Genomic DNA, 144179 nt, shown 5'->3' with positions numbered 1-144179 from the left:
AAATTAACCATCTATCGTTTAACTTCGTTTTCATTGACGAAAAATACTGAATTGAAAAAAAAATTGATAACATTTTTAATTTGTCTTTGGTTCTCTCTCTTTGTCTTTCTCTCTTATTTTTCTTCTTTTTCGCAGGTAAAAATGGAGGATCATCATCATCAACTCTTGCGACATGCCCGCATCACTATCAACAAGCCAAATTCATCTATTTTCTGGGAGAAAGATTAAAACTTTAGCAACTAAATGATAATCAAAATTTATGAATGAAACAAATTTTTTATCCATAATCACACAAAAATCCCAATAATAAAAAATAGAAACAACGACGATAATCAAAACAAACACATTAAAGCAACAATAATAAAAAAGAAGAAGGAAAATGAAAACAGTACTGCTAACGAGAAGAAGAACACCACCACAACAAGGACAAGAAGAAGAAGAACATAAATACCAAATCCCAACCTCAGAGACCGTGTTGTGATGGAAACAAAGAGAACCCCTAAGAGATGCACGGAGTTACAACCCTTTCTTGGCGTTGCTCAGAACCTCGCCATCAGCGGCGTCCATAGATACTTCCAATTATCGCGATGGTGATGGAGAATTCTCCGAGTTTTGTCGTCACAGGGTTCGATTTGCCAGTGAAGCCTCTAGAAAATTTCGCAGAAAATTGTTTTACAAAGAGTTTGGATTCAAAAAATGTAGCCAAATCTAAAATTTTTTTGTCTCTTTTGTTTCTTGTCTGTAAAAAATTCATTCTTGTTATTGTTGGTAAAGAACAAAATGATGATAATGAAGTTGTGTGGTGAGAAATTAGAATGATGGCAGAATTGGAATAGGAGAGAGATTGGTGACGGTGGAAGTTGAGGATGAGAGAAAATGGAATTAGAGTTTGTGACTAAGGGGTAAATTAGGAATTTTATCAATTTTTTTACCAACTCAATGTTTTTCGTAAATGATAATGAAGTTAATCGATTAGATGATCACTTTTGTCAAATTTAAAAATTGTTCAAGAACCACATTATCAATAACATCAATTAGGTACATTTTATTAGCGTCTGAACTTTTTAAATGCCAAATTAATATTTATCTCTAAATAAATATACAGATTTAGCTTTCTTTAGAACTCTCTTCAATTCTTGACTTCCTTAAAATTTTATTGTAGAGTTGGGTAATAATAAAAAAACTTAGACACAACTTATAATTCTCCTAATCTCATTTTCAATTAAAGATGTGTTTGATAATCTGACCTTTAAATTTGATCAGTTAGCTTAATTTCTTATAAAAAGAACTTAAAATGATTTGTAATTGGCTATATCATGCTAATATTATATTTATTATAAGAAATACTATTTATTATTTTTGGTCCATCACTTTTAGTCATTATTTAAATTTTTTTAGTCTAATAATTTTAAAATATATTTTTAGCTTATACTTTTAATTAGGACCATCAAAATAAACTAAATTTAACGAGATAGTCCATTTACCCATTTAAATAAACAGATTTTGTCTCTAAAATTAAGTTCATTAAAATTTTGGACTAAACTGACTGAGCCCGATTAACAAAAAATAATAGCAGGTTAAAGGGGCTAAACGGACAGTCCGTTTAAATTTTTTTATATTTTTCATAAAAATAGTATTTTCAGCCAATATTTCACCTTATCCGACTCGAAAACTCAATCTATCAACTAAAAAAAATACTATTTGTTTAAGATTTTTGACATAAAAATAATATTTTTTAAAAAATAAAATAAAAAATAAACAGGTTAGCCAATTTAACTCATCAGACTGGCCATAAACGATTCGGATTGAAAAATTATGACCCATGAATAAAATGTGTTTAACGAATTGGGCTGACCCGTTTGATAGCCCTACTTTTAAACATTGCATGATCTGTAGATCATATTTAGAGCTGGCAACATACACTCTACCCGTGGATATGCAACCCAATTGGATAGGATTGTTTACTTGACCCGACCCAATTCGGGTAGGGTAGGATGCAATGTGAGTTTGTTTGTGGGTAGGGTCGGGTGAGAACCACTAAGTTAATAATTTAAATTACAAATTTAGTACGTTTATTATTTAAAGTAAATTGTCACAAGAATTTGGAGTTAGAAGAAGAGTGACAAGACATTTATCTTTATTTGTGTTATTTTAATTTTATTAAAAATTTGATAATCATGGTATTTATAATTTTATGTTGAATTTTTTAAGATTTTATTATTTTTAAATTTAATTTTAATTTTAATTTTAATTTTCTATTTTATTAATATGTTTAAAATATAAAATAATTGAACTTTATATTTGCTTTAAAAAATTTTAATTTTTCTATAAGTAGAATAGATTTGAGAACTTTAATATTAGAATTGCAATATTTTTAACTTACAAGTAGGATAGAGTTAAATTAAAAAAAAAATTCAATCTATAAATGAAGTTAGAATAAAATTCAAACTCTATTCTACTCATTGTAAACCCTATTCTCACTTGTTATTTTCTAAGTTTATAAAAGAGTGACTATTGTTTAAATACAAGAATACAAAGTATGAAGGTGAAGTTGGTGACAGCAGGGGATTAAGGTCTTGCTTGTTTCAAGTGAAATAATGGAGGAGAAATAAGTGGGAGAGATAAGTTGGAAGGACGTTTGTTCATTTGTCTCTGTTTGGTTGAAAACTATAAAGCACAGACATGGATATGAATGCAGGACACGACATGATATGTGACACGGTGATACGTGAATTTTAAAAAGTTGTTAGACACGGGGACATGCGTATATTAATAATATAATATATTCATTAATATTAAACCAATATATATTTTAAAAAATAACCATATAATATGCATTTCTTCTTAAAATATATAGGTATTCAAAAGAAAAAATTTTAAATTTTTATATTTTAATAGAGTTGGTAAGAGTTGTGTACATCACATATATACAAAAAATAAAATTATTTAAAGTTATACTATTTCTCTATTATATATGGTTGATATTTTTATCATTAGAAAAAGTCATTCTTTCCAACTCTGATTCATCAAGAGAAAGGTGAGCAACTTCAAAAACATTATTTTCTTCATCAATTGGTAAAAAAGCATCTTCAACAATATCCCACATCGTAGTTTCTCCTTTATTGTATTGTTGAGTTTTTCTTAAAAAAAGACGAAGATTAGTGTGGACAAATACTAACTTTTCTACATGTTTAGGCTTCAACTTGTTTATTTTTAGTGAATGGATAAAAGAATAATTGCTCTAATTCTTTTCACAACAATAAGATGAAGATGGTTGCCCTAGTAGTCTAAGAGCAATTGGTTGAAAAAGTTTTGCTTTGCCACCAAAAATTAGCCACCAAAAATTTTGCATTGACTATGCCTCTATCATTCAAGGAGTCATAATCATCAAAAACACCTCTACCATCAGAAAAGCTTGCAAATTCAATGTTTACTTTTCTCCTCTCTTCTTCATCAGAAAAATACCTCTTCAAGCATTTAGCTCTCTCATTAGTGATCTCAATATCTTGATGAGAAGAAGCTCGTATAGGATCTTCTCTCAACCATTGGTGGCTATAATACCTATATAATTAGTGGTTAAGCAGAAATTAGTAATAATTCAATTATCTTCACTTATAAATAAAAGTTATAAACTATAAATGTAAAGAGTTACCTTGAATTCAATGAATATGCTAAACAATGAAGAGGTATGTTACTTTTTGTCCATCTTTGAACTAATATTGAGTTCACTACATTGTAGAAGGACGATGACTCTAGTATAAAAATCACTGAATAAAATCTTGTAAAATTTACATTGAAATTCAAAATTTTCACCACCTTTAATTTTATCTTTTTTGGTTACAAATTTTCATAAAAGTTTATAAATACTTTTTTTCAGAATCGTTTTAAACACTCTATGAACTCATCTCTCACAATCTTACAATAATTTAAAAATTAAAATTATTTTTTCACAATTTAATTTCTTTAGCAAATTACAACAAAAAAAAACATAGAAACAAAACAAAACCAACGAAAATTGTTATATAATACTAGCAAACTACCAAATATAAATTGTTATATAAAATTAATATACTACCAAATTCCAAATATAAACATGCCTCTGATATGACATGAAAGAAAAGTTTAGTGAAATAAATAGTTTCTTAGTATATATGCTAAATAACAAATTAACAAAACTTAATTCCAGAAGCACAAAACAAAATAAAACCAAGAAAATGCACAGAATAAAATAGAAGTCTATAATCAAATAGAAGCACAAAAATGATAATAAATTAGAACCAAAGAGAAGCACAGAGGCTAGAACAAAATAGAAATACAGAACTAGAAATTGATCGATGAAAAAGCAAACATTCTCCCTTACTTAAAATGGAGGACGCAGAAGAGCACGACGAAGGAGCACAGGAGCAGCGACGACGAGCACGGCAGAAGTGGCGATTGGAGAGGCAATGAACACGCCAATGAGAATTGGAGCAACGACGACAAGAACGGAAGAAGTAGTGACTAGAGAAGTGACAAACACAGCAACGAACACGTGAGTAGTGACGACGAGAACGGCGGAAGTGGCGACCAGAGAGGCGACAAATGGCAGCGAGCAGCAACAACACGCACTGCGGAAGTGGCAGCAGTGAAGAGGAGATGCTGAGATTGAGAGTGAGTGGGTGTGGAGAGGGATGATGAACACCCATGATGGTGACGACTGGAGGTGGTGGCGATGACTGGAGGTGGCGACAGACCGGCAGTGAAAAGATGGTGAATGGATATGGAGCAAGAAGGGGTCTGGGATGGAGGTGAAAAGTTAGGGTTTTTACCTTTTACAATGCATCTTTTGTAAAAGTAAACTGAAGTAAAATTTTCAAATCACTATTGGCCGTGTCCGGACAGTTTTTTTAGTTTTTTGGACAGGACATGTTTGAACACAGGAGACACTCATGTCGAACGAGTGTCTTTGTGTGTTGTGTCCGAAGTGTGCTCGACACGCCAACACGGCAACTAAACAAACTGTCCGTGCTTCATAGGTTGGGAAGAAAAATATGGATGAAAAAAGTAGGAAATAAGAAGAAAGTGAGACACCAACACTTTTTTAGGGATTTTTTAAAAATAAATAAAAAAATATTATACTTATCAGAATATACAATTTGTAGCATTTTTTTGAAAATTCATCGCATCTTTTATCTCGTTTACAGTGTAAACGAGATAAGGCACAAAACTATATGACCGTATCACGTTTATACACGGAATGTGTAATGGCCTTATCTCGTTTATAGTGTAAACGAGATACGTGTATTCTTATTTTGTTTACATTGTAAACGAGATAAGAGATGGTGCGACCTATATAGAATTCCTTTACAGCGCCCTTTGGAAAGTAATTTCATCTATTTCTTCAAGTTTTCTCTAACTAATACCCTTTTTTAATCATATTATCGAATTACTCAGCTATTATGGCGCGCGCAGATGCATATGATGCGGACATCAACCGACTGAACGCGACATGACACATCATTGAGACAGCTGATTTTGAGGTTAGTCTTTTTTTTTATGTTTCATGTTAGAGCATGTTTGTGTAGCCATAGTTAGAGTACTTTTATATAACTAGTATAAAATATATGTTAGGTGGATGAATACATTGTTAACAAAGGTTAATCAGTAGAGTTTTATTTTAGGTATTAGAGAAATTAATTTATTTGGTAAATATTCATTTAATTTTGATTTTATTTAATTTAATTTATTAAGTAGATATTTATTTAGTTATTAATTAGTTAAATAAGTGTCTTTATTTAAATTAATATATTAACTCGATGTTTATTAAATAAAAACAAAATCGGTGGTGGTGCAAGAGGTGGGTTATCCTGCACAAAATATGAGTTGCCAGATCTACTACCACCAATATTACCGACCTCCACAGAAAGCTCCATCACTTATTCCGCCATGATTCTTTTATGGATGTCAAATATGAGGTGCACATGCTTGTCGTTATGGAGTTAAAACAGACAAAACCGAAAACTCTATTTTTTATCAGTGCTAGCAACCTTTACCCCACCTTTCCGATCTCTTTTCTCCTGCTACCACCACTACAACAAATAAGGATTTTCGCAACGGTCAAAAACCGTTCTCATAGATCGAAAAAAAGTTCCTAAAACCTTAAGCAATGCTTTGGTAACGATTTTTTACCTGTGATATATGCGGCAGTTACCAATACTCATAGGCAACGTTTTTTTTTTTATTAACAGGAGGGCCAAGGCCCAAAACAAAAGCCAATTACGCTGGCAACACTCTCACGCTCTTCCTTCTACCTCTGTCATCAGCTAGGATAGGCATCAGGAAAAGGGGTAGAGCTGCAAAACAGAGAAGGCCGGTCGAGATTGACTGAGCTTGCTTTGCCAGTGCATCTGCACATAAATTAGCTTTGCGAAATACGTGCTTAAAAGACACATGACTCATTTTGCTGCGGAGATCCTCAATGGCCCTAATAAGAGAAAGCGTATGGTGGTGTCTACTAGATGACCCGTCAATTAGTTTCAACGCAGAGGAAGAATCAGTCTCTATTTGTAATCTGTTGATTCCCAGCTCCACTGCTAGCTTCATCCCGGTGTAGATGGCCCAAATTTCTGCAGTCGTTATGGTGATTCTTCCAATCTTCATCATGAAGCCCGCCACGAGGTTACCATCTCCATTACGAAGGAGGCCGCCGCAAGTTCTAGAACTAGCGGGTTGGATGACTGAGCCGTCAACATTTAGATTTATGCACCAATCCACTGGAGGTTCCCAACTAACTAGGTCAACGGTTTTTTTTATCTAAGACAACGGCAACAAAAAAATCGTTGCCATAGTTACTGGCATAAGCTACGGTTTTGATAACAATTTTTAAAGAACAGTTTAGAACCGTTGCTGGATAGGCAACGGTTTAGAACCATTCTCTTTCATGACGTAACAGTTTAAAACCTTAACTAGATAGGCAACAGTTTTAAACTGTTGTAGTTTTATTATTCACCAACGTTACTCAATATCAGACTCTTCAATTCGAACAAAGAATTTATTCGCCGGGTAGATAACAGAATGGGATTATCACACTCAAATATCACCACAATGTCAATGTTTCTCATATGATAATTTGAATACACACTTACAACCACATATCCATTACTACTAGACATTTTGGCTTATTTTTCGGAAGAAAAATACAAGAGAAGAAGAAGTGAAATATTTGTGGAGAAACCAAAGGATTGTATATCCTTTTATAGCTACTAAAATTTTGTCGTAACGTATTTCATTTACACTGTAAACGTCATATCTCTACACGTATCTCGTTTATTATTTACAGTGTAAATAAAATATATACGTCTCTGTTCCTTATCTCGTTTATAGTGTAAACGAGATAAAAAATACGATAAATTTTTATAAAAATGTTACAAAATATATATTTTGGTAAATAAAATATTTTTAATTTATTTTAAAAAATTCCTTTTTTTAGTGCCACTATTACTCTTCTTGTGCAATCATAACTTGATCTCTTTAATTTTGTTATTTCCTTTTATTATTTGTTGCTTTTTTTTTTTGTAAAATCAAATGTGAGTTATGTGTAATTATATTTTTTTATTTTATAAATTAAAATCTTAGTATAAAGCTTTTTTTAATCACGAATTTAATATTTTACTTCTTATTATTATTATTATTATTATTATTATTATTATTATTATTATTATTATTATTATATATATATATATATATATTGTTTTTTTACATTAAAATTTTCATGATATTATTATTATTATTATTATTATTATTATTATTATTATTATTATTATTATTATTATATCACAGTCATTCTTAATTTGTATTATCAAGAAAAGTTAAATTACTATTCAATATTATATAATAATTTTTATATAGACATAAAAGATGGAATTGATTTTTATTACTAATATCAACTTTTTTTAACACCACTACAAACAAATAAAAGAAATAAAATACTACTCTATTTTCTTCCTTTATAATTTTGTTTCATAAAGACATTTTTAACTTCTACTCTATTTTGTTTCTCTCTTAGGTTGTATGTGATGAGCAAGGTGGTCCTTGCTGGTCATTGGTCAAGCCTTAAGAATCAGGATTGTGTTGATTTGACTATGGTGGTCCCACAACACACCTCCCTTTATGTGGACCCTCAATGGTTTTGCACTTTTGCTTTGCTTTGCATGATCATCATGATTATTTTAATCAATGACCATTATTAATTATTACCATTAACACCAAGTTTGGCACTGAATCCATTGCGACAAAACACACCAACAAATTCATCATCTAAGTTTTATTGCTTTCTTAATTAACATTCGTTCGTAAATTACCCTCCATATATATCACACCATGCATAATGAGCTATTAACCTATTACTATTTTCAAAAGAGAAAGTATTGGGAACAATACTAATTATGTAGCATGTGTATAATGGATAAAAAATATATATAATTAAAAATCAGATTATGAATTAATTATTTAATTTTAAATTTTAAAATTTGAAAGATTAGAATTAGTATTTAAATTTATTTATAATACATACGGTTATTTCTAATCTTAGCGTAACCTCTAATACACGTTCAAAACTCACCATAATCTTCTTCGGTCCTCAACTGGCGTTATTGAATTCCTCGCCGGCCATACCGACGCTGCCGCATCCTCCCACCGACACCGTCCTCACCTTCGCCAGTCAGCTCGACGCTCAGCCTAACGTTGCTGCCACTTTTTCGCACGCCTCTCTTCCGGACCAGCTTCGTTTTCTCTCATTCCTTCAAACATCTTCTCACCGATGATACCACCATACTCTTCTTTTTCGGATCCAAACATGGTTAACTTCTTTCATATTTGAGTCATATACTTTACAACATTGCCGCTTTCGTCATGCCTAGTCCTTCAAAACTATGTTTCACCACAATAGTTATTTCTTCTGGTTATTCATCTTTTTCTTCTATTTTAATGGTCAATTTAGGATGATCATTTTAGTAGGTATACAGATTATTATTTTAATTTTTATATAGATGATTATTTTGATTGGATTGGGTTTAGTTATATATAATTAAAATATATTAGATGTTCAATTCATTAGGTATGCGGATGATTATTTTTATCCATAAGTAGATGGTTATTTTTACTAAGGGTGAGTGGCGTATAGCAAGTTAAGTAGGGACGGTGAAATGGAATGATTATTGATGAAGGTGGGGTGGCCGCCGGTTGAAAAAGAAGAGAGTATTAGAGTAAAATGCTTTAGTAAATTATGATTTCAGATGGTTATTTTTTTAAAAAAATTAAAATTTAAAATTGGAGAATTTAAAAATTAAAATTTGATGTAAAATAATTGAATGAGAATTTTTGAATTTATTATTTATTTCTATTGGGTTAAATAACAATTCATTGTACATATTGTCAAAATTTCTCATTGGACCAGTGGATTCTTTTCAAAATGTATGTTGCCAAAACTCCCGATCATGATGTGAAATGGAAGGATACTCAAACTCAGCCACTAAATAAACCTTCTGTAACAGTTAGAACTTTTTTTCGTTTTGTGTAGAGAGATTTTTTTTTTTTTTTTCATATTGCAATGCAGTTTTGGTACCCTTATTGTGTTGTGCAAGAGAAAAAATCCGTAAGATGTATGTGTATACAGTTAAAGGCTCAAATAGCTAAAGGACTTGTGAAAAATAGTAGCAGGTAGTCCATATAATAATTTGGGCTTAACTCAGTCAGACCCTAAATAAAAGGAAAACAGAAAAAGAGAAACTTGTGAAAAAATATGTACATGGTTAGAAGTTAGAAATTTAGAATTATACGATACATGATATATATTGACTTATTAAGAGAGTAAAATATTTCAATGAGTGATGCTTTACAATTTTTTATGGTATAAAACAAAAAAGAGAAATGTTATATTATTATTTTTGTATACATCTATTTTCTATATCTTATATTTTGGTATTAAAATTGATTGATATGAAGTGAGAAAATTAAAAATAAAAGATTTGTCTCTTATACTATAAAAAAATATTCAAGAGATGTACAGAAAAAGTTATACAAATATTCTGTATTAAAGACAAATCTTTTTATCTTTTTATTTTTATGTTTTATCAATCACTTTCAATATTAAAAATAAAAAATATTTACAAATTATATATATAAAAGTGATACATATAAGTATATAACATTGAAAATATTTTAAGTGCACCGGGGAGTACCGGTGCACCAGTTGTTTTAGCTGTTGATTTCAATTAATATATATTATATATATATTTTTTATAATTCAGATCAATGGTTAAAACAACTGGAGTAACGATACTCTCGATACACTTGAAATATTTCCTATAACATTAATGAAACATTTCATCTTAATGGTTATGGAGTGATTAATTGAAATTATGATATGAGGAAGTATAAATGTCTGAAATCCCCGGTTATCAGTGACTACAAGTACTTGGCAGTATAGTAACATTTTTGTTGTAGGTGGCACATGTACATAACATATATGTATAAATTAGAATGAGAAATTGACGATACAATAATAAATATGTGAATAGAAGATAAAGAAAAAACAAGAGGTATTAAAAATAAAATGTGGATGGAATTAGAGCACATGGAGAATAGAGGAAAGGAAGAGTAGATTAGGGGTGCCTAAAATGAAGGGAAGGATGGTTGAAACTTGAATGGCAGGAATTAATGGAACCAAAACTTACGCTCATCATCGCAATCACTTCACACCCTCTCAATTCAATCCAAGCCCTTCTTCAACTCTTTCTTTATATATATTTAATATTTTTTCAAAAACAACACTTTCCTTCATTTTCCGCTACATCACACTCTCTCTCACACACACAACACCAGAAGCGAACCAAAGCAAGAGAGGGAAAAGAAAAAGTAGAAGAAGAAAATGTCGTGGCAAACTTACGTGGATGAGCACTTGATGTGCGACATTGACGGCTCCGGCCAACATCTCACCGCCGCCGCCATCATCGGCCACGACGGCTCCGTCTGGGCTCAAAGCTCTTCCTTCCCTCAGGTATTTATACCTACCTTCCATATCACTCCGATTTCGATTACGTTTCGATCTCGATCTGAATTCTGAATCTGAATCAAATTATCGTAGATACAATACGAGCTTGCATGCATGCATGCAATTATTGCCTTTATGTGTGCGTTTTTTTTTCCGCTTCGTGTTCGAGCTTCTGCAGATCCGATCGCGTCGATCCAGAATCCTCCGATCCATCGTTGCGATGCGGTTACGTTGCGCGGGATCCATCGATCTTCCGTTACGCCACGTGGCTCATCCATAGAAATCGCTTTTTCATTCAATTCGATCTGGATTTTGATCTTTGATTCATTGTTTTAATTTTCCTAATTCCATTTGCCATTGTGTTCGTGCTTTGTTACATTGCATAGCGATAGTCCCAAGAAAATGCTGAGCTATACTCATTTGTGAAATGATTTGTTGACGCACCATGCCTAAAAAGTGGTGATTCCGTCACACAATGCGGACAACTAAGTTTTCTGTTCGTGCTATTTGTGAAATGTATGTTGATTCGAGGACGATGATGATTCTTGCAACTGATGATTATGATAAAATAATTTTGCTGAAATGTATTTAACATAGATATAGATATGCTAGTGATGCTACTATATTTGGTGTTGTAATAGGTGAGATATGCTTTTCATGTTACTGATATGCTTACAATTTAATACTTGTTTTCAGATTAAGCCTCAGGAGGTTACTGATATCATGAAGGATTTTGATGAGCCCGGTCATCTTGCTCCTACTGGTTTACACATTGCGGGCGTAAAATACATGGTAATTCAGGGAGAGCCTGGAGCTGTCATCCGTGGGAAGAAGGTAATTTTGTTATATCACACTGCAAGCTATGTTATCAACATGCATATGATGATGCTTGTATACTTGTTACATATTTACAGTAGAACTCACTGTTTTTTATCCGCATAATCCAACTTATTTTGTTCTCTAAAGGTAATCCGGTTGGGGAAATTATAAGAATCAGTAAAGCAGTAAAGTTAGCTGCATTCTTAAGAACCATGCTTAAGTGTTTAATGTTTTAAAGCCTGATAATTGCGGGCTGCTCTGTTGAGAGTTTTGCTTTTTTGTGATTTCACGAAATTAAATGACCGTTTGTTTTCTCCTTTCCTCCGAAGCACTAAGTAGAATTTCCAAACTTGTGGTACATTGCTTTTATCTCTGAAATAAGGATGCATTTTCTCCTCAATAATCTGTTTATGGTTTGATTCTAATGTCCTCCTTTAATCAAGATTTTACTTTAAAGTTGAGTTCATTTTACAAGAAGTATTATTTACTTGTGAACGAAAACAAAAGATGTAAAGTACTGTCTTGATGGTTTACAACTCTTTCACACCAGAAAGTACAAAATAAAACATGGTTCTCAATGCAGTTTTAAGTTTTAACAAAAGTAGAGGTATTGTTACTTCTATCAAAAGTACTCATGGCAAATACAAAGTTAAATAAAGACAAACTAACTCAATGTCTGCTTCTATCTTTAGTGTTATCAAAGACAGCCGGTAACCTCTCATCAGTTTTAAGTTGTGAATTTGATGAACCATCTCTTTTCTTTTGAAGAGCGTAAGAATAGTGTTTGAAGAGAAAGAAACAAATTTACTATTGTGCATGTGCATGATCTGTGAACCCTTGCACAGTTATTTATGATGGGGCAGGTTGGAAAAAAATTTTCTTTCCCTCGACAGTGTGTTTGTTTTCAAGGGAAAAGACATTATTCAAATCCAAAGCAACTTTAACACAGTAGCCCCCCCCCCCCCCCCTCTTCCTTTCTCTCCTCCCTCCCTTGTCTTTTGTTATTTATTAGACACTTGCATCCGTGGATGATTCCTGTTTCAGCATCTTTCTCATGTACGTATAGCTTTTCTTTCTTCTTCTCTTTTGAAAATGATAGGAAAAAGACAGAGTTGCAGAAGGACAACAACATAATAGTTATTATTTTAGTAATAACTAGGCATTATTAACTTGGTAATGTTGTATTTATATGAAAAGTGCATCTAGTGGTAAGTGGTTTCAAGATTGTGTGCTACATTCTAGTGCATAATATTTGGAAGTGAGTCAAACCAGCTCATAAACTAGTTTGAATTTGACTCATTCATAGTTCGATAAGCTGAACTCACGAGTTGATGAACCGAATTTGAACTTGAAATTGAACTTATAAATTAAATGAGTCGAATTTGAGTTTACATAAGTTGAGCTCATTAGCTCGTAAATTAACTCGATTAATTATTAATATACATATCCTATATACAATTAATTTATATTTTTAATATTATATATATACATATTACATAGTAATATATAATTATATATATTAATGATCTTAATTATTTAAAATTTTATCTTTATTTTTTATATATAACTTTTATGTAGGACATAAATAAAAAATTTATAATTTATTGATAAATAGATAATATATAAAATTAATTTTTTTAAAATATTTTTTTATGAGTTATAATTTATTAATATAAAATTATAGACTATGTTTCTATTACTTGAGTTTGTTCGTGAACTTTTGGTAATTTGAGTTTGAACTTAAGAAATAAACTCAATTGTTAATGAGTCAAACTCAATTTTCATGAGGCGAACTTGAATTTGGTCTATCTCGACTCATTTCCAGTTCTAATGCTTCCGGAACACTTTGTACTTAATCTACACGAAGTTTCCTTTATTAATTTGCCGTGATTACTGACTTTTTTGGGTAGGGATCTGGAGGCATCACCATAAAGAAAACTGGGCAAGCTCTAGTTTTTGGCGTCTATGAGGAACCAGTTACTCCTGGACAATGCAACATGGTTGTTGAGAGGTTGGGAGATTACCTCCTCGATCAGGGTCTGTAGATGAACCTGGATCTTTGAAGATTTAAACAATTTTTGTTATTATATGCTTTTTATTATATTCAATTTTGGTCTGCACTTCTACATTTCAACCCTAAATTGGGTGTTGTCGCAGACAATAACCATTTGAGGATTAAACAGTTTATTTCTTGTTGGTTGTTTAAATTTCGTTACTCTAGTTTCTTCTTTTTTATCCATATCCTGTACTGTTATGAGCACTACATGAGAGGATTTATTCCAATAATGTATGATAATCATGATTTGCGTCCTAAGCAGCACTTAATTTTGCAACATCCTGAAGTTGGAAAGAGTGAACTTTGAAATCCACATATTAATGCAGTGAGTACATGAAACCTTTTGTCTGAATTACTGAATTGGGATCTTTTGTCTTTTTTTCTCCATTATTTTGAGTTAGAAATGTTGTATGTCGAGCGAAAAAGGTTTTCAACCTGTTACTTTTCCACCGAAGAATTAGAATGCATAAAGCTTTTAGAACCGTGGAATGAAAATCATTATAGAAAAATGCATAATCAACTAAGGTGTTAGACTATAAAACTAAAATTTATAGTAGTGAACACTGAACAAGACAATGTAGTGTTTTGGTCTAATTCGACAATACTTATCTAAATAAACCCTAAACTTGCACTTCCTCAATCCTAGAGGGCAGAGGGTGCACTTTATAACAAGATTGTCTGTTATTTTTATATAGGAGTATCAATTTCCCATTCTATGCAAAAAAAAATGGACATGCTACTCACTATTTTTTAATTATGAATGGTGTTAAAGTTCAATTTACATAACAAGAGAGGCCACTACACGAATTTCCATTGAAACATGACATATAAGTAAAGGGGAAAAAACCCGGATGACCTGATGAAATGATTAAATCTAGTAGTCAACATTTATTAATACTTTTAAAATTATATTATCCATCAAAATAAAATATTAAATTATTTTCAAATTTTATACAATTGATTTATATGATTAAATATTTCAATTTACTTGTTAGATCGATAAAGTTTAAAAAATGTATAAAATAATACAATGTATTCATATTTATAATAAAATTTTAAAGAACATATAATTAAACAAAATTAATATTTATAATTAGCATATGAATAAAATCACAAAACACAAATGGTAACTACTTTTTTTTATGTTTTTGTAAAGTTTTATTATTCAATTTTAAAAAGTGTGATTAATTTACTAAAATAATACACACAAATATGACGATTTATTGTGTTTATAGAATAATTTTGAAAAAAATTCATTAAGAAGTATGCATAATACTATAATTTATTATATATTCTTTTTAACTTTTTTGTAATTGTTAAATAATATTTGTGTAACTTAGTTATTGTCCCAACATTTTTCTTAAAAAATAAAGTAAAAATTCGAAAAAATATTTTATAAGAAAAGAAAATTGAAAAGAAAGGAACTGACAGAAACGACAATTTTGTTTGAAAGGAGTTAAGTCTAAGGAGTAGCGAATATTTAGGGGGAATTGGTAATGAAAATGGCAAAAAGTACGACAAGGGCATTCTAGTAATTCAACGTGAGGACAATACCATTATGTATGGATTTTTTTTATAGCTCCGTGGTTTCAACGCTACAGCATCAACATTTCAGCACAGTTCACAGTACTATTTGAGTTATTATTAGAAGTACTCAAATTTTCTCAGGAAAAAAAAACACATCACTCCCAACTTCCAGAGAAAGAGAAAACAAGAAGATGTCGTGGCAAACCTACGTCGATGACCACCTTCTCTGCGAAATTGAAGGCAACCACCTCTCCTCCGCCGCAATCCTCGGCCAAGACGGCAGTGTTTGGGCTCAGAGCTCTAATTTCCCTCAGGTTATCTTTAATACTTCTCAATTTCTCTCTCCAAAACTCTCCTTCTTCTTTCTTAGTCCTTTGTTTTCCAGATTCATCTCGTTCTTTTTTTTTCCGTTAATTTTCCTCCGATTTATCAGATTTGATTTGCATGTGACATATCCTATGGTTTTGGTGTTAATTTGATACATTCGTGCTTTAACCATAGCTGTTTAGTTTTATCAACTGGAGCTAATTGATTAATTTTTCAGATTCTTAATGTTTTACTTGTTAAGTGCAATTTATGCTGTAAATTAATGCTTGGAGAGAGTCATTAGGAATGACTTGGAGTTTGGACTGTGTGATTATCTGATATGAGATGCATTGCATTCCTTTTTATTAGTATGTAACAACATAAGATCAATCATACACTCGTTATTGTTATATATAAAATCGTGTATTCACATCACTTGTGGAACATGTGGCTGGGGATTTCAAGTGTGTTTGGTTCATAGAACAAGTCAAGTGATCCTTGCAGATCTGAAATAGTTTTAGTTGATCTGTTCTTGATTGGTTTTTTGTGTTGTGCAGTTCAAGCCTGAGGAAATTACTGCTATCATGAACGACTTTGCTGAGCCCGGATCGCTCGCCCCGACCGGGTTGTACCTCGGTGGCACCAAATATATGGTTATCCAAGGTGAACCCGGAGCTGTCATTCGAGGGAAGAAGGTACTGACTGTTTCTAATTATAGCTTGAATTTTGATTACACAAGTTCATCAAAGAAAATACAACAATCTATGATAATGTGAATCTGCTAATCTGATTGAGTAAATTTATGATGTAATCATGGATTCAAATTGTGGTATGTGACTGCATTAGGCCATAGCTCACAATGAATCAGCATCAGCCTAAAACTCATTGCTGCACCATGTCCATACGGTTGTTACCTTGATGCTGGTTTTGGCCATTGGTTGTTAAAATCTCAGCTTGTCCTTGTCATGCAGGGTCCTGGTGGTGTTACCATTAAGAAGACGAATCAGGCGTTGATCATCGGAATCTACGATGAGCCGATGACTCCAGGGCAGTGCAACATGATTGTTGAAAGGCTGGGTGATTATCTCATTGATACGGGTCTTTAAGCCCTCTTTGTTATTTCTTGTTATCTGCTTGCTTATTTCACTGGCTCCTATACAAGGCTTCGCATCGATTTGCCAAGAGAATGCTCGATTGTAGTGTAATAATATTAATTAATGGGTATTCAAAAGTCATGGGATCTGCGTCTAGGGAAGAAGTTATGGTGCTTGAGAAGTGAATGATAACTATAATCTCTGTTGTTGTGCTTTTTAGCGGGTATCTGTATACATTTTACAAGTGGTTTTAATGCTATGGGCATAGATTGTCATAACTTTCTAAAACCTTATATCTCCCGTGCTTTTTCTTCCTCTCAATTTTATCTATGCCCAAGGAATATAATGTTATTATCATCACTGATTCACAGCTCTGTTAGCATCATAGTATATTGCCTTTTACTCTTGGAAGAAATGTTACACCTAATAGTTCTCATCAATTTTGAGATTTCTAAACTGTGTTCTTGGGGTGTCAAATTGTGAGTGGAGAAAATGGAAAGGGATAGAAAATAGGGACACAGAATCTCAATCCATTGGCTATGGAGTTTTGAACTTTTGATTAAAGTCTTATGTCTGCATTGTGTCTCCATTTAAAATTTGACACATGCCTAAATTTCGTCCCCCTTTTCGCCAAGAATTTGGCACTCAGAAACAAATAGGATAGAAACAGATATACGGGAAGAGGCGTAGAACCGTACAGGAAATGGGGATAAAGACCCCAACCAATTGGATATATATAGACCTTGGGATTAAATTTTCTTGATTCTCATTTTTTGTCCTTTATATTTACATTTCTACTTAAATTTGACTTTTAAAAAAATGCCAAATTATACATTTCACTGGTTTTGAAATGTGTCAAATTTTAGGTGGAGCTAGATTGAAAAATGGACGTATATGAAATTTTAAGTGTTTTTTATTTTTAATATTGTTTTTAAAATTGTGAAGAAAAAAAAAAGAGATTTTATTATTTTTATTAATTTTTTTATAAAATTCTGAAAAACAGAAAACACTCAAAACATTAGAAAATAAAAACACTAATTCAACATAACCTTAGAACCCAAAAGAAAGGGTCTTTTATTAGGCAAAGTATTTGATGGAACTTTCAAAAGAGAGTTTCATCTCATGGAGCTGCCTAAATTATTTATAACATGGCCCCAACTCACTATGGTGTATTTGCTTATAAGTAACGAGGTGATTTATATTTGTAAAATAATCCCAAGCTCACAACATCTAAATACATATTCATTAATGATCTGGTTCTGTATTAGTAGCATTAGTAAGTATAATTACTTTTATAAAATATTCAATATTCACTGTCAATATGACATAGCACGGACAAATGTCAAAACTTCCACAAACTATAGAATATTAAGTATTAATTTCCACCAAAAACATAAGTAAATGTTATGAGTTATGCAAAATATATGAACTGTTTTAGCATAAAGAAATTACGAGTGAGAAGTGAGACACTCACTTTTTGAAACAAAAGAAAACAGAGAGTGAAGAGAGTGTTCGGCGTCGAGGGAGAAGAAGAAATGGGAGAAAAAGAAAAATGTTATTTTGATCTGATTAAATCGATAAACTTGTTCTATTTCTTATGAAATTTAGTATGTTATTTTTGGTGTAACGATGAATATTAGGATATAACTTGCTAGTTGTATTGTCCTTTTTTTTTAGATACCCACTTAGTGGACAATTTATGTTGATTCCATCAGTTTTGATGATGTATTTTGTTGATTGTTAAGATGTCCTAGAAAGACTGTTTATGTATCCATTATTTTGATAGTAAAAAATTTTACTGGACTATGTTCCGTAGGTTTTTTGCCCCTCTTTTGGGAGTTTTCCCATATTAAAATTTTGGTGTCTGATTATTTAATTTCTGTCATTATATTTGCTGCTTGGAGTATCTTTGGTATTGCCTATTTAATCGCACAGGTTGTGAAAAAATTATTTTTGGTGCTTCCGCTGTTAGACAGGTTCTTGTTTGAACTTTTGTTGAGTTTTCCTAACAAAGTGGTATCAGAGCTTCGGTTGTTTATTTCTGTGTTGATTAAATGGAGGAAAATACTCATGAGCCAAATATGGTCAAATTAAATTCCCAAAATTATTCAATTTGGAAGACCCTCATGGAAGATATGTTGTATAGTAAGGACTAGTATGATCCTGTGGAGGGGGAAAAATCCAAGGTACTAAATCCGATACTGAATGGAAGAAGCTGAATCGGAAGGCAGTTACTTTAATTAGGCAATGGTTTGATCTTAGTGTGTATTCACATGTTAACACCGAAACGAATGTCGAAAAGATGTGGAATAAATTGAAGGAGTTATATGAGAGGAAGAATGTGCAAAACAAAGCATTCTTGATTAGGAAGCTTGTCAATATGAAGTATATTGAAGCTAAATCAATGCCGGAGCACTCCAGTATTTTTCGGGAGACGGTGAACCAGCTGACAAATAATGAAATCACTTTGAATGATGAGTTGCAAGCCTTGTTGTTATTGAGCTCTTTGCCTGATAGTTGGGAAGTTGTGGTTGTGATACTGACTAACTCAGTTCCACATAGAAAGTTGATGTTAGCAATGGTTAAAGAGAGCACGTTGAATGAAGAAGTCAGAAGAAAAGAGCGAGGTTTGACTAATACCTCCTCCCAGTCAGAAGCACTTGTTTCAGAGTCATGGGAGAGAAGTCAAAGTAGAAAACTCACAGTTCCGACAAGTCAGAGAATCGACGCAAGTCAAGAGGAAAGTACAAGCCAAGAAAGGAGTTCATTTGTCACTGATGAGTTTGGAAAACTCTAAATTAATTTTTGTGATGACTAAACATTATTACACATTTAATTACAATATTATTAATTTGATTTTCATCTAACATATGTTAATTAATAATTTTGTGATGCAGGTTTTATAGTTGGGCCGAAATAAAAAGAAAGATCCCAAGCCCAATAAATTAAAATTCAGCCCTATGTAATTCTTGTTTTGTGATTGTTGGCTGAAAAGGTTTTATCAATTGGGCCAGAATAAATTTTGTTACTATAAGCCCAAAGAAAACTTTCCTATTTGTTCAAAGCTTGATCCAAAATTCATCAGGAAAGCAAATGTTACTAATTGGGCCAGATTAATTTCCAATGTTACAAAGCCCAATATTATTTTGGTGAATGTTTCCAAGCTTGGTCCGAAACCAAGTTTAAAGAAAAGCAAGTGTTACTACTTGCCTCCAACGGACTCCATTTCTCTCTTTGGATGGATTTCAAATTTAATTTAATGCATTGGAAACATAAGAAAGAGAGAGAAGATTGATTTGATGGCTATTATGACCATGCACGCCTCTCAGCAAAGGGGAGTAGGAAACATGAGTGCACTTTTATTCTTTCTCTTTGCTACATTAATTATTTAATCAAAACTATTGAATATCTTCTTCTCTCTCATCTCTTTCTTGCTTCTTCTTCGGTCCTTGTCCAGGAAACAATGGAAGCAATGTTCATCAACCAAGAAAAAGAAGAAGTTGCATGCATCAAGACCATCAAGCTAATGATGGCAAGAAAACATACTAAAATAAAAAATATAGTGGCTGAGATTCTTATCACTTGTAGTAAGATCTTGTGATGAGATCTTAGCTTCTCCATACCAAAAATGGAGAAGGAGATTCGGCCAGTAGGAAAGAAGATCTTGGAGGAGATGGCTTGTCACCACTTTTGAGTTCACTCATCACAGAAGGTAGCTAGGGTGGCTGCGTGAGGAAGGAAGCAAAAGTGGAGCAGAAGAAGTCATCATCATCATGAAGCATCAAGGGCCAGAAATCCATCTTGGAGAGCAAGCCAAGGATGGAGAGTTCGGATTGATGAAGAGTGATGACCAAGGAAGGACTATAGGTAATTGCATGTTGGTTATTGCATGGATTATTTCTTTTCTCTCTCTGGCCGAACCGGTTTTGTTCTTGGAGAAGAAGAAGTTGGCTTGGTTTTTGGCTTCAAAAGTGGAGGCTTCTCTCTTCTATAAAAAGTGAGAACAGCCACTGTTTGGAGCAAGGAGAAAGTTTGAGAGTGCAAGGCACAGAATTCTCAGAGCTACCTGAGCTAACAGTTTTCTCTTCTCCTTCAATGTATTTTGTTTTGTATTTTTCTGTTTAATTTTGTCATGTCTTGAGTCTCATGGAAAAAGGCAAACAGTGAGGTTTGTATGAAAAAGCCATAGAGCGGAAAAAGGCAGAGAGTGCAAAATTAAAAGAAAAAGCCATAGATGTCTTAGAGTTTCTTTGTTCATCTATGTTGTGTTTCATGATTCTGTGGGAATCCCCTTGTAAGTTGGGTTAGCACTTTACAGTTTGTAATCAGATTGATTATAGTGAAATTCCATCATGTTTGTGATGGAGACTGGATGTAGGCTGCACTGCACTTAGCAGCCGAACCAGGATATATCTGGGTGTAATCTTCTACTCTTCTCTCCTACATTTCTGTTTCTACTGCACAGGAGTAAAAACCAAATTTATTTCGTGCCAAGTGACGAGACAAAAAGAAAAGTCTCGTGGCTAGGGACGAGACAAAAGAAAAAGTCTCGTGTAAAGTGATAAGCAAAAACAGAAAAGTCTCCTCTAAGTCCAGCAAGGGTTATTAAGCAAAAAGGGGGCTAAGATTCAACCCCCCTTCTCTTAGCCACTGGAACCATCAATTGGTATCAGAGCTTGGTCTCAAAGAGATCAAGCTTTGCAGCTTGGAGTAAAGATCCTCATGGCAAAAAACAGTGGCTAAAATGTGGTGTCCTACAATTTGATCGAAGGACAATCAAGCAATAGACTTCCTCTTTTCAATGGGAAAAATTATACCTATTGGAAGGAGAGGATGAAGATATTTGTGCAAGCAGTGGATTACAGACTATGAAAAATCATCTTGGAAGGACCTCAATATCCAACTGTTACAAGTGCTGAAGGAGTAGTCTCTCTCAAACCAGAAGCAAGATGGACTGAGGAAGATAGGAAGAAAGTAGAATTAAATGCCAAGGCAGTAAACCTGCTCAACTGTGCTATCAGCTTTGAGGAGTACCGACGGGTATCACGATGCACAACGGCAAAGGAAATCTGGGACAAGCTACAAATCACTCATGAAGGAATCACCATTGTTAAGAAAACTCGGACAGACATGTTGAACAGAGAATATGAAATGTTTGCAATGAAGGAAGGAGAGTCCATTGATGAACTGTTCGAACGGTTCAATGCCATCATTGTTGGCTTAGATGCTCTGGGAATTACACATTCTGAATCTGTGCTAGTGAGAAGAGTGTTGAGATGTCTTACAAAAGAGTGGGAAACAAAAGCTTTAATTATTTCTGAGAGCAGTAGCTTAGATTCCATGACAGTTGATGATTTGAGAGGAAATCTTCTTGCTTTTGAAAACACCTATTTGAAAAAAGATTCAAAAAAGAAAGGAATTGCTTTTTCTTCTATGACTAACCCTCTGGATGAAGAATCCAGTGATAACTCCTCTGAACATGAATTTGTGTTGTTTACAAAAAAATTCAGAAAAATGATAAAGCTTAAAGGCAAAGGCAGCAGCTCAAGGAGAGTGAAGAAAGACCTTAGCAAAGTAACTTGTTACAACTGCAAGGAAATGGGACATTTCAAATCTGATTGTCCCAAGTTAAAGAAGGAGGAGAAGCCGAAAAAAGGAAAAAAGAAAGGACTGATGGCCTCATGGGAAGACTTGGAGAATGACTCCGATGATGATGATGAAGAAACCGAGACCAAGTCACAAACATGTCTCATGGCAGACCACATAGATCAGGTAGTCTTTCATAACCCTAATACTGAAGATCTTCATCTTATGATAGACCACCTTTCTGAAAAAATAAGATGTTTTCTGCTGGAAAATCAAGAACTTGAACAACAAATTACCATTCTTAAGGCCGAAAATAGTTTTCTAAAAGAAAAAGTAAGAGAGGCCGAAACTGCTTGTGATCTTGTTGAAGAAAATAAGCAGTTAAGAGCTCAAGTTAGAAGCTGTGAAAGTAACCATTCTGTTCTTGCATATGTAGATTGTTTTAAGCAAAATGAAAAGTTGCTTAAAGAGGTTAAAAGACTTAAGGAAGACTTAGCCAAGTTCACCCAAAGTTCCGAAAATCTGAATCACATCTTGGCTAGTCAAAAACCTCTTTATGATAAGGCTGGGTTGGGATTCTATAAATCTGAAAAATCACATTTTGAAAATATTGCCTCATCTTCTAATGATACAAGATTTCAAGATCCCACCTACTTTAACAAAACAGCAACTCCAAGGTTTTGTAGACTATGTAATCGGAATGGACACTTTCCCATTCAATGCTTTTTTGGTGAAAGAATGGTCGGTGATAAGGTTTATAAAATTTTTTTTGATTACAATGGCTTAGGACATAGAAGATGGTTTAACGTAAAAGGATCCAAAAAGATTTGGATACCTAAGGTTACTTAAGCTTGTTTTTATAGGTGTGCCTAGCATCCAAAAGGAATGAAAATATGTGGTATATGGATAGCGGATGCTCTAGGCATATGACCGGAAAGACAACCTTCTTCATAAAGCTTGATGAATATGATGGAGGGTTTGTCACTTTCGGTGATGATGCAAAAGGAAAAATTGTGGCTGTTGGGAAAGTGGGTAAAAATTTCTCATCTTGTATAAATGATGTTCTCCTTGTACATGGCTTGAAACATAATTTACTTAGTGTTAGTCAACTTTGTGATTTGGGTTTTGAAGTTATTTTTAAGAAATTTGTTTGTTTAGTTGTGTGTGAGAAAACTGGGAATGTTCTTCTTGAAGCTAAAAGATGCAACAATGTGTATGGATTAACTCTTGAAGATTTAAAGGAACAAAATGTAACATGCTTTACATCTTTTGAATCTGAAAAATGGCTTTGGCATGGAAAATTGGGACATGCTAGCATGTATCAAATTTCTAAGCTAGTCAAAAGAAATTTGGTTAGAGGAATTCCAAACATCAAGTTTGATGAGGATCTTACTTGTGACGCATGTCAATTGGGCAAACAAGTAAAATTCTCTTTTAAATCAAAAGATGGAATCTCAACCAAAAGGCCATTGGAAATGTTACATATTGATCTTTTTGGTCCTACTAGAACTCAAAGTTTAGGAGGTAAACACTATGGTCTTGTGGTGGTAGATGATTACTCTAGATTTGGTTGGGTACTTTTCCTTGCTCATAAGAATGATGCCTTTCATGCTTTTTCCATCCTTTGTAAGAAAATTCAAAATGAAAAAGATTTGAAAATTGCCCATTTGAGAAGTGATCATGGAAGAGAATTTGAAAATCAAGATTTTGAAAAATTCTGTGATGACTTAGGGATTTCTCATAACTTTTCATTCCCTAGAACCCCCCAACAAAATGGGGTGGTTGAAAGAAGGAATAGAAGTCTTCAAGAAATGACTAGGGCCATGTTATGTGAGAATGAAATTCCTAAATTCTTATGGGCCGAAGCTGTGAACACAGCATGTTATATTTTGAATAGAACAATCATTAGAAAATGGTTAAAGAAAACACCTTATGAGCTATGGAAAGGAACCCCTCCAAATCTTAAGTATTTTCATGTTTTTGGATGCAAATGCTTTGTGCTAAACAATAAGGAAAACCTTGGAAAATTTGATCCAAAATCATATGAAGGAATGTTTGTTGGATATTCCACCACAAGCAAGGCCTATAGAGTTTATCTCAAGGAGCATAGGACAATAGAGGAATCCATTCATGTTACTTTTTGTGATTCTAACTTAATTCCCAGTATTGTGAAGGATATTGATTCAGATTGTGAAGAGGCTGGAACAAATAAAGAAAATCCCAAATATGTGCAAAATGAAGAATCTGTCAGCACGGTTTTGTCTCGTCAGATTGGAGGAGAAACTTCCATTTTGTCTCCTGAGCAGGCACGAGCAAGTGAAACAGAAAGACCACCAGAAGTTCATCAAAGCTCTACACCGGTCAGAAAGCCCAGAGAATGGAAGTCTATGAGGGGTTATCCTCATGACTTCATCATTAGTGATCCATCTCATGGTGTAACAACAAGATCCTTCACCAAAAGGCAAACCGAACCTAACAACTTTGCTCTCTTGTCACAAATGGAGCCCAACAATGTCAAACAAGCTCTAGAAGACCCATCATGGGTTAAAGCAATGCAAGAGGAGCTTGCCCAATTTGACAAAAATGAGGTTTGGACACTAGTACCTCATCCGGATGGTAAGAAAGTTACGGGTACTAAGTGGGTATTTAAAAACAAACTTGGTGAGGATGGACAAGTTGTTCGTAACAAGGCTAAATTAGTGGCCCAAGGTTATGATCAAGAAGAGGGTATAGATTTTGATGAGTCTTTTGCTCCGGTAGCTAGAATGGAAGCAATTCGGTTGCTTCTTGCCTATGTCGCCCATAAAGGTTTCAAAATGTTTCAAATGGATGTTAAATGTGCTTTCCTTAATGGCTTTATTGATAGAGAAGTGTATGTGGCACAACCCCCCGGTTTTGAACATAAAGAATTTCCAAATCATGTTTTCAAACTAACTAAGGCTCTTTATGGTCTTAGACAAGCTCCTAGAGCTTGGTATGAAAGGCTTAGTGCCTTCTTGTTGGAAAATCAATTTCAAAGGGGTACCACCGACACTACCTTATTTATTAAAGCATCTAATGATGATATACTCCTTGTTCAAGTTTATGTTGATGATATTGTATTTGGATCGGCCAACATTTCCTTGTGTGAAGAATTTGGAAAACTCATGACTAGTGAGTTTGAAATGAGTTTAATGGGAGAGCTTACTTTCTTTCTTGGCCTCCAAATTAAACAAACTCCTAGTGGTACTTTTATTTACCAAGGAAAGTATGCAAAAGAACTTATCAAAAAGTTTGTCCTAGAAAATTCCAAATCAATGGGTACTCCTATGCATCCTAATACAAAACTTGAAAAAGATGATGATGGTCAAGATGTGGATGATACAAGGTATAGGGGAATGATATGTTCACTCATGTACCTTACCTCCTCTAGACCGGATATTGTCCAAAGTGTGGGTGTATGTTCAAGATTCCAATCTCACCCAAAAGAATCCCACCTTACGGCCGTTAAACGCATCATTAGATACATTAAGGGAACTTGTGATTATGGGCTATGGTATCCTAAATCTGATGATTTTTGTGCAGTAGGGTTTTGTGATGCAGATTATGCGGGAGATAGAATGGATAGAAGAAGCACCTCCGGCATGTGTTGCTTCCTTGGAAGTTCGCTTAACATGTGGTCAAGCAAAAAACAAGCCACGGTGGCTCTATCCACAGCCGAAGCTGAATATATTTCCGCATATGCATGTTGCTCACAATTAATTTAGTTAAAAACACAATTGGAAGATTACAAATTAAAAATCAACAGTATACCTTTATTTTGTGATAATATGAGTGCTATAAACATTTCAAAAAATCCTGTTCTGCACTCAAGAACCAAGCACATTGAAATAAAATATCATTTCATTAGGGAACATGTGCAAAAGGGTACTATTGATATTCAATTTGTAAAATCTGAAGACCAAATTGCTGATATTTTTACAAAACCCCTCTGTGAAGACAGATTCTGTACCCTAAGAAAAAGTTTGGGATTGTTTGATTTAAGTTTCATTGAAAAATTGTGAAAAGCTGATTCTGTTCAATTTTGTCTCGTAGGTTTGGACGAGATAAAAATACAAAGATGATAAAGGAGCTATGGTCAAGGGGGAGGCAACGCAGAATTCAAAATTTTATGGGCCCCACCAAAATTCCTTGACCCCACCTTAACAGTTATGGTAGTTATCTCTCTACAAATAAGAATCTTCTTCTTGTGTCATCAAATCTTCTTGGAAGTGGTTATTGTCAAATCAAAATCCTTCTTTCCATCTAATCCCTTGATTTAAGGCAACAACTTTTTAGTTTTAGATTTCAAAAGTTAAAAGGGAAAACATTTTTGGGTCCATAATGGTCATTAACCGTCCACTAATGGTCATTACTCTCTCCATATTCTCTCTCCAACCCTCATTTAATGCGTCATTCACCTTGCTTCTCTCTTCCACTCAATACGGTTATCTCCCTAACCTTTCATATTTCATTCTTCCATCACCATGAAAAAGAAAACCGCGCCAAAAAAAAGTGAAAGGCTTCTATTCTCTCAAAAACAGTTTACTCCACAATCACACACACACATTCACATCCATTCTACATCATCTTCATCACCCTCACCCCCATCAAAACGCACAGACACAATGAGAAGAAATGTCATTGCCACAAAAACTTCCTCAAGAAAGAAGAAAAGTGTTCCAGTGACAGAAGAAGAGGAGTCTCATACTTCTCCCATTCCTTCCCCTCCACAATCACCACCCAAGAGATCAACTCCCCATGCATCCGGAAAGAGTGCTCAAAAGACTAAGGGTTTTGCTCTTCACGACACCACCGAACCTCCAAACTTGGAATCCCTGGAATTCAGAAACAAGTATGGCAAGACTCACTCCCACTTTGATCCTAGCAGATTCAACTCTTGCACTTCTTTTGAGTTTCACAATAAGGTTATGGAAAAACGTCATCTATGTACAACCTACCTTGTGAATCTTGACACTCTCACTAACAAGGGCATCAACATCTCCTCTCTGTTTGAACTCCTCAACTGGAAGCCCCTTCTTCTCATTCAGAAACCAGTCTATCCTGGCCTAGTTCGAGAGTTCTACGCCAATATGCGACTCATTGACGGCACTCTTCATTCCTATGTTAAAAGGGTTCAAATAGCCCTTGATTCTGAGACCATTGGAGCGGCTCTGGGCTTCAAGGATGAAGGACCACGAGCGTATATGGTAGACAAATGGGATACACAAGTCGGCGTTTCATACAAAGCAGTTCTTCAGCACATTTGCGAGAACCTTTATGGCTTGCATGGAACGATTCCAACCCACAAAGCTCTAGGACCAGTCAACTCTCTGCTTCACCGAATCATCACCCATATTTTGACTCCCCAAAGCGGCTCACACAACCGAGTAACATTTTCTGACTGTCTCATATTATTTGCTTTGGTTACCTCTACTCCTATATCTTTTGGCTATATTATGATTAGGCATATGTGGGATTCTGTTAGAAGCACCAAAAAGGCTAATCTGCCTTATGGTATGTTTTTAACAAGAATTTTTGAATACTTTAAAGTTGATCTATTGAATGAGCCAGTGGAAAACAAAGTATCCTCAATTAGAGGAAGAGGAGCGACTAAGGGAACCAAATGGGGCAAATCTGTGGGATCGGATAGTGACAATGAGACTCGGCCAGAGTCTTCCAAAACAGTCAAATCCATCAAAAAAATTTTGGGTGAATTCTCAAACATGGTAGACATGATGATTCAATCTCACAAAGAGGCTCGCAAACAAGCCTCTGAGAGCGAGAAAGCTTGGAAAAATTGCAAAGAAAGGGTCGGCCTGATGTTAGCAACTCTAAAGGAGGATCTGGGCGATAATAGTGAAGAAGGCGCTGAGGACTCTGCCTTTCATCTATCAGATGATTGATAACTGTTGTTTTATGTTATTTGATGTTGGCATGATTAGGCTCAATCTCTATTTTGTTGTAGCATGACTTGATACTCACTGCTTCTTGGTACTTTGACACACTTGGCAACTTATGAATATTTTGTTATATTGCCACTGATTTCTTGCTGCAGGTACATAATGCCCCTTTGATGACAAAAGGGGGAGAAAATCTTGAAAATTGAAATGTGAAAAACAGGGGATGAAATTTTCTGTTGAAAATTCATGATCACCCTTGTTATATTTGGTGCTTGATGATAGCTTGATGATAATATTGAAACTGCATTGTGTTTGCTGGTTTTGTTTAATAATGATTTGACAATGCATTTGATTTTTTGAAGAATGGTTGAAAATTAACCGTGATGAATGTATATGCATGATTAAAACTCTGTTTCATCTTGGTTAATATGCTTAATGTTTTTTGGCAGTTCCTTTAAACTATGAAAAGCATAAAAACTGCCATGTTTTGATCATATGTGCTTCAAATATTTTTCTTACCATATTAATGCTCTGATATCTTGTTTAGAAAAATATTTGAATAAACTTTATTGTTGATTGGTAAATGTAAAAGTTTGAGCAGTAAATCAGTTTATGATATCAAATGAGTTTTGATTATCAATTAAAACTGCTCATAAATCAAGCATTTAGCATCTCATAATATGCTAAATAACATCATTTTTTTGAAGCTTGATTAAAATGTTACAAGTTAGTACTTCCCTTGGTAAAATAAGCATACATCAAGGGGGAGCTATGTGACATTTAGAAAGGGGGAGAAATTCAAATTCAAAGGGAGTATTCCTTACTCAATCTTTAAATTTCTTTCCATTTCAATTTTAATAATGTTTGTCATCAAGGGGGAGATTGATGAGTTTGGAAAACTCTAAATTAATTTTTGTGATGACTAAACATTATTAAACATTTAATTACAAAATTATTAATTTGATTTTCATCTAACATATGTTAATTAATAATTTTGTGATGCAGGTTTTATAGTTGGGCCGAAATAAAAAGAAAGATCCCAAGCCCAATAAATTAAAATTCAGCCCTATGTAATTCTTGTTTTGTGATTGTTGGCTGAAAAGGTTTTATCAGTTGGGCCAGAATAAATTTTGTTACTATAAGCCCAAAGAAAGCTTTCCTATTTGTTCAAAGCTTGATCCAAAATTCATCAGGAAAGCAAATGTTACTAATTAGGCCAGATTAAATTCCAATGTTACAAAGCCCAATATTATTTTGGTGAATGTTTCCAAGCTTGGTCCGAAACCAAGTTTAAAGATAAGCAAGTGTTACTACTTGCCTCCAACAGACTCCATTTCTCTCTTTGGATGGATTTTAAATTTAATTTAATGCATTGGAAACATAAGAAAGAGAGAGAAGATTGATTTGATGGCTATTATGACCATGCACGCCTCTCAGCAAAGGAGAGTAGGAAACATGAGTGCACTTTTATTCTTTCTCTTTGCTACATTAATTATTTGATCAAAACTATTGAATATCTTCTTCTCTCTCATCTCTTTCTTGCTTCTTCTTCGGTCCTTGTCCAGGAAACAATGGAAGCAATGTTCATCAACTAAGAAAAAGAAGAAGTTGCATGCATCAAGACCATCAAGCTAATGATGGCAAGAAAACATACTAAAATAAAAAATGTAGTGGCTGAGATTCTTATCACTTGTAGTAAGATCTTGTGATGAGATCTTAGCTTCTCCATACCAAAAATGGAGAAGGAGATTCGGCCAGTAGGAAAGAAGATCTTGGAGGAGATGGCTTGTCACCACTTTTGAGTTCACTCATCACAGAAGGTAGCTAGGGTGGCTGCGTGAGGAAGGAAGCAAAAGTGGAGCAGAAGAAGTCATCATCATCATGAAGCATCAAGGGCCAGAAATCCATCTTGGAGAGCAAGCCAAGGATGGAGAGTTCGGATTGATGAAGAGTGATGACCAAGGAAGGACTATAGGTAATTGCATGTTGGTTATTGCATGGATTATTTCTTTTCTCTCTCTGGCCGAACCGGTTTTGTTCTTGGAGAAGAAGAAGTTGGCTTGGTTTTTGGCTTCAAAAGTGGAGGCTTCTCTCTTCTATAAAAAGTGAGAACAACCACTGTTTGGAGCAAGGAGAAAGTTTGAGAGTGCAAGGCACAGAATTCTCAGAGCTACCTGAGCTAACAGTTTTCTCTTCTCCTTTAATGTATTTTGTTTTGTATTTTTCTGTCTAATTTTATCATGTCTTGAGTCTCATGAAAAAAGGCAAACAGTGAGGTTTGTATGAAAAAGCCATAGAGCGGAAAAAGGCAGAGAGTGCAAAATTAAAAGAAAAAGCCATAGATGTCTTAGAGTTCCTTTGTTCATCTATGTTGTGTTTCATGATTCTGTGGGAATTCCCTTGTAAGTTGGGTTAGCACTTTACAGTTTGTAATCAGATTGATTATAGTGAAATTTCATCATGTTTGTAATGGAGACTGGATGTAGGCTGCACTGCACTTAGCAGCCGAACCAGGATATATCTGGGTGTAATCTTCTACTCTTCTCTCCTACATTTCTGTTTCTACTGCACAGGAGCAAAAACCAAAATTATCTCGTGCCAAGTGACGAGACAAAAAGAAAAGTCTCGTGGCTAGGGACGAGACAAAAGAAAAAGTCTCGTGTAAAGTGATGAGCAAAAACAGAAAAGTCTCCTCTAAGTCCAGTAAGGGTTATTAAGCTAAAAGGGGGCTAAGATTCAACTCCCCCTTCTCTTAGCCACTGAAACCATCAGTCACCATTGTGACAAGTCGGAGCATATCAAGAGTTATTGTAGGTTCTTGAAAAGAGAACAATCAAGGGGAAGAAACGAAGACAAAGGTAAAGATAGTGATAAAGAAACTGCTACTATTATTTATGAAGATGTTCTTATCACATATGATGAAAATTATGTGAATCTTGTCTGTGATGATTCCACTTAGATTATGAACTCTGGTGCCTCATGTCATGTCATTCCGAGGCGTGAATTTTTCACTTTCTATACTGCTAAAAATTTTGGCAAGATCAAATTGGGAGATAAAGGAGTGTATGATATCATTGATATGGGTGATATGTGGCTTGAAACCAACATGGGATTCAAGATGCAGTTGAAGAATGTTAGGCATGCGCCAGATATGCGGTTCAATCTTATTTCAGTGAAGACATTGGATCAAGAGGAGTATTGTACTTCCTTTGGTACTGAAAAATGCAAGATTACCAAAGGGGCTCTCATTGTTGCTAGAGAAAAGAATAGTCTCACTATTCTCTATCGGTTGCAAGTAAAGTTGTGCAAAAAAGATGTGAATGTAGCTGATGATTCCTCTTCTGATTTGTGGCATATATGCCTTGGTCACTTGAGCAAGAAAGGGCTAAGCGTCTTAGCCAAGAAGCACTCACATCCTGTGAAAGGTACAACTTTAAATACTTGTACTCATTGTTTTGTTAGAAAGCATGCTAGAGTATTATTTCATAATTCTGGACCTCATAGGAGATCACATGTTCTAGATTTAGTTCACACTGATATTTGCACTATGGATGCTAAGACACTAGGTAGTGCATCATATTTTGTTACTTTTATTGATGATTATTCTCGAAAAGTGTGGGCTTTTGTTTTGAAATCTAAAGACCAGGTGCTTGGTATCTTCAAACACTTTCATGCAAGTGTTGAAAGAGAAACATGAAAGAAATTGAAATATGTTCGAGCAGATAATGGTGGTGAATACAGGGGTCCGTTTGAAGAGTATTGTAAAGGACATGGGATCAAGTTTGAGAAGACGGTTCCTAAGACTTCTCAATATAATGGAGTTGCAGAGAGAATGAATTGCATTATCAATGATAGAGTCAGGTGTATGCTCTCTCATGCAAAGTTGTCTAAATCTTTTTGGGGTGAAGCGATGAGGACTGCAATAGATTTGATCAACCTTTCTCCTTCAGTTCCACTAAATGGTGATGTTCCAGAGAAAGTTTGGAGAGGGAAAGATGTCTCCTATAGTCACTTGCGAGTGTTCGGCTGCAGGGTTTTTGTTCACATTTCAAAAGATGAAAGGTCCAAACTTGATGGAAAGTCAAAGCAGTGTATCTTCATGGGTTATGGTCACGAAGACTTTGGTTACAGATTATGGGATCTGGTGAGCAAGAAAATAATTAAAAGTCGAAATGTGATTTTTTTTGAAGACCAAACTATTGAAGATCTTGAGAAGACAGATAAGCCAATAACTGTTAGACGTTCTGTTAATGATGAACTTGGTCCTTCTACTAGACCTCCTGTTGATGGGGAGGATGTACAAGTTGATAATGATAGTGATGATCTGCATGATGAACCTATACCTCAACTTGAGGTGCCAAATGCAGAAGTTCCACCAGATGTTGAAGTCCCACCTGAACCACTAGTGGAGCCTGAATTGAGAAGATCTACTAGAGAGCGTCATCCTTCTCAGAAATACTCTCCTCATGAGTATGTGATGAACACTGAGACTGGGGAGCCAGAGAGCTACTTAGTGGAGGATTTATGTTAATTCCATCAGTTTTGATGATGTATTTTGTTGATTATTGAGATACCTTAGGGTCAATAGGAATACTGTTTGTATATCCATTATTTTGATAGTGAAAGATTTTACTAGATTAGATCCCGTGAATTTTTTGTCCCTCTTTTAAAAGTTTTACCACGTTAAAATTATGGTGTCTGATTATTTAATTTCTGTCATTATATTTGGTATTGCCTATTTAATCGCACAAGTTCTTGTTTGAATCTTTGTTGAGTTTTTCCAACAGTTTGGAAGCATTTTCTCTTGTGAATAGGGATGTCAATGGGGCAGGGCGGGGGCGGGGAATGCCTCCCTGCTCCCCATCCCCGCCCTCAGATTTACTCCCCATCCCCGCCCCATTCCCCGCGGGGACCCCATTCCCCATCTACATAATAGTTCTAACTAATTATTAATTTTCATATGAATAGAGCTACAAGTATCTATCTTATACAAAAACTGCAAGATTTTATACAAAAAGTCTAAATAACACGATGATGACTTCTTTCGAAATAACGCAATGGGGAGACGCAACGACGAGCCAAAGAAAAAAGCAATGGACGAGGTGGGAGACGTGGCAACAGAGAGGAGAATGGACACGACGGCAGAGTTACGAAAAGGAACGCTGCAAATAGAAATTACGACGCAGTAAGGGTGATAGCACGGTGAGGTGTGACGATGCGGTGAGAAGGGTGACGAGGGGGTGGTTGCAGAGAGGTTGGATGGAGTATGGACAGCCTTAGGGATCTCTGAATTGAAGAGAGGTTATGCAAATAAAGATTAGGAGTTTTGGGTTTCTATATATATGTTTGTGTGAGAAATGACTAAAAAACATATATAAGAAATAAACTATTAAGGATAATTCAAAGAATTCATAAATTTCGGGGAATAGCGGGGACGGGGCGGGGATCCCCGCTCGGGTCTCCGCGCCTGCTTCGGGGGAATTTTGTCCCCCATCCCCATCGCGCGGAAAAAATTCCCCACAATCGGATCCTCATTCGGGGCAGTCCCCGCAGGGATCCCGCGTCTCGGGAATTTTGCCATCCCTACTTGTGAATAATGGAGGATATCGGACGAGCATTCGAAAAGAGATTTGATTCAGAAAGTATTCCATTTGAAGGTTCGGCAAGAATGTACTGCATCACTGTCAGTTTCACCTTGATTTCTCGTGATGCAAATATGGCCGCTGATTTTTTTGTGTCTTAGGCCAGGTCAAACAAATACCTGACCCGGGAGAGTACACAACCCAGATTGACAGCGCTGCGACCCGGCTCATCCTCCTTCAGAGTTCTCATACGCCGCTCCATTGGTGAAGAGAATCTGATCGCAGCTGCAGCTCCGATGCCACCGCTGCCCTATGCTCCGCTAGCCTAGCCTCAAGATACTGCTGAGCTATAGATCGTTTTCTTAATCCAGAATGATGCGCCACGGCTGCTTGGCTGTTTCTGGTGCCGCCTCCACTACTGGTTCATGCTACCACTGTTGCTCGCTGTGAGGGCTATGTTCCTTCTGGGTTGATGAACGCTCGTTCTCTCAGCGTGAGTCTCGTCCACCTCGTGGATTAGAATAGATTCTCCAACAAGACTGTGATTAAGAAGATCTCTCGAGTTCTGTTTGATGTCTTGTTTTTATCTTTTGTTCTTTTCCTTGTTTTGTTTCTTTTTCTTTTTGTAGCTAATCACAAAAAATTGAGGTTGTTTTACAAATATAAAGTCTTGTTAGTCATGAATAAATAAATCATAATAAGTTGGACCACATTATAAATACTATAAGCACATGAATGAGACTTTTTTTGAGAGCTCCATCAAATACTTTGCCTTTTATCATTCTTTACTATCTTGACTTTTATTTTTTAACCTATTTTTTATTATCTCAATACACACACACAGTCAAAGCAAACCCTGCCCAAAAATGTCATGCTGATATAGTCATCATATGGTGTGACAATGTACTATGCCCAAAAATGACTTGAAAAGAAACCTACTAAAACCGGTTTAGTAAAATGGAGGTGAAATTTTCCCATAATTAAACCTGAATACTATGTGCTATTACAAAAATAACATAAATTATAGAAAAAGTCAATTAATTACACCAATGCTTAGGCCAATCATTCGGAATACAAAATTAGGAGTGAGATTGCTCCACCCTACATAGGCCTCTAAATAGCCGAACTCTCTTCACATACACTTATAGAGCAAAGAAATTTTCATTCTTTTAACACATCATAACAACAACAATAATATAGCTTCTAAAATTTACCTTCCCATCATCCCAAAATTCTCTATACGAGGGAGATAAAGGTTAATAGAAGAGAGCTGGAAATCCATGTGAAAATTTGTCTCCCAGAAGAAGATGATGCAGTTGGAGTTGGAGTTGAAGTTGAAGTTGAAGATATTGCTGTTGTATTACTTGTAACAGTTGTGTTGATTCTGAATAAACACAATCCAAATGTCAAGAGTCCTATTGATAATGTTACCTAATCTCAAAGAAAGTCAGTGTAATTTACCCTATAATTTTAGGCCATAAAAGCAAGATGAACAAACAAAAATTTCAAGCATTGAACTTACCCGGTTCTCATGTAGATGCAGTTGTCATAGGCTGCAAAATTGAAAAACAAATTGCAGTTCAGTTACCAAACCAAATAGTAAGTATGAAAGATTTTTTGCAAGAAGAAAAATGATGATGAGCTTGAAGTGAACATACTTGGATCCTTATCAACTATAACACCAGACCCTCCAAAACTACAAGCAACATCTGAAGCCCCATTTTGCTGGTAATAGCTATTAAAAGCATACGATGCGTGCGAGACCAGGTTATCCGGCTCGAAGCACGGCTGGCTTGGCTGGATAGCAGTGCAATCCACATTGCCAGAACCACATGCCCAATCTATGGCATTCTGCAAGTCAGCTTGTGAGGCCTTACTCGAAGCAATGCACCATGTTGTTCCATTACTTGTTCTGGTTCCATTCGCACCACTAGTCGAGTCAACAGCAGCATCTTTTCCGGTGAAATCAAGGCTGTAAACTTTCGTCTCATCCGGATAAAATAGTCCCCAGTTCCTCTCGGATTCCAAACCAGGCTTCCTGTTTTCGTTGAACAATGAGAAAATGTAAACATCTAACTCTTCTCCAGGCTTTGCAGGGGTGCCGGTGTCATTGATTACATGCCTTATCAGATTTGTGTTATAAGTTTGTGCATTATCAGGTGTGGCGGCTTTCTCTTTTGGCGAACCTTTCGAAGGCCAACCTGTTTCAGTGACCATAACCTTAATTGTTCTGAAATTTAAGGCCGTCAGCGCGAAATAAATAGCATCAACCTGAGCATCAAACATGTTTGTATACAGCAAACCAGTGTTTGGATCAATAACTTCGGAGGATGACTCGAACAAAGCATAGTCCAAGGATACTTTGTTCGGGGAATCTCTGTAAGCATAATAAGGATATATATCAATCATAAAAGGTGACTGATTCTCTGCTAAGAATTCTAGCAGTGGCTTGAGGAAATGAGCATGGTTGCTATTAAAAGCCCCGGCCGAAGGTGGGAATGACCGAGACAGAACGCCGAGGGAATGAGTGCTGGAGACCTTTATCTTCTTATGAAGTCCTGCTTTCTTGAGTGCAGTGAGGACATTATTCATTGCAGGCACTACTAGTGCAGAAACATTGTTGGAACTTTCTGTGACTTCTGCGCCGACGGTTATGTATGTGATCTTTGCAGCCGGATAGTAAGGAAGGATGCTATTCTTCAGCCAAGTGTCTGCATTGGTTTGGAACTGGGAGAATGGCAGCAAGTCCGAATTCGGAACCCCAATCATGAGTTCAACCCCAGTGTTTGCAAAAGCCTTAAGAACCTGTATGTTGGAATCATAGATTCTAAGATACTTGATTTGGTGAAGTTGAACCAGCTTTGCTACCTTGTCAGGTGTTGGAAGATCATCAGCATTTCTTCCATAGCAGATCCCAACAAAACTCCCAGAGCAACAATCTGAGAGAATTTTCAAAGGGAGAAACAAGAAAAGTGAGAATTTCAAGTGAATTGTATTTTGGTAATCACTCTTTCTCCTGCATCGAGCCGACTCATTCCCCTCCACTCGAAAGGTGTGGAATGAGACCTAAATAATTTTTGTTCCACATTCAATCCTATGGTGGAGGGAAGTGAGTCAGCTCGATGTAGAGAATGAATACATGTAACACAACTAGGAAATATTTCTAAATTTGGAAGTATCTCTATCATCCTCAAGTCCAAGGCTTCCTAGAGAAGTTCACCAAGCAACACAAAAATATATTTGGATTCTCTAAAGTTTGAATTTCACTTTAGACAGTAAAGTGTGATCTCTCACCATTTATTTTATAAGTGGGACCAAGAATAAATATGAGAGAAAAACTATTCAAGGAAAAAAGATCACATTTTATCCTCTAAAGTACAAATTTAAAATTTAGAGAATCCAAATTCTTTATAATTAATACCTAAACTTTTGATTGAAGGAATGTCAACACCAAACAAATTTAAAACATAGGTAAAGGCTCAATGAGCGGAGCTTGCTCAAGTTCAAGCTCGACTCATTTAATACATCATCTCAAATTTAGTCTCAAGCTCTGCTCACAAACTCATGAACTCAGCTAATCGAGTTGTTAATAAGTCAAGTTGGCTCACCGGCTTAACCTTCTATATCAAGTCAACAATGTACACTGCAATACTACACTTTATGTAAAAGAAAAATATAAAAAAAAGGGAGGTATTTAGTTGTTAATGTCTAAAGGTAAAACATTCCGGTATAACCTTCTTTTTCTTTTCTTTTTTTTTCCCATAGATAATCCATCAAATGCATGCAGAAACATAGTTGCAGACTTGTAATGCCAAGAAAAAATGCCATCTTAAAAAAAAAAAGATTAAACTTCCAAAGAAAAATGGCTACTAAAAATGTGCACTTAAATAGTGAAAAAAAAAAGGGAAAAAAACAAAAGAGGTGGAGAGTGCAAACTTGAAAGCACATTGTCTCATGAAGCAAAATGAAAAACTTGAGCAAACAAAAGAAGTGATCTGATACAAACAGCATAAAAGGAATAAATCACATTGAACAGAAGGCAACTAAAAACAAAAGAAGGTACATAGCTTAAAACAGTAGCTACAATGCAACTAAAAGAAAGAAAAGGAAAATAGCACAAACCCAGAAGCAGAAGGAATAGTGAAGCAGCAAAGATGAAGCTAGAGGCCCTTTTCATTGCTCTATTATCAGAAGTTAGAACTTAGAATTGAGAAGAGAGAATGAACTATTGAAGCCACTTTGGTGTTGGTGTTGGTGTTTGTATTCTTTTTATGGCTTGTAATATTATTATATTAATAATAATAATAATAATAATATGCAAAATTACAGAAAGTAACGGTCCCTGTCTCATTGTCTCTGTCTCCCTTGAGACTGAGTTAAACAAAACTAAAGGAATTAACAAAGGAATTGATGAGGGTATTGTTGTGTAATTTTTGAATAATTATAGTAATGCAATGGATGTTTACTTTTTTCTAAAATATTGTTAAATTATAAAATTCATTTTTTATTTTGTGACAAGACCAGGACATGTGTCAATATTTATTATTTTTCAAGTTTTATTCTCTTTTTTCTTTAGTTACAAAGTCTATATTTCCATTTGTATTTAGTATGTTTATTTGTTACACTCAAAATATTTTAAAATGTTCAATAAAAATAATAAAAACTTACATGCAGTTATTTTTATGTAAAATTACTAGTTAAAAATAATTAAATAATTTGATATATTTAATTAAATTATTATTTAATATTTTAATTATTAATTTTATATAAAAATAACTGTATATAAATATTTATCAAAAAAATTTATTAACAATATTTAAAATATATTTATTAATACTAAGTAAAAGACTGAAAAAAATTGACAAAAAAAATTTGTAGAATTAAGATACATTTAACTAACAAAACCTTGATGAAATATATTTACAAGCATTTTTATATTTCCTTAGAAAAATCATCATTTTTTTTAAAAATTAGTACAATTAAATTTTCGTTCCTCTGTGAAGTTTTTGGATCTATCCCAGTCTATTATGACAACCTTTTTTTTTTTATCCATAAAAGTTTAGTAATCTTGATTCTTGGTCATATTATAATCAAGACATTACCAAAAAAGATATGTCTTACATATGTGGAATACAAGTACCTACAATTTATTTAGACAATGAAAATTAAATTTATATCTTTATAAGAAAAAAAAAAGTGATAATTTTTCATTATTTTTACCTATAGTCTTTAACTCTTTTTTGTTGAGTTCGTTCTAAATGTCCAAATAAAATAAAGGCAAGTTGCCCTTAATTATTGCATGGTTGATTTGCTGTTTTTTTTTTTTTTTTTTTCATATTCAAGTCTCATATTCACTATTTCATCTTAGAGCCTATATATATAGAATGTCAGAGTTAAAAGCATTGGACCTCAAATTTATTTATCAACTTTAGTTTATACATTTCTGTCGATTCCGGGATATTTGTTAGCATGTTTGTTCTGTCTCCCACTTGTTATATGTTACGAATACATTAAAATCAGTTATTAAAGTTAGCTATCAGTATAAAATATATATTAAAATATAAATATATATTAAAAATAAATTAAATCATACATATATTTATATATAAATATATTAATAACTGATTTTAATGATTAATTTTAATGTATAAATAATATTTCTGATATTAGTTAATATTTATTTTGAGATACAAAAATTGAGAGGAAAATTTAATGTTATATTTGATTGTTTGTTATCTAAAAATTAATATTAAAATTTTAATCTGTTTCTAAAATTTTAATATTTTAATATTCTTAAAAAATAAAAATATAGAAAATTAAATTTTTAAAAATTAAAATTAAAATTTTAATAATATTTTATATTTAAAATATTTTTATTTTAATTAATTAATTTTATTTTTATTTTTTATGTAAATTAAATTAAAATTTTGTTTTTATTTTAGTTTTTATTTTTTACTTTACATTAAATATAATATTAAAATTTATTTTAATCTCTATTTTTCTTTTTTATTCTCTCTTTTAAACGCTACTTTAAAATTCAAAAATATATTATATTTCTTGTATAATAAGAAAATTAATAAACTTAATTGTATATTATCGTATCAAAAGTAGAGTAACTAAATCAAATATTCAATAATATGTTTATTAAAAATATAAAAGAAAATTCACTCATCTTTGTGAATAATAACGTATAGGTATCGGTATTTTTATATTAACCGTGACTAAATTTTAATTTTAAACTATTGTGTTAACAAAAATGAAACTACTTATTAAAATTTTTAAAGTAAAATACATAAAATATAAGTAAAATATATTATATATATTTTTTATAATTAAAATTAACGATATAAAATCATTAAAATACTGATATATCGGTACACTTATATATATATATATATATATATATATATATATATATATATATATATATATATATATTGGACAAAGTAGGGATATCAATGAGGCAGAATGGAGCGGGAGATGCCTCTCTACTCTTCATCTTCATTCTCAAATTTGCTCCCCATTTTCGTTTTCCGCCGTGAGGAATATTGCTCCTCATTCCTATTCTTTACAGGGTTTCATTTTTCGCGAGGACCCCATTTTCCATCTATCTGATAGTTCTAACTAATTATTAATTTTCATATGAATAAAACTGCAAGTATCTATCCTATACAAAAACAGCAATATTTTATACAAAAAGTCTAAACGACAAGATAGTGACTTCTTTTAAAATGACGCAGTGAGAGGACGCAACAACGAGCCAGAGGACAGAACAGTGGACGAGGTAGAAGACGCAGCAACAGAAAGAAAAATGGACACGACGACACAGAGTTACGGAAAGGGACGCCGCAAATAAAGAGCACGACGCGACAAATGTGATGGCACCGTGAGGTGTGACGATGCGGTGAGAAGAGAGAGTGGCGACAGAGTAGTTGCAGAGAGGTTGGATGGAGTATGGATAGCGTTAGAAATCTCTGAATTGAAGAAGGGTTATGCAAATGAGGATTAAGAGTTTTAGGTTTCTATATATATATATATATATATATATATATATATATATATATATATATATGTATGAAATGACTAAAGAACATATATGAGAAATAAACTATAAATTTATGAATTTCAGGGATTAGCGGAAACGGGACGGGAATTCCCGCTCGGGTCCCCGCGCCTGTTTCGGGAGAATTTTGTCCCCCATTCTCATTTCCATTTCTGCGAGAAAAATTTTCCACAGTCAAATCTTCATTTAAGACGGTCCTCACGAAAATTCCCGCTTTCGGAGAGTTTTGCCATCCCTAAAATAAGGTATCATATTCAGCATAAAGCTATGATGTTTTAACTTTTTAACGGTGCATCAATAGATTGAATCTTATAATACTTTTTAACTTTTGAATTGAATCTCCTCTAAATAGATTGGTGAGAGCAGCAATTGCAATTTTGATTAGCAGAAATAATGATAATAAATAGATTTCACCCAAAACTAGCAATCATATGATATAAATATAAATAAATATAAATGTGCTGCAAGACCTCTCAATGAATTATTGAATTTGGTGAGAGATAAAATATTATGCAATATTTTTCTACAAAAATTCTTGTTGAGTGCTTTGCCAATATTCATTATTTTTTTTTATGATATACCCTTTCCAATAAATTGTAATAATTACATAAAAAAAACTTATCAGCTTAAAAAAAATTGACTCTCTTTTAAGAAAAGAATTTACTCATAATTGTAAGCTAATAATTTTACTTTTTAAATTGGGTTTGAAAATTAAGTATTTTTAAGATAACGTATAACTCATTTTTATCCTCTATATTAACTCATGAACATTGATACAGTCAACAAAAGTTATCATTTTAAATCAACACTTGATTAACAAATATACCTTTATATGTAATGTCTAAAAAATATGAAATTAAATAAATTTTAAATTTTAATAGTATAAATATATGATGTTAATCCAAAAAAGCTTAACTAATATTAATAAAAAAAAGAAAAGTATAGGTAACCAACAATATTTTTAAATAATGTGAATACAGTGCGCTCCTAACATTTCTCTTAGCTAACTAAAACGCAATTCATATTTTATAATGGAGTTTGAAACTGCACGTCCAATACTGGGTTTCCAATTATTTTCTTTTTATTGGACATGTCCAATTAATTATTTAGTTTACGCCTGAATCAAATTTAGCCCATTAAAATTAGAAAATAACAAGATGGCCCATCTACTTTAGTTTATTCTAGTTGGTGGTGTTTGGTCAAAACGGACCATAGAGATGACCAAAAATTGTAAATGTGGTTGGAGGCCTGGATCAAGTGGTGGCACCTCATGGTTGGGCCGTATCAAAAAAGTTGGAAAATCATGCAAAACCCAAAAAAAAAGTGGGACATCATGTGATTTCCAATCAGCCACATATCGATTTGAATCTGGCTTTAGCTATGAGTGGATAAAGAACCCGGCCCATGTAGTGTTGTACTAAGACAAAAATTAAAGTCACTTTATAATTCTTTAAAAATATTATTCATATATTAAAATTAACTATTAATATATTTATGTATAAATATATGTGTAATTTAATTTATTTTTAAAATGTATTTATATTTTAATATATATTTTATATTAATAACTAATTATAATGATTAATTTTAATGTATATGTAGCATTGATAATTCTCTAACCATAAAATATTAAAGTAAAAAACCACAAGACCTTTTAATCGAGCTCATTTTGATTTAGATATACTTTTATTTTTAGATATCTTTTTTGATAGTTTAACATAAATAGTTTGAGTTAAGAAATTTAAATAATTTCAATATTTGACAATTCTTTATGCTGACATATAAATTTTTAAGTAGAATTAAACATTTATAAGTTCTTAATCAGTTATATATTTTATTTTTTCAATGATTAAGAATCTATTTGTCTTCTATTGAACAGAGGAAAGGAAAAAATGAAATCTGTTATTCAATTTTTCAATTAAAGGTTTATATACATGTATTATAATAATGAAGTTGATCGAGTTTATGACTAATTGAACATTTATTCTAACTAATTGGTACAGCTAATTTAATTTTTAACTAACTTATTAACTTATGCTATTAATTAATACATCTAATATCTTCCCTCAAGTTGGAGCATACATGTTGTATGTTCTTAACTTGACCATGAAAAATTGAAATTGAGGTGCAGGGAGTGCATTGGTGAGTATATCCGCAAGTTGATGCTTGTTTAGAACGTGCATCAGCTTGATAATCCCAGAAGTGACTTTTTTTTTTAATAAAGTGGTAGTCGATTTCAATATGTTTTGACCTTTCATGCAAAGTTGGATTAGTAGACATCTGAATACCCGATATATTGTCGCAAAAAGTCATGGCTGAGTGGATCTCAAAGTGCATGAATTTTAGCAAAGCAATGAGCGAAAGGACCTCACAAGCAACATTTGCCAATGCCCAATATTTAGTCTTGGTCGAGCTTCTAGAAATCACATATTGTTTCTTACTCTTCCACGATATCAGAGAATCACCCAAAAAGGTGCAATATCCAGTGGTGGATCGCCTTGTATCTAAATAGCCACTCCAGTCCGCATAAGTGTATATAGTGAGATTGAATTTGGACTTAGATGAGAAAAGGAGTCCTTGTTCCAATATAGCTTTCAAGTAAAGAAGGACATGATGAGCGGTATTGAAATGGGGTTGGCACAGATCAAACATAAACTGGGCTAATTTCACTACTGCGAAGGTAATATCTGGTCTGAAAATAGTCAAATACATGAGGCGGTCAATCAGTCTTCTATAGTGGGATGGATCAGCTACAGGATCGTCTTCACCAGCTCAAAGTTTCAGATTTACATCCATAGGCGTGGTGGCAAGCTTACATCCTAAGTAATCTGTCTCTTCCAATAACGACATCACAAACTTTCTCTGAGTAAGCGTGATGCCAGCTTTAGAGCGTTCAAGTTCTAAACCGAAAAAAAGCTTGAGGTCACCCAAAATTTTGAGCTTGAAAATTGATTGGAGTTTTAGCTTAATATTGTCAACCATCTCTTGTTTGGGAGCAACAATGATGATATCATCTACATAAACAATGAAAAAAAATAGTTGCATCACCTTCTCCCAAAGCAAATAGAGAATAATCCTGTTTGCATTGTGTGAACCCGTGGCTGAGAAAGTGTTGCAAAACTTGGTAAACTATTGCCGTGAAGCTTACCTTAGACCATACAAGGACCTTGTGAGCTTGCAAATTAATCTCCGTTTTCGTTGAAGATGACCCAAGGGTAACTCCATGTAAACTTCATCATCTAATTCGCCGTTGAGAAACGTATTGTTGATATCTAATTGGAGAAAACTCCAATTCATGATAGCAGCAATAGTGAGGAGAGTCCTTACTGTGGTGATTTTTGCGACTGGGCTAAAGGTATCCCTAAAGTCGATCCTGGTTTGTTGAGTGTAGCCTTTGGCGACGAGGCGTGCTTTATAGCGCTCCAGTGTATCATCAGCCTTTAATTTGACTTCATACACCTACCGACACCCGATTGCACGCTTGGCTTTGGGTAAATCGACCAAGACCCAAGTATTATTGGCTTCGAGGGCATCTAGTTCTTCTTGCATGGCTTGCCGCCACTTTTTGAACTTGACAGCTTAGTGATAGAACTAAAGTTCAGGAATGATGTCCAACTGAGTAATGAAATTGTGATATTTGGAGCTAAACCTGTGAGTACTAAGATGGTTAGTGAGAGGATATGGTGTTGAGGTATGATACACATAGTCATTTAGATATGGTGGTGGATGAGTGTGTCGGGTAGATCGTCGTAATAGTGGTGGCTGAAGCTGAGTGCTGGGGACGATGGAAGAAAGGTTTGGAGAATATAGGGTGCGGGTGTGAAATTGGTGTGAGGTGAAGGTGGTAAATATGATGGAGTAGGATCTAAAATAAATTTAGGTAGTGCAAAGTCATGAACCATATCTGTGTTGGATTGAAGATGAGGGGATTGACTAAAGGGCATGATAGTTTCATGAAATACAATGTCTTTGGATTTGCTATTAATACCATATTGAACGGAGGAAAGGAAAAAATAGAATCTATTATTGAACTTTTCAATTGAAGGTTTATATACATGCATTATAATGAAGTTGATCAAACCTATGACTAATTAAACCTTTATTCTAAATAACTAGTATAGCTAATTTAATTTCTAACTAACTTGTTAATTTATGCTACCAATGAGTACATCTAATATCTTCATACAAAGCACAAGTCAAAATGAAGGTCTATATTTTACAAATTAGAACTTTCATTCTCCTTGGTTAAATTTATTTTTATCTTTTAACGATGATAAGTTGTATTTATAGGTTTAATAGTTAAATTAGTTCTTAAAAAATGGTTCGTTCTTTATATTTATTGAAAAATTTTATTAATCAAATTAATTCTTCAAATATTATAAATTAATTATTTTTGTCTTTCAATCGCTCACTTAACAATTTTTGTAAACGATTAATGATATAAAATATTTAACTCATCATATCATACATGATACCTAATATATCTAATTAGATGTTGAACAAATATATTTATGAAAATTTATCAATTTATTATCTTTAGGTTATATTAGGAATATAGTTTATTTAATTGAAAAAATAAACTAAATTAATAGATTTTCATAAAGATATTTATTTAGCGTCTAATTGGACATACTAAATATCATATATGTTATCCGTTAATATTTTATATCATCAATCGTTAACGAAAATTATTAATTGAGTGACAAAATAATAAAAGTAATTAATTTATGGGCTGGGCTACACATACAAGCTTACAAGCTTACAAGTTGGCCCAGCCCAAACACAAGTCACGCGCTCAACACTACAACCGTTACGTATGGGAAACTCTTCCACTTCTTCCACTTCTTCCACTTCTCAAAACGCTTCGAAAACAAGGAAACCCTTCCATTTTCGAGCGAAAATCAAAGTTCAAAATATACAAATCGTTGTTCGAAACCTCCATCAAAACACCATCAAACTCTCCGTGAAGAATCTGAAGAGAAAACAAAGCAACAATACTCAACGTAAGTTCATTAAGATTCCTGTATATTTTACTTTTCTTCTACGTCGTTCTTCTAGGGTTTACTATTATTCTTGCTTCTTTGTTACACTGTTCTAAGTTCTACGTCGTTCTACATTCTTGTTCTAAGTTCTCCTGCTATTGTTGTTGATTTTTGGGGGTTTATTCCGTAGATTGGGGGGTGTATACTGCTTGAACTTGTAATGTGGCTTGATATTGAAGCATGTTTGACTGATATCTGACTGATATATATGGATGTATCTGAATAATATCTATGGGTGTATCTCACTGTTATCAATAGGTGTATCTGATTCTTACATATGGGTGTATCTTACTGTTATCAATGGGTGTATCTGACTCATATATGCGTGTATCTTACTGATATCTCAATTAATTTGATATTGAAGCATGTTTGAGTGATACCTGACTGATATATATGGATTTATCTGAATCATATCTATGGGTATATCTCACTGTTATCAATGAGTGTATCTGAATCATATCTATGGGTGTATCTTACTGTTATTAATGGGTGTATCTGACTCATATATATGGGTGTATCTTACTGATGTCTTTGGGTGTATTTTTCGTTTCAGAAAAAATGGCAGCAAGAAACCAAACAAAAGACCTTAAGTGTGCCACACATCTCCTGAGTGATAAGTTCAGAAACATGACTGAGGAGAAGAAGGCAATTGTGAGGGATCTCGGATTCGGTGGGTTGATGCACATCCCACCACTAAGGGTGGATCACCAACTCTTAAGGGAACTGGCAAACAACTTCAAACTTGGGGAGAACAGACTGAAGACAGGATATGGTTCTTTCCAAATAACACCAAAAACAATAGGTGATGCGCTTGGCATCAATGCAACAGGTAACTAGCTCAAAATTATAGGTGTATATTAAGTTGATGCTTGGGTGTATTTAAGGTTGATGCTTGAGTGTATTTGAACCGACTTTGATACTTTGTTGTTTTCCTTTTTGTAGGAAATCTGTTTCCTGAGAAAGTTGAGTATAAGAAACTCTCTGATGATGACAAAATAATTTTTAAAAGATTCCAGGGTAAGACCCTCAAAAGTCTTACCGATGAAATGATGGAAGTCGGCGTTGGCAACGAAGAGGAACGCCTGATGTTCAAGAGGATATTCATCCTCTACATACAGATGGCGTTCCTTTTGCCAACGACGATAAACAAAATATCACCCGTGCACCTGGCCCCAATTTTTAAGATGGACGGCATATCGGAGAGAAACTGGGGGGGGGGGCATGTTTTGACCTTCATGATCAAGGGCATCACAGACTACCAGGAGAAGAAGAAGAAGGCAATTGATGGCTGCCTCTTTGCCCTGATGATAATATACTTTCATCTTTCAGAAAACAAAGGCAAGAAGAGGGCTGAAAGACCACCAAAGCCTTGGATTGCCAACTGGACTAAGGAGCAGTTGGTGGAAAGAATGACTGCAGAAAGAGAGGAAATTTTGGTAAGTAAACATAATATGTTGCTTGTATTTTATTTACCTGAATGCTGCTAGCTAAAATATCTAATGTTTCAGGGGATTGTGAAGATGGCGGAGACAAGAGCAAGAGAAAAAATAAAAAATAAAAAATAAAAAAAAGAAAAAAAAACAAGAAATAAAAAAAAACAAAAAAAAGGAAGGCGAGTCCAACATCGTCTTCGGAGACAGAAACAGCTACTGACAGTGACACTTCTACCTCTGAGTCTGAGACTCAAGAAGACTCAGAGGATTCAGGAAGAAAACACCCCAGCAAAAAGGGGAAAAAGTAAGTACCATACTTGGGTGTAATTTCTTTTTCGAGTTGGGTGTATTTTGTTGATCACGTTGGGGTGTGTGTAGTTTATTAAGCTGGGTGTGTTCGTTTGCAGCGTTGGGTGTATATTGTATATTCAGTTGGGTGTATCTTGTGAATTCATTTGGGTGTATTTTTAGTATGTTCTAAATAATGATTGTTTGCCTTCCAGAATGGACTCTAGAAAAAGAAAACAGAGGCAAGAGGAGTCAGATTCTGATTCAGAATCTGAATCTGAACCAAGTGATGAGTAATGTCCTGAAATTATTACTCCTTTCTTTTGGCTTCATTATAAAGATTTTGTGTATTAACTGAAGTATCTATTATTAACTTATAGGAGCGAAGAATCATCACCTGCAGAGAAGGAGAAGAAAAAGAAAAAAACAAAAACAACACAAAAAAAGTAAGCACTTCTTTGCATAATATTCTGTGATAAAATTAATTTTTTATTTCTGATTGGTACTCTTTTTTTTCCACCCAGAACACAACCATAAAAGAAAAAAGTTGTTGTGGAGGATTCACCTCTTAAAGAAGATCAATACTTTGACGGGTACAGTACCTCGTAAGCTATATTACCGTCTATCATCGTAATTATTTTTGTTAACATCTTCTTTTATGAATGTAGTGAGACATATGAAATATCAAGTGACAAACTAGATGAATGGCTAAGGGAAAATGTTGATAAATCTGCTGCAGAGGGGTATGTCTTGCTGGGCTGTGTCTTTCAGATTTTGGTGTGTTTTGTTTGCTAATAATTGTTTCTTGTTTCGCAGGGAGAACCGAGCTGACCTGCGATCGACAGAAGGTCGCTATGTGTCGTCTGAAACGTAAGAAGCTTTATTATTTAATAAAATCTTGTTATCATGATTTGGGTGTATTTTGTGGAACCATTTGGGTGTATTTTGTGGATCAAGTTGGGTGTATGTTGTTTAATAAGTTGGGATATTAAGTTTGTTGTGTTGGGTGTATATTGTCCATTCGGTTGGTTGTATCTTGTGCATTCATTTGGGTGTATTTTATACCTGTATCTTATTTTGTCTGAATAACATGAGATCTGTTTTAGAATACTGGCTGTGAACTTGGGAAGTGATGGTCCTTCCTCTCAAGGGCGCACAGAACAGAGTAGTGTAAACCAGCCGTCACAGAGCATGTAATTTCTCTTTCAACTAACCGTTACTTTTGTTCTTCTATTACCCTTCTATTTCTAATTCTGTATATATTTTTTTTAGAAAAAAAAGCCCTTTATTATTTTATTCAAGAAAAAAAAGGCAGGAAAAAAAAGTAAAAACTGCAAGTATGTAAGTTCTCAAAAAAACAAAGCCTGTCTTCTTTTTGAATTGTTCAGGTGTATTTCTTGAATTTCTTTGGGTGTATTTTAGGTTGAGTCCGGCTGATTCGAATATGATGGTTGTGAGGGAACAGACACCGTCGGATGCGCTTGCAGTGTGAGTTTTCCAAGAATATTTCAACCTTATAAGCTTATTATTTTCAAAGGCGTTGTTAACCTTTCATTTTTCTTCTTGTTTAGAGTCCCGATTCAGGTTTTTGTGCCGGCATCCCAAACAACCACTGAGACAGATTTTGAACCAACCCCTATGCTACAGATTGAAGGGACTACAGAAACGTAAGAAATAGTATTGCGTGTATATTTGTTTAGAGTTTGGGTGTATATTTGCTAACAGTTTGGGTGTATATTGTTCCTGATTAGTTTTTTTTACGCCGTGATTAATTTTTTGTAACTGTGCAGCACTCCTGAAACCCCCAAACAACTTTAAGAGACCACACCCACGCTTCCCCCAACTCCAACTAAAATGTAAGTTCATCAGACTAAAATCAATCTTTGCTTATCATCCGTATATTCTTATTCTTATTCTTATTCTTATACATGATGACGCAGTCATCCAGACGCAGAAGACGCTGCTGCCCTGTTGATGATGGCACGGACAGCATCCTATGTTCCTAAAACAGATCCAGGGGTGCCATCATTCAGCCTTGGATTGACTGATTCAAGCCAGGAGGGGGTGTCAACGCAGGAGACAGAAAGGGCAAAATCTCCAGAATCTGCAAATTTGATAGAACAATTGGACGATTTGGTCCAAAAAATAGCAAGCAGTGCGGCGAAGGGAAAAAACAAAAGTCCACAAATTCAGAGGGAGACTGGGGGAGAAAGTTCTGCAAAGTTTCAAACTCCTGGGGGATTATATCAGATTACGGATGATATGAAACAAAAGTGCTACATCTGGGGGACGAGACTGAAGGAAGATGCAGATGGCAATACTAACGAGTATGAGGAAATGTGCACTCTGATTGGCCAAGGAGAATACATTTTGATGAGAATGCACCTTGTATCCCTCCAGGCAAAAAGTGATATAGAATCTCAGGTAATATTAGAATAACATTAATGTTTTTACACCAAAGTCAATTGCAATGCTTATTAATGTAAAATTGATTTCGGCATATATTTCTAGATTGTATCTGCCATCTGCCTCATCCTCAACCAGAAAAATGAAAAGAGGTTTCAAGAACAAATATACTGTCTCCCCCCCGATATTGTGGTAAGTGTTACTTCTACGAACTTTGGGTATATTTTCGGTATTGATTTGGGTGTATTTTTTACGTTCAATTGGGTGTAAGTTTAGTATTTCATTTCTTGTTTCGCAATTATTGCAGAGCATGGCACTTTCAGATCACCCAAAGGGGGAATTCATATCATCGAAAACGAAAAAGGAATTCAGGGTGGAAGCCTACCCGAGTTTCATTCCCTTCATAGATAGAAAAAAATTAACTTCGCATCCATATGTAAGTTTTCGTTTGCTAAATTTGTTAGTACGCTTATTTACTTATATGCCAAATAAAATAACGCACTGTTGAAATATGGGAATCCTTCAGATTTTTGCTCCTGTTTGCCACTTGGGGCATTGGTGGTTATGGCTGATAAATACAACAAAGTGGAAATGTCATATACTTGACCCGCTACACAAAAAAGCTCCAAGCGATGAGAGAAAGCAGGTTAATAAATTCACTGTAAGTTGCCTCTGTCTTCTTTACTTTAATATTTAGGTCTATTTCGTTAGTTGTGTTGGGTGTATATTGTCCATTCAGTTGGGTGTATCTTGTGCATTTATTCGGGTGTATTACTGATTTGTTTTGCTATTTAAGGGATATGTATTTTCAAGATTGATAACATATGCCGGCGGGGAACCTCTGCAGAAAGGGGAGAACGAGAAGAAAATTAAATCATCATATGTTAAAATATCAGGCCAAAAAACAAGGTATAAATTTGTGAGTCTGAACATTAAACTTTCGTAAATGAGATTTGTAATTTATTTTCTTCGTTTTCATCTATGACTGCGCTATCTACGTTATGAAATGGATGGAGTTAATTGAGCCGGAAAACATCAAAAAGGGGAAGTATGAATGGGATAATTGGCCACAGGTAACTGTCTTTAGAACTATATAACTCTGTATTACTTTACTGAATTAATATTGCTGTTTAAACAGAATATACTTTTTAATTGTAGGAGGAGGTGGACCACTATAGAGTGGAGTATGCTTCCCGGATACTATTCAGTGAGATGAATAAAGAAAGAAATCGGGCAATTAGGGAGAGTAGTGCTATAAGGCTGTCGAAGCCATCCTCTGTATTATTGAGTCCGTTTTGTCAGATAAATTCTGCTGATATAGAAACTGCGTAATCCAACTGCTGGGTAGTTTGTAAATTGAACAAATGCTGTAAATATTTGCCATTTATCAACAACTTCTATTCCATGTATATTTTTTTGCATAGCTAAACTATCTGTGCTGTTAAACTGTCTGTGCTGTATTCAAAACCTGTATTACAGGTGGTAAAATATAAAGGAAAAAATCAAGGCATATTTAAACGCAAATTATAAACTGTTACACCCAACGCAGGTCTAATAATACACCCAAGATTGCATAAAATATACACCCAAACTGTCTGTGCTGTATTCAAAATGTATGAATTACATGTACTAAAATATGAAGAAAAACATCAAATCAAATATACACCCAAAACCTGCGAATTTTTAGAGCTTTTGTTCTATATGAATCTATATATGTGTCTATATGTAAATTGTCAATGAACAAAAATACACCCAAAAGAACAGTGCTTTTACACCCATATTCTATAAAACTATACACCCAAAGAGTTATCCCTTGCTGCTGGTACCCTGAACTGATAGTTCATAACGTGTCCTTGATATTGGCTGGAATTTGAATGCGCCGCTGATGCAGTATCAAACAGTTTTATCTGAATATAACACTCACACATTAGCTAACCTATTAACGAGAAAAATAAACTCAATCCCACAAATTTAAAGAACATTACTTTTACCTCGCTTAAAACTTTCGTCTTCTTCTTCTTTGTGGCATTTGCGATCTGTTTCTCCAGCTTTGAACCTAGCCTGTTTTTTAGACGTCCTCTTGTTCGAATCCTTGGCGGGCTTTGAAGCTCGTTAACGGATTCCAAGTTGGTGTCTTCGTGGGATAAAGAAGATGTCCCCTTCCTTTTGGCTTTTAATGCTTCCATCTCGGCCATGACGTTATCGTACGCACGGTGCAGAATTGCAGTCAGCTCCTCCGATTCGGAGGCAAATTCGCAAATATTTTGCGAACGAAAAACCAATTGGTCGAACCTCTTGCTTCTTGGCTCCATTAGTGGCTCGTCGTGGCTGCTCTTGATGTGTGTGTGTCGCCTCTTTACCTTCTTGCTCCATCGTTCCAGTATGTATCTAGGTGACACTTGGCTTACTTGTTCGAAGCTTAACACGCTTAGTGCGTGACGGCACAGTATCCCTCTCGACTCGAATAATAAGCATTGGCATTTTACCTCGGCTGCAACTGAGTCGTAAGTAACCACGAACTTGTTGAATATTGAGCTGGAAACTTGTTCTTTGACTTCGTATACTGAATAGCATAGAGCGGAATTCTTTAATCTGGTGATGCAATTCACCTTTCCTCTGAATTGCGCTTGGACTTCCCTAAACTTTGCGTGAGTATACGCCTCTTGAAACTGAGCTTCAATGGAGGATTTGGTTGCACACGGTATGACCGTATGAAAATCTGCAGCATCTGATTCTCTCTCTGCTTGCTCCCTACTTCCGAGGCAATTATCGTATTGTTTGACGAACTGAATAAGCGAGTTGTTTCGGGTGATATACTTGTTAAAAAATGAATGCATGCTCTTGCTCCTTTGTGTGCTTCTCATCCCTGCCCAGAAGTGGTGATCCAGATAGATAGGAACCCATATGTGACGGTCTTCGTACAGATCTGCATAATACACCCAAATACAGACTGTAAATACACCCGAGAGAACATGCAATATACACCTCTGTTGCATATTTTAAAAAGACATTACCTGAAAGCCACTTGTTGTCCGTAAGACCAAAATTCAGCAGAAAATCATTCCAATTCCTATCGAATGAGTCTTTGCTATGAGAGTTCCAAACAACTTGGCTCATTTCTTGTTCGATATCGGCATGTCCCTTGTACCCGTTTAATTTGTTTGGAATCTTCTTCATGATGTGCCAAATACACCAACGGTGAATTGTTGTTGGCATACAGGCCTCTAAAGCCCTTTTCATTGATGCGCACTGATCGGTGAGAAACCCTTTCGGAGCATTTCCTCCCATGCAACGAAGCCAGCATTGAAATAACCATTTGAATGATTCAATTTCTTCGTTCTTCATCAAAGAGCATCCGAGAAGTGTTGACTGACCGTGGTGATTCACCCCGACAAAAGAACCACAGACCAAATTATACCTGAAACAAATTACCATGGTCCAGAATGCAACATCATTAGTTACACCTTAACAAATGCTTCACATACACCCAATGAAACAGCCAATATACACCTCTGATGCGGATTTGTAAAAATAAATTAATTTAGCATCATAAACAGGGGCAGTTTGTTACCTGTTTGTATTGTAGGTGGTGTCGAATGAAATGACGTCTCCGAAATACTCAAAGGCGGCTCTGCTTCTTGCATCGGCCCAAAAAGCCAGCTTAATCGATTGATCCTCTTCGAGTTGGAGCTCAAAAAAGAAATTCTGATTCTTCTCTTTCATTCTTAACAAATATTTTCCGAATTCCTTTGCATCTTCTTGTTCGGAAACATTCCGCACTTCCCTCGTAATGTAATTCTTCACGTCCTTTTCGATAAAATTTAACTCGCGATGACCCCCGGCAGCCGCAACAAATGATTGGTATGTTTTGCTTGGTCTGATACCGGCCTCCTCGTTATTCTCTATTGTACGACGAATGGACATGCTTAGTTCCCTGTGCTGTTTGAGTATCTCTGCTTTGCTTGGACAGCAGGGGTGTGAATGATCGAGCACAACCTTTGAAATAATCCAAGCACCGACATCCTTCAATGTGTGTATATAAATTCTTGCAGGACAGTTTAAACCGGCTGTAGGATTGGTCTTCTCGGTCGGAGATATTTTAGATTTCCATTTTCTCTCTCTACTACATGTAATCAGTTGATTCTTAATCTCGTTTCCCTTCCTATTTGTGCACCGAACTCTTGTAGAGAAACCTGCAGCCTTGGCGTAGTTCCTGTAAAATTTTCCAGCATCTTCAAGGGTGGTAAAGGTCATTCCAACCTTCGGAACAAGCTCGTCATCAACAACCGAGAGAGGCTGCACAATACACCGTGTCAGAAACTGTGAATACACCCGTAGATATGATTCAAATACACCCAATCATGCCTAATATGATACAGCCGAACCGCAACAACTCAACTACACAATGACCTTTAAAGCCATAAACTGTAAATACACAGGCTGCAGAATACACCATGTCAAAAACTAAAAACACACCCAATCATGTCTCATATAATACACCTGAACAACAACAACTCAATTAAAATAACAAAACCAGTAGTGTAGATACACCCACACTTCTAGCAAAAATACACTCAAAAAAAGACCTGATCTACACCCGAGCGTCTGCTATAAATTCCAGGTAATTAATCACAACTAATACATTGAATCGACAGATTCATGTTAACGTGTTAGTTTCACATTCAATGTTCAGCAATTTTTCAACTACACAATGCTATACAAATTACTGAAAGAAAATTCATTATGTAAATCAAACCTCAGGAACTTCGTTAGATTCAAATTCATAATCCACTTCGCCTGGATTCAGCTGAGAATCTGAGGTGGAATGATCCATTATCTTCAAAACGAGTTCAAACTTTGATTTCAGAAAACAACAAATCAAAATAGAAAACGAAGCTCGAGTTGCAGAGAAAGGAAAAAGTAACGTAAACGAAGAACATACCAGTGAGAATGGGAGAGGAAAAGAACGATGGAGAAGAACGAGGGAAGACGCGCGAGAAGAAGAACAACCAAATCTCAAAATAACGAAAACGAAGAAGGAAACAAATATTTTAAATTTGGTAGTTAGATATACGCGGGATCTTGTATAGCGCGTGTAATCAACGTATGTGGAGCAGCGCGTATTTTCGTTTTATTGTTTAATGAGCTTGTAAAACATACAAGCCCTAATGGCTTGTATGCAGAGTTTTTCCGTTAATTTATAATCTTTAAAAGACTAATTTAATTAATAAAAATTTTCAAAAATAAATTTAGAGAATAACTCATCTTTCAAAAATTAAGTTGACTATTAATACCGTATTTATGTTATGGATGTGTCTGGTAAAAAGAAAAAATAACTAAAATAATTTGAACCAAATCCTACTTAAAATTTTCGATTAAGTCCAACAGATCAATTTCAAGGTTTCTACACAAATCCGACTAATCTAACCGTCGATTTTTTTATTATCTGTTTGAAAGTCTTAAAAATTAAGTTTGACCAAAGCATAAATTTTGTAAGAATACTCATATAAAATTATCTAAATTAACCATTAATATAAATAAAACAAAATAATTATGAAGTACTTATATTAGAGTAACTTAGATATATTTGATAAAATCTTGCATAACTTTCAAGTCTTTTTTAAATCATCTCTAATAATTCTCCCTCTTCCTTAATAATAATATAATTAGAAACAACCAAGATCTTTTATATTCTTTTTTTTTTCTAATAATTATATCTTGCTGCTGAAAATAATATCACATTTAACTAAACTTTACAATTATTTATCTCATCTCTTAAGATCTATTCAAATTAAATCAAATCAAATCAAATCAACCTTATTTTAAAAATAAAAATGAAATGAATGGTATCATCATGAATAATAATAATAATTATTATTATTATTATATTATTATTATTATTATTATTATTATTATTATTATTATTATTTCTGATTTATAAAACAAAAAATTTAAATTTATTTTTATTTTTTAATTTTTTTAGTAATTAAATATTATACTTTTTAGTTTTTATCAGATTACAATTTAATATATAAAATGAAAAATGTTTTAATAATAATAATAATAATAATAATAATTAATTATTATTATTATTATTATTATTATTATTATTATTATTATTATTATTATTATGTCCGACGTGGTTGTGCTCTTTGGGTGGAGAATGATGGGTTGAAAGGGGACCATTGAATCATATATGGATTCAAATAGAGTTATAATCTAAACATTGGTGGCAGCAGATAAGATTTTCAATAACTTCCTCTAAGGAGTTAACATTACAAATATGATTGAAACACAAATCTATGATATGATATGATTCGATACGATACATGCATGTGGCATGTGGCATGTGGCAAATGGGCATATCCATTATGAGTCATGAGCTGTACACAAGTCAAACCTTCTTATCCTCATCTTTCTTCTCGTGCCTTTATCCACCTCATCCTTAATCCTTATAACACATAAACAAATTATTTTGCAACAAATTATATAAATAGCATAATAGTCTAAAAAAATTAAAAAATTATCCAAATTTATTATTTTTAGTTATTAATTAGTTATTAATATTTAAAAAAGTAAAATATTAAATTAGTCTCTTATTTTTAGATGTAATTTTATTTTAATTCTCAAAATTTAAAGTATAATATTTGAATCTAAAAAAATTTTATTTAGAATAATTTACCTATTTAAAATAAATGAAAAAAAATTTATTCAATTACAACAATTAAAAATTAGTTACTTGCATATTCTGATTCATTTTTATATAATCTGTGATAACTTTTTACGTTTTATAACTAACACATAAACCGTGGTAAACTCTAACGGTTTATGAAAAAAACATCATAAACATAAATTGTGGTAACCTTCCACGAATTATGAAGTGAACATTGGGAGGCATAAACCGTCAGTTTGGGCATAAACTGTGTTAGCCTACCACGATTTTATAAGATCAGTTTGAAAGGTTACCATGGTTTATTGGAGCTTACCACGGTTTATGTGTTAGTTGTAAAACGTAGAAGGTTATCACGGATTATGTAAAAATGAATCAGGACATGCAAGTAACTAATTATCAATCGTTGTAATTGGGTAAGCTTTTCCTCCATTTATTTTAAATAGGTAAATTGCCATTTTATTTAGTTTCAATGTAGTCTCACCTTGAAGTCAAAGTTAAATAATTAATAGAATATTCTATATGACAATAGTACAAGAAACAAAGTGGATAATTTAGAGAACAAATACAAATTCTAGAGGTACAAAATTAATAGTAGATACATCAATACATTTATCATTCTTTGGAGCTTGTACTTGTTCTCCAGATTATCGACTTTATTCTTGTACTCCTGTAATGTAAAATATTCCATTAATTATTTAACTTTGACCTTACAGTGAAACTACATTAAAGTTAAATGAAATTTTTTTAAATTCAAATAAGATATTTTAAACTTTAAAAACTAAAATATAATTATGCCTAAATATAACGGACTAATTTAATACTTTATCTTATTTAAAAATATAAAATAAAATATATTATTAAATTATTAAATTAAAAAATGAGATTAAAAGAATTGAATTAATAACTAAAAATAAAAAAATTTTGATATTTTTTAACATTTCTCATAATATAATATTAACGTGATATGTTATTATTTAACTGGCGACAAATACTAATTTACTCTTTTAGTCTCTAGAATATTCAAAAGATTATAAGTGATTGAGTCAACTACTTTTTTATTATTTATATGATAATGTACAATTAGATTATCGTATAATATACAAATAATATATAAAAAGAATAATGTATTATTTTATTTAAAGCATTAAAAAATATATATTTATTTTTTAATATTAAAAATAATAATATTCACATAAAAATTAATTATTATATATTTATATATATATTATTTAATTTATTTTTAATTTATATTTTATATAAATAATTATTTGAGTTTTTTATTTAAATAAAATATTTGGGCTTCTATATTACCTGATTCTCCTAAATAATTTTCTTGAATGTGAATCCCCTAAACCATATAATATATAAATCGTCCTAGGGTCGTGTGTTTTAATGAATATATAAATCATTGTACCCTAGGACGATTTATGCATGAATTGCATAGGTGAATAAGGCATAAATCGTCCCAGCCCACTGTGTGTTACGAATAACACGTAAATCATCCTAGCCTAGGATAATTTATACATTTTAACCTAAAACACTCTACCCTGGTACGATTTACGTGCTTCTTCCTAACCCTCTACCCCCTAACATGATTTACGTGCAAATCCCAAACTCACAAGCTCCTAGGATGATTTATGTGAAAACTTTTATGTATAATTCGAATTCTAACTCATTTAGAGTAAAAAGACATGTGTTTCTTTAATATATGACAACCATTTTTTGATGCAATCACACCATATTTACTACTATATCAAATTTGAGTTCAATTAAGAAGTTAATTTTTCAAGTTACAATTTTTTTAATTTATTTTTATTTTAAAATTTAAATTTTAAATTTTAAATTTAAAAAATATAAAAATAAAAAATTAATTTACAATAAAAAATAAACTAATATTAATTAAAGTTAATTTTCATATATTTATTCATCAAATTTATATTATGTTGACTTATTTATTTGTTCTAGAATATTCTACTACACAAATATTTATGTAAATCACATTATGGGCTTGATTATATATATACTATAAGAAAATGAAATATTTGTAACAAATATTTTGTAACAAAAATTTTGTAACAAATTTAAAATTGTTACAAAAAATTAATTTTTGTAACAAAAATTAGTGATTGTTACATAATAATAATAATATTTTGTAACAACAATACAATTTGTTACAAAACGTTTTGATATTTTGTAATAATTTGATTTTTTTGTTACAAATTATTTTGGCTTTTGTAACGAATCGGTGTGTTGTTGTAAAATTTTATAATATTTTGTAACAAAAAATGAAGTTGTTGCAAATATTCAAAATATTTTGTAACAAAATATTCATTTGTTTTAAAAATTCCAATTATTTTGTAATAAAAATTAATTTGTCACAAAATTTAATATTGTTTGTAACAAGTTATTTGTTTGTCACAAAATATAAGAATTTTTATAACTAAAAAAATTATTTTAAAATGTTAAAATATTTAAAATAATTTTATTTTGTTTCCAAAATTTAAGTTTTTAAAATATTATTTGTATTAATTAATTATTTTTTATGAAAAATCAAAGATTAAATGATTAATTTTTAAAAATGGTATATATTATTTTATATTTTTTATAAAATTAATATATAATTTTTATTAATAATCAAGTGTTAAATGTTGATTAAAAATTAATTTTTAAATTAAAAAAATTATTGTTAAATACAAATAAAAATCGTCCTAGGGCTTGTGGATTTGAGATTTGCACGTAAATCGTGTTAGGGGTAGAGGGTTAGGAAGAAGCACGTAAATCGTGCCAGGGTAGAGTGTTTTAGGTTAAAATGCATAAATCATCCTAGACTAGGACGATTTACGTGTTATTCGTAACACACAGTGGGCTGGGACGATTTATGCCTTATTCACCTATGCAATTCATGCATAAATCGTTCCAGGGTTCAATGATTTATGTATTCATTAAAACACACAACCCTAGGACGATTTATATATTATATGGTTTAGGGAATTTACGTTCAAAAAAATCATTTAGGGGAATCAGGTAATATAGGAGCCCAAATATTTTATTTAAATAAAAAATCTTAATTATTTTAGTTTTTTTTTTTTGTATATACCTGCCATGATTATAAATAAAAAAAAATGATAATGTAGTTATAAAAAGTACTATATCCTTTATGTTGGGAATAATTAACGATTCGATGCACTACTAATTCATAATGATTTTCTAGTCGGATTACAAAGTAAATTAGGGAAAGAGTATGAGTGCAAAGGTCCCTAGGTCAAGCTTGGAGGAGGAAAAAATACAAATCAAATTTTTTAGGGTTAAGTATTTTTTTGTTTTTACAGTTTTAGGTTAAAATTAAAATTGTCTTTGACCTTTTTTTGTTATTAATATCATCTCCAACGTTACAAAATATTATAAAATCGTCATTTTTCTAATTTTTGGACAAAAATACCCTTCGTCCATCATTTACCCTCATTTCTTTTTTTTCTTTCAACAACACAAACAGAGAGGAGGGAGAGCAAGAAAAAAACGGAGGGAGAGGTGGAGAACGAAGAGAAAAAAGAAGAGAAGAGGAAGAAGAAGGTGCCGCCAGTGAGAAAGGGCGTCGTTGCTGACGTCTCCTTCGGTGCCGATTCAATCCCGTTCTCTCGTTCGGCACCGACTCCTTCTCCGTCGCGCTCTTTCTCTCGTAGCGCCGACCTGCTTTCTTCCTCTCTCGCAGCGCCGCGCCTCTGTTCTGCCTGCTGCAGTGTTGCGCCTTCGTTCTGCCTCCTTGTCGCATCGCGCTTTCTTCCAGATCTATTCTGCTTTCTGTTCTGCTTCCTGTTCTGCTTCTCTGTTTTTCTATTCTGCTTCGTGGAACTCATCTCTTTCCAGATCTATTCATGTAGTTAGCTCTTTCCCTCTTTCGTGACTAAATTTGTGTCATTAATTATTTGAAAATTTTTTGGTTTAGTTTTTAATTTTGGCATGAAGTTTTTAGTTGTTACATGTGGTTCTATTGTTGCTGAATTTGTGTTGCTACTTCATTTACTAATTTACAATCCTATAATTTCTGTTGTTGATTTTAGATTTGAAATCATAGTTGATGATTATTGAATTATTGTTTGATCTAAAATTTTTATTAATTCATTTTGTGGTTGTTGCTGTTGGTGCGTCTGTATTGAAAGTTAATGAGTTTTTTAAGTATAAAAAAAGGGGAGAAGGTTCAGTTGGGAAGGAAATAGTTGGAGATAGTAGGTGGGGTAGTAGTGGTTTAGGGTGATGAATTGGTAATAGAGAAACAAAGTATGTTGATGATGGTGGTAATTGTGATGGTGATAAAGAAAGGAGCGAGAAGGAGAAATTCTGCAAGTGTATTAGTGGTGACTGGTGAGAGTGGGTGGAAAAGGGTTAAGGTGGTTATTTTTATTAGAGGTAAAATTATCCAAAAAATATTATTTTTTTGTGAAAAGGACGATTTTATAATGTTTTGTAATGTTGGTGATGATATTAATAAAAAAAAAGGTCAGTGACGATTTTAATTTTGACCCAAGACCTTAGGGACGAAAAAAGTACTTAACTCAATTCTTTAATATCAAGTCCTCTTATCTATTATTAAAAAATTAATAATCTAAAAAGAATAAACTATCATTTTTTAAATGAAAGATGAAAATAGTCACAAAAAAAATGAAAGATGAAAATGCTGATATTTTTATCTATGTAGACAGAAATTCAAGTTATATCTATTAAAGATAAATTTTTGTAGACAAAATTATTTAAATCCTAAAAAATTAAATAAAATTTTCAAACTACCATATAATATAACTTAACTCTAATTTCTAACTTTACTCGACACTACCATTTTTTTAATTCCAAATCTTACCACTACTCTCATTCCCAACTACCACCATCACTGTTGTCATCACCATCATCGCCATCGCCATCACCACCCTTCCTCCTCCCTCAACTTATGTACCATATAAATTCAACTTCCAGAATCTGACAATTTTTCTAATGGAATTCTAGATTTTCTCACCAAATTCGTCTAATTACTCACTTAATCAAACTCGCATACTATAATTCACACTCCAAAATTTTCATTTCCATTCGTCCCAAAACCCTCGATCGGCGTCAATTTTCGAACAATTCGATCGATTTAGCTACGATGACTCTCACGTATGGGTAAGATTCTCCGAAAAACTGCGAAGCTGTCCTCTAATTCTACATCGCTGTCTTTGTCTTCGATTTCAATAATTATGTTATCTACTTCTATCACCAAAATAGTTAGGAGGTTACATCATTTTAAGATTATAGGATATTTTTTTTTGAAGGGAATTGGAATTGAAAAATACATGGCTTCGGATGTGTTTTCGATTAGTTGCAGGAGAGGTAGTGGAGGTAGTTGAGATAAGAGAGAGAGAGGGGGATGAAGGGTTTGAAAAGGAAAAAAAGGAATATGAAGAGAGAGTGCAATGTGGATGCAATTAGGGATTCAAGTGCGAGGATTTAGAAGAGAAGAAGGGAGAGATCATTGTGAGAGAGGAAGGAGTTTCCGGTGGCTATCGTTGCTGATATTATTGCCGCCGGATTCTGTCAGTTGGAGGCGGTTGAGGGAGGAGGAAGGGTGCTAACGATGGCGGTAGGGATAAGAATAGTAGTAGTAGGATTTAGAATTGGGAGAGTGATAGTGTGCTCTAAATTAAAAGTTAGAGTTAAATTATATTACATGATAATTTAAAAATTTTATTTAATTTTTTAATATTTAGATAATTTTATCTACAAAACTTATTATTTATAAATATAAATTTAATTTCTGTCTTACATAGATAAAAATAGTAACATTTTTATTTTTAATAAATAAAAATAGTAATTTATTCATCTAAAAAGAATCATTATTGAGATATATAATCATATACTATCCACTACTAATAAAACATTTTCTAAGAATTTACTTATCAGTATTTCAATTCTTGGTTCATTGATTCATTCTACTAATTTTTAAGATAAAATGTTAGCATAATTAGATTTGAATTTTTTAAATTTTGAATTTTGTTTTAGAAAATAAAATATAATTTTTTATTATTTATTTTATAAATAAAAAAATTAAAATAAAAATTATTTAAAAATAAAATATTACACTTTATCTTTTAAAATAAAAATTTAAAATTTAAAAAATTTAAATTCGAGATAATTGTGACAAAATGTTACTGATGAAGCATAGGTCAATTTGTGAGCAATGGTGACATGATGACATGATGAGAGGGCAAACAAGCAAGCATGATAAATGACAAAGCCATAAAGTTCAACCAACCAATTGGAAACTGCCCATGCAATTTCCATCCATCTATAAGGTTGGAGCACGTGGGTGTGGAAATCGAGTATTTAGGAAAAAAGAAAACTAATTAAAATGTGATTAAAAAAGAAAGGAAAAGGAAAGAATGGATTGAAAAACTTGTCTATACAACAGACTGAGCAGAGATATTTAAGGCTAATTAAATGAATGGAGGCGTTATAAGAAATTTAATTTGCATTAATGGTCATCAGAGCAATGTCATTTGTGTAATGGTAAGAAGATAAACGAGATTTGTATGTTGATAAAATTAGAAATGAGAAAAGTTCAATTTCGGGTAGTGAAATTAATATCCTACTATTCTAGAAGGTTAGCATAATAGAATTGTTTAAAATTGTTTTTTAATTATATTCTAGAAAATTTTACAAATAATAATAATAATAATAATAATAATAATAATAATAATAATAATAATAATAATAATAATAATAATAAATTGTTACGATATCTTTCTTTATATAATATTGATATTTCTAGATTATTCTTAAATTTATTTAATTTTAAAAATTAACTATTAATAAAATATATGGCAATTTTTTTAACTATACACAATAACGATGATATTAATTAAATAATTAATTTATTTAATTTGTCTAAGTGTTGAGTCTAAATTCTATTTTATACTTGCAGCAATGCATAGAATCACAACAAATTAATGATTATAAATTTACAAATTTAATTAGTTTTACTCGAAAAAAAAAAAAGAGAAGTTACAAAGTTTAATTCAGTGCACATTTCATTTGTGTAAATCTTACTTTTATCTTATGATATATAATTTATTAGTGGGTACTCTATTAAAAATTTTATAATCATTTTTATATAAAAATTCTTTTTTTTTTAATTTTAAATGATAAATTATAAAATTAAATTTTAATATATTATAAAAATATTATTTTTATTTAAAATATAATTAAATAAATAAATTACATTTTTATACAAAAACATCTTTATTTAAATAATTTATAATCTATTTTATTTTGATAGTCCTTTTTGCATTAAAAGGAGGGAATATTCGTATTTGTCGTGGCTTTATGAAGCAAAATAAAGATGGTAAGAAGAAGATGTGGACCTGAGTCTGAAGTGACCCTCCAAATAATAAAAAATTAAATTAAAAGAGGGTAGTTATGAGGGTGACTCAGGCCATGATATGGATGTTTTGAAATTTAGATCTTATCCTCATTTCTAGTCCTAGTTGTCCTAATTGACATGTTATGAATTTCACACCATATATGAATATGATGATAATGCCAAACATTTAACTATTTATATATTAGTATTATCCATACACAACTTAATTAATAATTTAATTGGTCAAAGTTATCCAATCCTTCTTTTTTTCATTTGCAATCGTATAAATAAGAATCAATATTTTATTATAACTCCTTCAGAGTTTTCCGGTCATGAATTGAAGGCCTTTTGCATTTCCTAGATCAGAGAGAAACCAAGATTTTCTTCTATCTTCTTCTTCTTCTCTTCTTCTTCGATCTTCTTTGAATTTCTTGGCAGATATATGAAATAATAATAATGGGGAATAAGGCACAAGAAACGTTTATAGAAATGGGTAACGATAATAAGAAGAATAATGTGAAGGGAATAATAATGGAGGATCATTGTGAATGTAGCAGTGGTTCATCAATATCCATTGGATCAATCTCAGAAGACACAATGGATTCTTTGTGTTCATCATATTCATCTGATGAGTTGACTGAGGATGCATCATCATCATCATTTTCTTCTTCTTCATCATCATCACATTCAAAAGATGGACCTTTGTTTGAACTATCAGAGCTCATGAACCATCTCCCTATAAAGTAAGCAATATATCCTCATCTCTCTCTTGATTATTATTTTTTCAATTGTTATTATTATTATCATTAGTGCAATATTATTATTGTTCAGGGTTTTGTTTTAAGGGCACTGCTTATTAACATTTATATGTGAAGAGTTTTTTATTGAGAAATTTTATTTTATTTTGTGTAGTAACTAGTAACCAATGCATTCCATTCTTGGAAGTATGTTATTAAGTTTTATCATATATTATTATTAGAAACTTTGATGATTAGTATTTTTCCTCATATTGAGTTATTTATTTGTTTTTTGCTTAATTTTTAGGAGAGGGTTATCTATGTTCTATGAAGGGAAGGCACAATCTTTCACTTCATTGGGAAGGGTGCAAAGCATAGAAGATCTTCCAAAGAAAGGAATAACAACAACAACTTATAGCAAGAGAATGAAGTCTTGTAAAAGCTATGGTGGAGGCTTGGATAACCAAAATAATAATAATAATAGAATATCATTCACTCCAAAGCCTACAATATCAAAGAAAACTTCTCCATCCACAAGAGGGTCTTTTTTGTCTTTACAAAGCAAAAAAGGGAGTTTCCTTGGTGGATCTAGGCCTTCTATTTCTGTACACAAGAACTTTTGAATTGTGTTATAGCCATTTGGGAGCTTAGGTTTTTTCCATCATGTACAAAAATCCGGAAAATTTTTGTTTTTTAATCCAAAATTTCAGCTAATTATGAGTCTAATTTCCTAGAATTATGATTCCTTGTTGCTTTGTTTTCCATGGTGGTATATTATAACTAGGGTTCAATTATTGATAAGTAGGGAAATGAAGGGGCTATTAGTATTAGGTAATCACAATTATTGTGGGGGAAAATGGGTAGAAAGGAAACTTATGTAACCTTTTTTGTTTAACCTATTAAATAAATTTGGAAATGAGTTTCTCTATATCATACTAGTTATTCTTGATACTTGACATGGGTTGAAGCTAATGTTTGTGGATACTTGAAGCAATGTATATTCAATAAGGTTTTATTTATTCCTTTATTTATTTTTTAAAGTATATTCAAGGACATTTGAAATTGAATGAGCTAAGAAGTAAGAACCATAAACAGCTGCAAAAGAAATGGCTCCTTTGTACCCTGTGAGTCTGTGACACTTCATCATGAAGGAATAAAAGTGGAGGTTCAATACTATGTATTATCATCATACTATCAAAGTGAAAAATAAAAAGATAAGCATTAGTTATTCTATGTGGTAACTAAAAACTATATAACTTTGGGATTTCAAAGTGTAACTCAGTTTCTGGGAATGAAATTAGTCGACACAAAATCCATGTTTGGTGAACTGGTGAAGGCCAAAATAGACGGTTTAAGAATGGTGAGCTACCAAATTTAAGTGCCTTTGGATACTGATGGTAGTTTGTCAAATTAAAGTTTGAATAAAATTTAAATTTAAGTGCCTTTGGATTTTATAGGATTGATTTTGGGTAGAAGTAAGTTTGTGTTCATATGATTTATGTTTGACAATTTTATATTAAAATTAATTTTAAAAAAATAAATATTATTTGGATAATATTAGTTAAAATAACTTTTAATAGATAATTACTAAAAAAATATAACATTAAATTATAATGTCATTTTTTAATAGATGTTTAATTTTTTTATACTTTTTTTTATATTTTTATATAGTATATTTTTAGTACTCTTAATACCTTTTTTAGTACGCTATAATTTTTTACTATTATTATTATTATTATTATTATTATTATTGTTATTATTATTATTATTTATGGTTAATTTTTTTGTTTAATTTACTTTACCTAATAGAATCAATAAATTATATTATAAAAAGATAATAATAAATATAATGCACAAAAATTACCATTATAAAAATATATAATGTCAAATAAAAAATTAATTAAAAATATAAATAATAAATAATAGAAATAAAGAGAAATAATAAAAATTCTATAAATGATATAATAATACGTATAAAGTATAAAATTGGTAAAAAAAATAAATGTTAAATGTTAATGGCTAAAAGCCGGTAACGCAGAAACTAGAAAATTTTTGCTTTTTATAAACGTAGTTTTGTGACCAAAATTAATTCTGCGTTTATAGAGAGAAAAATTAGTCCAAAAATTGAAACCTTCAAAGGTAAAGAAAAATTAGTCAAACCAAAAATTGAAATTTTTAAAAAAAAATTATAACGTGCTTTTTCTTTCTAACTCGCTGCCAAACACACCCTTAGTCCTTGTAAGAATAAAATGTTAGTGTTAATAATCAAAATAGTTTATAAAAGATCAAATGTGTTTCAATTTAGTTTTGGAAATATCAACGTCTCAAATTAGCCTCTAACAAATATAATTGCGAATCAAACAGGAACACGGAAACACAAAATCAATGAGATATGGATAGAGATATTGAATTAATGTATTTTGTGTTTATCCTGATAGAAATGACATAGAAACACTAACAAGGAGCCCAACTTATTTTTTTTTTCATTATTCTTGTTAATTTTTTATAATTATTTTTATTATTATTATATTTTTTCTCAAAATTTTTGAATGAAAAAAAATAAGAACAAATTAGATTTTTATAATTTGTTTTAATTTATCATCAAACAGAATACAAGCACACAAAATTTTATATCTCTATCCTTTGTGTTTTATTCTTAGAGTTTTGTTTTATCCTATTTTCAGAAATAAACGCAGAGCGACACGCCATCATTTAATTAACAGAAGGAATAATTTGGTTTATTATTATATCTTTCAAGGCTAATTTAAAGCATATGATCTAATAAACATGTAATATTTCAAAGATTATTTTGGCAGCATAATTGTAATATATTATTGTACACACAATTTAATCATTCTCTTACAACTAATCCCATTCAAACAGTTAGTACAAATATAACACTAGTGTTAATCTGATAATTTTTTGGTGACTTAGTGTTAATCTGATAATGATAATACAAGATTGTATAGTTCAAGAAACTCAAGTATAAATGAAACCATCTACAATATCTTTTTAGAGTAATTAACCATTTCTGACCATGAAAGATTGAAGCGCTGACAATACTGACCATGACTAATTTAAATTAACTTTATAACCATAAAAGATTTGATCCGTTTGATATTTCTAACCCAACGTCAATTTTTTAAATTTTTCGTTAGTAAGGCTTCCTACGTGGCTGTTTATTATCCAAGGTGTCATTAATTTATTTTAATTTAATAATAAAATAATGTTACTAAACTAATCACCTAATCAGTCATCATCAGAGTCTTTTGGAGTCTTGGTACCAAATAGAAACACCAAGGGTTTCGCGCGCAGATGCTCCAGTTCTTCATCAATGGTGATATCGACTCTCTTCTAACCCAGCGGACGTCGTCGCTCTTCACTGGCTTTCATCGTCTGTGAGCGTTGCAAGTGTACTCGTCGTCGTGGAGGTCCTCTGTGTTGTGCATTCAGAGCTTGTACATTCCCGTGTCAGTCTTCGTTATCGCGTTAAGGTGCCCTCAAAGTACTCGCCGTCGCATTCCCGTCATCACTCTTGTTGCCTATGTTCCGGTTGGTGCCTGCTTCTACTCTTTCTTTTTTCCATTATTGTTTTTGGTTTTTAGGTTAGGGCAAATGCTGCCATTGCAGAATTCCTAATTTACTAATGATTTTCTTTAAAAATGTTACAAAAATTTTACTAATTAGGTTATTGATTGTTGGTGATTGCTGATTAATTTTACTAATCATCACTTGTTTAATTTCTTGCTTCTTTAGGCTGGACATAATAGAAGAACATGTCAAAAAAAGAAGGACGACATGGCTGTACCCAAAGAAGCAGGACCAGTAGCAGTCCCAAATGCAGCACCGACAGCAGTTCTAGATGCAGCACCGGCAGCACCAGCTGCACCTGTAACAGCGCCATCTATGGTGATTCCGACAATAAAATACTTATATATGTTAATGTAATTATTTTCTCATAGTTTTTAATTGTTAATGCAATTATTTCCTCTCTAAACAGATAATACCAAACCCTGATCCACTTATTCCTCCTCAAGCCAACCAACCTCCAATTCAACTGGCACCTATAAGATCACCACCAATCAGACCTTCAATGCAGAATATTCCCTCTGATAGCAAGAGGCCAGCCAAAAGGAAGAATACCAAGAGGCCTCCTCCAATTCTGTTCAACAACATGAGACCTCCTTCAATAAGCAACCCCTCAAGTAGGCCTATTGTTAGCCAAGAAACTATGCATGGTGCTAGTGTTGGAACCGACTCCAAGACTTGGAGCACCAACAACTGGATTCTCTAGTGGCAGTAGTAATTCCACACCTAGTTAGGGCCTAAGATTGATTGGATTAAGGAACTTTTGTTGTAGTGTTTAGATATGCCTGTTACATAGACCATGTTCACTTCAATCTTTTTGGAAACTTAGTTATAGTATTTTGGTTTAGAGTTACATTGACCATGGTTTGTTTTGTTACTTAGTTCTCATTAAACAACTATGATGAATCAGCATGAACTTATATGTTTACTATGTTAATGGGAGATGATTACATATTTGGCATTGTCCCACATTGATTTGGTACAAGAATTTTCATTTAGTAATTGTCACCATTCATATATATTGCTATGCGCAGGTTAAATTAGAGTTTATGATTTGAAATATAAGCAGCTATGTCAAATTTCAAATATCTAAAGGTTATTTTTGTCAAATTTTCATTCATTCGGTTCACAAATTTTCATTAACTGTTAATTGTCACAACTTATAATTGTTATATCAAAGTTAAATCAGTGTTTGTGATATGAAATATAACTAATTATGTTAAATTTTGAAATTTTTTAGTGGTTATTTTTGTCAAATTCTCAATTTTCGTGGTTAAATATGTCAATAAATATATAATTATCAGGTTAATTTTGTCAAAAAAAATTTAACAAACTAGAAACTGGTTCAACGCCACATTTCCCTTCCCATTCCAATTCAATATCAACCCAGGAAAAGAATATAATCAAATCAAACCTCAATTCTACATTTTAAACGCGAGAAACATGATTGAAAGGAAGCACAACACAAGTCCTGTAACAATGGACAAAATTCATATCCTAATTTCTATAATATCTCCCTTAATCTTTCCTATCTTCATAACTACTTTCATAATAAACATAGAAGAAGAAGCATGATAAACGCAAAAGAAGAAGCATGATTGCTATCATAATAAATCCATATTCTACTTTCATAACTACATTCTCAACCTTTCATAACTAGGGTTTCAGATTTTTGAATAACCCACACACTTATGAAGAAGAAGCACATATGGTTATTATGGTAAAATTAGGCAGTAAAGCCACGTTGGAAAGCTAAGTTGGAAGGATACTTGCCACGTAGGAAGCCTTACTAACGAAAAATTTAAAAAATTGACGTTTGGTTAGAAAGGTCAAACGGAGCAAATCTTTCATGGTTATAAAGTTAATTTAAATTAGTCATGGTCAGTATTGTCAGCGCTTCAATCTTTCATGGTCAGAAATGGTTAATTACTCATCTTTTTAATTAATGATTTAAAGTTGTAGGGTTTATGAAATCTATACTAGAAAATCATATTCATTTATTGTTTATCACTAGAGGATTAATGTTAGATTCATAAGAATAAATGATTGATTTATCCATTTAAAGTAATTTACGCGAAAAACTCTCTTTAATAGAATATATAATATGCTGGATATCTTACTCGCAGATTTATTGAAGTAGTTCAACACATTGTTGTACGACAGGTGAATTGTGGTACCATTCGAAAAATTTCTATAAATATCCAGAATGAAATAATTTCAGAAAGAATTTTGATACAAACATTAATGGTTGGTGTATTAATCTTTCTTAACAATTGTAGCTTAAAACCTGCTTTGAACAAACGTATTGGCATAGAATATTTCATCATACCAGACGTTTTTGTTTGATTCCAAGCACATATTTATACTCAAACTCATAATCTTAGCTTCACTCACTCGGAAAAACGTATAAACTATAACTTCTTGATGTTATTGAATATTTATATTTTATTTTAATATTCCGTGTCCTTTACGTGTCTAAAACTTAGGTTACAAGGAATATGATATAACTGTAAATAAATTTCAAGTGAACTTTCATTAAAATTTCTATGCTATAAAGCATTCCCTATCAACTATCAAGCATTCACTATGTTGCTGCTTTAATCTCAAAAATGCAAATAAACAAAAAGAGAGGTAGATATAGTAATATAATTTAAATTTAATTTTGATGCAGTTTTACTTGTGTATCTAAATATGTAATACTAAATCAGCAAAAATAACTACATTTTACCTTGACCACGTGAATGGTCATAAAAAAACAGATATAGTTTACCATAAGAGTTTTGATTTTGTGATTGTCCCTAAAACTTATGTACAAATAAAAAATTAGAGCTGCAAAAGCTTTAGAATTTGAAGGAATCCTTTTATGAAAGAGGTCAAATCTTATAAACAGGTACAATTCCAAGGAGATGGAAGCACTTTCTCATCACAGTTGCTGTTGCTTCACATAACAAGAGTCTACTACTTTCCTCAGGCGACCCGACAACCTGCCACGAGCGAATTTGTTCGATCAAAGGACTCACGAAAAATGTTAATGCGATGTGAGTCAACACAGCATCCCACACTTAATGTGTACACATAACTTATGACTTATCTAAACATTATTCTAATATTCTTTCACTGCGTCAGAAGTAAAGTTGTGAAAATAGCAAGGATAAATATACCATAAGTTGGCTTTAGAAGTATACCTGGCAATTAGAATAAAACTTTTTTGTGAAGATTTCTGACAAATTATAGAGGTATTCACACAAGACATTAGGCAATAAATTGGTGCATGCTTCCTCAATAACCTGAAAAAACAAAACCGTACAAAGATCCACATGACTACATGAGCATAAGTATGGTTTTTTGGACTACCCAGCCATTTTTGAATTGTGGTTTTATGTCAAATTCCTTTCTTGATGTGAATAGAGCTCCAGTAACATAGTTATAAATAAAGGTCTAAAGCTCAAGAACATGTCCTACCTCCGAAAATTGTATCAAATGAAGCCCCAATGCGCGCTCATCTTCGTGATCCAATGCTATTTTAGCATTCTGTCGCAATACGTTGTTAAACATAAAATAGATAGTAAGAAATATGCACTAATTGATCTTTAGCTTACTGAATAACTAAATAATATCACAATCACATTAAAATAGAAGGGTGCTAAATTGAAGTATACAAGTTAACCATGCCAGAAAGCAAACCTAGCCATAGCTCTGATATTTGTATCATGTATCTTGTAAAATCAAACAACAAAACAACTTCCAAACTTTTTCCCATTATGTGGGGTAATTGAAACTATACATATAAAAATACTGAAATAATTATGGATTTTTTTTAACAACTAACTACATATAACAGTTAATAAACCAGTACATCTTGATCCCAAGAAGAAAACAAACTTACTCTTTTTACTTCTTCTATGTCTTTACCAGATTTCCTGATGATCGAACAGATCCTAGCATGTGCATACAGCAAATAAACAGCAGTATTGCCCTGTTTCAGGAGTTCAATATGGTGAAGAGAACTACTAGCTTACAAGTCTGATCTATTAAGAGAGAAAAAAAGCGGCTCAACACATAAATAATGGTCATTAAAACTAAGATCTGTTTTGCTCTTGCTTCCAAAGCATGAAAACAAAATTTGCACAGCTATAGTTTTGCACCTTATCATTGAGCATCTGATCAAAGTTGAAGGTGTAATTTGTTTGTTTATTGTTCTTCAAGTCAGCATACCTGTAAACACTATCAAAGATGAGATTACAAGCCAACAACTCATTTAGGAGGCCAAGTTACATAGTTGTGACTTATCTATTTAGCATTTGACACTAGCAAGAAGAAACCTAAAGAATTAAAATCAGTATGTATCAACAGTATTCAGATCATTGGCAAAAAATCTTAAACATCCCACTTATAACAATTTAAAAAATTCAGTCCACAGGAATTCACAAAACTAACACTGCAAATAAGCAGAAAACAACATTGTACGACAGGACATAGTGTTGATTTAGAATAGAAAGAGGAGTAGTCAATGTGAGATGAGCTTACTTAACAGCACCATAACCAATTGCCTGTGATGTTTTCTCAACCTCCTCCTCAGGCCATCCTTTAGCTGTATCTGAAAGAACATAGGATTTGGAAGGTTAAAAATCTGGTGTAAAATCTGGCATGCATTCACAGATAAACAAAAATTCATGCCACAGATACTTGGATGAAGATAAGAAGTAAAAATTCAACCAGGAAACTGGTACTTTAGTACTTTACCACGTTCAAGAAGGGCAGTTTTACTGCGATTCTTGGCTTCATCAAGCAAATCAACCAATCTAACAACCTCAGTGCTACGAGTCCGAAATCTTTTTCCATCTTCCCCAAGAACAAGACCAAAACCTACATGAGTAGCTTTTGGGTATGAACCATCATCAGCTGGCAGCCAACCTGCGCGCTTAGCAGCCTGAAATGACAATTAACACTTTAGCTCATTGGAACATAAGCAGAAGCACTTGCAGTACCATGAAAAATTAAACAATTTTGTCATTTTAAAATTTGATTTAAAAGTTAATAAAACAAAAGCAAAGGAGTTGGACATATTTATGGATTAAATCAACACAACACACACACTTGATAAGCAAGAAGATAAAGTAACCATATGATACTATGATAATTATTAATTTAGGTATACCTTAAATAGCATATCAAAGTGTTGCTGCTGCCCAACATCTGTGAGATATATAATCCACTCAGCTTTTTCTTCGTTTATCCGATACCTACAATGGTTCAAATAAAAGAGATAATCAAAGTGGAGAAGGTTCCCCAGTAAATACATTTCCAATTCCACACAAAGATAACATTGCAGAGTGATGAAAATATCACATGAAATATCCAAGACAAATGTTGACAAAATAATTGAGTATACAAAGTCAGCAATTGTAACAGATTTCCAAAAACATGTACAAAAGCCTAAAGGCAGAAACAGACCGAAGTGCTGCTAGATCAGTTGAAGCATAGTTGTAACCACCATCACTCTTCACAACAATCAGTGGAATGTTTACATCCTGAACAAATATCACACGAGCACCTTTATCATCTTCAATGATTCCTTTTTTATTCAATTCCTCCAAAACCCCAGGGATATATGGATTATAGAAGCTTTCTCCCTGTGATCAAATATATCATCATTCAGTAGAATACTAAAAAAGGGGATATTTACTGATGTAAGTAAAAGATCCTCTAATTAGTTCAACATATACTCAATGTATTATTGATTCATTCCTACACTAAGTTTAAATAGTGGCATAATGAAATCACAAATAATGCCCTTCCAGCTACAATATTGATAAAGCAATAAACCAAATAGGAGTTCTATTTCATATAAAATTTCAATGCTAGTTGAGAATATAATTTCAACAGAAGACCAATTTAACCAGACATAAGAGAGAAAGAGAGCAGGTTCCCAATGATAATTTGAGTAAAGTAATCAACTAATCATACTATTAGTTATAAAGACAGAATCAGACCTATATCATGAATTGAATAAGAAGCATAGCAACTACCAAAGTTTCCAACATACCCAAAAATAATAAGCCAGCATACAATTCTCTGAGGTTTCATAGTTCATTGGGTGGGGGGGAGTCTTTGGATTCTTTTTTTTAAGGTACAAAAGAATAGGCATCATTGGTGAACAAAGTGATTAAAAAAGGAACCTAGAACCTTTACCTTTTCCTCCAATTGAATACCAAGGCGTTCATAGACCCTGTGGAATTCAGTTCTACTAATTTCACAAATTTGTTTCCAAGCCCTGTGATATGTGTCTTCCCCACCCTAAAAAAATTACATATACACAAAATTCAAAAGCAGGTTTCACAAGATTTATGAATAGAGAAATCAGGAAAAAAAATCAAGATATAAATTACCTGAAGCCGGACAACAGCCTGTTGAGCCCTTTGTTTAAATTCAGGATCACTGTCGAATCTCACTTTTGAGGCCTTATAAAATGTCTGAGAAATTCAGCAGCTCAGAAATATTAGAATCACTGATAATAATCCAACTTTTCCAGGGAAAAAAAAAAGTATCATAAAAAATATATGTTGTCAAAACCATAAACATTATCATTGCCAGGTTGAAGGCTCATTTGCAGTAATTCGTAAAGAGAAATATTCATGATCAAACATAACCCAAACAATTGCTTCACCCTTTACCTTCTTTCTACTTTAAAGAGAAATGAAGAGAGATAACTAATCACTTTTATTTAAGGCCTTTGCCCATTTAGAAGTTTGATAGCATTTATTGCAAATTGACTCCTACATACCTTAGGAATGCATAGTTTTGCTTCCATGCGAAAAAATTAATTTAATTAGAATTACTACACAAAAAAGAAAATTAACATTTGATATATTTGTAAGATGTGGATGAAGAAACACCAATAAAAATATAATATTTAAAATCTAGATAAGAATAATGGGAATAAATACATCTTAATGTATTTCTCACCTGAAGATCTCCAATGGCTGCTTCATTGACATCTTCTGGGTTTGGAAATTTTTCAAAAAGGAATTCAATGAGCATTCCAAACTGCAAAATAAATGGTTGGACTTGAAGCCATATGGTGCAAATACCAAAATGAGAACTTTCCAAAATGGAATGTTTTATAATTCAAGCAAATATGCCAAAAGGATATCCCTATAACAAATCAGAGGACATTGCTAATCAGGGAGAAGGTGAAACAGCTCAATATCCAACTATTTGCCCGAGAGATAGGAAACAGTGTCTTAGTAGAGATCACAGTATCACACAATGCCTGATTCCTCCTAGTTTTTTTGATAATGAAGATATAAAAGCAACTTAAAACATTTATTGTCCCAAACAGAATTATTATTTAGTTGCCAAGTCACCAAGTAAATGATAATAAACATAACTTGTCAAGTTAAATGATTGTTGCAAACGATTGGCCAGAGGCATATGAAGAAACCAAGCTTTGATAATAACCACATACAAGTTTAAATTTGATGACACAAATAGCATAATTTGGGATACTATATCTACCTGTGTTCCCCAGTCACCAACATGATTTCGGCGTAGAACCTCCACGTGTGAAAATTCAAGCATGCGAGCCAATGTGTCCCCAATAATGGTAGATCTCAGGTGACCAACATGCATTTCCTTTGCTATGTTGGGTGACGAAAAATCGACAACAGCTCTCTTGACTGGAAGGCATGGTGCCCATGTATCAATACCATCAATTAGCATCTTTTGTAAGCTCTGCAGGACAAATATTTTTCATGTTAATTGCAAACTGAATTCTTGAATAAGCTCAAAAATCCAAACAAGGTGAAAACAATTACTTTCTAGAGTTGCAACTTTCGATCAAGCCAGAGGAAACCTCTCCCAAAACCCCCAAAAAAAGAGGGGGAGGGGGACTTGGATATAAGATAGATACTACTTTTAGAACTAGAAGGTCGAAAATGCAGTCACCTTTGCTATCCAATTCCTTGATAAGACAACATTCACAAATCCAGGGCCAGCTACAGAGCATGATTCTACCATATCAGAAGGGGGAAGATTCTTCATTATGGCCTACACACAGTATCATTTGACACAGAAAAGTCAGAGTCTTATTCAAAAATCAATAATTCATATGAGAATTTAAAAGAAAATAAAGACTGGTGAAGCAGGAAGAAGTAAAAGAAACTTCACATGTTATACCTGCCCAACAGCAGTAGGACCCCTAAACTCTGTCTGCTTTCCTTTTATCTTAGACCATAAACCCATTGCATTATTACTGCCAAGGAAAAAACATTATTAATAAAACTTAGTGGTTTACAATGCTTGATAAACAATGCTATTACAGCCTCAGGTATATGTTGACTGGCGGGAAAATGTTTCAACATTCAACTCACCATTGGTAATCGCCAAATCTTACACCAGATTTTGCAATGCAAGCATCAACTAATGGTGCTACATCTGTCTCGCTAGGTACGGTTGCTCGCAGAGATACCCCAAACAGCTGTACCAACTGCCTTTTAACATTACCCATGTTTTCGGCACCCTGGATCGAAACAAACAACATTAGTCCTAAGATCAGCACCTTATTGCAAAAACTTAGGATGCCCTATGGGAACTCAATGAACTTACAACTGCCATGGTTGACAATGTCTGTGCCGTAGTTGCCGTTGTAGCAAATTAACCTGTCTACACAACAGCAACAAAACGGACTGATGTCATCGATGCAGGGTGTAATAAGCCTTTTAATAATCAACTTCTTAATTCATGACTGAAAATGTAACTTCTATTCCAGTGTACTTACACTTATTACGGTCTAAAACACAAGAAAGATTCAAACCCAAAATAGGATAATATATTGTAACAGAACTCAAGTTTGCAGTGTTGCATACTATCATCACCTTCAAACATTAACAAAGATAACATAATAGAAAACAGAAAACCCGTGTCTACAAACAGATAAGTTGTATACAAAACTTGAGAGCGAAAATCAAACAAGAGACCCTTCTAGCTCTTCAAAATAAAAATAAAAATAAAAGATACATCTTTTTAGCATGAGTAAGAAAGAAAAAGGGCAAACTATGAAGCTCATCAGATTGTGACCGTGCCGTGAAGTAAACTTATTTCTAGTGGAACAAAGCATAGAAATTGAAATGAATATTTGAAAGATAGAGAGAAAACTGACCAGAGGAAGAGTGTTACTTCTTGTGTTAGTAGATTCTCCTACAATTTGTTGAGCTTCCGTTATGGAATTGCCATTTATAGCACCTCAAAAGCAAATCAGCAATGGAGGGAAACAAGAATGGGACACGGATGCGCAACAAACACCGTTAAGCTTAACCACCCGAACCATGTTACTATCCCATTACTTTCCGTTGACTTTTTTTTTTAAAATAAAAAAATTGGTTTGAACATTCTCATCGGAGTTCAAGTGTTCAACACTCCCCGGTGTAGGATGGGTCGCCCGGGTCTGAATCGATTTGTTTTGGGACCCAAATCGGGCCAGCCCGGTTCAAGATGTGGCATATCATATTAGCATTTACACTTTAATTCTAAATGTTCAATGATTTAAAGAACAAAAACGAACTATAATTCAAATAATATTTATTTTATACTCATTTAAAAATTATAAATTCAAATCTTACTTTTAATTTTAAAAAAAATAAATATAAAATATATTTCTAAAAATTTAGATATAAATATATGATTAAAAAATGAAAATAACAAAAATATGCTTAAAAATATAACTACGTATATATACAAAATTCGTCATTAAATTAGTCACAACTATAAAATGTTTCGAAACGAATTTATTTTACTTCTAATAATTATTACATTTATAAGATTTGGTTTAATAAAAATCTCATTTTTAATAACTAATATATCAACGGTAATTTTTAAAATGACATATCTAGGGAGGCAAGTACAAGCGGAATTCTTTTTAAAATATAGTTTTTACAAAATTATATATTTTTCGTTTTATAAATCAAAGTAAGCATAACTTTTAATAAATATAAATAACAAAATTATATCTAATAAAAGTAAGTAAAAATGGATTGTGCCAATGAGTAATAGCTCAAATGGCATAGTCACTCCATACTCAATTAAGAGGTTGCTTATTTGAGTCTCCTATATTTGGTAAAAAAAAAAAAAAAAACAAAGTAGAAATGGACTGCTGCGCGCTTCAAATTTTTGATATTTTGTGTAAATAGATAAATAAATTAATTATTTAATCAACTCAAATTAGTTTAATTTAAAATAATTATAATAAATATAAATAAAATAAAAATTTGTATCTTGAATAAAATTTAGTATTCATAATTAATTAAAATCAAATTTAAATATTTATTATTATACAAAATTATATATTTTTTTAAATTTTAATAAATATAATCTAATTTTTTAAAATTTTAAAAGTTATCACCAACTTTTTAAAATTATAAATATACACACATAATATTTTAATTTATTAAATACTAAGTGCTTGTTTGGGTGCCATTATTTTAATAAAAAAAGATATTTTTTTAATAAAAAAAGATATTTTTTTAGATATTTTTTTTACTTTTTAACGTGTTTGGCAAATTTCTAGTAGTAAAAGTAAAAGTATTAAAAAAATAAAAAAAAGATCTTTTTTAAGAAGCTGTAATTTATATCTTTTTTTTAAAAGATCTTTTTTCTTTAAAAAAATATATTTTTCATGTAATAAATAAATAAAAAAGTACTTTTATATTATTATACCTAAATATAATTAATAAATAAAAATAATTTTTTATATGAGATATCTAAACATAAAATTACTTTTATTTCTTCATAAAACTTTAAAAAAGAAATAATTAAATTTTTTTTTTTTAAAAAAATTCACCAAAACAAGCTTTAAGCGAGATGCTTGTAGTTTTGAGTAGCAGTGGAACAGCAGTTACAACTTACAACCTTTTAAAAAACTTTACTTACCAAACAAGAGCTATACTTGAAAATTTTTCAATGGGAATAGATTTTTTTTTGTATGTTTTAATTATTATTATAATAACGTATGATCTATCATCATATATTCTTGGGTAAAAAACGTAAATAAGCCAATGGAGCTCAGAAATTACTAAATTCGTTAAATTGAAAATTGTCTCAGGAATGAGCCAAAGCACTTCTTTATGCAATTCGAACCAGCTTAGTTCGATTTGCACTTGTATATAATTCGAACTGAATCAACTCGAATTGTTTAGCGAAATTAAGAGTAATTCGAACCAGCTTGGTTCGAACTAAAAACATACATAATTCGAACTAGATGAGTTCGAATTATATAGGAGGAAGCTTCCTAAAGTAATTCGAACCAGGTTAATTCGAATTACACACAGCACGCGTTTCCAAGTAATTCGAATTTGACTATTAAAAAATTAATAATTTATTAAAAAATTTATTAAAAAATTAATAATTTAAAAATTAAAAAATATATATATATATATATATATTATTTCATACATTAAAAAAAAAGCTAACAAAATATTTAATTACGAGACTTCTTTAAAATATTTGTGATCTATCAATTCGAATTCCATACAATACTCTTTTGTCCATTTTTAATAGCTTATGAATATTTTTTAATAAATTTTTTTAATAAATTTATTTAAATTATACTACAAAAAATATTTTATCCTATGCAAAATAATTTTAAAAAAATGGCTTAAAAATGGCTTAAAAGATGTTATGAAATATTTTGTATTAGAATAAAATATATCTTTTAAGTCATTTTCATAACATCTTTTAAGTCATTTTTTAAAAAAATGGCTTAAAAAAATAGCTTAAAAAATGGCATAAAATTATTTTGTATTAGAGTAAAATATATTTTTTAAAAAAATAGCTTAAAAGATGTTAATATATTTTATTCTCGTAATATATTTTAAGTCATTTTTTTTTTAAAAATGGCTTAAAAATAGCTTAAAAGATGTTATGAAATATTTTGTATTAGTATAAAATATATCTTTTAAGCCATTTTTATAACATCTTTTAAAAAAATGGCTTAAAAGATGTTATGAAATATATTTTATTCTCACAAAATATATTTTTTAATTGTTTTGTATGGAATAAAATATTTTCTTTCATTTCTAAATTATTATTGACTATGTAGAGTATTTTATTTAAAATTTGAGTACATGCATGTATTTACCTAAGTTATTAGAACATTACAAATTTTTATAGTACTCCTAACATTTTTTAAGCCATTCTTTTTAAATTATTTTGCATAGGATAAAATATTTTTTGTAGTATAATTTAAATAAATTTATTAAAAAAATTTATTAAAAAATATTCATGAGCTATTAAAAATGGACAAAAGAGTATTGTATGGAATTCGAATTGATAAATCACAAATATTTTAAAGAAGTCTCGTAATTAAATATTTTGTTAATTTTTTTTAATGTATGAAATAAAATATATATATATTTTAATTTTTAAATTATTAATTTTTTTAATAAATTATTAATTTTTTAACAGTCAAATTCGAATTACTTAGAAACGCGTGCTGTGTGTAATTCGAACTAACCTGGTTCGAATTACTTTGGGAAGCTTCCTCCTATATAATTCGAACTCATCTAGTTCGAATTATGTATGTTTTTAGTTCAAACCAAGCTGGTTCGAATTACTCTTAATTTCGCTAAACAATTCGAGCTGATTCGATCCGAATTATATACAAGTGTAAATCGAACTAAGCTGGTTCGAATTGCATAGAGAAGTGCTTTGGCTCATTCGTGAAGCAATTTTCAGTTTGGCGGATTTGCGTAATTTATGAGCTCCCTTGGCTCATTTACGTTTTTTACCCTATATTCTTTATATAAAATTTAAAAAAATGTGAAAAAGATTTTAAATCATAAAAAATTATCCTTGATAAAACAATACAAAAAAATTAAGAGGATTCATATTTATTTTGAGAATGGATATGGAATCTTTTATAATTTATAAGACGTTATTCTCGTTTTTATCTTTCAAAATTATTATTTTTATTTTATTTTATTAGCGCAAGAAATTTTGGGGCATTTTTGGTAGCATCACCACCAAAACGCAAAAGTGGCGACCGCAAAACGCAGACATAAAAAATCACAGCAATGGAAGCAGCTTAGCATCATGCAAAAGGAGCATCAGCATCAGCATCCATGGCCTTCTTCTTCTTCACTCTTCTTATAGAATGAAAAAGTGCTTCTGCGATCGAAACTCACAACGCAATCTTCATTCTTCAGCACCATCACAATGGGTAACAAAATCGCGCGTACCACCCAGGTTTCGGCTACGGAGTACTATCTCCACGACCTTCCTTCCACATACAATCTCGTCCTCAAAGAGGTCCTTTGTCGTGGAAGATTCTTCAAATCAATTCAGTGCAAGCACGATGAGGGTTTGGTGCTCGTCAAGGTTTACTTCAAGCGCGGTGATTCCGTCATCGATCTTAGGGAATATGAGCGTAGACTCTCTCACATCAAGGACGTCTTCCAATCCATCGAACATCCTCACGTTTGGCCGTTTCAGGTTCCCCAATTCATTGACTTGCCAGTGAATTTTTGTTTTTTTTTTTTTGTTTTTTGTTTTTTGTTTTTTGTTTTTTGTTTTTTGTTTTTGTTTTGTTTTGTTTTTTATGTTATTTATCTTATTGTTCGCGGTGTTTAATTGATTGGGATGTGTTTGGTTTTGGTAGTTGAGGGTTTTCACTATGGGGGGCTTAAAGCTTTGAACTTTGATGTGCCAATGAAAGCTCGTAGCTTCACTTTGTTGGGTTTCTGATATTTGATGGCATTTGTGGTTATTTACTTGTTTGGTTTAGTGTACTGCCAAAGGAAAATTTTGACTTCACAAGGTAACTTTAGTAGAAGCAACTCATCGGCACTTCTACCAGAGCGGGAAGTAAGGATTTTGATTCTCGTATAGGTGAACTTGTTTTCTGTAGAATTGACTCATTCAGTGTGTTGAATTCACCTTCAAAAGCTAGCTCCCAAGACTAGGATTATTGACTCTAGGATCAATAAAGTGCAGAGTGTACGATACTTAATTGCTTTCTTGGTTTATAATTTTAGAGGTTCGGGGAATCTGAATGGATAAAAGGTCCATTTAGTTTTCAAGAATATAACCTTTTCCCCCTATTTATTGTTTTCAATATTTTAAAAAATGCCACATTATACCCTGTGTTGTTTAAGAGATTAAGAATGATTGAAAGCTCAGCATTTCAGCTTGTTATTTTCAGATTCAAAGGCGTAAAAAATATGGGTTTATGTATAGTTTGTAGTTGGACAGAATTTTGAATACTCTCTTGGCTACTGAAAAGATATTTTGCGATTTTATGCCAATTTTGGATTTACAGGTTTATTAGATATAGGGTACTTTATCTACTTTTCTAACTATTTCGTTCGGTACTTGACTTTAAGTAGATCTTTCTCATTCCTGATGTGGTGGTGTCATCTTGCAGTTTTGGCAAGAAACAGATAAAGCAGCATACCTCTTGAGGCAATATTTCTTCCATAATCTGCATGATCGGCTAAGCACTCGGCCTTTTCTCAGTTTTGTTGAGAAGAAATGGTTGGCTTTTCAGGTCTTGTTTACTCTTCCAGTTCCCTAGAGTGTTAGCATTTGATGTTTTGGTATCTTTGCTGACACTATATTTCTTTTTGGATAATATACAGCTGCTTTTAGCTGTGCAACAGAGCCACGAGAAGGGAGTATGTCATGGTATGTCTTGGTTTAATTGGATTTGAAGCCTTGCCTCAAAAAAAAAAAAAATGCATATTAGCAAGAAGAGTGGAGAGGGATCTATTAGCAGCAGCATCTTCTCTTATCATGGCTTGGCTTGACTTGTGCATTTACTTGTATTTCTGCAGGGGATATTAAGTGTGAGAATGTGCTGATTACATCCTCGAATTGGCTGTACCTTGCGGACTTTGCATCTTTCAAACCTACTTACATTCCATATGATGACCCATCGGATTTTTCTTTTTTCTTTGACACTGGTGGAAGAAGACTCTGTTATCTAGCACCCGAGGTTGGCCTCCCTTTGATATCTGTTTAATTTATTTTTATTATCTATCTTATTACATTTTGTTGGCTCAATCATGATGTTTAATGCTAATCATGTGTAAAGCTTGGTTTAATATTTGGCCTCCCTTTGTTTAATGCTAAGCTTGGTCTTGCATGTTCTTTTGAAACTATTCCATATGATAGTGCTGTGTTTTGTGTTCTTCCTTTTTGTAATTGATCTGAATTTCATTATACACGGGCAAGTGGTCTTACAAGATAACTTAATATTTAGAGGCTTAATTAATAAGAGAATTTGGCAAATGCTAAATGGCTTTTATTAAAGCCTTTGGATATTTTCAATACAAATCGAGGTGTGCAAATTGAAACTCTGGTGAATTTAAAACCTAAAATCTGTCATGATTCTTGGAGCACCCACTCCCAACTTTATCTTTTGTATATTAGCAGATTTGTCCAACTTTATTGCAGAATTATTGCACAGGGATTATTCGTTTTTTGCTTATTTGAAATTACATATATAAAATTAACCTATAATTAGCGAGTCAGAAGGTTAATCCTTCTGGTATGTGTGCTAAGATCTGTGCTTTTTTACCGGTTGCTATTTGTCCTTCCCTAACATGATTGTAATCCCACTCACTCTATTTTTTTCATAAACTTCTTTGGTTGTTAGCGATTTTACGAACATGGAGGGGAGATGCAGGTTGCACAAGATTCCCCTTTAAAGCCTTCTATGGATATATTTGCTGTCGGGTGAGCATTCCTTGCTGCAAGAATCTTAATCTAAGGAGAAATATATAATTTTCCAGTTGTTCATGTTTCATGCTGCAAGAGTTTATGTGCATGAACTTTTATTAACTGAATGGAAAAAGAATTATGTATAGGTGATATATGATCAACAAGGCATTATACTGCTGTAATTATTGATGACGTAGAGGTGATACCTCAGTATGATCTGAAGTTTATTTATTTTATTTTTATGATTTGGATCTATTTATTAAATAAGAGAGATGCTAATTTATTGTTTTTGGCCATCAACTCTATTCTTTTAGTCTAGTTCCTTTAGTTTAGTAATCCAACAACATACTTTATTCCATACTTTTAAACATTGATGGCTATCTGATGGCCAAAAACAATAAATTTTGATGGTGCTCTAACATTCCTCTTTAAATAACTAGAATACTAGGGATGTGTTGTAGAGAAGCCATGTTCTCACCATTTTTCTTTTTGGTTGTGTTATTTATTTTCTAACATGTACATGTCATTTTGCCATTTCAGCTGTGTTATTGCAGAACTTTTCCTTGAGGGGCAACCGCTGTTTGAACTGTCTCAACTTCTGGCTTATCGTAGAGGGCAATTTGATCCAAGTCAGCATCTTGAAAAAGTAATCTATCTATCTGTGTGTATCCTCATGATTCAGTCTTCAGTACTTTAAACATTGGATTTCAAATGATGCAGATACCAGACCTTGGAATCCGTAAGATGATACTACACATGATTCAGATAGAGCCAGAGTCTAGACTTTCTGCTGAAGGATATCTAAAGGAATATGCTGCAGTTGTATTCCCAACCTATTTTTCACCATTTCTGCATGATTTTTACCGCTGCTGGAGCCCTCTCCATTCTGATATGAGGGTATTTGGCTTTACTGAACTATATTTAGCCCATGACGAAATATGGCTTTATGGAAAAATCCTATAACTAAATCATTCTATGTGTGATCAATCAATGTAGGTTTTATTATGCCAAAGTGCTTTCCAGGAGATACTTAAACAAATGATGAACAACAATTCATCCAGTGATGTAAAAGTTACTTCTGGTGAACTTTTGGAAGAGATGGTTGCAAAAGAAAGTGTGAGTTTCATGAAGGACTCACTGATTAGGAGAGAGGACATAGGCAAAGGCTTACTTCATGATCATTATAGTGGCATACTGAGGGATGCTAAAAAGAATAATATTCCATCTAGCCCCCGGGATGTGACTGGAAGTTCACCCAATTCTACCTTTCCTGAAAATCTAAAATATCTGCAATCTTCTGGTGAGCTGCTTCAGACTATTACCAATACGTTTCGAGGAAATGGCCATCCCTTTTTGAAAAATATTACTTTAAATGATTTGAATTCTTTGATGTCTGAGTATGATAATCAATCGGATACATTTGGAATGCCTTTTCTGCAATTACCAAAGGATAGTATGAGATGTGAAGGCATGGTTTTGATAACATCTTTGCTTTGCTCCTGCATACGCAATGTCAAGTTGCCTCACCTGAGGAGAGCAGCCATTCTCTTGTTGAGGGCTTCTGCCTTATATATTGATGATGAGGATCGGTTGCAGCGTGTTGTCCCATATGTGATTGCAATGCTTTCAGATCCAGCAGCTATTGTGCGGTGTGCTGCTTTGGAGACTTTATGTGACATTCTGCCTTTAGTTCGGGATTTCCCTCCCAGTGATGCAAAGATATTTCCTGAGTATATTCTTCCAATGCTTTCTATGCTTCCTGATGATCCAGAGGAAAGTGTGAGAATATGCTATGCCAGCAACATTTCTAAGTTGGCAGTAACAGCTTTTGGATTCTTTGTACATTCAATAAGCTTGAGTGAGGCAGGTGTTCTCGATGAATTGAGCTCGCTGCCAAAGCCATCAATATCATCCAGTCAGACCTCTGGAAAAGTCAAGAGGATAAATAGTGATGTTCAACTTGTGCAGCTTAGGAAATCAATTGCAGAAGTTGTCCAAGAACTTGTAATGGGACCAAAGCAAACACCAAATATTAGGAGAGCACTTCTTCGCGACATTGGTAAACTATGCTTTTTCTTTGGTGTGAGACAGAGTAATGACTTTCTCTTACCTATCCTGCCTGCTTTCTTAAATGACCGAGATGAGCAGTTAAGGACAGTATTCTATGAGAAGATTGTTTATGTCTGTTTTTTCGTGGGCCAAAGAAGTGTAGAAGAATATCTATTGCCTTACATTGAGCAGGCTTTAAGTGACACAACAGAATCTGTCATTGTTAAAGCCTTAGATTGTCTGACTGTTCTTTGCAAGAGTGGGTTCTTCCGGAAAAGGATACTGCTTCAAATGATAGAGCGTGCCTTTCCTTTATTGTGTTACCCTAGTGCATGGGTACGAAGATCAGTTGTCTCTTTCATTGCTGCTAGCAGTGAGAGCTTGGGTGCAGTAGATTCTTATGTTTTCCTGGCTCCTGTTATACGGCCTTTCCTCCGTAGACAACCCACATCTCTTGCTTCAGAGAGGGCTCTTTTGCGATGTTTGAAACCTCCTGTTTCAAGACAGGTCTTTTATGAAGTTTTGGAGAGCTCCAGGAGTTCAGACATGTTAGAAAGGCAGAGGAAGATTTGGTATAGTTCATCACAATCTAAACTATGGGAAATGGATTTACTTAAAAAGGGAATTGAAGAATTGGGCTCATTAAAGAACTTGATTGACAAACAAGGTACTGAGGCTCAACAAGTTGTTGACACTGCTGCCCAACATCCAGGGCCAAATGATTCTGACAAAGCTGAGGCAAAATTAAGAGATATGGGGGCCTTTATCCATAACGATACCAATATGGTGGGACCTCGTGATCCTCAATCCATGGAGAAGTTACAGTTTTCAGGATTTATGTCACCACATTTTAGTGGTGTAAAGAGTATGACATATGAAAAGCCGTCAGAAGGAATACCTTTGTACTCCTTTAGCATGGACAGACGGGGAATAGGAGTCCCTCCCGCAGCATCTGATTCTCCACTGCAGATGAATTCTCTGAGTGTCAGTTCATCTGCTATGCCTTGGGTTAATCCACTTAATAAGTCCTTTAATTTAGCTAGTTCAGTTCCAGCACCAAAGCTCTTTTCAGGTTCATTTAGCATCAGCAATGGTTCTAAACAGTTTCATCGAGTGGTACATGAACCAGATGGCAAGGAGAATGAAACAGCCTATGTTAATAGTACATTTCAAGATGTGGGATTATCTGCTAATATTAAAGGCAATTCAAATGCACTTGAAGATGCAACTGCCCAAACTGATCTATCAGGATTTCCATCTTTTTCTAAAACATCTGTTCCGGATTCTGGCTGGAGGCCTCGAGGGGTGCTGGTTGCACATCTGCAGGAACACCGTTCAGCAGTAAATGACATAGCAATTTCTGCTGATCATAGTTTCTTCGTGAGTGCTTCCGATGATTCCACAGTGAAGATTTGGGATTCCAAAAAGCTAGAGAAGGACATATCGTTCAGGTCAAGGCTAACATATCACTTGGAGGGAAGCCGTGCACTATGTGCAGCAACACTTCCCAGTTCTGCGCAGGTAATAATCGGAGCATCTGATGGATTAATTCATATGTTTTCTGTTGATCATATTTCAAGAGGTCTAGGAAATCTTGTTGAGAAGTATTCTGGTATTGCTGATATCACAAAGAAGGATATCAAGGAAGGTGCCATAATCTGCATTTTGAATTGCCCCTTGGATAATTACAACATTATGTATAGCACCCAGAATTGTGGCATTCATCTGTGGGATACTAGGTCAAATTCCAGTAACTGGACCCTGAAATCTACTCCTGACGAGGGTTATGTTTCTTCTCTGGCATCTGGGCCGTGTGGTAATTGGTTTGTATCAGGGTCATCCAGGGGTGTAATCACTCTCTGGGATCTGAGGTTTCTTGTGCCTGTTAACTCTTGGCAGTATTCTCTTGCTTGCCCTATAGAAAAGATATGCCTCTTTCTTCCTCCAAATGCTTCTCCGCCTTCAACTGCTAGACCCCTTGTGTATGTTGCTGCTGGTTGCAATGAAGTTTCTCTTTGGAATGCAGAGAACGGTAGCTGCCACCAGGTATGAGGTTGTTTTTGTAATTGCTTATGGATGATAAAAGCAGTACGCACTAGAACAAATCCAGTCACAGTAAATGTGCCATTTAGTTGGTTTTCTAGAAAAGTTTACATCCTATATTTTTCTCAATGGTACTTGGATCAGCTATAGTTTCTAATTTATTGTCTTGTACCTTCACAAATCTTCCTGCAGGTATTGAGGATGGCCAATTATGACGGTGATGCAGAAATGTCTGATCTTCCTTGGGCCTTGGCCAGGCCTTCAAGTAAGCCTACTTCTCAATCAGATCCAAGACGAAATGTTAATCGCAAGTATGGAGTTGATGAGCTGAATGATCCTCCTCCTCGTCTTCCTGGAATCCGTTCATTACTTCCCTTGCCTGGGGGTGATTTATTGACTGGAGGCACTGATTTAAAGATACGTCGATGGGATCATTACAGGTTTTGCGCTGAACTTAAACCTTGTTTCCCTGATTTTCCGCAAAAATGGTTTCATTGAATATGTGTTTGTATCTGTTTTTGTTGCAGTCCCGACAGAAGTTACTGTATCTGTGGACCAAACATTAAAGGTGTTGGGAATGATGACTTTTATGAAACAAAATCTAGTTTTGGAGTGCAAGTTGTACAGGTATTTTACTGTATGCTTCTCCTTACAATTTCCAACTTTTTTAAATTATGGGCAGCTAATTTTACTTTCTACTCCAACAAACAGGAGACGAAGAGACGCCCTCTTACAACCAAACTGACGACGAAGGCAATTCTATCTGCGGCTGCCACTGATCCTGCCGGTTGCCATCGTGATTCTGTTGTTTCCCTGGCTTCTGTTAAGTTAAACCAGAGACTCTTATTATCAAGTGGTAGAGATGGAGCCATCAAAGTTTGGAAGTAAATTACTAAAGTTCTAGTGGCATGTTGTACAAAAGTAGTGCCAATTTATAGGGTAAGTAAAACTGTACATAAGGTTTAGGAACTAACCCATCAAGTTGTCATTTAGTCTCACATCAGAACAGTTTCCAATTTTTCAAATACTCTTGATATGTACAGAAGGTATTATGAATGAATGGAGAATTGGATCATTTTGGAAATTATAACAACTGAAGCTTGTTCAAAGCAGTGTGATATTGTTAACATATTTTATGCATTTCTTTTCAACTATATTGGTTAATAAGGTATTTATACATATCATTAATCATTAATTCATATTAGACTAAAACCCGTGCGGGTAAATTAATTATAATATATAGTATAAATTTAGAAATGTTATATTATTTTTGAGTTAATATGTAAATTGTACGATTATTGATTTGGCTGTTGTATATAATTTAATATAATTATTTAAGTAAAAAGTAATACAAAGTGAAGTGTTATTCATTTTTGAAAAGATATAAGTATCTGATGTTAGAGTTGTATAAAATTATATTTTTATTTGTTATTTGTTTTTTTTGTATTCTTTTTAGTTATTAGAATTAATCTTCTTATGTGGTGATTGTTCTTTTATTTTTGTTTCTTGTTTAAAGAGGTTTGTTTATTCATCCTCTCATATGTTCTTACGAGTTTTGTAGTATCTTTTTTGTTTCATTTTTGTATATAAGTTCATCATCTAAAGAAGTTTTTGTTTTTTTGAACTGTTTTAAAAATATAAGTATTTTTGTTTTATATTTATCATTTATTATAATTATCTTAAGACAGATTATTTTTTCTTTATTTGCTAGTGCTAGAACATGAGAGAGGGGTTGAATCAAGTTAACTCAAAAATAAAGTTTTTATACTCTGTTTTTGCGGAAGTTAATTATGTAGGAGATTTTTTTTTGTTTTGTCTCTAAAACTAAATAAAAATAGAGAAGGGAAGAAGAGAATGAGGCCAACATGGCAGCATGTATCTTGGTTCGATTTTCAAGTACCATGAAACCTACATCCAATTTTCACCACAACCATGGTGGAATTTTCACTATAATCAAACAAATTACAAACACCAATGCTAATGAATTATAACCTAATTCATCTAGTATCTTTCACTAAGCTTTCTAATCCAAAGCCTAGTTACCCAAGTGTTGTCCTGACTTGGAAGGAGAATCTAACCAGATTCAGAAACACCAAGTGCTATCCAACTTGGCAAGGGGAACTAGTCTTAGTTCAACAAACTCAAATAAACTGAAACATTTCTTTGACTTTTTCATGCATCTTTCTTGCCTTTTCTCTCATAACTTTTTCAACTCACATTCATAAGCCTTTTTCTCAAATACAGAAAGATGACATTAGATAGCTTATAGCAAAGAAAATCTAAATGAAGCACAAATTGAAGGAAAAAGAATTCAGCTCAAGTATGTTGAGATGATACTCTTGTATCACTCTCTTTTCCTTATCTTCTAATATTGAAGTGAGGCCAGCTTTATAGATGCAACTTGATCTCCAATTCTTTTTCATTGCCTCTTCCAATTCCTTGTACCATCTGTCCGTTGAAACTATCTTTATTTGCATGTGATAATTTTTCACTCTTCTCTATTACCTCTGCTGTCCGAGGAGCTACTCCACTACTTCTGCACTCTTGCATGTTTGTGTTTTGCTCTCCCGTTTTTTGAACTTTGCTTTACTGATGTCCTTGGAGTAGTAGTATTATCCTTGTGTCTTTGTTGTTTTTCTAGAGCCACAGTCTTATAATAGTGTCAAATATCTCTTTACCTTTTTCTTCTTTTGTTCCAACCATGAGCATTCCGGTTCTCTCTTGGCTCATAAGAACTGATTTGTTGCTCATTAAAATGTAATGGGCTAAAGCTTTGGAGCCTTGATATTTGAAGTTGCTGAAGCAACATGAACTTGGACTTGGAAATAATTAAATGGGTCTGCATCATTTAGCACACACATTAAATAAATTTGAGCTTTCAATGCAAAGAATGTTTGTCATCATTTATATAAAATTTAAAATCAAACTTAGTTCAATTACTAGTGATGTGTATATTTTTCATAGATGAACTAGAAAGACTTTGAAAAACAAACTATCTATTCATTTGCTTATTTTTTTTCGGAAGATGGTGTTCATGATATAATTTTGAGGTGTTTTTTAGTTCGCTATTAATTAAAGAAAAGAATTAAGAAAAATGAATGAGAATATAAACACAAAATATAGTATAAAATTCTGAATTAATTTGATTAATTATGATATATTAGAATGTACCTAATAAAAAAATTTTGTGCCAAATTTGGATATGAAAAGTTTTCAACAATTCATTAGAAATTATAAAATAAAGTAATAGTAGTACTATTACTATCTATATTAGTTAAAGTGTGTGAAATTTAAATATTTATAACTAAAAATTTTTGTGATTATTATTATTATTATGATACTTTTAATATTGATATTTTTTTCATTTAATCTGCACTTAATGTTTTAATTAAATAATGATAAATAATAAATTTAATTGATTAAGGAAATTAAAATCATAAAATTCTATTTTACTTAAAGATAATTGAATGGTTACTATCTATTGCCATGTATTTAGAATTGTTAGAGAAAATAATGTGATTTAAATTTATTGTATAAAAACTAAAAAGTTAGTATATAAAAATAGATAGATAGAACATGCTATTTTAGTACGTAGTCCCTTCAATCCTTCCATAATGCCAATATTTTATTAGCTTAGAGTACAATGCAAAAGGATCCAAATTGATCTCATTATTTAAGAGTGAGAGCCATGCCCATGTATATACATACACACACGCACACTTATAACCAAAATAAATTATGTGCAAGTAATAAATGTTCATGTTAATTGACCAATGAGAACTAATGAGGCATGTTTGATGACTCTTGAGACTCTCCAAACTTCATGTTGTACACGATGCCATGACTCTGCAGTTTGTAGATTTTTTGCCACTCTCACAGCATCACCTATTCCCGGGAAAGATTGAGAGCCGTAGTCATTATTTTTTGTTGGACCATATATCTGCAAAATAGGGGAATGGAAAACAATTAAACGGAACAGGACTTGGATAATCTTTTTCTTCAATCATACCAACAAAATGGGGAGAAATGCATGTTTGGTTTCTGTCTTATTTCTTGATTTTGGTTTTTGCATCTTTTATTTTTAGTAGTAAAATCATATATCCTTGTTTCATTGACATTTTCACTATATATATATATATAGCTGTTCCATTTTCTTGATTTCTTCAATTTCATCTTTCTCAGAAGTTAGAACCCTGGTTTCATTCAAAACAGTAGAATTCATCTAATATTCACATGGCCTTTGTTAATGAGACTATGTGATATTATAAGTCAGAAGAAGAATGAGGGAACTGGCCTAGAAAACACTTGCTTCTTAGAGTAAAAAACTATATACTCACCAAATGCTTATGCCATGTCATTCCTAAGAGGCCATCTCTGTCAGTGAATGCACGTTCAGCCATCATAAGTCTATCATTCACATCTCTCACTTTCATTTGGTACTCTTTCCATGTTCTCCAACCTTTACTTGCTTCTATTTCCTGAACAAAAAGAAAAAAAAAAGAAAAGAAAAGAAAAGAAAACACTTTATCATATGGTACTTGTTATTTTAAGAACTTGTGTTTGTTTTAAGTTTAAACTTGGCCAAATGATACCTTTCTCTGGTCATTTATCTTGATTGCCGCTTTCTCAAGCTCCTTGATTGACTTCAATATAGGAGACAAATTTATGTCTTTATTTGAAATCTCATCTTCCAAGTTCTTCACATTAAGCTGTGATTCAAACATTTTGGTTTCATGAATATCTTTATAAAATTCAGTTACAACGATCCTTATCTCATAATGTGAGGTCGGCTACATAGATTATATGGCACTATATTGCCACGTCGAATTCAGTGACAACAGTGTGAGTGTGAAAAGTACAAAAGTTAACAAACCTGGAGCTCCTTAGCATAGGATTGATAATCAAAAGGTAAGAACTCCTCATCTGCAAGCCATAATGCTACTAGACCCCAAACACTTGCAGCTGTTTTCCACAACAGAACCAATTGTCATTCAAGTGAATTAAGTTTATATAGTTATAGTTTCCCTTGTGGTTTCTATAGTTCCTTGACCTATTCTTTCACATAACGTATGAAATGACTAGATCCTGTTACCACTTGTTAGGATTTGATTCGATTGAATGCGGAGAAAAATTCTCATATCAAATAAGGTCATGAAGTGTCGAGTTATACAATAGCAAAAAATGATGACAGAACTTTCCCATTTGTAACACTCTGTATATGTTGTGAATATACTAATTGTGGAAAAGTTAACATATTTTAACCTGTAGTTGTATATGTAATTATTAAACTCTTAAGTCTTCAAGAAACATTTTGATATCATTAGAGTTAACTGAGATGGAGTTTAATGTGACATAAACTGAAAAAGGAAATTGAATGTCACCAACCTGCAACATGCCTATGAAACATAGGATCTCCAAATTTCTGCATCCAGATGAAATCATCATACAGTGAGTGGTATACTGGATACTCTGCAGTGTCTGCGGATAAAAAAAAGGAAAAAAAAATAGTTTGATCATTGCATATTTGAAAGGATCAACATGCTACAAGGACATACCAAATTTTCATAGTGACAAATAAAATGGAACAGAGGGAGTATTATTAACGCATCCGAATCTTAGTGATTAAATTAATGTGTTATGTACCTCCTCCAAAGGCTAAATCAATTGATGGAATTCCCACATGCTGCACAAAAGGTTTATAATCTGATCCTCCACCACCTAATCTTCCAATCTTTCCATGTAAAGAAATAGTTCATGATTATATATAGATGTTCAAGTTATGCTGCTATTTTAAAGTTCAATCAATCATATACTGATCACTGGCCAGTTTGTTGAAACTAAAAGCATAGTAAATTGCATGCTTCTACTTTACTAATTTTTTGACAATTGCAATATGCTTACCAAAGGAGAGGTGCCAGAACTAGTCCAAGCTTCATAAAGGCTCTGTGATGAGTTATCTGGGTCTGTGACCTAAATAAGAGTCAATATTTAACAAGAAGTTCTTGTCTCCTTTCACTGATTTTTTGAGAAAGCCTACCCTAGTCAAGATTATCAAGTTAACGAGTAATGAATAACAAGTTTATTATGAGTTGAGATTTATGATTCAAGTTAACCTAATAGCCACGAGTTTAGTTGAAGTGTTGAGTTTGATTACCTTGATCCTATTAATTTGTAGTAAACTTTTTGGTCATACCTGCTGAGTTGCTTTTTTGATCAATTCATCAAGCTGTGGAGTAGCCATGGCATTGAACCCTGCTCCACCAACAGCACAATCAGAATTCAAGTAAGCCACAGCTCTTGAAGCAAGAATTTCTCTGTTCTCTTCTACCCATTCTGTTGATCCTATCTGAAGGGAATTATGATCACATCAAATTCAAAAAACATGTATAATGATAATAAGAAGAGAGGGTGAAAAATAAGAGAGAAAATTACAAGGCCATATTCCTCAGCATCCCAATTGCATAATATAATTGTTCTTCTAGGCTTCCACCCTTGTTTTTGAAGCTTCCCAAATCTTTGAGCAATCTGAAATTTCAAAAGACATGTTCCAATAGTTCCTCAATGGTTGCCGAAATCACAAAAGCATGAGTGCAAAAACAAAGCTATATTTACCTCAAGTAATGCTGCAGTGCCACTATTTGGATCAACAGCTCCAAATGTCCATGCATCCCTATGGTTTCCTAGAATGACATATCTACAAACAGTTGCAATGCAACAACAACTAAATAAAATAGCTGAAAACAAACAAAGGCTATGGATTTTCAATTTCTGAGTTCTCAACAAGTGGCTAGATTACATTGATTTCAGAAACATTATGCTAAGTATATTAGTCCATACAATAATGCCTATTGATCATTGGAGAAAATCAGGAGTTTGAAGTTCTGACATACCGGTCAGGCTCTTCTGCTCCTTCAATTACACCAATAACATTTTGAATTGATGCAATATTCTCCTGCCCCTGAAACCAATATCCAAAATTGCATTTATCAATTAAGGGGCCTTTTTGCATCTGAACATTTTCACAGGCTGATCATTCAATAAATGTTTCTTAAATATGGAAATGATCGTACCATCTAACGGTTATAATTTAGTCAAACATGTCAAACCATCTAACGGTTCTTACCATAAAGTTTAATAATAAATAAAATGATATGTTGACAAAAAATACGACAATAATTATGTTCAAATTGTCAGTATTGGACTAGCATTATAACTTTGCAGGGCCTAAATAGGATCATATAGTTAAATTGGACTACATAACAAGTAGTGGTCAAATAGATTTCAATCAAAAGAATTGTCCCAAATTAATAACCATAACTTGTAAGGTAGTGATGGACGTTTATCCACCACAAATAACAAATCTCTTCATGATGAAGTAGAATAAAAAACAAAAAACAAAGGGAAAAATACAAAGAAGAAAGAGTTATGAACTTATACTGATCAAGAAGCTTCAACTATATTAAATGGATAAGATTTAGATACCTTGAAAGTGAGGTTGAGAATTCCTGGCCCCGGTCCAACCCTGTAAGTAGGAGCATCTTTGCTTCCTTGCCAATCATGTTCAGCAACAGGTCCACCAATTGACCTCAGAATCTTCTCACCATCTGCACCAGACACTGGCAATGAAGGTATAAGAGGAACATCACCTTCCTTCTCCACCTCCTCCTTGGTTAATCTCTCACACTCACCATCACCACCACTACTCGCCTATGTTGCACAAATACAAATATTAATATTCAATTATTGAACAAGTTTTACGTATACACATGCAATAAGCAAATGCCAAAAGATTCGTTATGGTGTTTTGAAGTCATTAATCAAATTAGTCCTCAAAATTATGCCTTGTAAGTCACCTTAGTCTTCTTATCAACACAATCAGGCACCAAAGTGGTGAATCAATCACATTACATACATAATTGATCTACTAAATTATCATTCCTTCATGTAAAAGTGGAAGTAGTGATGCATAATTGATCTAGATAAAATTTTCAATATTCTAAATATTTATATAAAAATGGAAGTATTGATGCATGATAGGTTGCCTACTCACCCAACCTGGTGTTGAGGGATCACCAGTCCCCTGATACACTGACCCCACCTGGACCCCACTTGGTGGCAGCCACTTGCCATCAGGAAACCACCTTCCACCGTCGTCGCCACCACCACCGTAGTCTTTCCGATCAGAATACACCACCACCCCAACAGCACCTTCATCATAAGCATTCTTCACAATATCCCCTCTAAATATCTTCCCATACCTTGCCAACACAACACAGCCTGAAACATTCACACCCATCTTCTTCCTCAGACTCAAATAGTCCTCCACTCTTCCATAGTTCACGTAAACCACAGGTCCTTCCGCAGTTCCTGACTTTGCATATGCATGGAACGTTGGAACTACCTCACCGGAAACAGCCGCATAAGGGTCACCCTCATACGGTTCTTGCTTCAAGGAGAAGCTAAAGGGAGGTTCTTGGGGAGTAGTAGTGAGAACCAACGAGCGGGAGAGAGGGTATGAGAGAAGAACATGATAGGAAGCCATGTGAGAGGGTATGTTTGAGGAAGTGAAGACTTTGAGGACGTAGTTTGCAGCTTGGGAGTTAGCTTCGGATGATGCTATGTGGGGTCTGTGGGTGAGAGCTTGGAGGTGGTTGGATATGGAGACATTGCTGGAGAGGGAGGTGGAGAGGAAGAGGGTGTGGTAGTTGCTGGATTTTGGGGTTGTTGGGGATGAAGTGATGAGGAGGAGGAGAAAGGAGGTGGCTATGGCTAATAAGGTGGTGATGGTGGTGGTGGTGTTGGCGGCGGTTGCTGCTACTGTGATCATGGTTTCTATGGTGTTCTGTTTTTGAGGGACTGCTCTCAGTCTCAGCTGTGGTCTACTTTAGTTTAGAGGTTGGAATCATTGGATACACAGTACTTTGCTTTGGGTGCTTTTAAAGGGTATTTTTGTCAATAAAAATTAGTATTTGCACCAAAAAATATTATGCGAGCAGATTTGAGAAAACAATAAATAGCTTCTTGATTTTTCTAAAACTCAAGATATTTAAGTTATTTTAAAAATTTATTTATTTTTATATATTTTAGATAAAAATATTATTTATATACTAAAATCAATCATTAAAACGTACGTATTATTTAATTTATTTTTAATATATATTTATATTTTAATATATATTTTATATTAGTAACTCATTTTGGTAATTAATTTTAATATGTATTGTATAGTTGAATAATTTTTTTATATTTTTAATTAATCAGAATTTTATTTATATTTGAATTGAAAATTTAAGAATTTATTTATCTTTTTAAAAAAAAATTAATTATCTTTAAATTTATAATTTTCATTATATATGAGTTTCAATTTCTTCGTTTAAGAGTAATTAGATTTTCATTGTCACTTCATAAATTTTCATTTTAGAAGAGTTTCATCTTTCACAAATCACAACAGAGTTTGTGGTTGATTTGGTATTGCTATTAGTTTTTAGAAATTACCTTTTAAAATTTGCGTTAGTTATATTTAGAAAAAAAAAATGTTATCTCCACGTTAAAAATAGATGATCAAATTTGTAACTATATATTTATATATTTTATATTTTAACATGTAATCAATATATGTCTAATGTAATGCCTAATTATTTATGTATATCTAGCATAATATTAAAAAATTAAGTAAAATTTGATTTCGATAAACATGTCTTTCAAAATTAATATTTAGTTAATTATTTTAAAAATCCTAAATATTATATGAGATACGAATATAAGAATAGATAAAGATATTAATTAAAATATAAAAATTATATTAAATCTTTCAATTTCTAAAATTACAAGCAAATTTTGAGAAATAAATTTATCGTTGTTTAAGAAAAATCTTATGGATAGAGTATTAGTACATCTGTACATGAAAAATCTCCTCCTCATTAGTAGGTAATAGGTTGCTGTTTAAGAAAATGAGTATGTATTTTATTATTTTTTATTATTATTGGTGTTTTGTTATCACGAAATTGATGGATACTAAAACCAGTTTGGAGTCCTGTGATACATATGAATTCTAATCGAATACAAAGATCATTGTCACTCGCAATGGGATGTTAATGCGATACATTTCCTTTATATGTGAGTTCAAATAAAAAAAAGTTAAGTGCATGATTAAAATTAATTATCAAATTTAATCATCAAATTAATTATTATATATTTATGTATAAATATATGTGTTTTTTTTTTGGGATACTGATCTACTCGCAAAAATCCACAATTGGATGGTGAGGGTTAAAGAGACCGCCACAACAAATACAAGCAGAGCAAGTTACAAATGACCATGAAGACAAAAGACTCCCTAATATAACCCAATCAAAAGCATCAAAGACAAATCAAAAAAGGAACCACCAGAATCTAAAAAAAGAGACTTAATAGTTACTCCTGGATGCAATGGACAAACCAATATATCAACCTTCATCTATAGATCTGCAATGATAAATCAAACACGCTGCAAAAAGTAATGGTTAAATACAATTAGGGTAAAGTATAATTTTTGTCATTGAAGTTTGACAAAAGTTTATAAAATATCCTTAAATTTTATTTTATTTTAATTTTGTCCCGAAAGTTTTCGATTTGCATCAAATATACTCCGGACGGTTAATTTTTTAAAAAATTTAAGATTAATTCAACAATAATTTTATAAGAACAATCCTCAATACAAGCAAATCAAATATAATTTTTATGCATTATTATTAGATTAGTCTTAAATTTTTTGAAAATTTAGCCGTCAAGGGTATATTTGATGCAAATCGAAAATTTTTGGGATAAAATTGAAACAAAATAAAACTTAAGGATATTTTTAAAACTTTTACCAAACTTCAAGAACAAAAAATATACTTTACCCATACAATTAATATTTACATTAATTTTTTAAAAAATTATATATTTAGAATATTAACTTACTCAATTAACGAAATATATTTACGGTATAAATTTATGTGTCACTAGTATTTTTATTTATAATATTATTACGTAAATATAAATCTTTTAAAACTATCTCGATTTTGTTTTAATATTATAAATCATGACACAAAAGATTTATAAAAAATTATAGGGGACAAATGTAACATCCTACCACACAGATCTTTACATCTAGGATGTAAAACTGAGGTGGTGTGGTATTACGACCTCTAAACAAAAAGTATATAATAATATATTATAAAGGTTGTAGTTTACTAGGAGCCTTGAAAAATGGGTGAAACAAAATCGCAAAATAAAAAGCGCAACACTCAGAAGACAGAATTACTTGCGTGATAAGAAACCGTAAGAGTTAGAGATATGAATAAGCGAAAGGGTAAAAGAGGGCCAAGAATACAGTTGAACTAGCTCCTGACTCAGCTTGCGAAGTCAAGGTTGGCCGGAGAATATATACGTACATAGATATACATAATAATAACCCAAAAGAACATGTTCAAAACCCTAGTTCTCCATAAAACCGCTAAGAGGTACATAAACAAAGTGTTCTTATATACAAGTGGAGAAACTATATATATATATATATATATATATATATATATATCAAAGAACAAAAGGAGATCCCAAAGTAAACCACTTTGCCGCAGAAGCTTCAGACGCCTACCGAGGTGTCGCTCGACCTGCATCTGAAAACAACAACACCGTATGGGATGAGAACCGGCGGTTCTCAGCACGGTAAAGGTGCCATGCATATAATATATAAGGTCTTGGAAATGCCAGAGGCAATCATAGAATGCCGACTCTCAAATTTTAAAGCTTAAATTACTAAATAGAAATCATAAAAAGGGTGGTCTTCTAGGGAATTCTAAACCTAGCTTAACCTTTAACCTTAACTCTAAACCTATCCACCTTTCCTCCGTACCTCCATCTCCAATGATTCGCATAGACAAAACAAATAGACAAAGTAAACATAGATAGAAAACAAGTGGTTCAAGTAACAATTACAACAATTAGCAGAATATAATCAATTAGGCATTCCCAATTAAGGCATAGCAAACAAAGCACACATATACATATGATGAATGTCTATCCTACTAGCCGTGAGCTCACGTGTCGGTTACTTTTCCAGAACGCGACACATCGGGTAGCTAACGCAGACATTGGTGTTCTTATATACAAGTGGAGAAACTATATATATATATACACATCAAAGAATAAAAGGAGATCCCAAAGTAAACCACTTTGCCGCAGAAACTTCAGACGCCTATTGAGGTGCCGCTCGACCTGCATCTGAAAACAACAACACCGTATGGGATGAGAACCGGGGGTTCTCAGCATGGTAAAGGTGCCACGCATATAATATATAAGGTCTTGGGAATGCCAGAGGCAATCATAGAATGCCGACTCTCAAATTTTAAAGCTTAAATTACTAAATAGAAATCATAAAAAGGGTGGTCTTCTAGGGAATTCTAAACCTAGCTTAACCTTTAACCTTAACTCTAAACCTATCCATCTTTCCTCCGTACCTCCATCTCCAATGATTCGCATAGACAAAACAAATAGACAAGGCAAACATAGGTAGAAAACAAGTGGTTCAAGTAACAATTACAACAATTAGCAGAATATAATCAATTAGGCATTCCCAATTAAGGCATAGCAAACAAAGCACACATATGCATATGATGAATGTCTATCCTACTGGCCGTGAGCTCACGTGTCGGTTACTTTTCCAGAACGCGACACATCTGGTAGCTAACGCAGACATTGGTGTTCTTATATACAAGTGGAGAAAATATATATATATATACACATCAAAGAATAAAAGGAGATCCCAAAGTAAACCACTTTGCTGCAGAAGCTTCAAACGCCTACCGAGGTGCCGCTCAACCTGCATCTGAAAACAACAACACCGTATGGGATGAGAACCGGGGGTTCTCAGCATGGTAAAGGTGCCACGCATATAATATATAAGGTCTTGGGAATGCCAGAGGCAATCATAGAATGCCGAATCTCAAATTTTAAAGCTTAAATTACTAAATAGAAATCATAAAAAGGGTGGTCTTCTAGGGAATTCTAAACCTAGCTTAACCTTTAACCTTAACTCTAAACCTATCCACCTTTCTTCCGTACCTCCATCTCCAATGATTCGCATAGACAAAACAAATAGACAAGGCAAACATAGGTAGAAAACAAGTGGTTCAAGTAACAATTACAACAATTAGCAGAATATAATCAATTAGGCATTCCCAATTAAGGCATAGCAAACAAAGCACACATATGCATATGATGAATGTCTATCCTACTGGCCGTGAGCTCACGTGTCGGTTACTTTTCCAGAACGCGACACATATGGTAGCTAACGCAGACATTGGTGTTCTTATATACAAGTGGAGAAACTATATATATATATATATATATATATATATATATATATATATATATATATATATATATATACACATCAAAGAATAAAAGGAGATCCCAAAGTAAACCACTTTGCCGCAGAAGCTTCAGACGCCTACCGAGGTGCCGCTCGACCTGCATCTGAAAACAACAACACCGTATGGGATGAGAACCGGGGGTTCTCAGCATGGTAAAGGTGCCACGCATATAATATATAAGGTCTTGGGAATGCCAGAGGCAATCATAGAATGCCGACTCTCAAATTTTAAAGCTTAAATTACTAAATAGAAATTATAAAAAGGGTGGTCTTCTAGGGAATTCTAAACCTAGCTTAACCTTTAACCTTAACTCTAAACCTATCCATCTTTCCTCCGTACCTCCATCTCCAATGATTCGCATAGACAAAACAAATAGACAAGGCAAACATAGGTAGAAAACAAGTGGTTCAAGTAACAATTACAACAATTAGCAGAATATAATCAATTAGGCATTCCCAATTAAGGCATAGCAAACAAAGCACACATATGCATATGATGAATGTCTATCCTACTGGCCGTGAGCTCACGTGTCGGTTACTTTTCCAGAACGCGACACATATGGTAGCTAACGCAGACATTGGTGTTCTTATATACAAGTGGAGAAACTATATATATATATACACATCAAAGAATAAAAGGAGATCCCAAAGTAAACCACTTTGCCGCAGAAGCTTCAGACGCCTACCGAGGTGCCGCTCGACCTGTATCTGAAAACAACAACACCGTATGGGATGAGAACCGGGGGTTCTCAGCATGGTAAAGGTGCCACGCATATAATATATAAGGTCTTGGGAATGCCAGAGGCAATCATAGAATGCCGAATCTCAAATTTTAAAGCTTAAATTACTAAATAGAAATCATAAAAAGGGTGGTCTTCTAGGGAATTCTAAACCTAGCTTAACCTTTAACCTTAACTCTAAACCTATCCACCTTTCCTCCGTACCTCCATCTCCAATGATTCGCATAGACAAAACAAATAGACAAGGCAAACATAGGTAGAAAACAAGTGGTTCAAGTAACAATTACAACAATTAGCAGAATATAATCAATTAGGCATTCCCAATTAAGGCATAGCAAACAAAGCACACATATGCATATGATGAATGTCTATCCTACTGGCCGTGAGCTCACGTGTCGGTTACTTTGCCAGAACGCGACACATCTGGTAGCTAACGCAGACATTAGTCTCTAGGTTGCGCATCTCCAGGAGGATCATAAACGAAGGAGAGTGCCTTTCCACCTTGCAACCAGAGAAGAACGTGGGGGATACAATACGAAGGAGAGTGCCTTTCCACCTTCCCCACATCCACATCATGACAAGAGAGGAAACTTCCACCCTCAACTTGCCATCCGAACCCATGTTCAAATTAATTACGCAAGCGAGATTACACCCAGACCTTGCCATTCCGACCATTTCGGCCACACAACAGTCATCTTAAATCTCATCATTTATCACCTCATGTTCTTACATTTTCATTCAGCTTCACACCATTTCCCTCATAATTCATCTTGTTTACCCCTTTTCTTCATTCTCAAGTTATCTCAAATTCTTAACTTCTGCTAATTACTAATCTCACTAGCAAAATCTAGGGTTAACAGGGTAAAAATAAGTGGTTAAGAGTTCAAAATCAAATCTAAATCTCAAAACTCAGGTGCTGGAAAACAGGACGTGTGCATACGCACAGGTATGTGCGTGCGCATAGCTCAGCAAAATATCAGGACGTGTGCATGCGTACACATCACTTGGTGTGCATGCGCCTCACCTGTGCTAGCGCCACCAGCATAAGGCCTATCCTGGTGTGTGCGTGCGCACATAGCGTGCGTACGCACAAGTAAACTTTTTGCTTCTATTGGGTGCGTGCGCATAGCTGTGTGCGTGACACACATAAAAAAAACCTGATACTGCTATAATGTTCAAATTTTCAGTTTTTCGCACCGATTTTCCGGCGTCCATAACTTCCCCTACAAAAATCGGTTGTTCGCAAATTTTATATCAATATCAAGCTTTTAAGACCTTATTTAATTTGAAACAAACCTCATTTTTATCCAAAATTTGAGGAGTGAGTTATGGATTACCAAAATTCATCAAAAATAAGTTTTTACCAAAATTTACCAAACCTCCATTTTTACCAAGATCTCATTTTCAACCAAACATTTCACAACCAAGGTGTATCAATACTCAACTCCATACCTTCCATTCATTTTACAACACACCACACCAAACATTCTCAACCATTCAATAACTCCCTACATGTACACATACATTTTCACAATTTCAAATCCAAAACAATGACAATTATGCTCATGTTTAAACCTAGTTCCCTTATCACACATACTAACATATACATTTAACTCTTTTATTCAAAAATAACCAACCATAAATACATCACTTCACTCTCATAAGTAACTCAACATTTACATCAAGGATTTGCTAATTAATATCAAATATGCTAAGTCAACCTCCATCAAACTCAATTAAATTCATCATCAAGCACCAACTCCACACTTACAACATAACTATCAATCACCACTCATTATCAATATCATGTAATAAATCCATCAAAGGTTGCTAAATATTAACATACATGCATATTTCAAGTTATCCTATATTTCTCTAACCTAAGTTTTCACAGGGCATTACATATTAAATACGCGAAACCTAAACCATACCTTGACCGATTTCCACATATTTTTCAAGACAACCCACTTAGACAAGGGCAAACCCTCAACACCGAAAATCAGCTCTATCACCAACCAAGATCTCAATCAAGCTTCCAATGGCTCCAAGGACTTCATATCATACATACATACACACCTAACATATATATATATATACAAAATTCAATACCCAAGAATACTTAATCAATAAATTAGTTAGGTTTTTAGGATTCTCACCTTATCAACAAAAAATTAGGACAAGACTCGCCAAGTCCACCAAGTTAATTCGATCCTAAACACCGAAATTATACAAAATCTCAACACCAAAGTCCAATAAATTCAGAACTGAAAATGAAGAAATTGAAGAAGAAAATATGGCTTTCTTACCTTACAATATTATGGGCTTTGTAGAGCTTAACGCCGCGGTCGCGTGACTGCAAACGGATCGTCAATCGGAGCTCCGGATCAAAAGTTACGTGGATTTAAAGTTGAAGTGAGGGTTAGGTTTTTATTTTTGTTCTTCTCCCTCCATGAAAGTTTCCCAGCGTAAATGATGAAGAAGAAGGGAATAAGGAGCTGTATCTCTTTAATGGGTTGGGTTCAGTTGGGTCTTGGGCCTATTTTGGGCTCGGTTCAACCGGTTCGACCCGTCCAACCCAATCTTGAGACAAAATCTTTGAAATTAGTGTCAAAATTCTCGTTTTAACGAGTTCTATCCTATTTTAATATTAGATTTACATTTTTTATTTTTCTTATTAAAATTTAATTTATTGACTAATTATTTGCTAATTTTCTGGGGTTTACAACAAAAGTTTCTATCGATTAAAAAGACCAAAATTTTTGTAGATAAAGAAAATTAAATAATAAATTTTTAGTTATTATTTTCATGTGAAAGAATTTAAATTTTTACTAATAATTAATTTTAATATTCATTATCTAAATCTTGAAAGAATTAAATGTATTTACTTTTATATTTAATTAAGTGTTAAGTCTATTGCACAAATAAAAATAATTAAGTTCATGCTTGTAATTTAAAATAATATTTTTTCTCTCTTTATATATAAAATATAATTAGATATTAGTATAAAAAAATTATATTAATAGTTATAAAATTAACTCAAAATTAATTTTTTTTGAAACAATTGAATCTTGATTCTAATTATTAATCACAATATTAGTATTTTCTCCAAATTATATATAATAAATATTTGAAGAAAGAGAAGTAAAAATATAGTTAAAAAAATAAATAGTAAAAATTTAAAATTAAATAAAAAACTAAAAAAATATGTATATAATAATAGTATATTTTTATGTGAATAATATTATGGGATTAGTTTTTTAATTATATTTGATTATAAATTTAATATTTTTTTATAATTATATAAATTTATTTGAATTATATTATTTTATTAATTTTATTTTTTATAGAACACAAAGGTAGAGAGAAATGGTGAATGAGAGAGAAAAGAAAGAGAAAGATAAAGAAAAATAAAGAGAGAGAGAGAGAGAGAGTTTGTTAAATTTAGAGGGAAAGATTTTATTGTAATTGTAATAAAAGAATATATCGTGATATATTTTAATTTGTCAAATTAATAATATAAAATAAAAATTTTAAGTTAGATATAGAGTGGGAAGGGTATAGAGAAATAGAGGAGGGAGAGAGGTAGATAAGAGGATAGAGAAATGGAGTTATTATTTTTAGAGAAAAATATTTCATCTCAATTTTAATGAGAGAGTGTCATGTAACATATTTTTATTGTATGTTAAATTAGTAATATAATATAGCTATATTTTAATTTTAATTTAATTTTAATTGTAATTAGAAAATTCTATGTTGTACATTTTGATTGTCAAATTTATAATTAGTCATTGATAATGATATATAAGAGAGATAGAGTAGATGAAGAAATAAGAGTTGAGAGAGATAGAGAAAAGGAGAGAAAGAAGGAGATAACTCTTTAATTTTGAAAAGAAATATTTGATTTCAATTGTAATAAGAAAATGACATATGACACATTTTGCGTGTATATATATATATGTATATAATAGTATAAAAATGTTTGTGTTATACTAATAAGTTTTTGTGTTATGTATAAAAATTTATGTGATATGTGCAAAAATTTGTGTCATATCAATAATTTCTGTGTTTTTTTTAACAAAAATAATTATACTATGTCGATAAAAAGAAATATGAAGAAGAAAAAGCGTGTAAAATGTGAGTAAATTTTGTTGGATTTAAACCAATTTGATTCAATTTTGTTACTAAAAATACTTGTATATGTAGTATTACTGATGTACATAATTGTTAATTTTTATTTAAGAATTTATCGTTAACTAATAAATCACTACATGTATAAGGTAGAATTTGAACTTTAATATTTACTTAAGTTGATAAGTAAACTAATCACTCGATTAATCTAAATTTGTTGTAACAATATATATGATAACTCTCTAACTAGAGTTATAATTTGTTATCTTTTACTGTAGTTTATGAAGTTATTTGGTTAACATTTAATAAATATCTCTATGCTAATTTAATTATTATTAACTAGTAGTGTTAGACAAATAAAGAGTGATATTTATGTAATTTTCATATTACATTATTGAAGGAAAAATCAATCAAAGAAGCTCAAGCATGTGAAAAAATAGTAAAGCTAATTTTAGAAAATATATAAATAAATAATAACTAAATAAAATGAAAGGTAATAAATAATTTTAGTTTATAATCTTAGAATTTTAATGGTTGAAAAAGAGAAGAATTATATACCTCTAATTAAAGGATGGTTCATATTGAAGAGACTCACCTATAAATTGAGTTTTTCTTTAATTCATTTCAATCAAGTCATCCAGATAGAATAACATAATATTTCTTTGAGTAGTTTTCTCCTATATATGATAGAGAGAAGTGTGTTCTCCTTTTGTCAAGAGAGAGTGTTATTGTAGTCTCCTTGTGATAGAGAGAAGTTGTAATTCTCAAAGAAAGTTATTCAATTGTTTTCATATTTTATACAAATTTCTAATTTTTCATCTCTATATTTTGCTGTGTCATTTGTCTGGTACCTAACAGTGGTATCAGAGCCTAAGGTTGCTGATTAATTTTCTTTTTTTTTTTTCGCTGCGAGTTACCGTCTAAAAAAAATGGCAGCAAAGTATGAAATTCCAAAATTTAGTGGGAGTAATTTTTTCATATGGAAATTGAAAATAAAAGCCATTATGAGAAAAGACAATTGCGTGACAGCAATTGAAAGTAGACCAATGAAATTACAGATAAAAAATGGAAGGAGATGGACAACAATGCTGTTGCAAACTTACACTTGGTAGTAGTTGATTCAGTTTTATCAAGTGTAGCAGAGAAAAAGACAGCAAAGAAAATTTGGGATGCTCTCACCAAATTATATGAAGTCAAGTCACTTCACAACAAGATATTCTTGAAGAGAAGACTTTATACTCTTCGAATGAGTGAATCCACATCGGCAACAGATCACATCAACAATCTAAATATGCTATTTTCCCAACTCTCATCGTTGGAATATACCATAGCGAAAAATGAACGTGCAGAGCTCTTACTTCAAAGTCTACCAGATTCATATGATAAGCTTATCATTAACTTAACTAATAATGTTTTGACTGATTATCTTTCTTTTGATGACATGGCTGCTGTGGTTCTTGAAGAAGAATCTAGGCGCAAGAATAAGGAAGATAGATTAGAAAGCTCAAAACAAGCAGAGGCTTTGTTGATGACAAGAGGGAGATCAATGGAGCGTGGTTCCAGTAGGAGTCAAAGTAGACCAAAGTCACAAAGTAAGAAGCAGGTCAAATGCTACAATTGTGGAAAGAGAGGGCACTTCAAGAAAGATTTTTGGAATAAGAAGAGTATAGAGAAGATTCCAAAAGGATCAAGTTCTCAAGGATGTGTTGCAAGTACCTCTGATGATGGAGAAATCCTGTATGACGAAGCAATAATTAGTTCTAAAGGCAGTAAACAGCTCACTGATGTTTGGATTGTTGATTCAGGAGCAACATGGCACATGAATCCTCATCGTGATTGGTTTTGTACATATGAACCTGTCTCGAAAGGATCGGTGTTTATGGGAAACGATCATGCCTTAGAAATTGTTAGAATGGGTACTGTCAAACTAAAAATGTTTGATGGTTCTATTCGTTCACTTCAAGGGGTAAGACACGTGAAAGGCTTGAAGAAGAATTTGTTGTCGATTGCGCAATTAGATGAACTTGGCTGCAAGACCCATATTGAAGGTGGGATCTTGAAAGTTGTTAAAGGAGCTCTTGTGGTAATAAAAGCAGAAAAGATTGCAGCAAATCTATACATGCTTGTGGGAGATACTTTGCAAGAGGCAGATGCATCAGTTGCTTCAACAAGCCAAGAAGAAATGACGATGATATGGCATTGCAAACTAGGCCACATGTCAGAACGAGGCTTAAAGATTCTTGTAGAACGTAATCTCATTCCCGGGCTCAAATCGGTAAACTTACCGTTTTGTAAGCACTGCGTTACAAGCAAACAACATAGATTGACGTTTGGTAGATCAACTGCTCGGAGCAAGCACATATTGGAGTTGATTCATTTTGATGTGTGGGAATCGCCGGAGATGTCCCTAGGAGGAGCAAAATATATTGTATCATTTATTGATAATTACTCTAGGAGGCTATGGGTGTACCCGATCAAGAAAAAGTCAGACGTGTTTGCGATGTTCAAAGAGTTCAAAGCAAAGTTAGAACTTGAATTTGGAAAGAAGATCAAGTGTTTAAGGACAGATAATGGAGGAGAATATGTTGATGGTGATTTTCTAACATTTTGCAAGCAAGCAGGTATTCAACGACAATTCACAGTTGCATATACGCCTCAGCAAAATGGTGTAGCAGAGCGAATGAATAAGACTCTCCTAGAAAGAGCACGAGCTATGTTGCAAACTGCAGGTTTAGCCAAGTCTTTTTGGGCAGAAGCTGTTAAAACCGCCTGTTATGTGATAAATCGGTCACCATCAACTGCAATTGGGTTGAAGACACCAATGGAGATGTGGCAAGGTAAGCCACCTAATTATTCTTCTTTACATATATTTGGTTGTCCTGTGTACGTAATGTATAATTCACAGGAAAGAACAAAGCTGGACCCAAAGTCTAGAAAATGTATATTCTTGGGTTATGCTGACGGAGTTAAGGGGTATCGCCTGTGGATCCCACTACCCGCAAGGTAGTTGTCAGCAGAGATGTGATATTTGCAGAAGATGAATTGCAAAAGGAACAAGAAAATGACAGCACTGTTAAAGAGATAACCACTGTTCAAATAGATGAAAAATGCAGAGAAGGTGTTCTTTCTGAAGCAGAACCACAGCACGAAGAACAAGAAGCAGAGGCCAATGACATAGAAGTTCGTCGATCCACTCGACAAAGAAGAATACCATCATGGCACTCAAATTATGTTTTGACAAATCATGATGCATATTGTCTTTTGACAGAAGATGGAGAACCAACAACTTTTATGGAGGCTATGCGCAATCCAGACGCTTCTATGTGGATGACAGCAATGCAAGAAGAAATTGAGGCATTACATAGAAACCATACCTGGAAACTTGTTGAACTTCCAGCAGGTTGGAAAGCCATTGGTAACAAATGGGTTTACAAGATCAAACGAGATAGTAATGATCAGGTGGAACGATATCGTGCAAGATTGGTTGTCAAGGGATATGCTCAGAAAGAAGGTGTTGACTTCAATGAAATATTTTCTCCAGTGGTGAGACTAACTACTATTAGAGTAGTTTTGGCTATGTGTGCTGCATTTGATTTACATCTAGAGCAATTAGATGTAAAGACTGCTTTTCTTCATGGAGAACTTGAAGAAGAGATATATATGCTCCAACCAGAAGGTTTTGAAGAACAAGGAAAAGAAAACTTGGTTTGCAGGTTAACTAAGTCTCTGTACGGTCTAAAGCAGGCGCCAAGGTGTTGGTACAAGAGATTTGATTCTTTCATTATTAGCCTTGGATACAACAGACTTAGTTCAGATCATTGTACTTATTACAAGAGGTCTGGTGATAATGATTTCATCATTCTGCTGTTGTATGTGGATGACATGTTGGTGGTAGGTCCCAACAAAGATCAAATCCAAAAATTGAAGGCACAGTTGGCTAGGGAGTTTGATATGAAAGACTTGAGACCAGCAAACAAGATTTTAGGGATGCAAATTCACCGAGACAAAAAAGATAGGAAGATTTGGCTATCGCAAAAGAATTATTTGAAGAAAATCTTGCAACGCTTCAATATGCAAGAATGTAAGCCAATTTTAACCCCACTTCCTATGAATTTCAAATTATCCTCAAGTATGTGCCCTAGTAGTGAAGCAGAGAGGATGGAAATGTCTCGAGTACCGTATGCATCAGCGGTGGGAAGCCTTATGTATGCCATGATCTGTACAAGGCCAGATATTGCTCAAGCAGTTGCGGTGGTAAGTCGATTTATGGCAGATCCGGGTAAAGAGCATTGGAATGTTGTTAAGAGGATCTTGAGATACATCAAAGGGACCTCAAATGTTGCATTATGTTTTGGATGATCGGAATTCATTGTCAATGAATATGTCGACTCAGATTTTGCAGGTGATCTTGATAAACGAAAATCTACTACAGGATATGTGTTCATGCTTGCAGAAGGAGCTATGAGCTGGCTATCTAAATTACAAACTGTTGTAACTTTATCTACTACAGAAGCTGAATATATAGCAGCTACACAAGCATGCAAGGAAGCTATCTGGATCCATAGGTTGATAGAAGAACTCGGGCACAAACAACAGAAGATTTCTGTGTATTGTGACAGTCAGAGTGCCTTGCACATTGCAAGGAATCCTGCCTTTCATTCAAGAACAAAACACATTGGAGTAATATCACTTTATTCGGGAAGTAGTAGAAGAAGGAAGTGTTGATATGCAGAAGATTCACACGAAAGATAACCTAGCAGATGCCATTACAAAACCAATCAACATAGAAAAGTTTAAATAGTGTAAATCCTCATACGGCTTATGGAACAGCAACATGAATTTTAAAAATTTATCAAAATTAGCTTTAAGTGGGAGATTGTGAAAAAATAGTAAAGCTAATTTTAGAAAATATATAAATAAATAATAACTAGATAAAATGAAAGGTAATAAACAATCTTAGTTTATAACCTTAGAATTTTAATGGTTGAAAAAGAGAAGAATTATATACCTCTAATTAACGGATAGTTCATATTGAAGAGACTCACCTATAAATTGAGTTTTTCTTTAATTCATTTCAATCAAGTCATCCAGATAGAATAACATAATATTTCTTTGAGTAGTTTTCTCCTATATATGATAGAGAGAAGTGTGTTCTCCTTTTGTCAAGAGAGAGTGTTATTGTAATCTCCTTGTGATAGAGAGAAGTTGTAATTCTCAAAGAAAGTTATTCAATTGTTTCCATATTTTATACAAATTTCTAATTTTTCATCTCTATATTTTACTGTGTCATTTGTTTGGTATCTAACAAAGCATGCTAAATTTTAAATGTCAACTTATAGATACATTTGGTTTGGACTAAAAAAGGCTAAAATTTGCAGAAAATCAACAAAAACACATGATTTTTATCAAATTACAGCTGAAAGGCTATGAAAGTCAAGATATAAGTTAAATGAGAATTACAATCAAACTTTGCAGAAATTTAAAAATTTGCTGTTGCCACAATCATATTTTCTTCAAATTATGCATGTTAGGAGTTAAAAATTAAGCATTTCTTACTTCATGAAAGGAGAGCACACTTAGAACTTTAAACAGAGTTTTATAGGGAATTTTATATATTTTTAGTGAGAATTACCCTCAAAATAAAAAATACATATTAGAGAAAAGATAGTTAGAAGATTAGAGTTTGAAATTAACAATCTAATTTTACTCTTAATAATGTATATTTCTCTTCTCCGCCCCTTGTTTATTAAAGAATTTAATTATTTTTTTTGTAAGTACTCAAAATACTAGAAGAAAGATTGTATTAAATATTATATTTAATGTATAAAGATGAACATATTTTTAATTTATTTTGATTGAAAATTTTATTTAATTTTAATGTTAAAATATATTTGGTGAGTAAATTTTGGTTCTTTTATTCACATAAATTGTCTATAAAAAAATTTATAAAATTGTATAACGTCGAATGATGTTATATATCCTTTTGGATAATAATAACTTAACGGGAGTTGAGATAGTAAATTTATATTATTATTACTTTATTGTTAAAGAGTTATATTATTTGAATTTGGAAAAAAAAAATATAGTAGAGTAAAGTATCGTTTTTGTCTCCAACGTTTGGAATAAGTCTCAAAGTTATCCTTAACGTTTCAATCGTCTTATTTAAGTCCCTAACGTTTCAAAATTGACTCAACGTTGTTCTGTCGTTAGGGATCCATTAACAGAATTGGCGGCGGGACAAAATTGAGACGATTTTGAAACATTAGGGATTTAAATAGGACGAAAACGTTGGGAACAAAAACGATACATCGAAATAAATTTTAATTTTATCTTTCAGTAATATCAATTTTTTACTGTACATAGTATTCAATTATTTTTTAATCACATCTAAGTAAATTACAGTTAACCATATTACTTTCATTCTAAATAAATTAAATTTTTTTTATAATTCACTCTTAAAGTAATGTAATTTTTTTATAAATAAATAAATTTTACACTTTCATTCTAAATAATGTAATTTTACTTTCATTACTTAATCATATTACTTATATTTTTTTATAATTTTACACTTTCATTCTAAATAAATTAATTTTTTTTATTATTTTACACTTAAAGTAATGTAACTTTTATATAAATAAATAAATTTTATACTTTCATTCTAAATAATGTAATTTTACTTTCATTACTTAATTACATTACTTATCATTTTTTTTATAATTGTATACTTTTATTCTAATCACATTACATTATTTATTTAGAATGAAAGTGTAAAGTTTATTTATTCATAAAAAAATTGCATTACTTTAAGTATAAAATTACAAAAAAATAAATTTATTTAGAATGAAAGTAATGTGATTAAGTGTAATTTATTTAGATGTATAAAAAATTAATATTATTGAAAGATAAAATTAAAATTTATTTTTATGTATCATTTTTGTCCTATTTAAGTCCCGAACGTTTCAAAATCGTCTCAATTTTGTCCCGCCGTCAATTCTGTTAACAGATCCCTAACGGCAGAACAACATTGAGTCAATTTTAAAATGTTATGGACAACTTTGAGACTTACCCCAAACATTGAGAACAAAAATGATACTTTAATTTACTCAATATAGTATATATTTTTTAATTTGATTCCTATTTCTATTCAGTTATTCTTGTGCTTTAGAAATAAGGTCAATTATGTTTTATATATATATATATATATATATATATATATATATATATATATATATATATATATATATATATATATAGGTACAAGTAATTTTTTTGAAATAACTCTAAATTTATTTCAACTATTGTTTTTTTTTCAATGGTATTTTAGTTCTATCTTATCAAAATAAAGTATGACTATTCAAATTTTATTGTCAGAATCACTCTTGTGAGGAGCATTAAAAATTAAATTTTAAATTTTATATAATTTTATATTTTTTTGGATATATTTTTTTTTTTGTGATCCTACAATTAAAATGCTAATGGGAGATAAAAAGTTGATCGTTATTTGAGAATATTGAGTTTGGGAGGAAGATAGTCATCAAATTATTTTAAAAGCAAATTCAATACCTTAAGAACAAATTAAATGTCATTTGGTATATCACTAAAAAAATATCTTATTTTATGTGAGATATTATATATTGGTGTTATGAATAAAAAATTTAAGTTTATAAAAGACGACAACATTTGAGACTCATTTTGTTAATTATCTGAAAGTATTAAGTAATTGGTATTTAAAATCAAATGGATTAAATGGATAATGTAGAGATATAAAATATGTTTTGTTGTAAAGTATTTCATTCAAAAATGAAGTATTGAATTTAAGGAGACTTTTTTTTTTTTTTTTTTCAGTTTTACGAAAAAATTCATTTAGAACTATACTAATATAAAGAATTGTTTCTCAATAGCAATGCTGATATGACAATTGATATGATACATTAGATAATTGTGTCATAAAATGCAATAAGTATATAGACAGCTATTTAAAGAATTCTATCTATAAACTCAATAAAATTTTCTATCATTAATATTTCATATTTTATCAAATTATTATCTTATATAGTCTTTTAAAATAAATGTGGATGATAATTGTATATTAATTCGGTGGGAGTAAATAATATATTTTTACTATTCTTGTATGTTAATTGTATGCAAAATTGTAAATAAGATTATATACTCAACTCTAAGGGAGATAAGTATAGATTTATTAGGTGTTTCAAGAAAGTTATAAAATTAAAAAATACATAAAGTTTATTATGTTTAAACAGTAGTATGATGGATAATGAATTTGTACACTTACACTTAATGTGTATCTTATTGATATCTTTAGCAGAAATTTAAATAAGTTAAGAATGGATCACTAAATAGTATCCAAACAAATTTTGTTATAACAAAATATTACATGTTCACATATATGAAGTCATAAAATAAAGTTAAAGATTATTTCGTATGCAGATTGACTTTATTAGATGTCTAGATAATTTTGATCCATTGCAGGTATATTCATATATTTATTGAAAGAGCTCTTTTTCTATCAGAAGAATTACGATTCATTCCTATTAAAAATACAGAAGGCTTTAGTTAAAAAAGATAAAAAAAATTAAACTTTTTTAATTATATTCACAAATTTAAATACGTTTCTACACTTTTAAATATCTTTTTAATAATTTAACATGAGTAATCTTACTATTAAGCAAACCAACCATTTTTAACCAACGCTACAAGAATAACAAAATATGGATAACCTCTTGAAATTGTTCGTAGGCTGTCTTTTCTTAACTCTTGCTCTAAACTTAAGTTAGGTCTTCTTAACCGCATAAAATTATGAAGGATACTAATCATACTTTTTAATTAATTCAAATCACATCATAAATAATTACGTTACCTATATGTTTGAACTAAAATCTTAGTTTTTTATCCAAAATTTATGACATTAATCAAGATTTATGAATTTTGTCATCAAAATAAAATCGTGAAACAAATCACGATTTCTCGTTATTTTGTTTTGTATATTTAAGAATAGTGATTTAGAACTATATTTACATTATTTTAATAATTCATTGTTTAAAATTACGGTTTAAGTAAAAAATACAGTATAATCATTTTTATTTTAAAATAATCACATAATATTTTTTGTTTTTTTTTTTTAAAATAAAAACCACATAATAAAAGAGATCATATATATGGAGAATCCATGGTGAATGTTGAAAGTTGAAACTATGTTTAGCTCTTTAATTTAAGTAAATAAATTATCTTGTTAGTGAATAAGCTAAGTTGCATGAAGGGTCAGTTAACTACTTATTGTAGTAAACTTAGTTATTGAGTACATTGGTGAAGGTGGTTAGTTCTATATGTATAAATAACGTGGTTTGTCATAATATTAAATCGGAAAATTCCAAACTCATCGATCACTAAATGGTTCCATCACCAAACTTTAGCATATGTCATTGTCACTATTAAATCACATATTACATCTAGATTTTGATATATAATTAATAACTTGAAAGCTATTATTATGCAACTTGCAATATTTAAATTTGCACACCACACATCATTTTCGTGTCTTTATTGTATTTGATTTATATATTCGTCTCTTTTGAAATAAGTATAAGAAAAATACTAAACTAATTTTAGTTATATATAAATAAGTCTTTGAATTATTCCTTGACAAAACTTTCAATGCAGATAGATAAATTAGTTTTCACTTGAATTAATTGGATTTATTAGCTCTTCTGAAATAAGGGGAGTATATTTTAAATAATAAAGTGAATAATCTCAATTATCAATAAAATATTAATAAATAGTTCAGGACTATAAAAGATATATAAAAAAAATTATATGTTTGACATTTTTTTTCTAATTCACATTCCATTTTATTTAGCATTTAATTATTCCATTTATTATTAACCAAAACAAAGTGTGCATTCTTAATTAAAAGTAATTTAATAAGACGATTAACAATCTTAAGAGAGAAAGAAATAGAAATACTTTTTTATTAAGTTCCATTCTCACTAAAAAAATTACAAGTTAGTAAGATTGTAAAAAAGAGTGTATTCTCGATAATGAGTTATAATGTCTTTTTTGGGAAAAGTTTGAGAGCAGAAATAAAAAATTTTACTAAAAATTGTTAATTACCTAAACCCTTTCAAAAAAACTATCCTTTTATAATTAGTTTTTGGTGGAGTGTGTCTATTAAAGTTTTCTTCTTTTTCTTCTTCTTTTTTTTTTGTCATAGTATTTCTTAAAGTTTAATTGACATTTTCATCATTTTTTTTATTGGACATAATTGACATTTTCACAATTCTTCCCTTTCCTTTTCTGTTTTTTTCCCCTCTTTTCTTTTGGTCTATGTTGACAATCCCATGAATAGTTCGAGCTCTTTTCTTACATGGTGAAAGATTTCGGTCGAGTTAAACCCCAAAATGGTCCCTGAAATTGGCGTCGTGTACTAAAATCGTCCCTAAGATCCCAATTGCATCAATTACGTCCGTGAGATTGAGAAAAGTGCACCATATTAGTCCCTGACCCATTTTCCCTTCACGACGTGATGACATGGCTGGATGACGTGGATGGTAAGTGACACGTGTCACTCTATGATTTGGCCACGTGTAATGATACGATGATGTGGTGATCAGTGACACGTGGCATGCTGACGTGGATAGTTGTGCCACGTGTCACAATGTTATTTGGCCACATGTCCATTTGTGCCACGTGTCGCAACCGTATTCGTCCACGTGTCATCCATTATGTCATCGTTGTAGATGCACCAAATTAGTCCTCCACTTTGCATTAAGTGACTTATTTTAGTCCCTGAAATTGAATGTCGTGCACCAAACTAGTCCATTCACCAATTTTTTTTCATTTTTTTTAAATCTAAAATTTTCAATATCTTAGATGCACTAATTTCAATTCTATTTTTTCATATATCATTTAAATACAAGTGCTTTCATAAAAATTTTTAAGATTTTAGTTTTAATTATATAATTTTTTTTAATAATTTAACATTGATAATTTTTGTAATATATATGTTATTATAAAAAAATAATTATATGATTGATTGGATACTTTTTGTTTTCATAAAAAAATATGTGCTTTTAACAAGAAATCAATAATTAAAAAATATATATTTTTTATTCTTATGAAATATACGTTTTTGTTATGTGTAAATGAGTTAGATTGAAGGTACTTCAAGCACTCTCACTATCATCTCCGACCTCTGCAGTATAAACGAAAGAGGTCGGAGATGGTAATGAGGGAAACTTGAAATGCCTTCACGTCAACTCCAAGACGTCAGTTAGAGGTATCCGCAAGAGAAAAAAATATTTTATAAAAGTACTGAAAGAGGTTGGAGATAGTAGTGAAGGTGCTTGAAATACCTTCACGTAAACTCCAAGTCGACGGTTAGGATATTCGCAAGAGAAAAAATATTTTATAAAAGCATTTTTATTTGAATAACATGTGAAAAAATAGAATTGAAATTAATGCATTCAAAAATATTGAGAATTTTGAATTTATAGAAAAAAATGAGAAAAATTTGGTGAAGGGACTAGTTTAGTGCACGACATTCAATTTCAGGGACTAAAATGAGTCACTTAATGCAAAGTGAGGGACTAATTTGGTGCATCTACAACGATGACCTATGGATGACACGTGGACGAATACTGTTGCAACACGTGGCACAAATGGACACGTGGCCAAATAACATTGTGACACGTGGCACAACTATCCACGTCAGCATGCCACGTGTCATTGATCACCACATCATCATATCATTACACGTGGCCAAATCATGGAGTGACACGTGTCACTTACTATCCACGTCATCCAGCCATGTCATCACATCGTGAAGGAAAAATGGGTCAGGGACTAATATAGTGCACTTTTCTCAATCTCAGGGACGTAATTGGTACAATTAAAATCTCAGGAACAATTTTAGTGCACGACATCAATCTCAGAGACCATTTTGGGGTTTAATTCATTTCGGTCCTAAACGTTTTCATTTTGGGCAGTATGGTATTTTACTTTAAGAATAAAAAATTGTTTTAATCTCCACATTAGAACTAAATCATACTTTGTTCTTTAATGTTTTAAATGTATTATTTTAATCCCAAAGAATTTTAAGAGTCCTATTTCAAACAATGATGTACAACTTTAATGAAGCATTAATGCAGTATCAGACGAATGAATTTTAATTTGATTTTAAATTATTGTTTGTAACTCATATTGGCCACATATCTTTAAGATATTGAAAAACATAAATCTTATATCCTATATTCTAAAATTATAAGTCTTAAATCTTAAACTCTAAATTATAAATTTTATATTTTAAATTTTAAAATATAAAAGAATAAAGTATTTTTTTGTTCTCAACGTTTGAGATAAATTCTAAAGTTGTTTCTAATGTTTCAATCGTCCTATTTAAGTTTGTGCTATTTCAAAATTGACTCAATGTTGTCGTGCTGTCAGGGATCTGTTAACAGAATTGACGGCGGGACAAAATTGAGACAATTTTGAAACGTTAGGAACTTAAATAGGACGAAAATGTTGGGGACAAAAACGATACATAGAAATAAATTTTAGTTTTATCTTTCAATAATATCAATTTTTTATTGTATATAGTATTCAATTATTTTTTAATCACATCTAAATAAATTACACTTAATCATATTACTTTCATTCTAAATAATTTTTTTATAATTTTGCACTTAATTAAAGTTATAAGTTAATATAAAAAAATAAAAAAATTTATTTAAAATAAAAGTAGTGTGATTAAGTGTAATTTATTTAGATGTGATTAAAAAATAATTGAATATTATATACAGTAAAAAATTAATATTATTGAAGGATAAAATTAAAATTTATTTCTATGTATCGTTTTTGTCCCCAACGTTTTCGTTCTATTTAAGTCCCTAACGTTTCAAAATCGTCTCAATTTTGTCCCATCGTCAATTCTGTTAACGGATCCCTAACGGCAGGACAATATTGAGCCAATTTTGAAACGTTAGGGACTTAAATAGGACGATTAAAACGTTAGGAACAACTTTAAGACTTATCCCAAACATTAAGGATAAAAACGATACTTTACTCATATAATATAAACCCTTTAAATAAATAAACAATTTAAAATTTAGAGTTAAGATTTAGGAGTTAATAATTTAAAATTAAGTTTTAAATTTATATATTAATATTTAATAAATAGAGTTTAAGTAATAATAATAATAATAATAATAATAATAATAATAATAATAATAATACTAATAATAATAATAATAAACAACGTATCTTTAAGTAAATAATTTGTTAAATAATCTTGTATATGATGATGATGATGATGATGATGATGATGATGATGATGATGATGATGATGATGATGATGATGATGATGATGAGTAATTAATACGTTAGTAATAAATTTTTATTTAAATTCTAAAATAAATTATTTAATTTATTTATTTCTAGAATATTTTTTTAAAAGTGAATAATTTTAAAAGAGTAATACTGGTGGGGATTATGTGATAATCTTTTATATTAAGTATAAAAAATATAATATAAATCTACAAAAAATATTTTTTAGTAATTATATATTTATTAAAAATGTATTTTGACTATTAACATCATTATTCAAGTACTATATATTTTCTATAGTAGTTGCTTTTTAAGTATATGATAGAGTAATATTACATGTATATTAAAAGCAGCCATTAAAATCAGCTACCAGTATAAAATATATGTTAAAATATAAATATATATTAAAAATAAATTAAATCACACATGTATTTATATACAAATACATTAGTAACTGATTTTAGTGATTAATTTTAGTATATAAATAATATTTTTGATAAAGATATATAGCATTAAATACTATTAACCAAATTTCAATCAAATATAATTAAATCTATAGAATCACATTAATTAATAACAACATAATTTCATATTTATAAACACTAATTCAAAAATACAATTAACCTTGCAGCTTCGTAAAACTCTTGAATGATAGAGTACTATGCTTAATAATAATGGTGATAAAATAGAAAAATCACAAATTAAATAATTATAATATGTTAAATTCAAAAATTTCCAAAATAAAATTAAAAAATTCTATCCAGGCGTGTCTATTATCCTAAGATCAATCAACTTACCCAAAAGAAAAATGAAAATAGCCTTTTGAAAATTACAAATTCAATGCACTACACCACACTATACTATAAATAGATGAAATTAGTTAGTTAAATCTCACTAATATATACTTTTTTTTTCAAGTAATTTTGCTCTTATTATTTAACATTTTCATTTACTTCTATTTACAAGAATACATGGATAAAAATAGAGTTAACGAAGTTATATTTAAGTGAGTTAGAATTAATGTCAATAACTCAAAAAGAGGATAACACATATAAAGAATATCCAAACTGATCCTATTAAGATATCTTCTAGATCTTTTATATAATATTACTTTTTAGTAATGTATTTTTTTACCAAATATTAAGTGCTAATATAACTAATGGTGTATTACTCTATCCTATGTTTTTTTTTTCCTTCTTTATACTGTCACCATAACACAATATTGCTGAAGTGAAGTTTATTATCAGCAAAATATAACAAATATTTTAATTTAAAAAATATAATAAATTAATTTATCATTTTTTTTGTTATTTGTGGACTCTTTTCCTAATTTTCTTTTGTTAAGTGTTTTATAATAAAACAATATTATGTCCGTGTTCGATCATTTTTTTATCTTTGACGTTGTGATATCCTTAAAATTTGTTTGTTTTTACTTTTAGTCATATTTAGTTCTCTCATAAGTTTGGCTTTTTTTTTTTTTTTTATTTACTTGGACTTCTGATTCTATAAAATATGAGACACATCTTATAAAACTTATTATTAACTCAATTAAAAAATTAATTAATTTAAAATATAAAATCTATTTTAATAAATCAATCAAACTTTCTATGTAATTATAACCTCATTTTTCACTAATTCTTATGCGTTCAAAATCATAATTGTAAAATATTTTAAAATATTTTATGTTTTTAATAGATAAACAATACAAAATATAAAGCATTGAATATACACCTCAAGCAAGAGAAACAAATTATTAATAACCTTAAGAGGATGTACTCCATGAATTAACAGAATTTTTTGATTAGTTTACTCCAACCTATAATGCCTTTCTTTCATCTTATGTCACTCAACTTTTATAGTACTTTTCTGAGATTTACTCAAACCTCATTTCTATGTACACTCTCTTAATTCACATACATATACTTCGATATTTTTTATTTTTATAGTCTCTATATTTTCAATATATCACTAACAGATGCTTTTATGAAAAAAGTTCAAGTCTTCTATAGACAAAAGTGTTAGAACAGATCCAAACAAAATAACCAAAAGACTAATTTCACTTGACTATTTTATTTGATTATGTTCTAACACTTTTACCTAGATAAAAATTGAGTTTTTTCATAATAATATTTATCAGTGATGTACTGAAAAAGAAACTATAAAGGAAGAAGAGTTTGAAAATATTAAATGTATATGAAAATAAGATTTGAGTAAATCCTCGAAAAAAGTACATAAAAATTTGGTGGCATAAGGTGAAATAAAAGAATTCTAAGTGGGGATAAACCAATAAAAAAATTCGATTAATTGAGAGTACATCTTCTAAAGATTATTAATAATTTGTTTCTTTTGTTTGAGGTATTGATGCACTACTATTTCGTGGTACATTTTAGGCTGAATTGAGTGGATTATATTCACTATTCTCACATTTATTCATATAATTTGCATGTTTTACATTTTCCTTCTTAATTTTGTATTGTGATTGAAAACATGCTTTTTTGGCCTTAAATTCGCTAATTTTAATCTTCTCTTATTACCATTTGATGCCGTGATATATGTGTTCAGTGTTTTCAGGTTTCATAGAGACTCTTGAGTTATCAAAAGTCTTTTGTTGATTGGTAATTAAGATTGCCGGTTAGCTTGAACTCCACGAAAACTAGTCTCTCACTATGAGTTGACTAGGACTTGTGAATTCAAGTTAATTGTGTGCACTTGACCTTCCTTCATTGGTTAGAGGTTAACAAAGTGAAGGCAATTCACATTTACCATCACATTTGATGATGATAATAAGGATAGGACTTCTAAATCTCAATCCTTGCTAAGAGTGTTCTTAATTATTAGTTTATTTTCTTGTCATTTATATTCCTTGTTCAACATTTAAAAACCCCAAAAATACTTTTTCATAACCAATAGTAACATACTTTACTGAAATTTCTTGAGAGACGACCCAAGGTTTAAATACTTCGGTTTATTTTTATTGGGTTTGTATTGTGACAAACAAATTAAATTTTGATTGAGGTTTAATTGTCGGCTTAGACCATACTTGCAACGCGATATTTTTGTGAAAATCTTTATCGACATTTTTCCTCCGTCAAGTATGTACTAAGTGCTTCGTATTTTTATTATTTACCTATTAAAACATGAGAAATAATTTTAAAACATTTTACTACTATGATTTTCAGTGTGTAACCCCCTACCACACCGAGCTTTACGCTTAAGCCGTAAAATAGAGGTGGTGTAATATTATGACCTCTAAAACATAATGTATACATATAATAGCAGAAATGTTATAATATACAAGGAGCCTTGAAGAATAGATGAAATAAAAGTCGCGAAATAAAAGCGCAACGCTCAAGAAATGAGTTAACTTGCGTGTTAAGAAAACTATAACTATCAAACATAAGATAATAAAAGTAAGAATAGAGTGCCAAAGATACAAAATAACAAGCTCCTAATTCAGCTCGTGAAGCCAAGGTTGGCCGGAAAATATTTACGCATATATACATACATATCCAAAACCCAAATATACATAAACAAAATCCTGTCTCTCCATAAACCTCTAAGAGGATAAAAAAGAACAAGTTATGCGGAGAGAAAGCTAAGTACATATATATACATCATTGTACAACAAAATAACCTAGTAACCACTTCGCTTCAAGAGTCCAGACGCCTAACGAGATGCCTCTCGACTTGCATCTGAAAATAACAACAACATAGTATCAGGTGAGAACCAGAGGTTCTCACTATGGTAAAGGTGTCACACATAATATATAAGGTCCTGGGAATGCCAGGGGCAATCCTAGAACGCCGACACTCAAATTATAGAGATTAAAGTATTAAACAGAAGCCATAAAAGGTGGTTTACTAAGAGTATCTAAACCTAACTTAACTTAATCTTAAATCTAAGTCCCGTACTGTCATTCCTCCATACCTCCATCTCCGTTAGCATTTCATAGACAAATAAACAGATAAAGACAAGCACAAGAAGGTTACAAGTACTGCAGGTAGCAGGTATACACTTAACATAGTAAATGCACTTAGGCAAACCCAGTTAGAGCACAAACAAGTAATTCAATTAATATGCACATGATGCATGCCTATCCTATATGGCTAATGAGCTCATCTGTCGGTTATACAGCCAACCCGGCAAGTCCGGTTTGCTAAACCATTGGACTGTCCCCCGACGTGCATCCCCATGAGTCTATGCAAAGCTTTTACTTATATATATATAACATTTCTTAATGGGGGTACCTTTCCCGGGAATTTATAAGTGCTCGGTCACCCTTACGTCGTAGGGTCAACAGAGTATCGAGTTTTCAATCAGGTACACGTGGTGGCAAGCCACGGTACTTTATCCAGGGAACCTCGTATCTCAGATCATGTAATCATTCAATCTAAGTATCATACATGATCATTCATTTGATTATCAAGCCAAGTATCATACAAGATCATCCGTAACATTTCATAATCACTTCATCACTTTTCAGCTATACTTCATCTCCAAGTTATCTGCATTTCCTAACTTCAACTGATTATCAGGTTTAATAATATTATTAGTGACTAAAGGAATGAAAATAGAGGTTTAGAAGTTTGAAATAAAGTTTAAAACTCAAAAATCATATTTGCTGAAACAGGGGCCACGCGTACACGTGGCTCACGCGTACGCATGGGAGTGTAAAGGTGTAACTCGCACGCGCGTCCCTTTGTCATGCGTACGCGTAGGTGAAAACTTCATGTCACGCGTGTGCGTGGATCACGCGTACGTGTGGACATGCTTGTTAGCTCCTTACGCGTACGCATGGGAACAGTCGCGTACGCATCGCCAAAAATCCATGCCACGCATATGCGTGGGCCACGCGTACGCGTGGATGTACATTCTTAAAAAAAAAGGATCAACCAGAGAGCTGCACAATCAGAAAAATGTCACCTGCATATTTACATATTCCACACCAACATTTCCGACGGGCATAACTCAATCGTTTTAAATCGTTTTTCTTCCGTTCTTCGAACGGCATAAACTTCACGAACCCAATTTTCCTTTAAAACAAGTTGAAATCAATTTGGGGTTCCGGAAGCCAATTTATAGCCCACCAAAATTTAGTCCAAAACTAAAGTTCTACAAAGCTCATAAACCTCATTATTTCATTCAAAATCTCAATTCCCATTCATTATCATACCTACAATTCTCAACATAACAAATTCTTCTTTATCATCAAACAACCACCATAACAATCTATTACTTGAATCAACAACAAAACACATTCATTTTCCTAAAATCCATCAAACATTACCAACCAACCAACAAGCATCAAACCACAATAATTCATCAAATCTCCAATTATCCAACAAGCCAAATCAAATATGTCCATTGTCAAGATACTAAACATTAAGTATACACATGCATTCCAACTTATCCTATGGTCATCTAGTCTAAATTTTCACAGAACATTATATATTAAATGCAAGAAACCTAAACCATACCTTGGATGATTCCCACGTAGCGACCAAAGCAATTCACCCAACACAAACACATCCACAAAGCTCAATCAAAATACTAATGCGCAGCCTCCACCAAAATTCCAACGTCCACAATTTTAAGCTCTAATTATTTATTCACAACCTAATACACATTCATAACACATATATATCCAATTTAATACTCAAAACATAAATTCAGTAAAATTAAAATGGAATTATAGTATCCTCACCTTACCCAAGCTTCACATAAGCAAGAGTAACATTTTTCTCAAGCTAATTAGATCTTAAAACATCAAAGAGTAAAGAAATTCAACATCTCCACTTAATTTTCCAAAAATTGGGGAAGAAGGAGGTGAGGGTGAATAAGCGGGTTGCCTATAAAATTGTTCCAGTAAAAACGTAGAGCTCAACGCGGTGGTCACGTGGCCACAAACGGTGCAGCGATCGGAACTCAAACGGAGGAATTACGGCGTTTTGATATTTACCGTAGCATTGGGGTTTCTTCCTTCTTCTCCCCTGTTGATGGCTTTCAGCGTTTTGCTGAAATGGGAGAAAGAAAGAACCGTGCTTACTTAAATGTGCTGAGCCGGTTGGGCCCACGGCCCGGTTTGGATCCGGTTCAACCGATTCGACCCGTTCAGTCCAATCTTGGACCGATTTCTTCGAAATTAGTGTCAAAATTCTCGTTTCGATGAGCTCTATCCTAATTTAATATAATATTCAAATTTCTAATCTTATTTATTAAAAACTAATTTATTGACTAATTATCTACTAATTTAATGGGGTTTACATCATACCCACTTAACAAAGAATTTTGTCCCCAAAATTCAAATGTAAACCTGAAAAGAGATGTGGGTAGTCCTTTTGCATATCTGATTCGAGTTCCCAAGTGTGTTCCTCAATACCAACTCGACTCCAGGCTACCTTTACCAGTGATACTTTCTTTCCACGCAATCGTTTAACACTAGTGTCATCAATTCTCACCGGAATTACTGGAAGTGTTAGGTCTTCTCTCACTTGAATCGGTTCCGGTTCTAGGACATGACTTGCGTCAGGAGTATACTTCCGAAGCTGTGACACATGAAACAGGTCGTGCAAGTTCGAAAGATACGGCGGTAAGGCAATTCTATAAGCCACCGGCCCAATTCTTTTCAAGATCTCAAACGGTCCAATATAACAGGGATTCAATTTCTTAGTCTTAATAGCTCTTCCCACTCCAGTGGTTGGTGTAACCTTCAGAAAGACATGCTCTCCTTCTTCAAACTCCAAAGGCTTTCGCCTTTGATCAGCATAACTTTTCTGACGGCTCTGGGCTATAAGCGTTCGGCTACGAATCTTCTTTATCTGCTCAGTAGTTTCAGCTATCATCTCAGGCCCTAATAAACTCCTTTCTTCAGTTTCATACCAACATAGCAGGGATTAACATTTTCTGCCATACAAAGCCTCATACGGAGCCATTCCGATGCTCGCATGGTAGCTATTATTACAAGCAAACTCCACTAATAGCATATACCGATCCCAGCTCGCCGGCTGGTCCAAAACACAAGCCCTTAGCATATCCTCCAAGGTTTGGATAGTTCTCTCTGACTGACCATCTGTCTGAGGGTGATATGCAGTACTCAAACTCAACTGAGTCCCAAATACACGCTGAAAGGCTCCCCAGAACCTTGATGTAAAACGAGGATCCCTGTCAGATATAATGGTAGAAGGCACGCCATGTAATCTAACAATCTCTTTGATGTACATTCGAGCCAATTCTTCCATTGTGCAACTTATTCGGATGGGGAGAAAGTGAGCTGATTTTGTCAGTCGATCCACAACCACCCAAATAGTGTCATAACCAGTCCGAGTCCTAGGCAAACCTGTCACAAAATCCATTGCGATACTCTCTCATTTCCTTTGTGGAATCTCTAAAGGCTAGAGGGTTCCTGATGGTCTCTGATGCTCAATCTTAACCTTTTGACACGTTAAACATTTAGATACATGCAATGCCACATCATTCTTCATCCCTGGCCACCAGAACGTCGCTTTCAAATCTTGATACATTTTGGTACTTCCTGGATGGATTGAAAACCCGCTCTTATGAGCTTCCTTCAAGATACTTTGTCGCAGGTGTCCGACATCTGGTACAACAATCCGGTTCTTAAACCTCCATAAACCATCCTTACCTTCTGACACTCTCCACTGCTTTTCCTGTTCAATTGCCGGCAATACTTTACGTAATGCTTCACCATCTTGATGAGCCTTCAGAAGTTCTGATTTAAAATCACTTGAAATTTGCAACTAACTCAAACACAGAATTCCAGATTCTTCCCTAACTCCCAGGTTCAAACCTTGAAATGCCTTCTCGCAACATCATCCAAGCTGCATATAAAGACTTCCGACTCAAGGCGTCTGCCACAACGTTCGCTTTTCCTGTATGGTAATTCAATTCGAAATCATAATCTTTCAGAAGCTCCACCCACCTCCTCTGACGCATATTCAACTCTTTCTGCTCAAAGAGATACTTCAAACTCTTATGGTCTAAGAAGACATGAAACTTAACACCATAGAGATAATGCCTCTAGATTTTAAAAGCAAACACAACAGCAGCAAGTTCTAAGTCGTGAGTCGGATAGTTCATCTCATGCGGCCTTAATTGCCGTGAAGTGTATGCTACAACATTCTGGTGCTGCATTAGAATGCACTACAAACCCTTTAATGATGCATCACAGTATACTTCAAACGATTCACTTGGCTCAGGCAATATCAACACGGGTGTAGTAGTCAACCTTTGCTTCAATGCTTGAAAACTCTCCTCACGCTCCGAAGTCCAGACAAAAGGTGTATCCTTCCTAGTCAACTTAGTTAAAGGTAAGGCAAGCTGTGAAAATTCCTTAATGAATCTCTGATAATACCCCTCCAAACCTAGGAAACTCCTGATCTCTGTCACTGAAGTTGGTCGCTCCCATTTCATCACTGCTTCTACCTTAGCAGGATCCATAAATATTCTCTGCTTGCTCACTACGTGACCAAGAAACTTCACCTCACTCTTCCAGAACTCGCATTTAGATAACTTAGCGTATAACTTCTTGTCTCTCAGAATTTGCAGCACAGTTCGCAAGTGATCAGCATGCCCCTCCTCAGTCTTAGAGTAAACAAGAATATCATCAATGAAGACAATGACAAACTTGTCCAGGTACGACCAGAAAATCCTGTTCATATAATCCATGAATACTGTCGGAGCATTAGTTAACCCGAAAGACATCACCGTATACTCATAATGACCATAACGTGTTCTGAAAGCAGTTTTCGGAATATCTTCATCTCTAACCCTTATCTGATGATACCCGGATCGCAAATCAATCTTAGAAAATACACCGGCACCCTGTAACTGATCCATTAGGTCGTCGGTTCTAGGTAGCAGATATTTATTCTTCACAGTAACCTTATTTAGTTGCCGATAATCAACACACAAGCGCATACTTCTGTCCTTCTTCTTTACCAGTAACACTGGCGCTCCCCACGGAGAAACACTTGGTCGAATAAAGTGCTTACCCAACAGATCTTCCAGCTGAGCCTTCAGTTCAACCATTTCTAAAGGTGACATCCTATAAGGAGTAATCGAAATCGGACCGGCTCCAGGCACTAACTCAATTGAGAATTCAACCTCCTGGTTAGGTGAAAATTCATTAATATCATCCGGAAACACGTCTGGAAATTCACATACAACCGGAATTTGCTCTAAACTTTGATCATCACCTGATACTCCCGCAGTTAATAACATAATGCCCTGATATTCAATTCCAGAATAATTTACTATCATAGAGTTTAAATAGTAACTATTCACCATAACCGGTGCTTCCGACCTTTCCGGCATAAACTGTACTGACTTTTCAGAACGGTCAAGCAAAACATGATTCTTGGATAACCAATCCAATCCCAAAATAAGATCAATACCATTCATCGGCAAACAAATCAAATCGTGCACAAATTCACGCTGTTGTATTCGAAATGGAACTTGTGGACATCCTAACCTAGTCACCGTAGCTTCATGAGTAGCATTATGCACTTTCAAATCATAACCTAAAACCACCATCCTCAATCCTAATTCATTAGCCTTTTCAAGTGCAATAAATGAATGAGTTGCTCCTGAATCAAATAAAGCATTTAAGATTTTACCAGCCATTTCACAGTTACCTCTAATCAGTGTCTTAGATCCCTCAGCACCTGCTGCAGAAGTGGTATACACTCTCCCTGGCTGCTGTACCCTACCAGCCTCATACTTTCTCTTCTTCGGACAATTATTGGCCAAATGTCTGGGCTGTCCACAAAAATAGCATACCCCAAGTCCTGATCTGTACGGAACTCCAGGATGATACTTTCCACACCTTTGACAGTTCAAATCCTGCTGTGGCTGCTTTCCAAACCTTCTCCCCTGATTAACATTAGTATTCGGCCTTCTGTAATTACCCTAGCCTTGATTCTGTTACGGAACAAAGCCTCCATGCTTGAAATTCCTACCTCTCGGAGCAAAGTTCCTCCCTGAAGTCCTCTGAAAAGGTACCCTCAGACTTCCTTTCTTTGCTGCCGCCTTCCTCACACATTCCTCAGCCACCCTACTCTTATTCACCAATTCAGAAAATACTCTGATCTTCATTGGGGCAACGAAGCTCAGAATATCGCTCCGAAGACCTCCCTCATATTTAATATACTTCCATTCAGTAAAATCTTCAGGCGCACCTTGACAAATACGAGAAAAGCGACATAACTTCTCAAACCTGCTAGTATAGTCAGTAACAATCATCTGGCCCTGCTTTAATTACATCAATTCAAGTTCCTTGGAATTTCTGACCGAATTAGGAAAGTATTTCTTATAGAACTCTGTTCGGAAGACTTCCCAAGGAATCACAGCGCCATCTGACTGCAGGATACGTCGTGTTCCCTGCCACCAATACTGAGCCTCACCTTGCAGCTGATAAGTTCCAAATTCAACCCATTGCTCCTCGGAACCTGTTGAGCCTGCAACGCCCATTCCATAGCCTAAATCCAATTGCCTACATCAGTGGGATTTGAGGTTCCCCTGAAAGTCGGAGAGTGAACTTTCAGAAATGTAGCAAGTGTCATAGGGCCGTCTTCATCATTATTGTTCCCGTGATTACCCTGGTTTATTTGATTACCCAGTGTCTTGGCTGTCGCCTGCATAGCTGCAGCCATATTTTCCAAGGCAGCCATAAAGTCTACTAGATCATTCCCTGTCGGGCCAAGAGTAACGGTGCCTATCCTACCTCTACCTCGCCCACGACCGCGTCCGCGAGTCGACATCTGGTCCCTATATACACCAAACAAGTGATATTAAGTTGATCAGTCTCAATATCGTAGGTCTAATGCTTTAAGTTCCAAATGCATGCTCACAAATGTTTATGCTATATATATCAGTCAGATATCCTAATAACACATAAACACATATACAGAGAAAGCACATAAGCATAATCAGTCCGTCTTTAAGGATCTATAGGAACGAGCTGCTCTGATTCCATAATGTAACACCCTACCACACTGAGCTTTACGCTTAAGTCGTAAAATATAGGTGGTGTGGTATTATGACATCTAAAATATAATGTATACATATAATAGCAGAAAGGTTATAATATACAAGGAGCCTTGAAGAATAGATGAAATAAAAGTCACAAAATAAAAGCGCAACGCTCAAGAAACGAGTTAACTTGCGTGTTAAGAAAACTATAACTATCAAACATAAGATAATAAAAGTAGGAATAGAGTGCCAAAGATACAAAATAACAAGCTCCTAACTCAGCCTGCGAAGCCAAGACTGGCCGGAAAATATTTACACATATACATACATATCCAAGATCCAAATATACATAAACAAAATCATCTCTCTCCATAAACCTCTAAGAGGATAAAAAAGAACAAGTTATGCGGAGAGAAAGCTAAGTACATATATATACATCACTATACAACAAAATAACCTAGTAACCACTTCGCTTCAGGAGTCCAGATGCCTAACGAGATGCCTCTCGACCTGCATCTGAAAATAACAACAACATAGTATGGGGTGAGAACCAGAGGTTCTCAATATGGTAAAGGTGCCACACACATAATATATAAGGTCTTGGGAATGCTAGGGACAATCCTAGAACGCCGACACTCAGATTATAGAGATTAAAGTATTAAACAGAAGTCATAAAAGGTGGTTTACTAAGAGTATCTAAACCTAACTTAACTTAATCTTAAATCTAAGTCCCGTACTGCCATTCTTCCATACCTCCATCTCCGTCAGCATTTTATAGACAAATAAACAGATAAAGGCAAGCACAAGAAGGTTACAAGTACTGCAGGTAGTAGGTATACACTTAACATAGTAAATGCACTTAGACAAACCCAGTTAGAGCACAAACAAGTAATTCAAGTAATATGCACATGATGCATGCCTGTCCTATGGCTAATGAGCTCATCTGTCGGTTATACAGCCAACCCGACAAGTCAGGTTTGCTAAACCATTGGACTATCCCCCGACGTGCATCCCCATGAGTCTATGCATAGCTTTTACTTATATATATATATATATCAAATCGCTCAATGGGGGTACCATTCCCGGTAATTTATAAGTGCCCGATCACCCTTACGTCGTAGGGTCAACAAAGTATCGAATTTTCAACCTGGTACACGTGGTGGCAAGCCACAGTACTTTATCCAGGAAACCTCGTATCTCAGATCATTTAATCATTCAAGCCAAGTATCATACATGATCATTCATTTGATTATCAAGCCAAGTATCATACAAGATCATCCGTAACATTTCATAATCAACTCATCACTTTTCACCTATACTTCATCTCCAAGTTATCCGCATTTCCTAACTTCAACTGATTATCAGGTTTAATACTATTATTAGTGACAAAAGGAATGAAATTAGAGGTTTAGAAGTTTGAAATAAGGTTTAAAACTCAAAAATCATGTTTGCTGAAACAGGGGCCACGCGTACACGTGGGAGTATAAAGGTGCAGCTCGCACGCGCGTCCCTTTGTCAGGCGTACGTGTAGGTGAAAACTTCACGTCACGAGTGCGCGTGGATCACGCGTATGCGTGGACATGCTTGTTAGCTCCTTACGCGTACGCATGGGACCAGTCGCGTACGCATCGCCAAAAATCCATGCCACGCGTACGCGTGGGCCACGCGTACGCATGGATGTACGTTCTTAAAAAAAAAAAGGATCAACTAGAGAGCTGCACAATTAGAAAAATGTCACCTGCATATTTACATATTCCACACCAAAATTTCCGATGAGCATAACTCAATCGTTTTAAATCGTTTTTCTTCCTTTCTTCGAACGGCATAAACTTGACGAACCCAATTTTCATTTAAAACAAGTTGAAATTAATTTGGGTTTTCGGAAGCCAAGTTATAGCCCGCCGAAGTTCAGTCCAAAACTAAAGTTCTACAAACCTCATAAACCTCATTATTTCATTCAAAATCTCAATTCCCATTTATTATCATACCTACAATTCTCAACACAACAAATTCTTCTTTATCATCAAACAACCACCATAACAATTTATTACTTGAATCAACAACAATACACATTCATTTTCCTAAAATCCATCAAACATTACCAACCAACCAACAAGCATCAAACCACAATAATTCATCGAATCTCCAATTATCCAACAAGCCAAATCAAATATGTCCATTGTCAAGATACTAAACATTAAGTATACATCTGCATTCCAACTTATGCTATGGTCATCTAGCCTAAGTTTTCACAGAACGTTATATATTAAATGCAAGAAACCTAAACCATACCTTGGCTGATTCCCACGTAGCGACCAAAGCAATTCACCCAACACAAACACAGCCACAAAGCTCAATCAAAATATTAATGTGTAGCCTCCACCAAAAATCAAATGTCCACAATTTTAAGCTCCAATTATTTATTCACAACCTAATACACATTCATAACACATATATATCCAATTTAATACTCAAAACATAAATTCAGTAAAATTAAAATAGAATTATGGTATCCTCACCTTACCCATGCTTCACATAAGTAAGAGTAAACGTTTTTCTCAAGCTAATTGGATCCTAAAACATCAAAGAGTAAAGAAATTCAATATCTCTACTTAATTTTCCAAAAATTGGGGAAGAAGGAGCTGAGGGTGAATAAGCGGGTTACCTATAAAATTGTTCCGGTAGAAACGTAGAGCTCAACACGATGGTCGCGTGGCCACAAACGATGCAGCGATTGGAGCTCGGACGGAGGAGTTACGGCGTTTTGCTGAAAATGGGGGAAAGAAAAAACCGTGCTCACTTAAATGTGCTGGGCCGGTTGGGCCCACGGGCTCGGTTCAACTGGTTCGGCTCGTTCGATCCAATCTTAGACCGATTTCTTCGAAATTAGTGTCAAAATTCTCGTTTTGATGAGCTCTATCCTAATTTGATATAATATTCACATTTCTAATCTTTTTTATTAAAATCTAATTTATTGACTAATTATCTACTAATTTAACGGGGTTTACACAGTGCATAAGGGTTAGTAAAAAAATAAGTTATATAATCATAAAATAGACAAACATCCAGTAGACTAGGAGATTAATTGATTTGTAAAAAAATTTTATTTTTTAAAATAATTTTTAACCGTAAATTTTCGTATTTAAAAAGCTTGATTAATTTATTAAAATAGGTTTCATATTTTAAGTTAATTAATTTTTTTATTGAGTTAATAATTAATTTTATAAAATGTGTCTCATATTTTATAGAATTAGAAGACCAAAATTATGGGGGAATTAAATATTATGAAGGGCAAAAAAAAAAAGATTTTAAGAATATCACAACATAAAGTCAAAGGGATAAAAAAAAGTGGTCAAACACAAACACAATATTGTTTTATTATAAAACACTTAACAAAAAAAGTCAACAAATAACAAGACAAAATTTATCATATTTTCAAAATTAAAATATATATTTTACAAGTAATGAACTTTATCTCTGCGACTTTATTTGTTTCTTTGTTCGTGATTATTTTTTCTATGTGCTCAAGTAAAATTGTGTTATCGTGATAGTATGAGAAAAAAAAAAAAAAAAAACATAGAATACACTATTATCTATATTAGCACTTAATATTTAGTGAAAAATACATCACTAAAAAATAATATTATATAAAAATTTAAAAGATATCTCAATAGGATCAGTTTGAGTGTTCTTCACATGCGTGCCTTGTTAAAAATGTTAGAATTTTTCAATCTCAACAACATGCATATTAAATAATTAAAAAAAAAAAGTTAAGAGCGACAAAAACGTACATGAATTCGTAAGTATGTAAATTGTAACGGTTTGATTTTTTTATCTTCCTCAACGTATTTTTAATAGGGTTAAATTACAACTCCTTTAATAAAAAAAAACTATAGAAACGATTTTGATGTATTAAAAACTAAAATTATGAAATTATTATTTATATTAGAATGTAACACTCATTAAATTCTAAAGTCCAAATAAAATAATATATCTGATTTTAATTTCATTTAATTTCAAATTAAAAGTAATAACAACTTATTTAATTCAACATTTATGACAATAAATGAGATTATTTTTATATAAATTATTTAATATAAAATAACTTAATTTATAATTATAATTAATATATGTACTGCTCATAAATATATTAAGAAATAACATGTCATCTCCTAATTCTGGATTATCCACATTAATCCTAGCTTGTGGATACAGCTTCGTTAGTTCCATTTTCATTCATGTATTCTTGTAAATAGAAGTAAACCAAAAGGTTAAATGATAAGAGCGAAATAATTTAGAAAAAAATATGTATTAGTGAGATTTATCCAACTAATTCCGTTGATTTTATAGTGTAGTGTAGGGCATTGAATTTGTAATTTTTAAAAGAGGTTTGCTACACATACAAGTCTTTTTGGCTTACAAGTCTTACAAGTTCAATAAAACATATGCATTACATTTAATTAACGCATTACACACTTCCACATTCAAGAGTAAATAAAACACACGTTATTCAACAACTTTCTGTTTCTAAAGCGCGCTACTTACCATGCATTATGAACGACTCTTCTTCTTCTTCTTCCATGAAAACAATTTTCTTGCCAAATTTGAAAATAATGGAACTTCAGAAATACATCCAAACGATTACAGAAATACACCCAAAGGATTACAGAAATACACCCAAACGGTTACAGGAATTCACCCAAACGATTATAGAAATACACCCAAAGGATTACAGAAATACACCCAAAGGATTACAAAAATACACCCAAAGGATTTAAGAAATACACCAAAAATTCGTTGAAGTACACCTTATGCATATTTCAGAACTCTTTCTCTTTCTCCTCCTCATCTTCTGCTGCTTCTTCTTCTTCAAAAACGATTTTAGAGCTTGATGTAAAAAAACAATGGAAATCGAGAATAACGAAGAAAGAAAACAGAGAGAAAAGCACGTAAATGAAGAAGAAGAACAGAAAGAGGAAGAAGAACGTGCAGCAAGAAGAAGAAGAAGGAGAAAGAGAAGGCAAGAAACGAAAGAAAAGAAGAAGAAGAAGAAAAGGAAGAAGAAGAAGAACGTGCAAGAAGGAGAAGAACGAGAAAGAGAAAGCAAGAAGAAGAAGAAGAAGAATGTGCAGTAAGAAGAAAAAGAAGGAGAAAGAGAATGCAAGAAACGAAAGAAAAGAAAAAGAAGAAGAGGAAGAAGAAGAAGAAGAACGTACCTTGCATCGCGTTTTGGGGGTTTATTCATTAATTAACTTGTAAAGCATACAAGCCCTAATGACTTATATGCAGAGCTTTTCTCTTTTCAAAATGTCATTTCTATTTGTATTTTGGGTACATTAATTAATCTTAGGATAATAGATGCGGCCACATATAGAATTTTTTATTTTTGTTTTAGAATATTTTGAATTTAATATATTATAATTACTTAATTTGTGGCCTTCCTATTTCATTATTATTATTATTAAGCACAATACTTTGTTATCAAGAGTTTTATTAAGCAAGGCTTTAAGGCTAATTATATATTTGAATTAGTGTTTATTATATAAAATTGTTTTGTTATTTAATATGACGATTCTATACATTTAATTTTATTTGATTGAAATTTGGTTAGTAATATTTAATGTGATTTATCTGGTCTTTATATATATAAAGCAACTACGATAGAAAAACTTGAGTAATGATGTTAATTAATAGTGAAAATACATTTTTAATAAATATATAATTACTAAAAAATATTTTTTGTAAATTTATATTATATTTTTTTATACCTGTAAAATTTCAAATTTTTAAAAATTAAATAATTAATTATTTATGAGTCATTATATTTGTTGAAGTTTTATTTTTTAAAAAAAATTATTATTTGACTAAAAATAATTAAATAAAATTTTATGATTATTGAAATTTAATTTAATTATAATTTATTCTATAAATTTAAATTATTTATTAAAAATTATTTTGATAGTCAAAATTTAAATTAATTTTTTTAAATATTATTATTATTATTATTATATCATTACCGTTAGTTTGTTTTTATTTTATTTTGGCCGAAGCCAAAGAAACAAAGGGAAAGAAAATCAAGTGTGGTTAGTATATGCATGAATAAATATATATACCATGAGGACACATGCCACTTTTATTTATTTAACCTATGACACTTGACTAATATTCATTTAATTATCATCATCACTTGGCCGAAGCCTGTAAGGGGCAAAGGAAAGAAAATTGGAGACGTGGCCTAATACATATGTATACATGTATAATCATGACGCCTAATGAGCTTTAATATCACAAATTTCACTCATTTCCATTAGCCATAATCAGTTTAATTCCTTTCAACCACCACCAAACATAAACCTAAAGGAAAGAAAAGAAAGAAGGCCGTGAGGGAGAGAGAATGCGAAACCATAGAATCTTAATCTTTTCGAGTTCGATTTCTTGCGATCTGTAACTCCAATAAAAAATCTAATCCAATAAAAGTGTTTATATCTTTCTCCTTTACATATTGGTGTTACCATTATCCAGTAGAAGTTGATGGTGACGTAGTTCCTCTTCTTCTTGAGTTTGGCCAATTGGAATTTTAGGAGGCACAGACAATTCCTGACATTGTCTTCTTCAGCAGCTCGGTCGAAAAATTTTTCCGGAGGTCCCGTTGGTTTGATTTTGTATGAAGGTAGGGTTTGGTAACTTTACAATAATTAAATGTGAGTTTGATAAGTAAATGTTGATTTGGTTGATTATTGCTTAAATTTGAATGAGTTTATGCTAAATTATTGTTGAATTATTGTTATTTGCTTGAGATTTTGATTCAGTTATGTATGAACAACTAGTTGGGATGCTTTGATTATTTTGGGAGTAAAAATGAAATTTTCAAAAGTTTTAAGAATTATATTAACTGATTTAGAATTATTAAAGAAATAATTTTTGCTGCTAGAGTCGGTTTGATTTTGGAAGCAGTTGGATTATTAATTGTTTTAAAGGTTTTGGAGAATGTCATAAAGATGTGGTTTTAGTTCTAAAAGAAAAAGAGAAGATAAATCGGCACGTGTAATTATGAAATGAATAAAAGGTCACGAGAGGGTGACGGAAAGTAACTAGTTAGGGTGCCGATGTGAGAATGTTAAGCCGTGGGCTTTATGTGTGAATGATTGTGCGGGGATGCCTGTGTGTATGGAATGGCTTCCAGGAGAAAGTGGCACATGCTTCAGCTGGAGAATCAGCACCTGCAAGAAGTAGAAACTTGCAGAGGTTATGCTGTTGGAATGCCTTATCTGACTTGCGAGTCAGATTGCGTCGGGTGCGGGTCGAAACCGACAAATGAGCTCATTACCTGCGATAGGAATAGACATGCATCATACTTGTTTGTGCATATTTGTTTGTGAATGTGTTTCCTGTGATTGTGGGTGTGCTAAATGGTTGTTTGAATTATGTGTTCTATAATTGTTGAACTGAATTATTGTCTCTTGTTGACTGTTATTGCTGACCAAGTATATATAAAATGAACTTAACTTCTAACCCCGACCCTACTAAGAACTCCCCAGTTCTTACCCCATATCTCCATCCCTTTCAGCTACAGGTGCGAAGGCTTAGTACGGAATTACAAGAGTATTGAAGACTGAGTTTACGAGTTAAGTTCTTAGATTTCATTTTTCCCTTCGTCGTTTATTGTTTTTAGTTTTTAGAGGGGATAGGCCTTGTATTCGAGTATCTTGAAATAAGTCTATGTAAATAATGCTATGTGAATATATATCTTTGTGATTAAGTAATTAAAGTGGAAACTTTCCGTTTTCTTAACCGAAGTTTCGATTCGTATTCACAAAGGCTCAATATTAAATAAACATAGTATATAATTAAAGGAATTGAGGTAAGTAGCGCTCGGGCTTTTAGTGTGATCATGAGGTGCTAAAAGTTAGGGTGTTACATTATGGTATCAGAGTAGTTCGTTTCTGTTAGAGCCTTGGGAATGAGCTGACTATGCTTCGCTGCTTACTCTGAGTGTCTGTCATGCAGTAGGACTTGTCCTAATGACAAGAGTTTTAGTTTTAGATGCATGACTGTCTATTGATTAATGCTGTTAGTCGATCGTTGCATACCTCTTGGTATTAGGTCTGGCCAACTTAATACTGATGATTTTGTGTTTACGGAAACACTAATGGGTTATCATGGACGAAATAGAAGTAATAGGTAATGCGAATCACGGGAATTGAAAACGTTAGAGGATAAGTTTTAGGGGTAAGTTTCGTTTCAACGTATAATCCTTTACTCGTGCTAATGTAGCTTGAAGTCATCTCTTCCTTGACTGCTTACAGTGAAATTCTTTGTTTCGAACTTCTTTCTTGAGATTTGTTTTGAATAACTTTCGAACATATCTTGTCATTCATAAGATATGATTTCTCTCATATTTGAAAAACTGAACATGTAAAATCTTTCTGTTTTTCTTTGACATGTTTAAAAAAAAAGTTAGTATGAATCTTTTTCATTTTATATCAATTTTCGATGGCGAAAATTTTTATAAGTTGAGTAAAATATAAAACCCCGAATTTTTAAAAATTAAATAATTAGTTATTTATGAATCATTATATTTATTGAAATTTTGTTTTTAAAAAAATATTATTTGATCAAAAATAATTAAATAGAACTTTATGATTATTGAAATTTAATTTAATTATGACTTATTCTATAAATTTAAACTATTTATTAAAAATTATTTTGATAGTCAAAATTTAAATTAATTTTTATAAATATTATTATTATTATTATTATTATTATTATTATTATTACTATTATTATTACTGTTAGTTTGTTTTTCTTTTAGTTTGGCCGAAGCCAAAGAGACAAAGGGAAAGAAAATCAAGTGTGGTTAGTATATGCATGAATAAATATATATACCATGAGGACACATGCCATTTTTATTTATTTAACCTATGACACTTGACTAATATTCATTTAATTATCATCATCACTTGGCCGAAGCCTGTAAGGGGCAAAAGAAAGAAAATTGGAGACGTGGCCTAATACATATGTATACATGTATAATCATGACACCTAATGAGCTTTAATATCACAAATTTCACTCATTTCCATTAGCCACAATCAGTTTGATTCCTTTCAACCACCACCAAACATAAACCTAAAGGAAAGAAAAGAAAGAAGGCCGTGAGGGAGAGAGAATGCGAAACCATAGAATCTTAATCTTTTCGAGTTCGATTTTTTATGATGCGTAACTCCAATAAAAAATCTAATCCAATAAAAGTGTTCATATTCTCCTTTTCTACACGTTGGTGTTACTCTTATCCGATAGAAGTTGACGGTGACATAGTTCCTCTTCTTTTTGAGTTTGGCCAATTAGAATTCTAGGAGGCACAGACAATTCCTGACGTTGTCTTCTTTAGCAGTTCGGTCAAAAAATTTCTCTGGAGATCCCGTTGGTTTGATTTTGTATGAAGGTAGGGTTTGGTAACTTTATAATAATTAAATGTGAGTTTGATAAGTGAATGTTGATTTGATTGATTATTACTTGAATTTGAATGAGTTTATGCTAAATTATTGTTGAATTATTGTTGCTTGCTTAAGATTTAATTTTGATTCAGTTATGTATGAACAACTAGTTGGGGTGCTTTGATTATTTTGGGAGTAAAAATGAAATTTTCAAAAGTTTTAAGAATTATATTAACTGATTTAGAATTATTAAAGAAATGATTTTTGCTGTTGGAGTCGGTTTGATTTTGGAAGTGGTTGGATTATTAATTGTTTTAAAGGTTTTGGAGAATGTCATAAAGATGTGGTTTTAGTTATAAAAGAAAAAGAGAAGATAAATCGCGATCGGCACGTGTAATTATGAAATGAATAAAAGGTCACGAGAGGGTGACGGAAAGTAACTAGTTAGGGTGCCGATATGAGAATGTTAAGCCGTGGGCTTTATGTGTGAATGATTGTGCGGGGATGCCTGTGTGTATGGAATGGCTTCCAGGAGAAAGTGGCACATGCTTCAGCTGGAGAATCAGCGCCTGCAAGAAGTAGAAACTTGCAGAGATTATGCCGGTGGAATGCCTTATCTGACTTGCGAGTCGGATTGCGTCGGGTGCGGGTCAAAACCGATAAATGAGCTCATTACCTGCAATAGGAATAGACATACATCATACTTGTTTGCGCATATTTGTTTGTGAGTGTGTTTCCTGTGATTGTGGGTGTGCTAGATGGTTGTTTGAATTATGTGTTCTATAATTGTTGAACTGAATTGTCTCTTGTTGACTGTTATTGCTGACCAAGTATATATAAAATGAACTTAACTTCTAACCCCGACCCTACTAAGAACTTCCCAGTTCTTACCCCCTATCTCCACCCCTTTCAGCTACAGGTGCGAAGGCTTAGTACGGAATTACAAGAGTATTGAAGACTGAGTTTACGAGTTAAGTTCTTAGATTTTATTTTTCCCCTCGTCGTTTATTATTTTTAGTTTTTAGAGAGGATAGGCCTTGTATTCGAGTATCTTGAAATAAGTCTATGTAAATAATACTATGTGAATATATATCTTTGTGATTAAGTAATTAAAGTAAAAACTTTCCGTTTTCTTAACCGAAGTTTGAATTCGTATTCACGAAAACTCAATATTAAATAAACATAGTATATAATTAAAGGAATTGAGGTAAGTAGCGCTCGGACTTTTAGTGCGATAATGAAGTGCTAAAAGTTAAGGTGTTACAATACCCAATAAAAAAAAATACCACATAATTTTCACCAGTATTACTAAAAAAGTATTCTAAAAGCAAATAAATAATTTATTTTAAAATTTAAATTTAAATTTATTACTAATATATTAATTATTTATTATCATCATTATTATTATTATTATTATATATAAGGTTAATTAACATAAATTATTTACTTAAGATACATTGTTTTTATTATTATTATTATTATTATTATTATTATTTAAACGGTATTTATTAAATATTAATACATGAACTTAAAACTTAAACTTTAATTATTAATTCCTAAATTTTAAACTCTACTCCTAAACTTTAAACCCTTTATTTACTTAAAAGTTATGATGCACGGACATTGACACGAACACGGGACACGACACGACACAGGACACACCGACACGCGAATTTTAAAATCTTACATGACACGAGGACACACATATATATAAAATATAAAGTATTTTTTAGATAAATTATAATGATATTTTGATATTTTATTGATATTAAAATATAAATTAAAATATTTTTAATTTAATAAATAATAATATATAATCTATCTAAATTTATTTTAAGAATATATGTTAAGAATAAGACTGGACATGCGAACACGTGATAGTATTTAGGTGTGTCCATGCATGTTTGGAGAAATTTTTTTTATTTTTTATTAAGACACGGTTGGACACAGCAGACACGCGTGTCAGACGAGTGTTAGTGAGTATTGCGTCTGAAATGTGTCCGACACACGAACACGACAACTCATCAAAATGTCCGTGCTTCGTCACTTAAAAGGTTTAGGAATTATGTTTTAGATTTTAAGATTTAGGATATATGTTTTATGGTTTAGGGTTTAGAATTTAAGGTTTAAGATGTTAGAATTTAGAGTTTATAGTTCTAGGATATAGGGTATAGGATTTATGCTTCTCAAAGTCTTGAAGACCTGTGATCAACACAGGAGTTATAAACAATAATTTAAAATCAAATAAGAGTTTATTCATTCGATACCTCATCAATGCTTTATTAAAGTTGTACATCAATTCCAAAAAATTATATTGCACTTTTTACTATAATTCTTTATCATGGAGTGAATATTTTCGTATTGTGACGTAGTTTTGATTCTACCAAAAAATTTATTATTTAAATATGACAAACCCACATTTCTTTGATTTCGTATGTTTTTTGTAACCATTCATTTTTAGAAAGTTTGTACTCAAATATTAGGCTATGCTATTTTCTCTCAAACTCTTCATAAATTTTTTTTTATACATTAGGTGCTTTAATATATCTAGAAAGTTTGAATTCTTTATAACTTCACAAGCATTGCGGTATAAATACCATACACAAAGACGGTGTGTAGCATCATTGCAAGATCTCTATGTGTCACCATAACTATAGGTTGTTTATTACCCATTATTTCCATGAACATCTTCAACACCAAAAGATAGGTTTTACGCTTTTCATCGGATACTAAATCACAACCAAAAATGCATGTTTGTCCATGATGATTTGTTCTTAAGAAGACAACCAATGACCTATTATACTTGTTTTTTGGATATGTCGTGACGAAGGCCAACACACACCAAAACATTAATAATCACTTATGCTAGACTTATTGGTCCGCACAAAATTATCAAGCTTATCATCTTTTAAACTTAACTTTTCTTGCAATAGTGAATCATTGTCTGCCTTAGAAATTAGGTAATTCAATGATGTATGCGCATCACCATCTTTTATCTTCGCATATCTCGATCTGTCAAAGTGATTGTGTGAAAATTACATATGAGCATGGAGAAGAAATTGCGTGAAAGAAGGCGTTCAGATCAAACGAAGAAAAAAAAGGAAAAATTAGATTCACGGAGCAAAAACCGCGAACAAGCATTTCAACTGTGAAGATGGACTCATCATCCTTCTCTAATTACGTTAATGAATTATGAATCAGAGAGCAAGTTTCTCATCCTTCAATCGGGATCTCCATGTTCCTCCATCCACGCTAACCGCACTATGTGAAAATTGCATATGAGCATGGAGAAGAACAATAACAGAGAAACTAAGAAGGAATTGAGAATTAAACTTGAATAATGATCAGACTCAAAAAATACAATACTACAGTTTGCTATTTATATAAAACACTACTTCTAACAGAATTGCCTTGCTATTCTAACAAACTATACAGCTCAACATATCAACAAAACCCACTACTAACAACTTTTCTATACAAGAGAAATAACAACATGTATTAAGAAATTCTAACAGAATAAATATCAAGTAACACCCTCCCGTAAGCTTGGACTATTAGGAGAGAAGAGGTCTAACAATCCAAACTTAGAGTAACCTTCATTGAAAGGCCCAGGAGTAAGAGGCTTGGTGAGAATGTCGGCAGCTTGATTATTGGAGGAAATGGAAAAGGAGATGAATCAATTTTTCTTACAATTTGTCATGAATAATATGGCAATCAGCTTCAATATGTTTTGTACGTTCATGAAACACAGAATTAGTGGCAATATAAATAGTTGAATTGCTATCACAATACAAATTAATAGCCTTTGTGAT

General features: G+C 32.6%; 9 protein-coding genes, 1 long non-coding RNA gene and 1 pseudogene across 11 annotated transcripts; 7 read left to right on the top strand and 4 right to left on the bottom strand.

Annotated features, from left to right (window-relative positions):
- The first annotated feature begins 10683 nt into the window (after positions 1 to 10683).
- Positions 10684 to 14150, top strand: LOC107644451 (profilin-2). The gene is made up of 3 exons (XM_016348312.3): positions 10684 to 11035; positions 11726 to 11863; positions 13759 to 14150. Exons 1-3 carry the CDS (start codon positions 10907 to 10909, stop codon positions 13891 to 13893), a joined length of 402 nt encoding a protein of 133 aa, XP_016203798.1. The 5' UTR covers positions 10684 to 10906; the 3' UTR covers positions 13894 to 14150.
- A 1339-nt stretch (positions 14151 to 15489) lies between these two features.
- On the top strand, positions 15490 to 17121 carry LOC107644450 (profilin-1). The gene is made up of 3 exons (XM_016348311.2): positions 15490 to 15745; positions 16295 to 16432; positions 16709 to 17121. The coding sequence occupies exons 1-3, from the start codon at positions 15623 to 15625 to the stop codon at positions 16841 to 16843; spliced, it is 396 nt and encodes a 131-aa protein (XP_016203797.1). The 5' UTR covers positions 15490 to 15622; the 3' UTR covers positions 16844 to 17121.
- A 17747-nt stretch (positions 17122 to 34868) lies between these two features.
- LOC107644449 (glucan endo-1,3-beta-glucosidase 13) lies at positions 34869 to 38204 on the bottom strand. Its single transcript, XM_016348310.3, has 4 exons — positions 38043 to 38204; positions 35579 to 36859; positions 35443 to 35473; positions 34869 to 35304 (listed from the first exon to the last, which is right to left on the bottom strand). Exons 1-4 carry the CDS (start codon positions 38095 to 38097, stop codon positions 35157 to 35159), a joined length of 1515 nt encoding a protein of 504 aa, XP_016203796.1. The 5' UTR covers positions 38098 to 38204; the 3' UTR covers positions 34869 to 35156.
- Positions 38205 to 45799: 7595 nt separating this feature from the next.
- LOC148566201 (uncharacterized) lies at positions 45800 to 47785 on the top strand (annotated as a pseudogene).
- Positions 47786 to 49720: 1935 nt separating this feature from the next.
- On the top strand, positions 49721 to 51484 carry LOC110263053 (uncharacterized). The gene is made up of 7 exons (XM_088489183.1): positions 49721 to 50170; positions 50258 to 50344; positions 50460 to 50588; positions 50679 to 50813; positions 50949 to 51061; positions 51132 to 51225; positions 51311 to 51484. The coding sequence occupies exons 1-7, from the start codon at positions 49721 to 49723 to the stop codon at positions 51482 to 51484; spliced, it is 1182 nt and encodes a 393-aa protein (XP_088345309.1).
- A 13003-nt stretch (positions 51485 to 64487) lies between these two features.
- LOC107644448 (uncharacterized) lies at positions 64488 to 65877 on the top strand. The gene is made up of 2 exons (XM_016348308.3): positions 64488 to 64955; positions 65257 to 65877. The coding sequence occupies exons 1-2, from the start codon at positions 64669 to 64671 to the stop codon at positions 65570 to 65572; spliced, it is 603 nt and encodes a 200-aa protein (XP_016203794.1). The 5' UTR covers positions 64488 to 64668; the 3' UTR covers positions 65573 to 65877.
- A 2870-nt stretch (positions 65878 to 68747) lies between these two features.
- Positions 68748 to 69243, top strand: LOC107642142 (uncharacterized). The gene is made up of 2 exons (XM_016345449.3): positions 68748 to 68858; positions 68950 to 69243. Exons 1-2 carry the CDS (start codon positions 68748 to 68750, stop codon positions 69241 to 69243), a joined length of 405 nt encoding a protein of 134 aa, XP_016200935.1.
- Positions 69244 to 71175: 1932 nt separating this feature from the next.
- LOC107644447 (arginine--tRNA ligase, chloroplastic/mitochondrial) lies at positions 71176 to 77978 on the bottom strand. 2 transcript variants are annotated; one of them, XM_016348306.3, is made up of 18 exons: positions 77698 to 77978; positions 77145 to 77201; positions 76910 to 77058; positions 76716 to 76791; positions 76485 to 76586; positions 76056 to 76271; positions 75504 to 75584; positions 74927 to 75010; positions 74730 to 74834; positions 73992 to 74170; positions 73696 to 73780; positions 73281 to 73467; positions 73065 to 73134; positions 72683 to 72752; positions 72424 to 72513; positions 72000 to 72068; positions 71723 to 71824; positions 71176 to 71521 (listed from the first exon to the last, which is right to left on the bottom strand). In XM_016348306.3, exons 2-18 carry the CDS (start codon positions 77151 to 77153, stop codon positions 71411 to 71413), a joined length of 1785 nt encoding a protein of 594 aa, XP_016203792.1. In that variant the 5' UTR covers positions 77154 to 77201; positions 77698 to 77978; the 3' UTR covers positions 71176 to 71410. The 2 variants fall into 2 exon arrangements, with proteins under 2 accessions (XP_016203792.1, XP_016203793.1); XM_016348307.3 differs by having other exon boundaries at positions 77145 to 77197; positions 77698 to 77931.
- A 3509-nt stretch (positions 77979 to 81487) lies between these two features.
- Positions 81488 to 89427, top strand: LOC107644446 (serine/threonine-protein kinase VPS15). Its single transcript, XM_016348305.3, has 11 exons — positions 81488 to 82022; positions 82954 to 83076; positions 83168 to 83213; positions 83363 to 83523; positions 84187 to 84266; positions 84792 to 84897; positions 84972 to 85148; positions 85248 to 88346; positions 88536 to 88783; positions 88871 to 88970; positions 89055 to 89427. The coding sequence occupies exons 1-11, from the start codon at positions 81747 to 81749 to the stop codon at positions 89229 to 89231; spliced, it is 4593 nt and encodes a 1530-aa protein (XP_016203791.1). The 5' UTR covers positions 81488 to 81746; the 3' UTR covers positions 89232 to 89427.
- Positions 89428 to 91934: 2507 nt separating this feature from the next.
- On the bottom strand, positions 91935 to 97364 carry LOC107644444 (Peptidase M28 family protein). Its single transcript, XM_016348303.3, has 13 exons — positions 96394 to 97364; positions 95826 to 96050; positions 95234 to 95301; positions 94956 to 95037; positions 94776 to 94868; positions 94537 to 94689; positions 94245 to 94313; positions 93987 to 94074; positions 93729 to 93821; positions 93217 to 93305; positions 92936 to 93052; positions 92681 to 92821; positions 91935 to 92283 (listed from the first exon to the last, which is right to left on the bottom strand). Exons 1-13 carry the CDS (start codon positions 97168 to 97170, stop codon positions 92101 to 92103), a joined length of 2178 nt encoding a protein of 725 aa, XP_016203789.1. The 5' UTR covers positions 97171 to 97364; the 3' UTR covers positions 91935 to 92100.
- A 2540-nt stretch (positions 97365 to 99904) lies between these two features.
- Positions 99905 to 104930, bottom strand: LOC107642141 (uncharacterized). Its single transcript, XR_002347483.2, has 4 exons — positions 104783 to 104930; positions 104633 to 104687; positions 104408 to 104552; positions 99905 to 99982 (listed from the first exon to the last, which is right to left on the bottom strand). It is a non-coding gene; the product is annotated as an uncharacterized LOC107642141 (long non-coding RNA).
- Between the last annotated feature and the right edge of the window lie 39249 nt (positions 104931 to 144179).

The sequence above is a fragment of the Arachis ipaensis genome, chromosome B5, assembly GCF_059453495.1.
Source record: "Arachis ipaensis isolate K30076 ecotype BB chromosome B5, ASM5945349v1, whole genome shotgun sequence".
NCBI lineage: Eukaryota > Viridiplantae > Streptophyta > Magnoliopsida > Fabales > Fabaceae > Arachis > Arachis ipaensis.
The sequence above is the reverse complement of the archived record's forward strand: the minus strand, read 5'-3'. Positions and strand labels throughout refer to the sequence as shown.

What these genes read in the sequence shown, in the direction of transcription:
- LOC107644451 (XM_016348312.3), top strand. Translation starts at nt 10,907, where the DNA reads ATGTCGTGGCAAACTTACGTGGATGAGCACTTGATGTGCGACATTGAC. An exon ending in AAAGCTCTTCCTTCCCTCAG is followed by an intron (nt 11,036 to 11,725) that starts GTATTTATACCT and finishes ACTTGTTTTCAG; the next exon opens with ATTAAGCCTCAGGAGGTTAC. An exon ending in CTGTCATCCGTGGGAAGAAG is followed by an intron (nt 11,864 to 13,758) that starts GTAATTTTGTTA and finishes TTTTTTGGGTAG; the next exon opens with GGATCTGGAGGCATCACCAT.
- LOC107644450 (XM_016348311.2), top strand. Translation starts at nt 15,623, where the DNA reads ATGTCGTGGCAAACCTACGTCGATGACCACCTTCTCTGCGAAATTGAA. An exon ending in AGAGCTCTAATTTCCCTCAG is followed by an intron (nt 15,746 to 16,294) that starts GTTATCTTTAAT and finishes TGTGTTGTGCAG; the next exon opens with TTCAAGCCTGAGGAAATTAC. An exon ending in CTGTCATTCGAGGGAAGAAG is followed by an intron (nt 16,433 to 16,708) that starts GTACTGACTGTT and finishes CTTGTCATGCAG; the next exon opens with GGTCCTGGTGGTGTTACCAT.
- LOC107644449 (XM_016348310.3), bottom strand. Translation starts at nt 38,097, where the DNA reads ATGAAAAGGGCCTCTAGCTTCATCTTTGCTGCTTCACTATTCCTTCTG. An exon ending in TATAGTTGATAAGGATCCAA is followed by an intron (nt 35,474 to 35,578) that starts GTATGTTCACTT and finishes TCAATTTTGCAG; the next exon opens with CCTATGACAACTGCATCTAC. An exon ending in TGCATCTACATGAGAACCGG is followed by an intron (nt 35,305 to 35,442) that starts GTAAGTTCAATG and finishes GTGTTTATTCAG; the next exon opens with AATCAACACAACTGTTACAA.
- LOC110263053 (XM_088489183.1), top strand. Translation starts at nt 49,721, where the DNA reads ATGATGGCACGGACAGCATCCTATGTTCCTAAAACAGATCCAGGGGTG. An exon ending in AAAGTGATATAGAATCTCAG is followed by an intron (nt 50,171 to 50,257) that starts GTAATATTAGAA and finishes ATATATTTCTAG; the next exon opens with ATTGTATCTGCCATCTGCCT. An exon ending in AGCAGGTTAATAAATTCACT is followed by an intron (nt 50,814 to 50,948) that starts GTAAGTTGCCTC and finishes TTGCTATTTAAG; the next exon opens with GGATATGTATTTTCAAGATT.
- LOC107644448 (XM_016348308.3), top strand. Translation starts at nt 64,669, where the DNA reads ATGGGGAATAAGGCACAAGAAACGTTTATAGAAATGGGTAACGATAAT. An exon ending in ATGAACCATCTCCCTATAAA is followed by an intron (nt 64,956 to 65,256) that starts GTAAGCAATATA and finishes CTTAATTTTTAG; the next exon opens with GAGAGGGTTATCTATGTTCT.
- LOC107642142 (XM_016345449.3), top strand. Translation starts at nt 68,748, where the DNA reads ATGGCTGTACCCAAAGAAGCAGGACCAGTAGCAGTCCCAAATGCAGCA. An exon ending in CTGTAACAGCGCCATCTATG is followed by an intron (nt 68,859 to 68,949) that starts GTGATTCCGACA and finishes CTCTCTAAACAG; the next exon opens with ATAATACCAAACCCTGATCC.
- LOC107644447 (XM_016348306.3), bottom strand. An exon ending in GTCCTACTGCTGTTGGGCAG is followed by an intron (nt 76,587 to 76,715) that starts GTATAACATGTG and finishes TACTGTGTGTAG; the next exon opens with GCCATAATGAAGAATCTTCC. An exon ending in ATCAGATGCTCAATGATAAG is followed by an intron (nt 72,514 to 72,682) that starts GTGCAAAACTAT and finishes CTCCTGAAACAG; the next exon opens with GGCAATACTGCTGTTTATTT.
- LOC107644446 (XM_016348305.3), top strand. Translation starts at nt 81,747, where the DNA reads ATGGGTAACAAAATCGCGCGTACCACCCAGGTTTCGGCTACGGAGTAC. An exon ending in TCTGTTATCTAGCACCCGAG is followed by an intron (nt 83,524 to 84,186) that starts GTTGGCCTCCCT and finishes TTTGGTTGTTAG; the next exon opens with CGATTTTACGAACATGGAGG. An exon ending in TTGGAGTGCAAGTTGTACAG is followed by an intron (nt 88,971 to 89,054) that starts GTATTTTACTGT and finishes TCCAACAAACAG; the next exon opens with GAGACGAAGAGACGCCCTCT.
- LOC107644444 (XM_016348303.3), bottom strand. Translation starts at nt 97,170, where the DNA reads ATGATCACAGTAGCAGCAACCGCCGCCAACACCACCACCACCATCACC. An exon ending in GGAGCAGAAGAGCCTGACCG is followed by an intron (nt 95,038 to 95,233) that starts GTATGTCAGAAC and finishes AACTGTTTGTAG; the next exon opens with ATATGTCATTCTAGGAAACC. An exon ending in TGATTTAGCCTTTGGAGGAG is followed by an intron (nt 93,822 to 93,986) that starts GTACATAACACA and finishes TTTTATCCGCAG; the next exon opens with ACACTGCAGAGTATCCAGTA.